Below are 133,633 nucleotides of genomic sequence, written 5' to 3' on the forward strand. Positions count from 1 at the left end.
ACCACATGAGCACAATTTACAGATATCCAATTAATACCACATAAATACAATTAATTACCCCAAAATATTTTTAAAGGTGGGTCACTCACCTGGAGCACACAATTAAACCACGATCCACTACGGGATCAATTCTACGACTCACCGGTGCTCCTAGAACAAAATTCACAGACAGACAAATAAATTAATATTTTATTCGGGTAAATAATACCCGGTACCCGGGGGCTTAAACCCAAACGTTAACCAAAATAGGCAAATGATATACCGAATCGAAGCTCGTGGAACGAGGATCACAAATCCGGTCTCCATCGACCCCAATTCCGCTGGAGGTGGCCGGAATTTGGCCGGAAAGGTTTGGCCGGTGTTCACTTCTCCATATCTCGCAAACTGCTTCGAATTTTTGCGATTGGAGGCCATTTTTGGATTCAGAGGACCCAAAATAGGGGGATAGGAGGCTCAATTGGGAGTGGGCTGGCCGGAAAACACAAGAAAAGAGGAGAGAGAAAATCCGGCGGCCGGCGGCTTCTCCAGCCCGATCGGCGCGCGTCCGGCGGCGGCTGGCCGGCGCGTGTACAATATGGGTGGCCGGAAAAAGAAAACACGGGGGAGAGAGAGACGGCCGGTGGGAGAGAAAAAAAAAGGTACTGTGCTTGTGTGTGTGTTTCGGGGAAGAAGAAGGGAAAAAAGAAAAGAAAAGGAAAAGAAAAAAAAAGAAAAAAAGAAAAACAGGTGTTTTCCCACGTGGGGAAAAAGAAAAAGAAAAAGAAAAGGAAAAAGAAAAAGAAAAGAAATAAAATAAAATATATAAAAATAATTAAATACTAATATTATTATTTAAAATAATAATAAAAATAATTTGATTTACACATGGTTGACATGTGGCATTTCACCATGGTGACACATGGCCACCTTCATTGAGTCACACGTGGCACATCGTTATGCGTGTAAAAATAATATTAAAATAATATTAAAATAATATGGTATTTGAAAAACTTTACCGGTCCATAACTTTCAAACCACATGTCCAAATCGGACGTGCCGCTAGTCTACGGACTCGTATCGACGAGCACTTCACAACCATGCATGAGTCAACCTTGCATGAATAAAAAGTCAACTCTGGCACCCCTTGGACAGTTTGGATTGCAACTTGTTTTGCTCAAAACTTTCAAACCGTAGCTCCGTTTTCAACGTGCTACCAGTCTACGAACTCGTGCCAACGTGTACTTTGTAACGGTACCTCAGTCAACCTAAAATTCCAACCGGATCAAAAAGTCAACTTTTGACCCCTTCGGTCAACGGTTAACGGTCAACCTCGGTCAACGTGCAAAAATTCCGACATGGTTCGGGACGGGGTGTTACACCGGCCCCGCCAACGTCCAAACTAGCGATCCATGCAAGATTCTCAGCCATCTCCTGTGCCTAGAAAGAAAGAAAGGCCTTCAAAAAATTATCTAATATATCTATTTTTTTTTATTCGTGAGATATATTTTATATTAATTTTGTTTTTTGGAAACATAGAAAGTTTTTTGGAAACAAAATACGATGCAGCTCAGGCCTTGTTTACGATTAAAGGCACTAAAATGAAAAGTACATGAATTAAAGGAATCATGCAAACTAAAATTATCAAACAATAAGGCTTCTAACCTTTTTTATGACTCTAGGCATCAAATGAAACGTACACGCAAACTAAAAATATCAAACAATAAAGCTCCTAACCTTGTTTATGAATCTTGGCACCAAATTGAAAGTACATGAATCAAAAGATCAAAACTAAAAACATCAAACAATAAAAGCTCCTAACCTTGTTTATGACTCTAATACACCAAATGGAAAGTACGAGAATTAAAAGAAAGAACCATGCAAACTAAAATTACAAACAATAAAGCTCCTTACCTCCAGCTGCAAGCTTGCTGACCACATGGAAAGCCTTTAAACAGATCCATGCAATCAGTTTCCACGTGCACACACTACTAGAATCGCATTGATAAATGACGCAATAAATGCATCGTATAAAATAAATAAAGATGTATCGCATGGAGTCGCCTAACATCATGTCGCTAAAGCCAGAAAACAATAAGCGACATATCATAAGAGTCGCCTATCTTTGAGTTTTTAGCGACGCATCATAAGAGTCACCTATCTTTAAGTTTTTAGCGACTTAGGTAGATTTTTAGCGACGCACCATAAGAGTCGCCTATCTTTTTGTTTTTAGCGACGCATATTGATTTTTAATGACGCATCATAAGAGTTACCTATTTTTGAGTTTTTAGTGACTCAAATAGATTTTTAACCATGCACCAGGAGAGTTGCCTATCATTGAGTTTATAGCGGCGCATATTGACTTTTAGCGACGCATGCAAACAATCCACTTATAGCGATGCATTATTTAGCGACGCTTCACCACATTGTTGCTAAAAATGTATTAGCGACTTTTTTTAAAGCATCGCTAAATATATGAGTATCTAAAAATAGCAAATTAGACGTCACCAAAGATGTTAGGCGACTTTGTTATGTATTAATGCATCGCCCTTTCTTTTCTTTTTTTTAATTTTACTTTTTTTTTTAAATTTTGTGAAAAGTGATTAAAATAGTAAAAATATAAAAATAATTAAAATACAAAAACACTAAAACTAGCTCCATCCAAAATAATTAGAATACAAAAATTTGAAATAAATATTTTTTCATAACAAATTAATTATCAAATAAATTAAATATTATCTCATTGACATATTTTTACATAATTTGTACACTATTGTATATTTTCATAACAAATTTAATATTAATTAAACTTCCATTAATGAATACTCATTGAGATGGAAGTTGACGTTCTCTTGTTGATGATATTACACCCTCATACTGCATGTGGAAAAATTGAAAAAGTTATTAACACTTATGCAAAATAAATAAAATATTAATCATTATTAATTTTGTAATTTAGTAGAATATTACCTTCTTAAGATTTGGCAAGGCACATTTCTCCTAATTAAAAGTGGAAAATACATAATCAAGCGGATCAAAAAATAATTTAATGAATAATAATAAATGTCATAAATATTACTTAAAACATAAGTTAATAAATATACGTATCAATTTATGTAGAAGATATTGTTTATCCATATCCCCTCACAGTCATTACGAACATAGCCACTCTCACATTCATCCTCATTATCATTTTCATCAACACTAGGCAATTGTATGGAAAATGGATTTTGAGTCATCGTAGTATCGCCAAGAACATCTTCTTCAACCAATTCTTCTTTAACAAAAGTACAATGTCGTGGTGGAGTTAAAACAACAGATCATCTCAAATCAAGTTGATCTTCAACATAAAATATTTGTTGAACTTGTGAAGCTATGATGAATGGGTCAGATTTATATCCAATTTTATTAAAGTTAACACATGTAAACCCCATCTCATCAACATACTGTTAGCACATGACTCACCATGCCAAATCCATCGCCGATAGTTGACATCAAACCCATTCCAATATATATGGCCTTTAATATCCCTAGTAGTATGGATTTTCATATTCCCACATTGCATGCAAGGACACTGTATGGCATTACAATCATTGACATTCTCCATGCTAAATTTCACAAATTCATTCACCCCCTTAGCAAAATCGCTTGAGGTTCTATCTTTTGTTATCCACAATCTATCCATTTCCCTACCAATCTAAGCAGAACAATGTCAAACAATATCACAAACAAATTATCGACAAAAGCAAGATTAAGAAAACCCAGTGAACCTCGACAAAAACAAGATTAAGGAAACCAAGCGAATCTAACCTCCGGATATAATGAAAAAAAAAAATAAATAACCCAACCCACCACATGTCACCGCCAATCATAAAGAAAAAAGAAACTCTCCGAAACCATGGAGACAAAGAAAGAAGAAGCCAAGCTACCAATCTTTTTTCTTTTAATCAATTTAATTTTATTTCAATTTTAAATAACCAGTGAAAATATTTAAGCAATATAAGTGAGCTGGTTTTTTTTTTTTTTTTTTCTAAAAAAATATAGGTAAGTACAGGCGACGCACAGTTTTCTTTATATGTTGCCTGTTCTCTTTTTTCTTTTTTTTCTTTTTTTGTTCTTTTAATCAATCTAATTTTATTTCAACTACAAATAACCAGTGAAAATATTAGAGTAACATAACTAAGCTGGTTTTTCTTTTCTTTTTTTAAGATTTTGGTAACAGGCGATGCACAATGAAGATTGTGCGTTGCCTGTTCTCCTTTTTTTTTGGGTCCTTTTTATCAATCTAATTTTATTTCAACTACAAATAAGCAGTGAAAATATTATAGCAACATAACTGAGCTGTTTTTTTTTTTTTTTTAAATATTGGTAACTGGTGACACCTACTACTAACTGGAGACGCACAATATGCGTCGCTTATTACATTGTGCATCACCTATTACCAAAATTTATTTTAAAAAAAAAAAGAAGCTCAGTTATATTGCTCTAATATTTTCATTGGTTATTTGTAGTTGAAATAAAATTAGATTGACTAGAAGAACCCAAAAAAAAAAAAAAAGTTGTATGTAGCCTCTTACCAAAATATAAAAAAAAATAAAGCAGCTCAGATATGTTGCTCTAATATTTTCACTGGTTATTTGTAGTTGAAATAAAATTAGATTGATTAAAAGAACAAAATAAAAAAAATTAAAAAAAGAGAACAGGCAATGCATATAGAAGTCTGTGGGTCGCATGTTACCTATATTTAAAAAACAGAAAAAAAAAACAGCTCAGGTATATTGCTTAAATATTTTTATTGGTTATTTGAAGTTGAAATAAATTTAGATTGACTAGAAAAAAAAAAAAAAAAAAAAACAGATGACGCACAATGAAGCCTGTGCGTCACCTGTTACCAATATCTTAAAAAAAAAAAAAAAAAAAAAAACAGCTCAGTTATATTACTCTAATATTTTCACTCATTATTTGAAGTTGAAATAACATTAGATTGATTAAAAGAACAAAAAAAAAAGAGAACAGACGACGACGCATAAAGAAGACTACGCATCGCCTGTTACCTTTTTTTTTAAAAAAAAAAAAAAATCCAGTTCACTGGTTATTTGAAGTTTTAAAAAAAAATCAGGTTGATTTAAAAAAATATATAAATAGAAGAGGAACAGGCGACTCAGAATGATTTTTGTGCGTCACCTGTTACCAATATATTTATAAAAAAAAAAAAAAAAAAGGAATACTATTTAAGAGATTTGCAAGAATAAACTGTACATGAAAAATTATATAATTGAACAACAACCTCGTATAATTAAATTTTGTTATTATGTAAACATCGATAAGTGGATGGTTAATTATTTTTCATAAGTCTAGCATTTAAACAATACAATTCAGATAAAATATAAGCACAGTATTAAAAGCGACTCTGTTCAGCTGCATATTCAGCGAATCTTAACGGATGTGTCGCGTGTTGTTGTTTTTAGCGACCGTTTGACATCAACAGTTTTGGGATGCATCGTATATTTATTGAATTTTTACTGATGCATTAACCTTGAATTCACGGTTTTGTTTTTTTAGACTTGTTTGTTTCGTAGCGTCGTTAAGTGAGTGTCACCATATATCAATTTTCACATAGTGACATTCTCACTTACTCTGTTTGGTAACCTTTTTTTTAAAATTAATTTAACTATACAGTAATACAACATTGCATGAATATGAGGGTTTTTTTTTTTTTTTTGAAAAAAAGGTATTACATGTTTATACTGCATGAGAAATTATTTAATACATCATGTGTATTGACTTGGAAAATGATAAAGTACACACATCCAATAATAATATGCCATATCTTAAAATTTTACATGTCATATTTGTAACACCCCGTCCCGAATCGCACCGGAATCCGTGCACGTTGACCGTTGACCGTTGACCAAAAGGGGTCAAAAGTTGACTTTTTGACTCGGTAAGAATTTTGAGTTGACTAGGGTACCGTGGCGAAGTGCATGACGCCCTGAGTTCGTAGACTAGTAGCACGTCGAAAACGGAGCTACGGTTTGAAAGTTATGGGCAAAACAAGTTGAAGTGTAAACTGTCTAAAAGGTGCCGGGAGTTGACTTTTTCTTGTGATGTAATTGTGAGTTGACTCTTGTATGGTTGTAAAGTACTCGTCGATACGAGTTCATAGACTAGCGGCACGCTTAAAACGGACATCCGGTTAAAAAGTTATGGACGTTTGAAGTTTACCGGATACCGTATTATTTTAATATTTTTTTTGGGTCGGTGAACAGTGAAACGCCACGTGTCAGTTTCTGATTGGTCCACGTGGCATGAACAGTGTCATACAGGGTTTTAATTTTGAAAAACTCTCGGGGAAGAGAGAGAAAGAGAGAGAAGAGAGAGAAAGAGAGAGGAGAGAGAAAGAGAGAGAGAGGACCCGCCGGCCGCCGGCCATTTTCACGTTTTTCCGGCCTAGGTACTGTACACGCGCCGGCCAGCCAGATTGCCCACCTCATTTCCGGCAAAACCTCCAAATTTCACGGCGAACGGCCGCCGGACGCGCCCGGATCGGACGTCCGAAGTTTGGCGGCGATTTTTCCCCCTCCACCGCCGGCCACCGCGAATCGGCACTATTCCGGCCGATAAACAGTACACGCGCCATACACCCAGCATCCTCTCCTCAAGTCCGGCCTACCCACCAAAAATCACGGCCATCGGACCACCGACGCGCCGGGATCGGAGCGTTTTCCGGCGAGGGGTCGAAAATCTTCAAACGGTGATTTCTCCGCCGTCCGACCTCCGTTTTGCTCACCGTCGGTCCCGTTGGATTGCTCTCCTCACGATCTACAAATCTGCAAAATTTCACAGCAAACGGCCACCGTCGGAAATTACTGTTCCGGCGACGGTTGCCGGTGACGTGGCGGCCCGCCGGAAGTTACTGTTCCGGCGAGTACCCGAAAATTCCGGCCAGCTCCAGTCCGCAGTGTTCGACCTCCTGAACCCAAATCCGACTTCCGTTTCCACCAATTCGCGACGGTTTGGGAGAATTGCGGAGCCGAAACCCGAAAAGCTTCCCGACGAAATTCAAACCCCGTCGGGTACGATCATCGGAGATTAAGACCGGATCTGTGATTAGCATCACTCGAGCTTCGATTCGGTATATGATTCGTAAATTTTAGTTATCGTTTGTGTTTTGACCCTCCGGGTACCGGGTATTATTTACCCGAATAAAATATTAATTTATTTGACTGTCTGTGAATTTTGTTCTAGGAGCACCGGTGAGTCGTAGAATTGATCCCGTAGTGGATCATGGGTTAATTGCGTGCTCCAGGTGAGTGACCCACCTTCAAATTAATTTTGGGGAATTTAATTGATGAATATATTATGTGTGAATTAAATATTTGGAATTTAATATCTATGTGCCAAATATTTATTGGATTTATTGTAGAATTATTTATGAATTTATTGGATTTAAGAAAATGCGAATTCTACAAATTTGTGCCATGTGGAATTATTTTATGGTTTTGAGGATTTTGAAATTGGTGTGGTTTTAATGGTAAATTGGGCATGATTTGATTTTCAAATATTTCAAAGAAAATATTTGGTTATATTGGTGATTTCAATTTTTATGAAATATGCCCATAAAATATTATGGGATTTGATTATGATATTTCGAGAAATTATTTATGCTTGGAAAAAAATGTGGATATTTGAATTGATGGATTTGGAAGTTGGTGGATTTGAAAATCATGGAATTTATGGTATGGATTATAAGGAAATTGTGGAGAATTTCCCGGTTCAAGCGGATGGATTATGCCCGCTATGCTTATGAAAAATGTGAAATTTGTTTTATGATTTAAATTTATGGATTTTATAATTTTTAGATGCACCGTGCACGTACTGGTGTTCTGATTATGTGATATGGTATATGTGATATGGTTAGTGTGCACACGGTTGTGATTAGCGCGCAGGTGGGTGTGATTAGCGCGCAGGTGATGTGATTAGCGCGCAGGTGGGTGTGAGTAGCGCGCGGTTGATATTATGAGGGTGTCCTGTGGATGCCATCGGAGAGGGCGGCCACCCCCCTTTGGCCGGGACACCAGGTTAGCAGCGGCGCAGTGGGACGCCACGCGACCGTATGCCGGTTTCTTTCTATAACCTCCTGTCTGGCGGTACCTTGGGACGCTGGGTACTGTTGGCGCCACTGGTATATAGTGGGTGCATCAAATGATTTTCAGAACTGTGTTTTAAAAATAAAATGTTTGGAAACTGAATTGGAATTAAAAATATAATTGTTACCGCTTCTGGTATTTAATTGATGTCTTGGTTTTCGGGGAATATGGATAAAGGGTTTTGTGAAATTGTTTTAAAAAGGGGAACCTTTCCAACTGAGCGAATTGTAAGGGTTTTGAGAGAAAATATTATTTCCAAATAATTATTATTTATACTTATTACTGTGATATTATATGGTATAGTAGTAGGGTCGCTCACTGAGATGATTAGCATCTCACACTCTTAAATTCCGTTCCTCTAGGTACCAGGTTGTCGGCGTTCACTCGGAGCGGACTTGATCTTCCTCGCTGTTTTAGTTCGTACTGTACCCTGTTCTTCTTTATTGCAGTTGTACTATTTCTTTCACTCTTGTTGTATTTATCTTGCACTGGATTACTGTATTTTTGTTTTGAAGTGCTGAAATTTGTGGAACCAGTTTGTAGTTTGTGGGAGGAATAAGGGGATATTTTTGAAGTGTGTTTTCAGTGCAGGTAAATTTGTGGTAAGTAAATCCCTTAGGGGAGGTGCTGCCGGATTTTCCGTTGGAAGGTTCGGTGGTATTTCCCTGGGATCAGGGCTGTCTAGGGTTCCGGAGGAGGAATTCTGGACGGGTCCTGACAGTTGGTATCAGAGCTCTAGGTTCTAGTATTCCTAAGGGACTGTGCATTGTTGTGTGTCCCATCCGTGTCTAATTTCTCGTTTTACCCGTGTGAAAGCTTTCTTTCCGTTTGTCTCGAAGTAAATTCGTTGCCCTAGTTTGAATAACTCTAATCTTCGAGGGTGTCAATTAGGATTCGATTATCAAAATTTAAATGCTTTTCAAAGTGGTATTTGAAATTAAAGGTGTTTTATTCAAGTATTTTTGGTTTGTGCTCGTACATGTATCTGTATGTTATATTGTTGATATTATACTGCACCATATGGAGGCGGCGAACCAATGTGGTCCATGTAGAGCTAGCCCCATGATCATGTTGCCTACGAGCCCGGGAAATTGGACGGCCAATATAGGCAACCACCCTGGTTTGTATTGGTAGCAGAGTGTCGGCGACAGTTGGAATCATGGATTACGTAACATGTAGAAGGTGTCGTACGTACCTCCATTACAAGCGTGCATATTTTATTTTATGCTATGAATTTTAAGATATGAATTTCAATGTGGAGTTTTAACAATTGCCTATGCAAGTTAGGTATATTTGAAAAATATATTTTATTATTTGTTTTATGTTATGGTTTTTCCAAGAGCGACTTAAGGGTTAAGTATCGCCAGTCGAGAATCCAAAGCAGGGTATCGTTGAGTTCAAAAAGGAGATCTTAAAGGAAGCACGCGATTCAAAGTATGCGATACACCCCAAGGGTACCAAGACGTATGGAATGCTCACTGGATGACATGGTGGTTTGGCACGATAAAGGAAGTTGCAAGATCCGAATAAAGGTACTTAGGTCACCGATAAGTAAAAGTAGGGAGATGTAAATATGGATTTCGTGCTTAAACTATCATTCACAAAGAGAAGGTACGACAGCGTTTAGAGAATCAAGCAAGCTCCGGATAGCGACTAAAGTTCTACTTGGTGGTTGATGAGGTTAATGAGATGAGGATGATTCCTTAGGCATGGTTGGATGTTTAAGCATGGTTATTTTTCATTCTAGAAGCTAAGATCTTGATATCTTATTTCCTTGGAGATTTAAGGTTCGTATTGGTGGTGCTTTATCGATTCAAGGTGGTTGATATTGTTGGTGATAATTTACAATGATAAGGAGTATGATTTTTGGGACGTAGTTAGAATTTAAGAAGTGTGGAATACTTTATTGGGTTAAGGATCTAGTGATTTGTTCATAGTATTGGTGGTGATGCTAGAATTAGGATTTAAATTTCTTATTGCTTGAGGTGTGGATTCATGGAATTTATTTGAAATAAGGGAAACTTAGGGTTTTCAAGAATGATATTTGGATGTTGAGAATTTTATTCATGACCTTGATGAATTTAGTTAAAAGAAAGATTGATGTTTGTCGAGGTTAAGACTATTGGTTAATCAATGAGGAGCAAGGGTTTTATAATTGTAAGTACTAGGAGGGTAATCGAAGATAAGTGAATTAATCTCAACCTTAACTTGGTGATACCAGTATTTGAGGAAATTAGACTTAAGTTCTAATCTAACCTTTTAAAGTGCTGATCGAGTCACGAGAGTTGGTTGTTGGTTTAAGGATGCATGCTTTAGAAGCACCTTATGGTTAGCGTTCGACTATGACCAAGACTTGTAGATCGTGTTCTCGTGGACCAATTTGACTATCCTTAATTAGTGGGCATGAGAAGGAAAGTTGCACAAGAGGGAAGTTAAAGTCACTATTAGGCGAATGTAGTGGCAGATGCTTTAAGTAGGAAGGCTACTGGATCCCTTGCTCACATCCAAGTCATCCAACTACCTCTCATGGTGGAGTTGAAGAAGATGGGGGTGTTAATGCATATGCATCCTTCAGGAGTTCTCATGGCTAGCTTCCAGGTACGACCGGTGTTGGTGGATCGTATAGTAGAGACCCAAATGGAAGATCCTAAGTTGAGGACAATTAAGGGCAAGGTACAAGAAGGTCTTGATCCGGAATTTTCCATAAGGAGGGATGGAGCCCTCGTGTATAAAGGACGACTTTGTGTTCCGGATATTCCAGGACTCAAGAAGGAGATTTTAGAGGAGGCGCACAGCTCGATGTATGCGATGCATCCTGGGAGTACCAAGATGTACCGGACGCTTGTTAAGTATTATTGGTGGATTGGTATGAAGAGAGAAGTGGCAGACTTCGTATCAAAGTGTTTGATTTGTCAACAAGTGAAAGCAGAAAGACAGAAGCCTTCGGGACTACTCCAACCTTTACCGATTCCTGTGTGGAAGTGGGAAGAACTCAACATGGACTTCGTATTCAAGCTTCCTTCCACACCTAGAAGGTACGACGGCATTTGGGTAATCATTGATCGTCTCACCAAGTCGGCACACTTCCTACCGGTGCGAGAACGTTTTTCACCCGAGAAGTTAGCCCAGTTGTTCGTGCAAGGCATACGTGGGATCAGTTCAAGATGGCCTTCTCTACTGAGTTTAGTCCTCCTGCCTACCTACTGAGTTTAGTCCTCCTGCCTACCGAGAGTTCCAGAAACTACGACAGGGGAACATGATGGTGACAGAGTACGAGAGGAGATTCCGAGAACTATCAGAATTCTACATGCACCTAATTCCCGACGATCACATGAAGAAGGTGAGGTTCATAGACGGATTGAAAGAGAGCATCGGCTACACCCTTTCTTGATCAGTACATCCCACCTATCAGTCCGCCAGGGATGCAGCGCTCGAGCTAGAGAGACAGGAGGAGATACATAGACCCGCGAGGCGCAGATCATTCGAAGGTTCGTATAGCGAAGTACCTCGACAGGGGGCAGCTAAGAAGAGCCATAGCTCAGGCTCAGACAGTGATGGGTTAAGCCCACGAGGCAGATTCCAGAGGAGAGATAGTTATCGCATGCCCCAGCCAGCTCGCCATTCGATCAGTGTGGATGCAAGCTCGTATCAGCAGTCACGCATTGGTTCTCCGCGGGTTTGTCCACTTTGTAGGGGGAATCATTCTGGGCAGTGTCAGATGGATGGTTTATGCTTTCGGTGTGGGCAGCCAGGCCACATAAGGAGGGATTGCCCTTATGGTAGCAGCAGTGTGCTAGAAGCAGGTTGACGGACACAGCGTACGGGGATATTTCCAGGACAGAGTTCCCAGGGGAGTCAGCCAGTAGGAGTTTCTTCGGGATCAGTACAGCCGTCTGCAGGATCGAGTCGAGGTAGAGGAAGGAGAACCCAGCAGACAAGTCAAGGCCGGGTGTTTGCTATGACGCAGCAGGGAGCCAGGACTACGCCCGACGATTTCACAGATCAAGGGATGGAAGCAGACCTGATCCTGTTGGATCTATCCGGACTTGAAGTAGTGTTGGGCATGGATTGGTTGGCAAGGAACTACTTAGTCGAGGAAGCAACGTGGGAACCCGAAGCACAGATGCGTGAGCAGTACCCGTATCTGTTCCAGTGACGTGCGGAAATTTCGAGGACGAAATTTTTGTAAGGGGGGAAGGCTGTAACACCCCGTCCCGAATCGCACCGGAATCCGTGCACGTTGACCGTTGACCGTTGACCAAAAGGGGTCAAAAGTTGACTTTTTGACTCGGTAAGAATTTTGAGTTGACTAGGGTACCGTGGCGAAGTGCATGACGCCCTGAGTTCGTAGACTAGTAGCACGTCGAAAACGGAGCTACGGTTTGAAAGTTATGGGCAAAACAAGTTGAAGTGTAAACTGTCTAAAAGGTGCCGGGAGTTGACTTTTTCTTGTGATGTAATTGTGAGTTGACTCTTGTATGGTTGTAAAGTACTCGTCGATACGAGTTCATAGACTAGCGGCACGCTTAAAACGGACATCCGGTTAAAAAGTTATGGACGTTTGAAGTTTACCGGATACCGTATTATTTTAATATTTTTTTTGGGTCGGTGAACAGTGAAACGCCACGTGTCAGTTTCTGATTGGTCCACGTGGCATGAACAGTGTCATACAGGGTTTTAATTTTGAAAAACTCTCGGGGAAGAGAGAGAAAGAGAGAGAAGAGAGAGAAAGAGAGAGGAGAGAGAAAGAGAGAGAGAGGACCCGCCGGCCGCCGGCCATTTTCACGTTTTTCCGGCCTAGGTACTGTACACGCGCCGGCCAGCCAGATTGCCCACCTCATTTCCGGCAAAACCTCCAAATTTCACGGCGAACGGCCGCCGGACGCGCCCGGATCGGACGTCCGAAGTTTGGCGGCGATTTTTCCCCCTCCACCGCCGGCCACCGCGAATCGGCACTATTCCGGCCGATAAACAGTACACGCGCCATACACCCAGCATCCTCTCCTCAAGTCCGGCCTACCCACCAAAAATCACGGCCATCGGACCACCGACGCGCCGGGATCGGAGCGTTTTCCGGCGAGGGGTCGAAAATCTTCAAACGGTGATTTCTCCGCCGTCCGACCTCCGTTTTGCTCACCGTCGGTCCCGTTGGATTGCTCTCCTCACGATCTACAAATCTGCAAAATTTCACAGCAAACGGCCACCGTCGGAAATTACTGTTCCGGCGACGGTTGCCGGTGACGTGGCGGCCCGCCGGAAGTTACTGTTCCGGCGAGTACCCGAAAATTCCGGCCAGCTCCAGTCCGCAGTGTTCGACCTCCTGAACCCAAATCCGACTTCCGTTTCCACCAATTCGCGACGGTTTGGGAGAATTGCGGAGCCGAAACCCGAAAAGCTTCCCGACGAAATTCAAACCCCGTCGGGTACGATCATCGGAAATTAAGACCGGATCTGTGATTAGCATCACTCGAGCTTCGATTCGGTATATGATTCGTAAATTTTAGTTATCGTTTGTGTTTTGACCCTCCGGGTACCGGGTATTATTTACCCGAATAAAATATTAATTTATTTGACTGTCTGTGAATTTTGTTCTAGGAGCACCGGTGAGTCGTAGAATTGATCCCGTAGTGGATCATGGGTTAATTGCGTGCTCCAGGTGAGTGACCCACCTTCAAATTAATTTTGGGGAATTTAATTGATGAATATATTATGTGTGAATTAAATATTTGGAATTTAATATCTATGTGCCAAATATTTATTGGATTTATTGTAGAATTATTTATGAATTTATTGGATTTAAGAAAATGCGAATTCTACAAATTTGTGCCATGTGGAATTATTTTATGGTTTTGAGGATTTTGAAATTGGTGTGGTTTTAATGGTAAATTGGGCATGATTTGATTTTCAAATATTTCAAAGAAAATATTTGGTTATATTGGTGATTTCAATTTTTATGAAATATGCCCATAAAATATTATGGGATTTGATTATGATATTTCGAGAAATTATTTATGCTTGGAAAAAAATGTGGATATTTGAATTGATGGATTTGGAAGTTGGTGGATTTGAAAATCATGGAATTTATGGTATGGATTATAAGGAAATTGTGGAGAATTTCCCGGTTCAAGCGGATGGATTATGCCCGCTATGCTTATGAAAAATGTGAAATTTGTTTTATGATTTAAATTTATGGATTTTATAATTTTTAGATGCACCGTGCACGTACTGGTGTTCTGATTATGTGATATGGTATATGTGATATGGTTAGTGTGCACACGGTTGTGATTAGCGCGCAGGTGGGTGTGATTAGCGCGCAGGTGATGTGATTAGCGCGCAGGTGGGTGTGAGTAGCGCGCGGTTGATATTATGAGGGTGTCCTGTGGATGCCATCGGAGAGGGCGGCCACCCCCCTTTGGCCGGGACACCAGGTTAGCAGCGGCGCAGTGGGACGCCACGCGACCGTATGCCGGTTTCTTTCTATAACCTCCTGTCTGGCGGTACCTTGGGACGCTGGGTACTGTTGGCGCCACTGGTATATAGTGGGTGCATCAAATGATTTTCAGAACTGTGTTTTAAAAATAAAATGTTTGGAAACTGAATTGGAATTAAAAATATAATTGTTACCGCTTCTGGTATTTAATTGATGTCTTGGTTTTCGGGGAATATGGATAAAGGGTTTTGTGAAATTGTTTTAAAAAGGGGAACCTTTCCAACTGAGCGAATTGTAAGGGTTTTGAGAGAAAATATTATTTCCAAATAATTATTATTTATACTTATTACTGTGATATTATATGGTATAGTAGTAGGGTCGCTCACTGAGATGATTAGCATCTCACACTCTTAAATTCCGTTCCTCTAGGTACCAGGTTGTCGGCGTTCACTCGGAGCGGACTTGATCTTCCTCGCTGTTTTAGTTCGTACTGTACCCTGTTCTTCTTTATTGCAGTTGTACTATTTCTTTCACTCTTGTTGTATTTATCTTGCACTGGATTACTGTATTTTTGTTTTGAAGTGCTGAAATTTGTGGAACCAGTTTGTAGTTTGTGGGAGGAATAAGGGGATATTTTTGAAGTGTGTTTTCAGTGCAGGTAAATTTGTGGTAAGTAAATCCCTTAGGGGAGGTGCTGCCGGATTTTCCGTTGGAAGGTTCGGTGGTATTTCCCTGGGATCAGGGCTGTCTAGGGTTCCGGAGGAGGAATTCTGGACGGGTCCTGACAATATTACTATCCAAGGGAGCAAGAATAAGAGATTTTAACACCGTTAGCCTTCCAATTTTCCACTTCCAGATATTTTGCAATTTTACAAAACTGATAAGGAAGTTAAATTGATTATCCCATAAAAGAACCTAATTTATATTTTAAAATGCTTAAATAAGCAATCCTCCATAAATAATTTTGAAACCCTTAATTATAATTCTTCTTAGTATCAAAAATAAAAATAAAAAATCCAATCCATATCACTTCAGCAAATATCAACCTCATTCAAATTGAACTATATTTAAAGGAAAAAGAAAAATACAAATCAAAATATTTAAGTCCTTTTTTGTTCAGTAGGTTCTGCAATAGAGGAGAACATTCATTCATATTAACCTTTTCTTTTTTTAAGATTCGGTACAAGAAGATATCCCTTTAATCTTGATATGTAAATAAAGGGAATAGAATAAGAGGAAATTATGAATAGAAGTTGAGAAACGAACAGTGTTAAAATTGCTTTAATCTTGCTGGACCATAGTATGACCTGTTTTATTTTAAAATATGGCATCTTCTCATTGGATGTGTGTACCACATCATTTGCCAAGTAAATGCACATGGTATATTGAATATTTCTCCTATGTAAACCATTAGTAGAGGTCCTTTCTGCTCAATAGCATTATGTAAATTCTGCTTAAACTTTCGTATATTTCATTCTTACAAACGATATCTTATAAAATGTTAATCCACTAATCTTGGTATAAAAATAACCGTTCCTATACATACATCTTGGGATGCCTATTATATTGGCATTATGACAATCAATGTGGATAGGTGCAAGAGACTAGCAAACTATTTGGTATTCAATCCCACATCGTCTAGGTGTGGTATAAGAAATGATTCAAATGTAAGGGTTCGAAAGATCTCTAAAGTTAAGTATGCTCAAGGAAAAATAGTTCAAAAATAGATGACCTCTTAGGAAGTCTTGAATAAAAAACTTCATGCATGTGCACAATCAAAAGTGTGTCAGCGAGGACCCAAAGGGGTGGATTGTGACACGCTAGGTCCAAAGGGAGGTGGATTGTGATGATCAATGGGGACAGGTGTAAGAGGTATTAATAGACTACCTAATGACTAATCCTACATTGCTCGAGGCGTGGTATGAGAGATGGTTCAAATATAATGGTAATCAATATCATAATACCAATGCCCTTTCAAAATAGTTGATGACTTAGGTGTGGTATGAGAGGTGGTTCAAATGTAATGATAATCGATCTCATAATAACAAGGCCTTTTCAAAATAGTTGATGACTTCGAGATTCAAAAGAACTCCAAAGTTAAATATGCTCAAGTGAGAGTAATCGAAGGTTGTGTAACTTTCTAGAAAGCCTTAAACAAACAACCATATACCGAGTGTCGTAACTAAATTTGGGACAATATCGGTAGAGAGCAATAGGTCCATCAATAGATGAAATTAAGTATGATCAGGCAAGAGTAATTCAAGGATGTGTAACCTCTTTAGACGCTAGGCCCCAAGGGGGGTGAATTGTGATGATCAATGTGGGCGGGTGCAAGAGGTACTAATAGACTATCTGGTGACCAATCCTACATTGCTCGAGGTGTGGTATGAGAGATGGTTCAAATGTAATGATAATCAATCTCATAACACCATGGCCTTTTCAAAATAGTTGGCTTCAAGATTCGAAAGAACTCCGAAGTAAGTGTACTTAAGTGAGAGTAATCCAAGGGTGTGTAACTTTCTGGGAAGCGTTAATCAAAAACCATATACCAAGTGTCGTAGCTAAATTAAGGACAATATCGGAGAAGAGCAACAGGTCCATCAATTGAGAAAGTTAAGCATGATCAGACAAGAGCAATTCAAAGATGTGTAACCTCTTAGGAAGCCATTTGACATGGCTAAATTGGGAATAATATTGGCAGAAAGTGACAGGTCCGTCAGTAAAGATGAGAGTAGTCCAAGAATAAGTGACCTCCTGAGAAGCCCTGAACAAAAAATACCGAGTTAAGCTTGTTCAGGTGAGAGTAGTTTAAAGACCAAGTTAAGCGTGCAACTAAATTGGGGACAATATTGGTAGAAAGTGACATGTCCATCAGTGGAGGAGAAAATAGTCCAAAAATGGATGACCTCCTAGAAAACCTTGAACAAAAAATCCCACATCGAGTTAAGCGTGCTCAGGCTAAAATAGTTCAAAGACCAAGTTAAGTGTGTTCAAGCAAGAGAAATTCAAAGATGGATGACTCTTGGGAAGCCTTGAATAAAAAACTCTATATCGAGTTAAGTATGCTTAGGCGATTAGTTCAATGATGGATAACTTTCTGAGAAGCTCTAAACAGAAGATCCTATATCAAATCCACCAGTAGAGGCGGAGTGTTACAGGTATAGACTGTAAAGAAGTCTACTAGTCAATTTGGTGTCAAAGGATTAAATGTTATGTAAATCCCATACTAGCAATGGTTAAGCGGAAAAGGTACAATCTACTGTTTCCCTTTCTTTTAATTTATTTTTTTTCCATTACTGTAGTTGCCACTCTCGAATTGCATTGACTGTGAAGTGCATAGTTTGGGACGAAAATACAGTGTTCAAGTTTCAGATTTTTGTCAGCCAATGAGTTGGATCTGATCTGAAGTGCTCAGATTGCTCCATTCCAATAGTTGAATTCATTAGCAGCAAAGGAGGTGAAATTAGTGTCATAGATCTTCGTTTCCTGTCTCCCCTGTTCTCATATGCTTGAGATATTTGTGTCTATTAGAGTGTACAAATAAATGTTTTGAGAATAAAACAATAGAATATAATTACATTGGATAGCTAAAAGGGAGACGACAATATATAATGCCTGACACAATAATGAAACACTTATCAGATACAAATTGTAAGTATCAAAACATCCTGGCGGACATTTAAGGCTTTCTTTTTTTCTTTTCTAGAAATTAGAAATCTAAAAGGAAACTACTTTTGCTTGCAGGTATGCCAACAAAATACATGACGAACAAAAGAGAAATGAATTTGGTAATCCTGGCTATCAAGATTCAAAATGTATTGATTATCAACTAAACAATAGCCCATCGATCTCCCTTGTTCATTCCAAAACTACCTAGCTTGTATATATAAGTTGCCTTTTGGAGACAAACCAAATATGACAGGAAATTGCTGCTTTCTTGGACTTTAGTTCTGCCAGTCTCCCGTAAATAGTACTCAGTGTACTATTCATCTGCTGCAACCCACATGACAAGCCACCTAACATAACATCATGCTGAGCAATAATTTCAACAATTAATCCCTTTCTCAACATTTTCCATCTCAATCAATACTTCATTTAAAAAAATAATAATAATAATAATAATAAAGACAATAATATACGGCATTATTCAGTCTTCTGAAATATCTTTATGATGCATATAAAATAATCACATTTTAAACTCATGACAAGTTTGTTCAGTCAGAATTTAAAGTCGAAAGGAAAAAAAATTATGCTCCATATGTTCCCTTGAAGTGTATGCATGAACCTAAATATAAATTCAAATTCATTGCATGCACACGACAGTAAGTCAATAACTAATTACACGAAAGAATGAACAAAAAAAGGACGCTATACCACTGCCTGGGATAGAAGAAGTGGGTATTCACGTAATTTTTATGTCTTTTGAGTTCCGGACGTGCTTTAACTATTTGTTGTTTCATTTTTTTAGTAGGAAGATTTTCATCTGCTGCAAATAATAGAAATCAGAGTTATCGTGCAATGCATGCTACATTATAAACCAATTCAATACTACAAAAAACAACAGCTAGATAAGAGCTACCAATTGAAAAAGGAAAATTATTTAACACAAACTACATTAATGAAGTAAACAAGTTCATTATATCTCTAAATGATACGCTCATGTTTGATATGTGCTTCTCCAATCAGAATCAGTACTTCTCAATGAATCTGATAGATAGACAAATATGCTCAGCCAGAAAAAAAAAAAAAAAAAAAAAAAAAAAAAAAAAATCAGAATCATATTCAAAGAACAGTGTAAGTTGTGGCAATGTCTGTGTTGTATGCACCAAGTGATTAAACTTTTTTTGTCAATTTGTCCTTTTTTACAATCTATTCCAAGGTGAGTCCAACATTAACGGACATATAAGTCCCATATATGCAAATTATTCACATAAGATATCTCATGGACTTCACATTATATTGCAAATCAAATGACAAGATTTTGTGGAGTGGAATTGATGATGATGATGAAAACAGTTTTCTGCTTGAAAGGCAAATATTAACAGATGAAATGTGGAAAACCGATTAGGAATTTAAAAATGATAGCAGTGAATTGGTCATTTCAAATTGTTTCAATATTTTCCTTTGAAAAACTGTTTTTTAAAAAAAAAAAAAAAAAAAAACAGAGCAGAACTTTTAACGATGGCTTGAATAGTCACTACAAAAAATTTGGACAACCGCTACACAACTATTTTGTCATGTAAGGGCCATTTTTTGTCGCCTTATTGAGTTTAGGTGACAAAATCAGTTCGTCTTGTGTTTGCCATGATAGATCCATCACAAAGCATGTTCGTGACCAACATTTTAGTTTGTCACGAAAGAGCATGTAACTGCAACAAAAAAAAAAATTTCATCATAGATTGGAACCTTACTGTGACATCAGTTTTTATCATGTAAAGCACATTTTTTTGTCATTGTTCACATAAATTTTGTCACCAATACATATATATGAGCTGGTCTAACTTATCCATCAATGACAATACATACAGTTAGGCGACAAAATATTATTTATCACTTAAACTATCAGTGGCACATCTAATCTGTCACTTAAAACATCAATGATACATCTGATTTGTCATTGATATGACATAAACCGTGGTTAAGTTATTCAATTTGTCACCGAAGCTGCTTTTTTTTATTTGGTGACAATGGTTTTGTAACTAGAAATAATATATCAATTACCAATATTATTTGATAAAAATTTTTTTTTTATTAGATATTACAAATTGATTTTAATATCATTAATTATCACTTTCAAATATAACATGACACTTTTGAAATGCAAATAACATAAAAGAATAATACTTTATTAAACATTTATCTTGTACTACAAAATTCATTAAACACCAACCAATACAAATATAATGTGTAGCAAATACAATAAGATTACACTAAAAGGAAAATGTAAACAAAAACAGTTTGTAATTCTAGGGGAAAAAAATATATACAAAATGGTTGCCTATACCCACTAAATCTTTACAATCTCCATCTTCCAATGCAGTTTATTAATACATTCTCCAAGGATCCTATATAATAATAAAAAAAAAAATGAATCATTTAGTAAAAGACTAATTTAATTAGCAAAAGAGTAAAGAACACGCTGAAGACTTCTTAAGTTCCTATAAGTTTGCAATCCTTTACCTACCAAGCATTCCAACCTCTTTTTCAATTCCCTCAGCTTCCCAACCACTATTTCCAAATCTATCAATCATTAGTTATATGAGAATCAATAATAATCACACTATCATAGTATAAAATGCCATCAATATTGAGAACAATTTTTCAAAAGCAATAAGAACAATTCTTAGATGAAAAGTCTCCAATTAAAAACTAGGCAGGAAAAGAAAACTTTTAACTTCTTTTCTGCAACTACTGGCATAACAAAGTAGGACAAATGTTTCATTGAACTTACTATTTTCAAGGCATTTGGAAAAAAAACTGAAGTATAAAGTAAGCTTAGGCATTTACCTTGTCTTTTATTATAAACATACTAGGTCCTTCATTAACAGGTAGGAATAGTATTGTAGTAACGGAAATGGTCCATTGTCCAACGTCTGCCAAATAAAAAAGGAACATGAATTTTTTTAATTATCTATGTAAACCATCTATAAGTTGGCATACCTGCCAAGCATTGCCACCTTCTTTGTTCCCCTAACAAAAATTGATTTTATAATAATCAATATTATTATATATATATAAATATATAGTGGTGCTAATATTAATTAGCTAGAGTTTTTTTTAAAAAAAAAAAAAAAAAATAGTCTGATGAATTGCGGAGGGGGATAATTTATTAGCTAAAAGTTGTAATTTAAATGTAACAGTTATATAAGCAAGATTTACAACTAACAATTAAAGAAAATTCAATGCCCCAACCAAATTTATCTGTACATTGAAAAACCAAACACCATTCTTAAATAACCACAACCTAGCTAAGTCATTTTCCTATTGTTTTCAATTTAGAACCTATAATATATCAACATCAAGCCCTCCATATCCCGTCTCTCTTTCTATCCTAATATGATCAACAACACTTTGAATACAACAAACCAGAAATACACAAAGTTGACATATGACCATAAAACCCTTGTTGTATAAGGAAGATGACCGTATTAAAAATGCCATATCTCACTATTACAACTAATAGGGCTTATAACGTAGAAATACATAGCTGAGACCCATACATGCATCTACCACTATATGGCAATTAAACTTGTTTCACATGTGCAATAGATTTGCTACAACCTAAACTTATGTTTGTTAATGGCAATATTTGGTGCACAATTTTCTTATTAAATGTTTATTTGGTGTGAAATTTTCTTATATTTGATGCAATTTTTCTTCTTCCATATATACTTTATTTTAGAGATTTTTATCATACTTCCTTGAGAATTTGTTAGTGACTTCAAAGAAAGAGATCAAATAATATTTTAATCACAGAAAGGGACCAAATATCATTTTTAACCAAACATTATTTTTCTTCTTGAAACTTATAAAATATCTAATGCATCAGAAAAGATAAGTAACCTTGCACTTTGAGCAATCCAACAAATAAGAACTGCAGGCCATGCCAAGCTTCGAATCTATCAACAGAAAATATTCTGTTCAATAAAAAAACTGCCTAAGCAAATAAAGCAAAATGGTATATCATGAAAATCAAGTAAGATAAAGGATTCTATGATGACCATAGAAGAACATCAAGTAGAAGGACAAGCCATGACAAGCAACCATACAAGCAAAGGATATATCACAACAATCAGGGAGAAAAAAGAATCCAAGTACCACAGTTAAAACTGGATAATCTTCAACTGGTGGACCTTCAATTTGATAAATTTGAACAATAGTAATGAGTAGCAGATCAGTGGTGTCTTAATAAGATTGCTCACAGTTTATCACAGGAATAACTTCAAGCATAAATGATTTCACCAATGATGGAATACCTTCAAGCATAAATGATTTCTCAAATGATTATCACCAAAGGAAATATAAAAAATAAAAAATAAAAAAAAATTAGAAAGTAGTGGCTTTTATAACATATATATACTTCCAATCTGTTAATTGATTATATGGCTAACAAAAGTTTGAGAGAAATAGAATCTTGTGATAAAGGAATCACAAAAAGAAGATAACACAATATGTGTGTATATATATATATATATATTTATATACACCACAAAAACAAATTTAAATAATATAAATATACCTATGGAAAGATATCCGAACATATGTGTTTGCTGCAGGTATAATTTCTGCATTCTTTGCAACAGCAAAGGCTGAATAACAAAATATATCATTCTTCAGTTATTGGAATTTCTATGGAACTCTCCCTGCATCTAACTTGCTGATTATCTATAAGAGAATGATAAGAGAAGTGCACAAAACTATACAATGGCATTGAATGAAAAGATTTGGTACATATAGAAAACACTGGTACAAGAGATAAGTCTGCTAGCTAGTAGTAACTACACATATTTATCTTCGAGTTATAGACTAAATTACAGCAGCTATAGATAAGTAGAAGGAAGATTAGCATTGTGTCTCGTTAATAACTCAGCATCAAAAAGAAGCTACCACTGTCAAGGAGGTTAATATGCTCTGCCAAGGAGCTGATTAACACACAATCAGCTCAAGAGAATCCTATCACACACAAAGCTCTACCAATGGAAAGAAGAAAGAATTTCTTTGTGATATTGTTTATTAGTTGACCTCTTACTCTTTATATAATAATAGCCTATAATTGTGAAATTAAACGATGATTCTTTAGTTGTGTATAATCTAAATCTATTTTATTCTCTCTTTTGTGACCATGTAAAACACGGTTTTCACAAAATATCAAATTCTTCAATTATGACTCTAAGAGAAAGTTTAGGAGCAATGTTTTGTCCCTGATACAGTGATCTTCCATTTCCAAAAAATGAAATCGATGGAGCCTTGAATGAAGCAATCTTCAAAGTAAATAGTATTAATGCCAATAATATACCTGAAAGCTAAGATTGTAGGCAATGAAGTTAGAAGCTGGGATGTTAACCAAAAAATGATAAAATGTCCCTCCTCTTGAGCCTGCAGTTTTATTCCATGATAGAAATGTGTTGAGATAGCCCTTGCCTTCCAATATCAAATTTGTTTTGTTTTCAGGCACTATCACCTTCTCCTTGCCAAACAGTATGATTTTGGTTAGACTTCCTAGAAGCTATCTCACATTAACAAACCAATATATCAAGCCATCCAACAACAAACAAGCAATATATTCAATCTGATCTATACAAAAGCTAATATATTTCTAAAAGATGATAAATCAATCAGCTAACTTACATGCTTGACAGCAGGCTTACTTACATATCAGATTTAAGTCAAAATTAAGGAAAGCAGCAACCAAATGTTACAACAAGAACAAGGAATTTAGAAAGCATATATCAATGAGATAAGCAAACAAGAAACCAGATTTCGTTAATTAAGAAGAGAAATTACAAGCACACAAACGTATACAGCCCCTGTTCTATAAACCAGAGCAACCCTCACTGTTTTCCTCCAAACGCCTCTCCTTCTGTTTTCAAACACACGAGTTCAGTTTAAAGTGCACGTGTAATCGTAGACCCAAACATATCCATGGATACCTTAGAGACCATGTGAAACATATTGAGCAAAAACGGCACTGTTTTTGGAAAAGAGAAACATATCATGGATACCTTAGACCAAAAAAACAAAATTAAAATCAAAATGAGAAATGAAACGCATATCTTAGAGACCACGTGAAACGTATCAAGCAAAAGCTCCAAGCCTCTCTAGCAGAGGAGCCTCCGATCTGTATTTCGAACAATTCTTCAAAGCCCCAAGCTGGCACTCAACCGAACCCCCAAACTGCTTGCTCTTCTCCCTGAGTTATGGCGCACGCATTGACTCTGGAGATCGAATCGAAGAGTGTGGAATGGAGCGAAATTAAAAGCTCGAAAGGATTCAAAATGGAAATTTATTGGTGGCTGATGTGTTTGCAGTGGTGGTCGTCTCCCTCGGAGTCAAAATCTTGGACTCCATCGGAATAGGAAGTGAAGGTCGGAGATCAAGGGAAAGGGAGAGGGAAAGCGAGAGGGTGAGATTGAAAATTTTTGGAAATTCTTGGGGCATCATTTTTCAGATAGGCAGTAGTTGGGTTAATTGGCGAAACGGCACCGTTTTTCATGATAAATTTGTGCCCGACAAAGCCACTGTTTGTAGCTGTTAGGTATTGATTGGTAAAAATTATTAGGATTGGTGACTATTACAAATTTTCATCGCTATTTGGGGTTTAAAATGAGAAAAAATACTGATGCCTACATTTTTTGGATTTCTTGCGATAAAAATATGTGACAAATAAAAATTTATCAGGTATTTGAATATGAAAACAAAATAGACAAAAATTTTTATGTTTGTCATATAATATATATGTTAAGTAACAAATTTATATTTATCAGTGGAAATTTTATAGCGGTTGTTCAAAATTTTTATAATATATATATATATATGCATATTGATAATGTTCCGACAGATTGTCTGTACAGGATAGCTAAACATACGATATATGTAAACCGGACAATTAACCATTGATAAATTTCATCAATAAATAAGTGTAGATCTAATTGTACAAAAGAATCAGTTTGTAATTGTAGTGTATTTAATAATTAAGATTATTTAAGACATTTTATTCATGAATATTATTAAAATACTAAAAAATTATTAAAATTATAGTGCAGTTAGTATGTTTTGTAGTGCAGATAGAATTGCTTTTATATTTGATAGTTAATATATAGAGTTGAAAGACCATTTTACCCTTCGGTTGTTAAGTTTAATGGATTGTTCTAACGATAGGTTTATAATTGAATTGTCAGAAAAGTTAAGAATTAAATTTGGTTTATTAAACCTCAGAGGTTGCAGTTAAGTGTGTGTGTGTGTGTGTGTAACTAACAAACCTAAAAAAGGGATAAATCTTTTTACCACTATATCACGTTGTTCAATCTCATGTTTCCCAGATTCAATTTCCAATTCACAAGCTTCCCTCCATCTAGCAACCTCTGCTTCAGCTTCTTTTATTTTCACCATGAGTCCCTCAACCTTATATATTCATAAAATGAGGGAATAAGTAAGAAAAAAAAAAAAAAAATGCTGGAATGCAAGTAAACAACCATAGCATTTCTTAGTAAGCGAAATTACCTACATTTTGAGCCAACATCCTCTCTCTATCTTCTAACTCCTTGATATATAGCATGTTTTCGACAATATCTTGAGCTTGTTTCTCTGTAAGACTCTGCAGGTGCTCATTATTTGACCTGGCAAAGATGGGAAATTAAGTGACAGAAAACCGCTCAATGTACTAACTAGGTTCAATAGAGCAGGTTTTTGCTTTTAGATAGCTCTTATCACATTTCAGTATTATCATTATTTAAACCATTCTATAAAATAACAACTTTTCTTTTCTTTTTTTTTTTTTTTTAATCAAAATACTTTTTTATAACTAAGTGATCATATAAAATAAAATAATAACTGAGTGATCATATTTTGATAATGAAATACCTAGATTCTTCCAAAGATCTCCTCAATTGAGTGATTTTAAGGTTTAAATTCTTCATTATCCTCACCATAGTTGATGCCTGATAAGAACAATTACAAATAACAGAACAATGCTCAAAGTAGATTTGCTATTCACCAGAACAAACTAAGATAAATAGACATAAATAGGTGCATCAAAGCAATAAAAAACATTGATAAATTCACAACAAACTTACAAATTTACTATTAAAATTTAACGGTATTTTGTTTTTCTTCTTTTTTCCAAAAGAAGAGTTGCTATTCATCACTCGTTAGGAACATAATCGGTAAATTGCAATATGAAAGTTCAATTCAATAGCAATTTAAAGCACTTTTTCATTTTAGTCAATTTAGCTTAAACAACGAAAAATGGTAGAAGTAAAAAGGGAACAAAAGCAGAGCATACCAGGCTTACAACCTCCTCTTCACGCTCACTACTATCAACAGAAGTATCCACCTTAATTTCTGAACTCTCCAATGAATTCTCACCACTCCCAAACCCAACTCTCTGCAACCCACTTTCCACAATCTGCAAAATGGCCACCCTTTTCTGGTCAATATTCTCATTCAACCTACTCAAGCTCTTCTCTACAGCCTCCATCTCCACCAAAGCAATCTTAAGCAAAATATTTATATTCCTATTCTCTTCTGTCAAACTCACCACACTGTTCTTCAATATGCTCTGTTCTTTCTTCCTTGATTCTTTATACTCATTCACTTTCAATTCAGCCACTTCCATAAGGTTTGTGACCGCCATTAACCCCTCTGAAACAGCTTTTGATTCTTCGTCCAATTCCAATTCTACACCCAAGCCATCTATCTCTTTTGTCCAGTTTTCAACCTTTTCTTTATCAACAACGTTATCGACGATCCTAACCAATATTTCCTTCACCAAAAGGAGCGATTGCAAGAGTTTTAGCAGAAATACATTGCTTTTTTCCTTCGCAGATTCCAATCTTCTGATTGTTTCTCTATAAACTTCCACTTGTATCTCACATATTCGCTTCTCACGTTCCAAGTTTTCAATTCTCTCCTCACAATAGCGTAGTTTTTTTTTCACAATCATCTTTTTCACGCTTCCCAATAAAGTAACCAGCGATCCCGCTAACAATCATCGCCTAGGCCCAGAAAGAAAAAAGGCCTTCAAAAAATTATCTAATATATGTATTTTTTTTTTTTAATTTGTGGAATATATTTTCTAATAATTATGTTTTTTGGAAACAAAGAAAGTTTTTTTTAGCGGCTTACTAATTCCTATATTGGAATCAATCAAGCATTTCTATCGATAAATACCTCTAATTAATTCTTTTGGTAAATAACCAAGCTACTTAAGTTGACATGAGCAAATTTCTTTCTTCCAAAACAAAACAAAAAAAACAATATTCTACAATTTTAACAAGTAATTTTTAATGTCAAAAGAAAAAAATATATATAAATTGAATATCTTTTAAAAAAAAAAATATTAATTAGGGCCTTACTCAATTCTTGCCTTAGGCGTCCAAGTAGGTTGAGTTGGCCCTGATCCACGTCTATCTTCCAAAAGAAAGAGAGAGAGAGAGAGAGAGAGAGAGAGAGAGAAAGAGAGAGAGTAATAGTTTCAGAACTACATACCAATCAAAGAAACGGTGGGAAGGATCGGTATGGTAGCTACTTTGGCTTTGGCGCGGGATTTTTTTATTACTCGTTCTGTATTATTTTTTTTTTTTTTTTTTTGGGTCAAATGGGAAAATTTTTATTGATAAAATAAGTGGTGAATCAAAATACGATGCAGCTCAGGCTGGTTTGTGAGGGTCCAATTTAATGGAAAAGGCTGCCTTGTTTACGATTTTAGGCACTAAATGGAAAGTACATGTATTAAAAGAATCACGCAAACTAAAATTATCAAATAATTAGGCTCCTAACCTTTTTTATGACTCTAGGCATCAAATGAAAAGTACACGCAAACTAAAAATATCAGACAATAAAGCTCCTAACCTTGTTTATGACTCTTCGCACCAAAATTGAAAGTACATGAATTAAAAGGTCAAAACCAAAAACATCAAACAATAAAATCTCCTAACCTTGTTTATGACTTTAGACACCAAATGGAAAGTACGAGGATTAAAAGAAAGAACCATGCAAACTTCAATTACAAACAATAAAGCTCCTTACCTCCAGCTGCAAGCTTGCAGACCACATGTAAAGCCTCTAAACAGATCCATGCAATCAGTTTCCACGTGCACATTATCACTCGCTCTGTTTGGTAACTTTTTTTTTTTTTTTCATATTTTTTATTAATTTAACTATATAGTAATACAACATTGTATGAATATAAGGTTTTTTTTTTTTTTTTGGGTGCATTATTTGATTAAAAAGGGTATTCTTTTTTTTTTCTTTTTTTTTTACTTTTTTTGCTTTTTTATTTTATTTTTTTGAAAAAAAAGGTATTACAAGTTTATACTGTATGAGAAATTATTTAATACATCATGTGTATTGACTTGGAAAATGGTATAGTACACACATCCAATAATAATATGCCATATTTTAAAATTTTACATGTCATATTATTATCCAAGGGAGCAAGAATAAGAGATTTTAACACCGTCAGCCTTCCAATTTTCCACTTCCAGATATTTCGCAATTTTACGAAACTGATGAGGAAGTTTCATTGATTGTCCCATAAAAGAACCTAATTTATATTTTAAAATGCTTAAATAAGCAATCCTCCAAAAATAATTTTGAAACCCTTAATTATAATTCCTCTTAGTATCAAAAATAAAATAAAAATAAAAATAAAAAATCCAATCCATATCACTTTGGCAAATCATCAACCCCATTCAAATTGAACTATATTCAAAAGAAAAAGAAAAATACAAATCAAAATATTTAAGTCCTCTTTTGTTCACTAGGTTTTGCAATAGAGGAGAACATTCATTCATATTAAGCTTTTCTTTTTTTAGGATTCAGTGCAAGAAAATATCCATTTAATCTTGAGATGCAACTAAAAGGAATAGAATAAGAGGAAATTATGAATAGAAGTTAAGAAACTAACAGTGTTAAAATCACTTTAATCTTGCTGGACTATAGTATGACATGTTTTATTTTAAAATATGGTATCTTCTCATTGGATGTGTGTACCACATCATTTTCCAAGTACATACTCATGGTATATTGAATATTTATCCTATGTAAACCATTAGTAGAGGTCCTTTTTGCTCAATAGTAGTATGTAAATTCTGCTTAAACTTTTGTATATTTCATTCTTACAAACGATATCTTATAAAATGTTAATCCACTAATCTTGGTATAAAAATAACTGTTCCTATACATACATCTTGGGATGCCTATTATATTAGTATAATGACAACCAATGTGGATAGCTGCAAGAGACTAGCAGGCTATCTGGTATTCAATCCTACATTGTCTATGTGTGGTATAAGAAATGATTCAAATATAAGAGGTCGAAAGATCTCTAAAGTAAAGTATGCTCAAAGAAAAATAGTTCAAACATAGGTGATCTCTTAGGAAGTCTTGAATAAAAAACTCCATGCATGTCCACAGTCAGAAGTGTGTCAATGAGGACTCTAGGCCCCAAGGGGGTGGATTGTGACACATTAGGCCCCAAGGAAGGTGGATTGTGATGATCAATGTGGACAGGTGTAAGAGGTATAAATAGACTACCTAGTGACCAATCCTACATTGCTTGAGATGTGGTATGGGAGATGGTTCAAATATAATGATAATCAATCTCATAATACCAATGCCTTTTCAAAATAGTTGATGACTTGGGTGTAGTATGGGAGATGGTTCAAATGTAATGATAATCAACCTCATAATACCAAGGCCTTTTCGAAATTGTTGATGACTTCAAGATTCGAAAGAGCTCCAAAGTTAAGTGTGCTCAAGTGAGAATAATCCAAGGATGTGTAACTTTCTAGAAAGTCTTAAACAAACAACCATATACCGAGTGTCTTAACTAAATTTGGGACAATATCGGCAGAGAGTAACAAGTCCATCAATAGATGAAGTTAAGTATGATCAGGCAAGAGTAATTCAAAGATGTGTAACCTCTTAAGAAATTAGGCCCGAAGGGGGGTAGATTGTAACGATCAATGTGGGCGGGTGCAAAAGGTACTGGTAGACTACTTGGTGACCAATCATACATTGCTCGAGGTGTGGTATGGGAGATGGTTCAAATGTAATTATAATCAATCTCATAACACCAAGGTGCTTTCAAAATAGTTGGCTTCAAGATTCGAAAGAACTCCAAAGTAAGTGCATTTAATTGAGAGTAATCCAAGGATGTGTGACTTTCTGGGAAGCGTTAATCAAAAACCATATACCAAGTGTTGTAGCTAAATTAAAGACATCATCGGCAGAGAGTAACAGGTCCATCAATAGAGAAAGTTAAGCATGATTAGACAAGAGTAACTCAAGGATGTGTAACCTCTTAGAAAGCCATTTGATATGGCTAAATTGGGAACAATTTGGCAGAAAGTGACAAGTCCGTCAGTAGAGGCGAGAGTAGTCCAAGAATAAGTGATCTCCTAGGAAGCCTTGAACAAAAAATACCTAGTTAAACTTATTCAGGTGAGAGTAATTCAAAGACCAAGTTAAGCGTGCGACTAAATTGGGGACAATATTGGTAGAAAGTGATAGGTCCATCAGTAGAGGCGAGAATAGTCCAAGAAAGGATGACCTCCTAGAAAGCCCTGAACAAAAAATCTCACACCGAGTTAAGGCATGCTCAGGCTAGAGTAGTTCAAAGGCCAAGTTAAGCGTGTTCAAGCAAGAGTAATTAAAAAATGGATGGCTCTTGTAAGCCCTAAATAAAAAACCCCATATAGTTAAGTATGCTCAGGCGATTAGTTCAATGATGGATAACTTTCTGGGAAGCTCGAAACAAAACATTCTATATCAAGTCCACTAGTAGAGGCGGAGTGTTATAGGTATAGACAATAAAGAAGTCTACTAGTCAATTTGATGTCAAAGGCTTAAATGTTGTGTAAATCCCATACTAGCAATGGTTAAGTGGAAAAGGTAAAATGTACTATTTTCCTTTTTTTAATTTATTTTTTTCCATTATTGTAATTGCCACTCTTGAATTGCATTAACTGTGAAGTGTATAGTTTGGGACAAAAATACAGTGTTCAAGTTTCCTATTTTTGTCAGCCAATGCTTTGGATCTGATCTGAAGTGCTCAAATTGCTCCATTCCAATAGTTGAATTCATTAACAGCTCATTAGCAGCAAAGGAGGTGAAATTACTATCACAGATCTTCGTTTCCTGTCTCCCCTGTTCTCATATGCTTGAGATATTTGTGTCTATTAGAGTGCACAAATAAATGTTTTGAGAACAACACAATAGAATATAATTGCATTGGATAGCTAAAAGGGACATGACAATATATAATGCCTGACACAATAATGAAACACTTATCGGATACAAATTGTAAGTATCAAAACATTGTGGCGGACATTTAAGGCTTTCTTTTTTTCTTTTCTAGAAATCAGAAATCTAAAAGGAAACTACTTTTGCTTGCAGGTATGCCAACAAAAGACATGACGAACAAAAGAGAAATGAATTTGGCAATCCTGGCTATCAAGATTCAAAATGTATTGATTATCAACTAAAAAGTAGCCCATCAATCTTCCTTGTTCATTCCAAGACTATCTAGCTTGTATATATAAGTTGCCTTTTGGAGACAAACCAAATATGACAGGAACTTGCTGCTTTCTTGGACTTTAGTTCTGCCAGTCTACAATAAATAGTACTCAGTGTAGTATTCATCTGCTGCAACCCCCATGACAAGCCACCTAACATAACATCATGCTGAGCAATAATTTCAAGAATTAATCCCTTTCTTAACATTTTCCATCTCAATCAATATTTCATTTTAAAAAATAAAAATAATAATAATAATAATGACATTAATATACGGCATTATGCAGTCTTCTGAAAGATCTCTATGATGCATATAAAATAATCACATTTTAAACTCATGACAAGTTTGTTCAGTCAGAATTTAAAGTCGAAAGGAAAAAACTTATGCTCCATATATATGTTCCCTAGAAGTGTATGCATGAACCTAAATATAAATTCAAATTCATTGCATGCACACGACAGTAAGTCAATAACTAATTACACGAGAGAATGAACGGAAAAAGGATGCTATACCACTGCCTGGGATAGAAGAAGTAGGTATTCACGTAATTTTTATGTCTTTTGAGTTCCGGACGTGCTTTGACTATTTGCTGTTTCTTTTTCTTAGCAGGAAGATTTTCATCTGCTGCAAATAATGGAAATCAGAGTTAACGTACAATGCGTGCTACATTATAAACCAATTCAATACTACAAAAAACAACAGCTAGATAAGAGCTACCAACTGAAAAAGAAAAATTATTTAACACAAACAACATTAATGAAGTAAACAAGTTCATTATATCTCTATATGATACCCATATGCTCATTTGTGACATGTCCTTCTCCAATCAGAGTCAGTACTTCTCAAGGAATCTGACAGATAAACAAATATCCTCAACCCAAAAAAAAAAAAAAATCAGAATCAGAGAACAATGTAAATTGTGGCAATATCTGTGTTGTACGCACTAGTTGATTAAACTTTTTTTTTGTCAATTTGTCCTTTTTTACAATCTATTCCAAGGTGAGTCCAACATTAGCAGACATATAAATCCCATATATGCAAATTATCCACATAAGATATCTCATAGACTTCACATTATATTGAAAACTATATATATAAAAACTATTACTCTGGGCACTTGAAAGTTTTGCAACTTCTATCACTGCTAAAGTAAAGACACTCAGTGGATTTCTTCGTTTAATTTGGCACATTCGGAACTAGCAAATTAAACCACAAGATTTTGTGGAGTGGAATTGATGACGATGATGATGAAAATAGTTTTCTGTTTGAAAGGCAAATATTATCAGATGAAATTTGGAAAACCCATTAGGAATTTAAAAATGATAGAAGTGGATTGGTCATTTCAAACTGTTTCGATATTTTCCTTTGAGAAACTGTTTCAAAAAAAGAGCAGAACTGATGGCTTGAATAGTATTTGCAATGGTTAGGCATATCATTTCAGACAATTTTTTTTTGTTTTTTTTTTTTTTGGTAAAGAAAAATACTGGTTACACTAATCAACCAGAAGAAATTCCACTAACCTAGGAAAATGTGAGTGTAAAAGAAAAAAAAAATGAAGAGAAGGTACAAATATAAATAAAGTTTCATAAGAAGAAAGATTTGAAATAAATTATAGAGTTTCAGACATTAATGGAGCAAGTCTTGCATTTGGACAGTATCTTTCTAACATTCTTCACTCTATTATTCATACTAGCAGTAATCGGTTTGAGTGCTCACCAAGGCCTGCATTTTGATAGCATCTTTTTTGCATTCTTCACTCTATTGTTCATAGTAGCAGTACTCAGTTCGAGTGTTCGCCATGGCCAACATATATGTCTAAGCTTGTATCTGTTCCGGTATTGGCTCTCCGCTTCTTCTAATTGTTTTGACATCTCTTCTACGCGCTCACGGAGTCCTGCAGCTATGCTGTCAGCCAGTTGCAGGGACTTCTCTGCTGTTGCCTGGGCAGCAGCTGCAAGTTCTTCTTTTTTATTTAATTTGCAATTTGATATGTCCAAATCAGTCTTTGTCTTCTCTAGTTCTTGGGTGAGAATGGCAACCTAATAAAACAGAAATGTGAGAAACCAATTTTTAAGGATTGGTACAAAATACATGAGAAAAAAAAAGAAAAAAAAAGAAGGTAAGATTACATACATACATATATATATATATATATATATAGTTTTGCTACGAAGAGAAGAGACTCTCTCCATATCGTGAGAACCTTAATGCCAGATAACATTTTAGGAGTTTCAATTTTTCTTCAAAATGTACAAATTCACTATGTAAACATTTTTTTTAAAGCTTGTAACTTTGGAACAAAATTGGCCCACCCGAAATGCTGTTCAACATTATATTCTCACTCAATTGCAGTCTTTGCTTTAAATCAAATTTGATCCATGATTTTTCACTTTTTAACTGTAGTCTCTATAATTTGATTGTGATGTTTCATATATGGGATAATCAACTGCAGCCTCTAAAATTTGTTTTAAATCAAACTTAATCTCTGATTTATCACATTTTAATTGAAGTTCCTATAATTTGATTACCGTTAGAAAAGTCCACTCTCTCTCTTATGTAATAACTTATATTACTTTTATACCCATAATAATTAATTTTGTTTTTTTCTTTATTTTTTTACACCTCTTTTTTCATGTTTTTTTATTTATTATTATTTCTTTAAAACAAAATGAAGGAAAAGAAAAAATAAAATAAAACATGCATATGTTCAAAAAAATAATGTGCATTTTTTTTAAAATGTGCAATTACATATTTTTCAAAAAAAAATAATAATTTGTATAAAAAGGAAATGGATTTTTTTTCATATTAGTTTTTTTTTGCTTTTTTTTTCCTAGTTCATACTATATTTTTAAATATTTTATAAAAAATGTATCAAATTATATTTAGAGTAGTTCTATCCACATTATAAAACATACTAAATGTACTACAATCTATGTATTAAAACTTATTTTTGCTAGCTACATTAATAATTTATACCTATTTTATCTTAAAATGAAACCTACATACATAACAACTCATAATTTTCTTTAATATCTTTAATAAAATACCATAATTTTCAAAATCTATATTTTGGGATTAGGTTCCAAATTGAAATTCTACATCACAGTCACTCTCTTCTTCTTCTCATTTCTCCCCCTCTGCTTCTCATTGACAGACAAATAGAAGAAGAAGAAGAAACTTATGTACGTAATCTTCCACAAAAACAGGATTGTAAAATGGTTCAATTTTTATATCCAAAGTATATATGTATATTGATAATGTTACGATAGGTTATATATACAGGATAGAAAAACATACGAATATATGTAAACCGGACAATTAATCATTGATAAATTTCATCAATAAATAAGTGTAGGTCTAATTGTACAAAGGAATCAGTTTGTAATTGTAGTGTATTTAACAATTTCTTCTTCTTTTTTTTTTTTTTTTAATAATTAAGATTATTTAAAACATTTTATTCACAAATATTATTAAAATACTAAAAAAATTATTAAAATTATAGTGCAACTAGTATGTTTTGTAGTGTAGATAGAATTGCTTTTATATTTAATAGTTAATATATAGAGTTGAAAGACCATTTTTACCCTTCAGTTGTTAAGTTTAATGGATTGTTCTAACGATAGGTTTATAATTGAATTGTCAGAAAAGTTGAGGACTAAATTTGGTTTATTAAACCTCAGACGTTGCAGTTAATAGTGCGTGTGTGTGTGTGTGTGTGTGTGTGTGTGTGTGTGTGTGTGTGTGTGTGTGTTTGCAACTAACAAACATAAATCAAAAAGGGATAAATCTTTTTACCACTGTGTCACGTTGTTCAATCTCATGTTTCCCAGGTTCAATTTCTAATTCACAAGCTTCTCTCCATCTAGCAACCTCTACTTCAGCTTCTTTTATTTTCATCATGAATCCCTCAACCTTGCATTCATAAAATGAGGGAATAAGTACGAAAGAAACAGAGTACTGGAATACAGGGTAAACCACCATAACATTTCTTAGCAAGTGAAATGACTACATTTTGAGCCAACTTTTTCTCTCTATCTTCCAAGTCCTTGATATATAGCATCTTTTCAGCAATATCTTGAGCTTGGTTCTCTGTAAGACTCTTCAGGCGCTCAGTGTTTGACCTGGCAAAGAGTAGGCAATTAAGTAATAGAAAACCACTCAAAATGTACTAATTATAACTAGGTTCAATGGAGCAGCTTTTTGTGCTTTGAGAGCTTTATCACATTTCTGTATTATCATTATTTAAACCATTCTATAAAATAACATCTTTTCTTTTTTTTCTTTTTTTCTTTTTTATCAAAATACTTTTTCGTAACTGAGTGATCATATAATATAAAAAATAACTGAGTGATCATATTTTGAAAAGGGCCTCATTACTGTTGTTCACACGCCGACTTATAGCATGGTGGCAGATCCACTGACCAAGGCTTTACCGGTAGGCATATTTGAGCAGCATGTGTCCCGTATGGGATTGTTAGGCAGTTGAGACTGCTGTGGGTCAGTGGGAGTTTGTTATATTTTCTACAGTAATATCCATGTTGAGTATTATTTATTTATTTGAGTATTTTGATACATTGATGTATGTGGATCATTATTTATTTATGAGATGATTTATTACACATATTATTGCTCCTATATTTACAGGCCTGTTGAGACTATTAGTCTATATATATGTGTATGTTGATCCACAGGTGCCATGGTGAATCCTTACTACCTAGTTTGGGTATATTGTTGTATCCTGTCGATACGCAATGTGCTTGAATGAAATGGTTTTGTGTGTTGGGGGATTGCACATGGTTAGGTAAATCTCTACTACCTAAACTGTGTTTATGGCATGCAAAGTACTCAGTTGAAATGGTATAATGTTTTGGAAGATTTACTGAAAGAATCTCTAGTATATTGTTGTGCCCTATAAGTATACTATATATTTGGATGAAATGGCATTATGGTTCGGGAGATTCTATAGTAAGTGAGTTTGGATTTTATATGATGATGATTATGCAGTCCAAGTGGGAGAATGTTGAATAAATTAATATTTGTAGACTTGGTATAATCAATTACTCACTTACAGGGCCTATTTATGCATTAATGGGACTGGCTTATTTTATTATTTTGTAGTAGGGCCCTTGGTCACACACTCTTTATAAGACTCCAGTTGGCCCATTAGACTGGAGGACCAACTCTCTTTAAAAGCCCAATGACTTACCCATATTTTTCCTAGTATTATTATATTATTAAATTATTAGTATTTTGTGTGTGTTAAAATTAATGAGTAAATGTGACTTGCAGAGACTATAAAAGGTCTATGGAAAGCAAACAAACATATGCCATACGGTATTTTTGATATTAGGGTTTTCAGATATCTGAAAGTGGTTTGAGAGTAGTGTGTACATAGGCAGTACTTAACATTGTTTTCTATTTTGCAGGATTAAAGATTTAATTTATCAATGGATGCATTTGGAGGTTAGTAATTTATGATTAATGGAATTTATTATGTATATTTAGATCCATAAATCTAACAGCTTTTTGCACTTAGAGAGCTTTATCACAATTCTGTATTATCATTATTTAAACCATTCTATAAAATAACATCTTTTCTTTTTTTTCTTTTTTTCTTTTTTATCAAAATACTTTTTTTTAACTGAGTGATCATATAATATAAAAAATAACTGAGTGATCATATATTGATAATGAAATACCAGGATTCTTCAAAAGATCTCTTCAATTGAGTGACTTTAAGGTTCAAATTCTTTATTATCCTCTCCACAGTTGATGCCTGATAACAGATTAAGATAAATAGACATAAATAGGTGCATCAAAGCAATAAAAAACATTGATAAATTCACAACAAACTTACAAATTTACTATTAAAATTTAATGGTTTTCTTTTTTTCTTTGTTTTCTTTTTTCCAAAAGAAGAATTGCTATTCATCACAAGTTAGGATCACAATCGGTAAATTGCAATATAAAAGTTCAATTCAATAGCAATTTAAAGCAATTTTTCCTTTTAGTCAATTTAGCTTAAACAACGAAAAATGGTAGAAGTAAAAAGGGAACAAAAGCAGAACATACCAGGCTTACAACCTCCTCTTCACGCTCACTACTATCACCAGAAGTATCCACCTTAGTTCCTGAAGTCTCCAATGAATTCTCACCACTCCCAAACCCAACACTCTGTAACCCATTTTCCACAATCTGCAAAATGGCCGCCCTTTTCTACTCAATGTTCTCATTCAACCTACTCAAGCTCATCTCCACAGCCTCCATCTCCACCAAAGCAATCTTAAGCAAACTATTTATATTTTTCTTCTCTTCTGTCAAACTCACCACACTATTCTCCAATTTGATCTTTTCCTTCTTCCTTGTTTCTTTATACTCATACACTTTCAATTCAGCCACTTTCATGATGTTTGTGACCGCCATTAACTCCTTTGACACCGCCTTTAATTCTTCTTCGAATTCTAATTCTACACCCAACTCATCTTTCTCTTTTGTGTAAATTTCAACCTTTTCTTTATCAACAAGGTTATAGGTGATCCTAATCAATGCCTCCTTCACCAAACGGAGCGATACGAGAGTCTTAACAGAAACACATTGCTTTTTTCCTTTGCAGATTCCAATATTTTCATTCTCTCTTTACAAATTGCCTTTTCTATCTCACAGCTTTGCTTCTCAAGTCGCAAGTATCTATTCTTGTTCTTACAATTGCTTAGTTTTGCCTTACAATCACTTAGTTTTTCCTCACAATCATCTTTTTGACTAAAGTGTCGCGCGACCTCGCCAGCAGCCCGGCAACGACCTGGCCAGCCCCGCCCCCGCCAATGGCCTCGACAACAGCCCCGCCAACGGCCCCTGCAGTGGCCCCGCCAACACTCGGGCTAGCGATCCCGGCAAGAGTCTCAGCCATCGCCTATGCCCAGAAAGAAAGAAAGGCCTTCAAAAAATTATCTAATATATGTATTTTTTTCTATGCGTGAGATAAACTTTATAGTAATTTTTTTTTTTTTTGAAACAAAGAAAGTTTGTTTAGGGACTTATAAATTCCTCTAAACTTTTATATTGGAATCAATCAAGCATTTCTATTGGTAAATACCTTTAATTAATTTTTTTGGTAATTAAGTTGAAATAAACAAATTTCTTTCTTTCAATTAAAAAAAAAAAGTATTCTACAATTTTAACAAGTAATATTTAATGTCCAAAGAAAAAAACAAATATATAAATTGAATATTAAAAAAAAAAACAAATATATAAATTGAATATTTAAAAGAAAAAAAATTATTTAAGGCCGTGCTCAATTCTTGCCTTAGGCCTTAGGCCAAGTAGGTTGAGTCCGCCCGTATCCAAGCCCATCCATTTTTACCTTTTTTTCACAAAGAACCAGAAAGTTAGTCCTTTTCGCTTTTAGTGCCACACAGAGAGAGAGAGAGAGAGAGAGAGAGAGAGAGAGAGAGAGAGAGAGAGAGAGAGAGAGAGAGAGAGAACCAATCAAAGAAATGGTGGGAAGGAGGGATATGGTAGATACTTTGGCTTTGGCGAGGAACTTCTTATTACTCGCTCTTTTATTGATAAAGTAAGTGGTGAATCAAAATACGATGCAGCTCAGGCTCGTTTGCGAGGGTCCAATTTAATGGAAAAGGCTGCCTTGTTTACGATTAAAGGCACTAAAATGGAAAGCACATGAATTAAAAGAATCACGCAAACTAAAATTATCAAACAGTAAGGCTTCCAACCTTTTTATGACTCTAGGCATCGAATGAAAAGTACACTCAAAGTAAAACGATCAAACAATGAAGCTCCTAATCTTGTTTATGACTCTAAGACACCAAATGGAAAGTATGAGAATTAAAAGAAAGAACCATACAAACTAAAATTACAAAGAATAAAGCTCCTTACCTCCAGCTGCAAGCTTGCGGACCACATGCAAAGCCTCTAAACAGATCCATGCAATCAGTTTCCACGTGCACATTATCTTTTCTTTTTTTTTTTTATTAATTTAACTATATAGTAATACAACATTGTATGAATATAAGGGTTTTTTTTTTAAAATCTTTTTGCATTATTTGATTAAAAAAATGAAATCTTTTTTTAACTTTTCCCTTTTTTTTTTTTTTTTGGTGGCAAAAAAGGTGTTACATATTTCTACTACATGAGAAATTATTTAATACATCATGTGTATTGACTTGGAAAATGATATAATACACACATCCAATAATAATATGGCATAATTTAAAATTTTACATGTCATATTATTATCCAAGGGAGCAGGAATAAGAGATTTTAACACCGTTAGCCTTCCAATTTTCCACTTCCAGATATTTTGCAATTTTACAAAACTGATAAGGAAGTTTCATTTATTATCCCACAAAAGAACCTAATTTATATTTTAAAATAATTAAATAAGCAATCCTCCAGAAACAATTTTAAAACCCTTAATTATAATTCCTCTTAGTATAAAAAATAAAATTAAATTAAAATTAAAAAATCCGATCCATATCACTTCGAGAAATCATCAGCCTCATTCAAATTAAACTATATCCAAAAGAAAAAGAAAAATACAAATCAAAATATTTAAGTCCTCTTTTGCTCACTAGGTTCTGCATAGGGGAGAACATTCATTCTTATTAAGCTTTTCTTTTTTGAAGATTCGGTAAATGAAAATATCCCTTTAATCTTGAGATGCAAATAAAGAGAATAGAATAAGAGGAAATTATGAATAGAAGTTGAGACACTAACAGTGTTAAAATCGCTTTAATCTTACTGGACTATAGTATGACATGCTTTATTTTAAAATATGGCATCTTCTCATTGGATGTGTGTACCACATCTTTTTCCCAGTAAATACACATGATATATTGAATATTTCTCCAATGTAAACCATCAGTAGAGGTCCTTTCTGCTCAATAGCAGTATGTAAATTCTGCTTAAACTTTCGTATATTTCATTCTTACAAACGATATCTTATAAAATGTTAATCCACTAATCTTGGTATAAAAATAACTGTCCCTATACGTACATCTTGGGATGCCTATTATATTAGTATCATGACAACCAATGTGGATAGCTGCAAGAGACTAGCAGGCTATCTGGTATTCAATCCCACATCGTCCAGGTGTGGTATAAGGAATGATTCAAACATAACGATTCAAAATATCTCTATAGTTAAGTATGCTCAAGGAAAAATAGTTCAAAGATAGGTGATCTCTTGGGAAGCCTTGAATAAAAAAATTTATGCATGTACACTGTCAGAAGTGTATCAGCGAGGACTCTAGGCCCCAAGTGGGTAGATTGTGACATGCTAGGCCCCAATGAAGGTGGATTGTGATGATCAAGTGGACAGGTGTAAGAGATATTAATAGACTACCTGTTGACCAATCCTACATTGCTCAAGGTATGGTATGAGAGATGGTTCAAATGTAATGATAATCAATCTCATAATACCAATGCCTTTTCAAAATAGTTGATGACTTGGGTGTGCTATAAGAGATGGTTCAAATGTAATGATAATCAATCTCATAATACCAAGGCCTTTTGTTTGTTCCATGCTTCATATGGAGTGTTGTTCAGGGCAGCTTTTGTTGCAGATCTATTCAAAATGTAAACAGCAGTGTTGAAGGCTTTTGTCCAATAGTCATTCGGAAGGCCTTTCTCCTTTAGCATGCTTCTAGCCATTTCTGCAATTGTTCTATTTTTTTCCTTCTACTACACCATTTTGTTGCTTGGTGTGCCGAACAGTGAGCTGTCTTTGAACTCCATTTTTCTTGCAATACTCCATAAAAGGTTTAGAAATAAATTCTCCACCATGATCTGTTCAAAATGTCTTCGGTAGCTTTTCGACTTGCTTTTCTACAAGCGCCTTGAATTCTTGGAATACGGAAAAAACTTCTGACTTTTCTTTCAGAAAATATACCCACATCATTCGGGTATAATCATCAACAAACAGAAGGAAGTACCTTCTTCCATTCAGAGATGGAGTTCGAGTTGGTCCAAAAATATCAAAATGTACCAACTCTAATGGTGCCTTTGCTCTTCAGGTATTTTTGGGAAATGGCATTCTGTGCATTTTTCCATACATGCATCCCTCACAAACTTTATCTATGTGGGGAATATGAGGTAGGCCTAAAAGCATATTTTTGTCTTTTAACAATTTTAGGCCATTATAATTTAAATGCCCATACCTTAGATGCCATAAGTATGACGCATCCAATTTTTCACTTTGAAACGCTAATTTTTCATCATGTGGCATAATAAAAGGAAAAACATTATTTTGATTCATTTTTATTTTTGCCACCATGATGTTTTTATTTTTATCGATAATTTTGCTTTCTTCTCCATCAAAAATTACAGAATAATTCTTTCGGAGTAATTGGCCAACACTTAGAGTTACCTCCTTTGGAGTTTACTGCTATGACTCCTTTTCCTTTGACTTCATGTGGCTTTCCATCTCCAAGCTTTACTTCGAATAAAAAAATTTTATCCATCTTAACAAAGAGTTGTGGATCACCTATCATATGATTATTGCATCTACTACCCAAACACCTTGTATGCTTTGATTATTGTTTAACAGACATACATGAATAAAATACTTGACTATCTTCAACCTTTTCAAAATAGTTAACTTCATTCATTTCTTGCAGGTCTTTATACCAACAATCTCTTTGTGAATGATTAGAAATTTTGCACTTTGTGCATTTAAAATGACAATTTTTCGACTCATGCCCAAGTTTTTTGCAAATAATGCAATAAGGTTTATAATTACTCGGGAAATTTCTTTGCTCATAATTGTTTCTTCCTCCTCTGCCTCGGCCTTGAATACCATGTCCTTTTCTGAAGGAACCTCCTCTTGTTGAGTTGCTTTTTGAGGTTGCCGTATTCCTTTTTGTGATGTTGCAATTTGATTTGAATGCTTGCTCCACAGGTTGGTTAGAAAACCTGTTCATTCTTTTTTCATGTGCTTCGAGAGAGCCAAATAGTTGATCCAAAGAATATGTTTTCAAATCTTTGAACTCTTCTATAGCTGCAACTATATGCTCGAATTTTGCTGGCAAACATCTAAATATTTTTTCTACAATTTTTTGATCGGCAATAGTATCTCCATAACTTCTAATTTGATTAATAATTGCAAAAGCTCTAGAAAAGAATTCTTGAATAGTTTCATTATCTTTCATTGCTAAATTATCAAATTCTCTCCAAAGAGTTTGAAGTTTAATGGAGATTACCTTTTCATGACCTCCAAATTGTTGTTTCAAAATTTCCCATGCAGCTTTAGATTTTGTTGCATTTGATATTCTAGGGAACAAACTTTTGCTTACCCCTTGTTGAATGAAAAGTAGTGCTCATGCACTCCTTTGGATGTTCTGCTTGTACTCCTTCTTTGCTGCTTCCGTCCAAGACTACAGTTGCTCCAGACTTGCAGGCTTATCATAGCCTTCTTCAATGATATCCCACAAATCTTATGAGATAAAAAGAGTTTTCATTTGGATGCACCAAAAATCATAACTCTCACCAGTAAAGATGGGAATTAGATTTTAGGCATAACTAAAGGTTGACTGGTTATTGGCTGCCATGGGTATTTTATAAAGGGGGCAAGAACGAGTCTCCGATACCAAATTTGTTGGATAATATGCAAAAAGGTATTTAAAATTGGAGACTTGGATAAAATGGTGGAGTGGATCCGAGACAATACAATTGAGAGGAAGAGAATTAAAGTTCCCTCTTCTTTACAAAATGGGGTCAAGTTTTACAATAAGCCTATATGCATATATATAGAGGAGAAGAGATGGTGAAATTCGAATTGAAATTGAATTCTCCTTTGGTGGAGTTTAACTTGAAATTGAATTCTTCTAAGGTAGAGTTCAAACTGAACTTGACTCTTCTTAGTAGTAGAGTTCAAATTGAATTTATCCTCTCTTCCACTTAGTCAACAAAAGTAGCTTAATGGATAAGGCCAATGATGCTTCCTTGCTTAAGTCATCCTCTCATCCTCTTACAAACACTTTGCCATAAAATTACAAATTATTATATAATAATTATTATTTTACTTTTTAACAATATAATGCCTGACACAATAATGAAACACTTATCAGATACAAATTCTAAGTATCAAAACATCGTGGCGAACATTTAAGGCTTTCTTTTTTTCTTTTTTAGAAATTAGAAATCTAAAAGGAAATTACTTTTGCTTGCAGGTATGCCAACCAAAGACATGACGAACAAAAGAGAAATGAATTTGGCAATCCTGGCCATCAAGATTCAAAATGTATTGATTATCAACTAAACAGTAGCCCATCGATCTTCCTTGTTCATTCCAAAACTACCTAGCTTGTATCTGTAAGTTGCCTTTTGGAGACAAACCAAATATGATAGGAAATTGCTGCTTTCTTGGACTTTAGTTCTGCCAGTCTCCCGTAAATAGTACTCAGTGTAGTATTCATCTACTACAACCCACATGACAAGCCACCTAACATAACATCATGCTGAGCAATAATTTCAACAATTAATCCCTTTCTTAACATTTTCCATCTCAATCAATACTTCATTTTAAAAAATAAAAATAACAATAATAATGACAATAATATACGGCATTATTCAGTCTTCTGAAAGATCTCTATGATGCATATAAAATAATCACATTTTAAACTCATGACAAGTTTGTTCAGTCTGAATTTAAAGTCGAAGGAAAAAAATTATGCTCCATATGTGCCCTTGAAGTGTATGCATGAACCTAAATATAAATTCAAATTCATTGCATGCACACGGTAGTAAGTCAATAACTAATTACACAAAAGAATGAACAAAAAAAGGCTATACCACTGCCTGGGATAGAAGAAGTGGATATTCACGTAATTTTTATGTCTTTTTAGTTCCGGATGTGCTTCAACCATTTTCTGTTTCATTTTTTTAGCAGGAAGATTTTCATCTGCTACAACTAATAGAAATCAAAGTTATCATACAGTGCATGCTACATTATAAACCAATTCAATACTACAAAAAACAACAGCTAGATAAGAGCTGCCAAATGAAAAAGGAAAATTGTTTAACACAAACTACATTAGTGAAGTAAACAAGTTCATTATATCTCTAAATGATACGCTTATGTGTGACATGTGCTTCTCCAATCAAAATTGGTACTTCTCAATGAATCTGACAGACAGACAAATATGCTCAACCAAAAAACAAAATCAGAATCATATTCAGAGAACAGTGTAAGTTGTGGCAATGTCTGTGTTGTATGCACCAGTTGATTAAACTTTCTTTGTCAAGCACCAGTTGATTAAACTTTCTTTGTCAATTTGTCCTCTTTTACAATCTATTCCAAGGTGACTCCAACATTAACGGACATATAGGCCCCATATATGCAAATTATTCACATAAGATATCTCATAGACTTCACATTATATTGCAAATCAAATGACAAGATTTCGTGGAGTGGAATTGATGATGATGATGGAAATAGTTTTTTGCTTGAAAGGAAAATATTAACAGATGAAATGTGGAATACCGATTAGGAATTTGAAAATGATAGCAGTGAATTGGTCATTTCGAACTGTTTCAATATTTTCCTTTGAAAAACTGTTTAAAAAAAAAAAAAAGCAGAACTTGTTAACGAGGGCTTGAATAGTATTTGCAATGGTTGGGCATATCATCCAACCATATCATTTCACACATTTTCTTTCTTTCTTTCTTTCTTTCTTTTTGTTTGTAAAGAAAAATTCTAGTTCCACTAATCAACGAGAAGAAATTCCACTAACCTAGTAAAATGTGAGCGTACAAGAAAAAAAAATTGAAGAAAAGGTACAAATATAAATAAAGTTTCTTAAGAAGAAAGAATTGAAATAAATTATAGTGTTTCAGACATTAATGGAGCAAGTCTTGCATTTTGACAGCATCCTTCTTACATTCTTCATTGTATTGTTCATAGTAGCAGTACTCAGTTTGACAGCATCCTTTTTACATTCTTCACTCTATTGTTCATAGTAGTAGTATTCAGTTTGAGTGCTCTCCAAGGCTTGCAGTTTGATAGCATCCTTCTTACATTCTTCACTTTATTGTTCATAGTAGCAGAATTTACTTTGACAGCATCCTTCTTGCATCTTGACAGCATCCTTTTTACATTCTTCACTCTATTGTTCATAGTAGCAGTACTCAGTTTGAGTGTTTGCCATGGCCAACATATGTGTCTGAGCTTGTATCTGTTCCGATATCGGCTCTCTGCTTCTTCTAATTGTTTTGACAGCTCTTCTGCCCTCTCGCGGAGTCTTGTAACTGTGCTATCAGCCAGTTGCAGGGACATCTCTGCTGTTGCCTGGGCAGCAGCTGCAAGTTCTTCTTTTTTATTTAATTTGCGATTTGATATGTCCAAATCAGTCTTTGTTTTCTCTAGTTCTTGGGTGAGAATGGCAACCTAATAAAACAGAAATGTGAGAAACCAATTCTTGAGGATTAGTACAAAATACATGAGGAAGAAAAAAAAAGTAAGATTAGATATATATATATATATATATATCTAGTTTTGCTACGAAGAGAAGAGGCTCTCTCCATATCTTGAGAAACTTAATGCCAGATAACATTTTGGGAGTTTCAATTTTTCTTCAAAATGTACAAATTCACAATGTAAACATTTTTTGTTAAAGCTTGTAAATATGGAACAAAATTGGCCCACCCGAAATGCTGTTCAACATTATATTCTCACTCAATTGCAGCCTTTGCTTTAAATCAAATTTAATCCATGATTTTTCACTTTTTAACTGTAGTCTCTATAATTTGATTGTGATGTTTCATATCTGGTTAATCAACTGCAGCCTCTAAAATTTGTTGTAAATCAAATTTAATCCCTAATTTATCACATTTTAATTGTAGTTCCTATAATTTGATTACCGTTTGAAAATTCCACTCTCTCTCCTATGTGATAACTTATATTACATTTATACCCATAATAATTAATTTTGTTTTTTTCTTTATTTTTTTACACCTCTTTTTTCATGTTCATTTTTATTTCTTTAAAATAAAATGAAAGAAAAGGAAAAATAAAAAACAAAAAATAAATGCATATGTTCTAAAAAATAATGTGCATTTTTTTTAAAATATGCAATTACATATTTTTCCAAAAAAAAAAAAAAAATAATGTGCATTAAAAAGAAATAGATTTTTTTCATATTAGTTTTTTTTTCCCCTTTTTTTTCTAGTTCATATATATATTTTTAAATATTTTAGTAAAAAATGTATCAAATTATATTTAGAGTAGTTCTATCGACATTATAAGACATACTAAATATACTACAATCTATGTATTGAAACTTATTTTTGCTAGCTACATTAATAATTTATACCTATTTTATCTTAAAATCAAACCTACAGGCATAACAACTCATAATTTTCTTGAATATCTTTAATAAAATACCATAATTTTTCAAAATCTATATTCTGGGATCAGGTTCCAAATTGAAATTCCACATCACAATCACTCTCTTCTTCTTCTCATTCCTCCCCTTCTGCTTCTCATTGACAGACAAATAGAAGAAGACGAGGAAACTTAAGTAAGTAGTCTTCCACAAAAGGAAGATTGTAAAATGGTTCAATTTTTATATCCAAAGTATATATATATATATATCAATAATGTTACGACAGGTTGTATATACAGGATAGCAAAACATACCAATATATGTAAACCGGACAATTAGTCATTGATAAATTTCATCAATAAATAAGTGTAGATCTAATTGTACAAAGGAATCAGTTTGTAATTGTAGTGTATTTAATAATTTATTCTTCTTCTTCTTTTTTTAATAATTAAGATTCTTTATGATATTTTATTCATGAATATTATTAAAATACTAAAAAATTATTAAAATTATAGTGCAGCTAGTATGTTTTGTAGTGTAGATAGAATTGCTTTTATATTTAATAGTTAATATATAGAGTTGAAAGACCATTTTTGTAACAGCCCAAACCACCCGCATGCGATATTGTCGTCTTTGGACCTGGAGAATCTTCTTACAACCCAGCCCTCAAGGTTTTAAAAGGACTCACAGGGGAAAAGTATCCACACCCACTTATATGGAGTGTTTCGTTCCCCTTTCCAACTGATGTAGAACTTCACAATTTGACCCTTCAATTGTTAAGTTTAATGGATTGTTCTAACGATAGGTTTATAATTGAATTGTCAGAAAGGTTAAGAATTAAATTTGGTTTATTAAACCTCAGAGGTTGCAGTTACTAGTGTGTGTGTGTGTGTGTGTGTGTGTGTGTGTGTGTGTGTGTGCCTATGTGTGTGCGTATATGTGTTTGTAACTAACAAACCTAAAACAAAAAGGGATAAAATCTTTTTACCACTATGTCACGTTGTTCAATCTCATGTTTCCCAGATTCAATTTCTAATTCACAAGCTTCCCACCATCTAGCAACCTCTGCTTCAGCTTCTTTTATTTTCACCATGAGTCCCTCAACCTTTTGTATTCATAAAATGAGGGAATAAGTAAGAAAAAAAAAATGTTGGAATGCAAGTAAATAACCATAGCATTTCTTAGTAAGGGAAATGACCTACATTTTGACCCAACATCCTCTCTCTATCTTCCAATTCCTTAATATATAGCATGTTTTCAACAATATCTTGAGCTTGTTTCTTTGTGAGACTCTGTAGGTGCTCATTATTTGACCTGGCAAAGAATCGGCAATTAAGTAACAGAAAACTGCTCAATGTACAAACTAGCAGGTTCAATAGAGCAGGTGTTTGCGCTTAGAGAGCTCTATCACATTTCAGTATTATCATTATTTAAACCATTCTATAAAATAACATCTTTTTTTTCTTTTTTTTTATGAAAATAAATTTTCATAACTGAATGATCATATAATATAAAAAAAAATAACTGAGTGATCATATTTTGATAATGAAATACCTAGAATCTTCCAAAGATCTCCTCAATTGAGTGATTTTAAGGTTTAAATTCTTCATTATCCTCTCCACAGTTGATGCCTGATAAGAACAATTACAAATAACAGAACAATGCTTGAAGGTAGATTTGCTATTTGCCAAAACAAACTGAGATAAATAGACATAAATAGGTGCATCAAAGCAATAAAAACAATGATAAATTCACAACAAACTTACAAATTTACTATTAAAATTTAATGGTTTTCTTTTCTTCTTTTTGTTTTCTATCTTTTTTCCAAAAGAAGAGTTGCTATTCATCACTACTTAGGAACACAATTGGTAAATTTCAAGAAAAGTTCAATTCGATAGCAATTTAAAGCACTTTTTCTTTTTAGCCAATTTAACTTAAACAACGAAAAATGGTAGAAGTAAAAAGGGAACAAAAGCAGAACATACCAGGCTTTCAACCTCCTCTTCACACTCACGACTATCTCCAGAAGTATCCACCTTAGTTCTTGAACTCTCCAATGAATTCTCACCACTCCCAAACCCAACGCTCTGCAACCCACTTTCCACAATCTGTAAAATGGCCGCCCTTTTTTGCTCAATGTTCTCATTCAACCTACTCAAGCTCATCTCTGCAGCATCCATTTCCACCAAAGCAATCTTAAGCAAACTATTTATCTTTTTCTTCTCTTCTGTCAAACTCACCACACTGTTTTCCAATTTGATCTTTTCCTTCTTCCTTGATTCTTTATACTCATACACTTTCAATTTAGCCACTTTCATAATGTTTGTGACTGCCATTAACTCATTTGAAACCGCCTTTAATTCTTCTTCCAATTCAAATTCTACACCCAACTCATCTATCTCTTTTGTATAAATTTCAACCTTTTCTTCATCAGCAAAGTCATAGGTGATCCTAATCAATGTCTCCTTCACCAAACGGAGCGATATCGAGAGTTTTAGCAGAAACACATTGCTTTTTTCCTTTGCAGATTCCAACCTTTTCACTCTCGCTTTACAAATTGCCTTTTCTATCTCACAGTTTTTGTTCTCAAGTTGCAAGCACCTATTTCTGTTCTCACAATCGCTTAGTTTTTCCTCACAATCATCTTTTTGAATAGACTCTCCCGTGACTGTGGTAGCAACCTCGGAAACGACCCGGCTAGCCCCGCCAACGGCCTCGCCAATGGCCTGGCTAGCTCCGATAGCGGCCTCGGTAGCCCCACCAACAGCCTCGCCAATGGCCCGGCCAACTCCGACAGCGGCCTCGGCAGCCCCGCCAACGGCCTCGCCAATGGCCCGGCCTGCTCCGCCAACGAGCTCGACAACCCCACCAATGGCATCGGAAACCAAACCAGCAGCCTTGACAGCGCCAACAACCGCTAAAATGCCCGCGCCAACACCCAGGGCAGCCATCCCGGGAAGAGCCACGGCCATCGCCTGTGCCCAGAAAGAAAGAAAGGCCTTCAAAAATTTATCTAATATATGTATTTTTTTTTTATTCCTGAGATAAACTTTGTAGTAATTTTTTTTTTTTGGAAACAAAGAAATTTTGTTTAGGGACCTATTAATTCCTCTAAACATTTATATTGGAATCAATCAAGCATTTCTATTGGTAAATAACTCTAATTAATTTTTTTGGTAAATAACTATGCTAACCAAGTTGACATAAACAAATTTCTTTCGTTCAAAAAAAAAAAAAAGTATTCTACAATTTTAACAAGCAATATTTAATGTCCAAAGAAAAAACAAATATATAAATTGAATATTTTAAAAATAAAAAAAATAAAAAATTATCTAAGGCCGTGCTCAATTCTTGCCTTAGGCCTTAGGCCAAGTAGGTTGAGTCCGCCCTGATCCAAACCCATCCATTTTTACCTTTTTTTTTCATAAAGAACCTGAAAGTGCCACAGAGAGAGAGAGAGAGAGAGAGAGAGAGAGTACCAATCAAAGAAATGGTGGGAAGGAGGAATATGGTAGATACTTTGGCTTTGGCGCGGAACTTCTTATTACTCGCTCTTTTAATGATAAAGTAAGTGGTGAATCAAAATACGATGCAGCTCAGGCTGGTTTGTGAGGGTCCTATTTAATGGAAAAGGATGCCTTGTTTATGATTAAAGGCACTAAAATGGAAAGTACATGAAGTAAAGGAATCACGCAAACTAAAATTATCAAACAATAAGGCTTCTAACCTTTTTTATGACTCTAGGCATCAAATGAAAAGTACATGCAAAGTAAAAATATCAAACAATAAAGCTCCTAACCTTGTTTATGACTCTTGGCACCAAATTGAAAGTACATGAATTAAAAGATCAAAACTAAAAACATCAAACAATAAAAGCTCCTAACCTTGTTTATGACTCTAAGACACCAAATCGAAAGTACGAGAATTAAAAGAAAGAACCATGCAAACTAAAATTACAAACAATAAAGCTTTTTACCTCCAGCTGCAAGCTTATGGACCACATTTAAAGCTTCTAAACAGATCCATGCAATCAGTTTCCACGTGCACATTATCACTCGCTCTGTTTGGTAACCTTTTCTTTTTTTTTTTTTAATTAATTTAACTATGTAGTAATACAACATTGCATGAATATAAGGGTTTTTTTGTTTTTTTTTTTTCCTCTTTTTGCATTATTTGATTAAAAAAATGTAATCTTTTTTTTAACTTTTTCCCTTTTTTTTTTTTTGGGGGGGGGGGGGGGGGAGGGTGTTACATGTTTCTACTGTATGAGAAATTATTTAATACATCATGTGTATTGACTTGGAAATTGATATAATGCACACATCCAATAATAATATGCCATATTTTAAAATTTTACATGTCATATTAATATCCAAGGGAGCAGGAATAAGAGATTTTAACACCGTTAGCCTTCCAATTTTTCACTTTCAGATATTTTGCAACTTTACAAAACTGATAAGGAAGCTTCATTGATTATCCCATAAAAGAACCTAATTTATATTTTTAATGCTTAAATAAGCAATCCTCTAGAAATAATTTTAAACCCTTAATTATAATTCCTTTTTGTATCAAAAACAAAATAAAAATAAAAATAAAAAATCCAATCCATATAACTTTGGAAAATCATCAACCTCATTCAAATTGAACTATATTCAAAAGAAAAATAAAAATACAAATCAAAATATTTAAGTCCTCTTTTGCTCACTAGGTTCTGCATAGAGGAGAACATTCATTCTTATTAAGCTTTTCTTTTTTTAAGATTCGGTACAAGAAAATATCCCTTTAATCTTGAGATGCAAATAAAGGGAATAGAATAAAAGGAAATTATGAATAGAAGTTGAGAAACTAACTGCAACACCCCGTCCCGAAGTACATCGAAAATTTCTTAAATTTGACCAAGGTTGACCGAGTTTGATTGTCGTTGACCGAGAAGGGGCCAAATGTTGACTTTTTGCTCCTGATGGAATTTCACATTGATCGAGGTACCATAAAAAAATACACATTGTCACGAGTTCATAGACTAGTAGTACGTCGAAAACGGAGCTACGATTTGAAATATGAGCAAAACAAGTTGAGGTCCAAACTGTCCAAGGGGTGCCCGAGTTGACTTTTTGTTCATGCAAAGTTGAGCTTTGACTCATGCATGGTTGTTAAGTACTCATCGATACGAGTTTATAGAGCAGTGGTACGTCCGATTTGAACATGTGGTTTGAAAGTTATGGACCTGTAGAGTTTTTCAAATACAATATTATTTTAATATTATTTTAAATATGTGAACATTATACCACGTGTGACTTAATAAAGGGTGCCATGTGTCCCAATGGTGAGATACCACATGTCAACTATGATTAAATACCATATTATTTTATTATTATTCTATACAATAATATTATTTTAATATTATTTGATTATTTCTTTTATTTTCTTTTCTTTTTTTCCTTCCCCCACGTGGGAAAACACCCCAGCCCCCCAGCCTTTCTTCTTCTTCTTCTTTCTCCTTCTTTCTTTTCCTTTCCTTTTCCTCCTCTCGGGTCCTTTCCGTTTCTCGAATTCCGGTCACCGGACGGCCACACGCGCCGGCCAGGGAAGGAACCCATTCCCCGATAATGCCAGATCGGGCCGGTGAAGTCGGCGGCAGCGGGTTTGAGTTTTCCGGCAATTCTCGCCGTTTCCGGCCAGCCCAGTCTGATCTTCCACCCCTTTCCCCCTATTTTGGGTCCTCTAAGTTCAAATATGGTCTCCAATTGTTTAAGTTCGAAGTAGTTCGCGAGTTATGAGGAGGTGAAGTTCGGCCAGTACTTCCCAGGCAAATTCCGACCACCACCGGTGGAATTGGGGTCAATGGAGGCCGGTAATGCAATCTTCGTTTCATAAGCTTCGTTTCGGTATATTACTCGTAAATTTTGGTTAACGTTTGTGTTTAACCCCCCGTGTACCGGGTATTATTTACCCGAATAAAATATTAATTTATTTGTGTTGTGTAATATTGTTGTTCTAAAAGCACGTGTGCATCGTGGAATTGATCCCATGGAGGATTTTGGGTTAATTGAGTTCTCGAGGTGAGTAACCCACCTTCAAACTTAATCTCGGGTGTTAAATTATATTTATTTTGTGACAATTAAATGTTTGGATTTAATATTTATGTGTTAAATATTTAGCAAAATTATATTTGAAATTTTGATGTTACAATTTGAATAAATTGAAATGTATATGTGCATTAAATCATATATGATTTTTGACAAATTATGGAAATTTAGATTTTATAGAAATTCGATATTTAAAGGAATTATGATTTTTAACATTATTGATTTATTGTTGAAATTATTATGAGTTTATTTCACGCAATAAAAATATATTTATATGGATTTATGAATTTTGGAAATTTTATGGGATTTTAATGAAATTATGCCTATCTTAAATTTTAAGGATTTAAGGTTATTATTTTAAAAATTATGCTTATGCATTTGAATATTGTGGATTGGAAAATCGATGCATTTGAAAGTTGATGGATTCGAAATTCATGGAATTTATGCGATGAATTCATGATGATGATTTATAAAGGAATTGTGGAAAATTTATGGGTTTGATTGGATGGAATAAACCCGGTGGTATTTATAAGATTTTGAGATTTAAAAATAAAAATTTTGATTTTATGATTTTTAGATGCACCATACACGTACCGGTATTCTTTATACATGGATATGATTAGCACGCAGGTGGATGTGATGAGTGCGTAGGTAGGTGTGAGTAGCGCACAGGTGATTATGGGGTTGTCCTGTGATTGCCATCAGATGAGGGTAGGCCTCCCCTCCATGGCCGGGACGCATGTTAGCAGTGGCGCGGTGGGACGCCACGTGACCGTATGCCGGTTTCTCTCTTTAACCTCCTGTCTAGCGGTGCTCAAGACGCTGGGTACTGTTGGCACCACTGGTATATAGTGGGTGCATCAAGTGGTTTTCGGAACTTGGTTTTCAAAATAAATATTTTGAGATTATATTTAAATTAGAATGTATTTAATGTTGTTTTTATTATTTATTTCAATTGGAGATTTTAATACAAATTTTATGGGATTTTATTATGTTTTTAATTACCTATTTATATTAATGTTTTAACAATGCAATTTATCTTGATTTTACTATTTATATTGATTTGATGATTTTAAAGAGATCTTACTATGTTCTTACCATTTATTTTGAATAGAGGTTTTAATTTGATTTAATTTTTTCCTTTGCTTAATTGTTCAATAAATTGATTTATTTTAATTACTTAATTATTCTATGAATTGTTTTAATGTGAGTTTTATTAATATTTCGGTATTAATTGTTATGACATGCATTAATTATTTAGTAATTGTTATAAGTTATTTTTATTTCAATTTATTTTATTATAAATTTGGATTCTTGAATTATCATATTTTATTAGAAAACTATTGATTAATTATTTTCCTTGGTTTTCAGGTCATACAAATAGCGGGTTTTGTAAAACGTTTTAAAAGGGGAACCTTTCCAATGGAGTGAATGGTGAGAGTTTTAAAAGAAATATTTTTTCCAATTAATTATTATTTATTTATTTATTTATTCTTAATTAATCACATGTACTATAATTATTATTACTATTATAATTGTATATTAGATTGGGTTACTCACTGAGATGATTAGCATCTCATATTTTTAAATTTCGTTCCTCCTAGGCCCAGGTTGGGAGACGTTGATTGTCCGGGGCGAACCCGACGTCTCAATTCATTGCCGAAAGTCCAAGAAGCATTTCCTCCCTTTTTTCTCTCCATCTTGTAATGCATTCTTTATCTGACATTATATTAATTTCGTATTTATTTGTATAATGCTTTGTATACTGTATTGGACACATTTTATTAAATACTGCATTAATTCCCTGTTATTATTTTGGAGTGCTGTAAATTGTAGAATTATAATATAGTAATGTGGGAGGAATAAGGTGGTGTATATAGAAGTGTGTTTTCAGTGCAGGAAAATTTTGGTAAGTCCAACCTTTAGGGGAGGTTCTGCTGGATTTTCCATTGGAGGATCTGGTAGGGTTTTCTTGGGATCAGAGCTTGTCTAGGGTTCTGGTGAGGAATTCTGGACGGGTCCTGACACTAACAGTGTTAAAATCGCTCTAATCTTGCTGGACTATAGTATGACATGTTTTATTTTAAAATATGGCATCTTCTCATTGGATGTGTGTACCACATCTTTTTCCCAATAAATACACATGGTATATTGAATATTTCTCCTATATAAACCATCAGTAGAGGTCCTTTCTGCTCAATAGCAGTATGTAAATTCTGCTTAAACTTTCGTATATTTCATTCTTACAAACGATATCTTATAAAATGTTAATCCACTAATCTTGGTATAAAAATAACCATCCCTATACGCACATCTTGGGCTGCCTATTATATTGGTATCATGACACAATGTGGATAGCTGCAAGAGACTAGCAGGCTATCTGGTATTCAATCTCACATCGTGCAGGTGTGGTATAAGGAATGATTCAAATATAACGATTCAAAATATCTCTAAAGTTAAGTATGCTCAAGGAAAAATAGTTCAAAGATAGGTGATCTCTTGGGAAGCCTTGAAAAAAAACCTTTATGCATGTACACTGTGAGAAGTGTGTCAGCGAGGACTCTAGGCCCCAAGTGGGTAGATTGTGACATGCTAGGCCCCAATGAAGGTGGATTGTGATGATCAAGTGGACAGGTGTAAGAGATATTAATAGACTACCTAGTGACCAATCCTACATTGCTCGAGGTATGGTATGAGAGATGGTTCAAATGTAATGATAATCAATCTCATAATACCAATGCCTTTTCAAAATAGTTGATGACTTGGGTGTGGTATAAGAGGTGGTTCAAATGTAATGATAATTAATCTCATAATACCAAGGCCTTTTGTTTGTTCCATGCTTCATATGGAGTCTTGTTCAGGACAGCTTTTGTTACAAATCTATTCAAAATGTAAACGGCAGTGTTGAAGGCTTTTGCCCAATATTTATTCGGAAGGCCTTTCTCCTTTAGCATGCTTCTAGCCATTTCTGCAATTGTTCTATTTTTTTCCTTCTACTACACCATTTTGCTGCTGGGTGTGCCGAACAGTGAGCTGTCTTTGAACTCCATTTTTCTTGCAATACTCCATAAAAGGTTTAGAAATGAATTCTCCACGACGATCTGTTCAAAATGTCTTCGGTGGCTTTTCGACTTGCTTTTCTACAAGCGCCTTAACTTCTTGGAATACCGAAAAAACTTCTGACTTTTCTTTCAGAAAATATACCCACATCATTCGGGTATAATCATCAACAAACAGAAGGAAGTACCTTCTTCCATTCAGAGATGGAGTTCGAGTTAGTCCAAAAATATCAAAATGTACCAACTCTAATGGTGCCTTTGCTCTTCAGGTATTTTTGGGAAATGGCATTCTGTGCATTTTTCCATATATGCATCCCTCACAAACTTTATCTATGTGGGGAATATGAGGTAGGCCTAAAACCATATTTTTTTCTTTTAATAATTTTAGGCCATTATAATTTAAATGCCCATATCTTAGATGCCATAAGTATGACGCATCCAATTTTTCACTTTGAAAAGCTAATTTTACATCATGTGGCATAATAAGAGGAAATACATTATTTTGAGTCATTTTTATTTTTGCCACCATGATGTTTTTATTTTTATCGAAAATTTTGCTTTCTTCTCCATCAAAAATTACAGAATAATTCTTTCAGAGTAATTGGCCAACACTTAGAGTTACCTCTTTTGGAGTTTACTGCTATTACTCCTTTTCCTTTGACTTCATGTGTCTTTCCATCTCCAAGCTTTACTTCGAATAAATTTTTTTTATCCATCTTAACAAAGAGTTGTGGATCACCTGTCATATGATTATTGCATCCACTACCCAAACACCTTGTATGCTTTGATTATTGTTGAACAGACATACATGACTAAAATACTTGACTATCTTCAACCTTTTCAAAATAGTTAACTTCATTCATTTCTTGCAGGTCTTTATACCAACAATCTCTTTGTGAATGATTAGAAATTTTGCACTTTGTGCATTTAAAATAACAATTTTTTGACTCATGCCCAAGTTTTTTGCAAATAATGCAATAAGGTTTATAATTACCCGGGAAATTTCTTTGCTCATAATTGTTTCTTCCTCCTCTGCCTCGGCCTTGAATACCATGTCCTTTTCTGAAGGAACCTCCTCTTGTTGAGTTGCTTTTTGAGGTTGCCGTATTCCTTTTTGTGATCTTGCAATTTGATTTGAATGCTTGCTCCACAGGTTGGTTAGAAAACCTGCTCATTCTTTTTTCATGTGCTTCGAGAGAGCCAAATAGTTGATCCAAAGAATATGTTTCCAAATCTTTGAACTCTTCTATAGCTGCAACTATATGCTCAAATTTTACTGGCAAACATCTGAATATTTTTTCTACAATTTTTTGATCGGCAATAGTATCTCCATAACTTCTAATTTGATTAATAATTGCAAAAGCTCTAGAAAAGAATTCTTGAATAGTTTCATTATCTTTCATTGCTAAATTATCAAATTCTCTCCAAAGAGTTTGAAGTTTAATGGAGATTACCTTTTCATGACCTCCAAATTGTTGTTTCAGAATTTCCCATGCAGCTTTAGATTTTGTTGCATTTGATATTCTAGGGAACAAACTTTTGCTTACCCCTTGTTGAATGAAAAGTAGTGCTCATGCATTCCTTTGGATGTTCTCCTTCTACTCCTTCTTTGCTGCTTCCGTGCAAGACTATAGTTGCTCCAGACTTGCAGGCACATCATAGCCTTCTTCAATGATATTCCACAAATCTTGTGAGATAAAAAGAGTTTTCATTTGGATGCACCAAAAATCATAACTCTCACTAGTAAAGATGGGAATTAGATTTTGGGCATAACTAAAGATTGATTGGTTATTGGCTGCCATAAGTATTTTATAACGGGGGCAAGAACAAGTCTCCGATACCAAATTTGTTGGATAATATGCAAAAAGGTATTTAAAATTGGAGACTTGGATAAAATGGAGGACTGGACCCGAGACAATACAATTGAAAGGAAGAGAATTAAAGTTCCCTCTTCTTTACAAAAGGGGCCAAGTTTTACAATAAGCCTATACGCATATATATAGAGGAGAAGAGGTGGTGTAATTCAAATTGAAATTGAATTCTCCTTTGGTGGAGTTTAACTTGAAATTGAATTCTTCTAAGGTAGAGTTCAAACTATACTTGACTTGTCCTTAGTAGTAGAGTTCAAATTGAATTTATCCTCTCTTCCACTTAGTCAACAAAAGTGACTTAATGGATAAGGCTAATGATGCGTCCTTGCTTAAGTCATCCTCTCATCCTTTTACAAACACTTTGCCATGAAATTACAAATTATTATTTTACTTTTTAACAATATAATGTCTGACACAATAATGAAACACTTATCAGATACAAATTCTAAGCATCAAAACATCATGGCGGACATTTAAGGCTTGCTTTTTTTCTTTTCTAGAAATTAGAAATCTAAATGGAAATTACTTTTGCTTATAGGTATGCCAACAAAAGACATGACGAACAAAAGAGAAATGAATTTGGCAATCCTGGCCATCACGATTCAAAATGTATTGATTATCAACTAAATGGTAGCCCATCGATCTTCCTTGTTCATTCCAAAACTACCTAGCTTGTATATGTAAGTTGCCTTTTGGAGACAAACCAAATATGACAGGAAATTGCTGTTTTTTTGGACTTTACTTCTACCAGTCTCCCGTAAATAGTACTTAGTGTAGTATTCATCTGCTGCAACCCAGATGACAAGCCACCTAACATAATATCATGCTGAGCAATAATTTTAACAATTAATCCCTTTCTCAACATTTTCCATCTCAATCAATACTTCATTTTAAAAATAAAAATAACAATAATAATAATGACAATAATATACGGCATTATTCAGTCTTCTGAAAGATCTCTATGATGCATATAAAATAATCACATTTTAGACTCATCACAAGTTTGTTCAGTCTGAATTTAAAGTCGAAGGAAAAAAATTATGCTCCATATGTTCCCTTGAAGTGTATGCATGAACCTAAATATAAATTCAAATTCATTGCATGCACACAATAGTAAGTCAATAACTAATTACACGAAAGAATGAACAAAAAAAGGCTATACCATTGCCTGGGATAGAAGATGTGGGTATTCAAGTAATTTTTATGTCTTTTTAGTTCCGGATGTGCTCTAACCATTTTCTGTTTCATTTTTTTAGCAGGAAGATTTTCGTCTGCCACAAATAATAGAAATCAGAGTTATTGTACAGTGCATGCTACATTATAAACCAATTCAATACTACAAAAAACAACAGCTAGATAAGAGCTACCAATTGAAAAAGGAAAATTATTTAACACAAACTACATTAGTGAAGTAAACAAGTTCATTATTATTGCCACGGACCGTGAGGTTGGGTACGTCCCGACGGTTATTTATTATTTCCATGACGCCGTTCATATATTGAGGGTCGTGAGGTGGGTGTATCCCATGGTTTGTATATTGGTACATCGTATGGTACATTGTATATATTTGTATATATTGTTGATTTACAGATATTGTGGTGATTTCTGCATTTTCATATTTATTTGGTGGAACTGTAATTATTATAGTTTATGTCAAATGTTTATATCCTGATTTGATACTTTTCATAATATTAAAATGATCGTTCATTCATACTTTTGAGCATCGATTTTTATGATATTAATTGGGGTACAAGTTTGGGTTTTGTGAAATGATTTTTAAACGAAGAACTTTTCAACTAGTGGAATGAGAGATCTTAAGAGAAAGATTTTTCAGAAATAAATTTTCTATTATACTATGCCACTCACTGAGATTCTTTATCTCACGTTTTATTGTTTTAAATTCGTTCCCCTAGGCCCAGGCAGCTAGTAGCAGTCTACCTCGCGCATAGCTTATCGCTTGTTTCCTTCCACTACAGCAGCCGTATTTATCCTTTCTTCACCTATTGTTATCTTCTGGACTTATTTATTACTTATTTGTACTCATAGACTTTGTCGACACTCTTACAATGCTCTGATTTTAATTATGGGACCCAGTAGAGACCATGGTACTTATGTGTGTAGTTATGGCCTGTAGTACAGTAGGCCGATTGTGGACTTATTTATATATATATATATATATTGATGTATTAATGTTAATACTGGTGTTTGATTATCTACGTTTTAAGGTGAGGTTCCATTAGATATTTTCTAGGGATTTGTCTAGTGGGACTTCACTAGGTGGGATCACCCGGGAGGCCCTGGGAGGGTCCCCGGGACAGGTCATGTCAGCTTGGTATCAGAGCTTTAGGTTCTAACTTCCTTGGGGTTGTACATTGCTGTATAACTCATCCTGTATTTTACCTTCCATACCTACCTTTTTTGGTTGTTAAGTATAGTTTGTCTTATTCTATCATATAGAACTTTTCCTTGATGTCGCAAGGAGGTAGACGTGGTTGTCAGCATGCTAAAACTGGAGGTACGAGTGCGTCCACTTATGAGGAGCATCCTGTCGATCGCTGGCTTGATCATTCAAGAGGAGTGGGTTTATTAGGTAGTCTGTTAAGTAGGCTTGTAGACTTGGAGCAGTTGGTTGTGATGGCTCCATAGATCCTATGCAATGTCCGGATGAGGACAAGGTCACATTAGTTAGCTTTATGCTAGAAGGAAACTCGAGGAAGTGGTGGACGTATGAAAGGACAAGGAGACATCACCCTTGAACATAGTTTAAGACTACATTTCACATTGAGCTTTGTTCTCCAACCTTTATTAAGATTAAAAGGTTAAAGTTGAAACACCACTCAGGATTCAGGACAATGGACAGTGAACAACGATAGCAGTTTTTTTTTTGTTTTTAGAGATCTGCAGTCCAAGGTAGCTTATATGGCAAGTTTCATGATGGGTAGTGCCTCTAGGATGGACCATGCTTTCATTACAAGCAGTCGGAACACTTAAAAATGATTAACCTTATCGATAATATGGTCATGCTAGAGCTTTACGACCCGGTGTACAATTTTAACTGATTGATGGGTACAAAGTATATGATACATAAACAGGTCAGACTTCAAGAGATTCTACTAACACTGGACAACGGTCTTCGTCCACAGCCAAAGGTAGAGGTCAGAAGGGATGACGACTTACCAGAGGTAAGGTATATGCTATGATCAATTAGGAGGATCACTCTGATGTTGTGACAGATACACTATCTATGCTTGGTAGTGACGGACATATTTTATTGGCTCAAGGACCACACACTCTTTTGTTTTACGTGAATATGTTACACTAGTCAAGATGACTCAAGTTCATTAGGGGTGTTACCTGAAAGGTTCCACATCCATAGGAGGATTCTTTTAACCTCGTCAGGTGTTTAAGATTAATTACCTTTGTTGCATGGAAATTAAGGTTCTTAATATTAGAATCTAGTATAGGTAAAGTTTGTTTATGCATTTTGGTGATCTTGTGTAGGACAATTTGCTGAGAATTAAGTGGTGAATTTCATTAGTTGGTTTTGTAGCATCTGCTTCTAAATGATGATTTTAGATCTTGGTTTTGATATTTTGTTTTCTTGAAGATTGAGGGTTTTATATCAATGATGTTTTATGGATCTAAGGTGGTTAATATTCATGATGATAACTTAATCTCCTAAGGAATATGATTTTTGGGGCATAACTAGAATATAAGCAAGTAATGAATGTTTTCTTATGATTTGAGAATCTAGTAACTAGTTTATAGTATTTGGTTGTGATATTAGAATTAAGATTTAAATTTCCTTATTGCTCGAGGTATGTATTCTTGGAGTTTGTTTGAAATTGGAAGAATCTGAGGTATCTTCAAGAATGATATTTGAGATGATGAGAGGACTCGGACTTGATCTTTTGGCTTCATATTTCTTGATGTTGACAATCTTGAGGATTTCTTTAGGCCTTATAAGCAATCTAAAGCTCTCCATTGGAATAAATATAAGGAACTTTCTTTTATGACTTTGACGAATTTGGTTAAAAAGAAGATGTTTGTCGAGGTTAAGGAAATTGGATAATCAATGAGGAACATGGATCTTATAATTGCAAGTACTAGGAGTGTAATCGGAGGCAAAAAGAATAATTTACATTTTAACTTTGTGACACTAGTATTTGGTTTGAGGAAATTAGATTTAAGTTCTAAACCTTCTTTTTGAATCGATGGATGGAGTTTTTTTTTTTTGAAGTTATGAGTTGTTACTTATGCTTCTAGATAATGGAGGAAGCATGAGCTGAATTATCCGACTCATGAGTTTGAGCTTGTTGCAATGATTTTTTTTATATTGCAAGCTTGGTGGCACTACTTGTATAGAGTTACTTGTCAGACCCTTACTGATCATAGGAGCACTAAGTATTTGTTTACTCAAAAGGAGTTGAACTTAAGGCAAACAAGATGGATAGATTGCTCAAAGATTATGATTGTGCTATTTCCTTGATGTTTGAGTTGCATGGTTGGGTGTTAATTTGTGCATGCATACTTCATGAGGACTTTTTATTAGCTTTTGACTATGACCAATACTTATGGATTGTGTTGTTGAGATCCAATTTGAAGTCCCTTACTTAATGAGTATAAAAAGGAAAGCTAAACAAGGGGGAAGTTAGATTTCACTATCAGAGGCAATAGAGCCTTGGTGATTGGTCCTAGGCTCTGTGTTCCTGCAAATGAAGAGCTGAAAAGGCAAATACTGGAAGAAGCCCATAGTTCTACTTATGCTATGCACCCCGGAAGCACCAAGATGTATCGTACCTTAAAAGAGTATTATTGGTGGGCAGGGATGAAAAGAGAAGTTGCTGATTATGTATCCAAGTGTTTCATTTGCCAATAAGTGAAAGTAGAGAGATAAAAGCCTTTTGGATTTCTACAGCCCTTACCCATCCTAAAATGGAAATGGGAGCGCATCACGATCGATTCTGTATTCAAGCTCCCCCCCCCCCCCCCCAACAGTTCAGAGGCATGATGGTATTTGGATGATCGTGGATCGACTCACTAAGTCTGCACATTTCCTACCCTTTCGTAAGAAGTTTTCTCCTTAAAAGTTAGCAGAACTCTTTATGAATCATATAGTGAGTTGCATGGAGTGCCAATATTGATTATATCTGATAGAGATCCACGGTTCACTTTGAGATTTTGGCGAAGCTTAATGAATTAACTTGGTGTCAAGTTGAATTTGAGTACCGCTTTTCACCCTCAGACCGATGGACAATCTGAGAGGACTATTCAGACCTCAGAGGACATGTTGAGGTCATGTGTGCTATAGTTCAGGGGGAAATTGGAATGAGTATCTACCTTTAGCAAAGTTCACCTACAACAATAGCTATCACTCGAACATTGAAGATGTCACCTTATGAGGCGCTGTATGAGAGACAATGTCGGACTCCATTATGTTGGAATGAGACGGGTGAAAAGAAACTTCTAGACCGTGAGATTGTTCAGGCGATAGTGGATAAGGTCAATATGATACGGGACAAGTTGAAAGTAGCACAAGACAGGCAAAAGAGCTATGCGGATGTGAGTAGGAAGGATCTCAAGTTTGAGGTTGGCGATCGAGTATTCTTAAGGCTCTCTCCTTGGAAAAGTGTAGTACATTTTGGACAATGAGGGAAGTTAAGTCCTCGCTACATTGGACCCTATGAGATAGTAGAGAGGATCGGTCCAGTGGCTTATAGGATTGACTTGTCGGAGGAGCTTTCTCGAGTCCACAATGTTTTTCACATTCCATGCTCCACAAGTATATCTCAGACCCATCACATGTGTTGGAGACACGGGAGATTGAATTTAGGGATGACTTGTCTTATGGGGAGCAGCCATTGCAGATTTTAGGAAGGGAAGAGAAAAGGCTTCGCAACATGACTATAGCTTTGGTGAAGGTTCTTTGGAGAAACCAAATTGTCGAGGAGGTGACTTGGGAGCGAGAGGATCAAATGCAAAGTCAGTGTCCTTACCTCTTCCAAAAATAAGTTATGAATTTCGTGGATGAAATTTCTTTTAGGGGGGTAGGTTGTAACACCCTGTAATAAAAAAAAAATAAAAATAATATATATATATACATGATTAAACAAGTTTGACCAAATTGACTAAGTTTGACCAAGTGAATAATATACGGGTTCAAGTTGACTTTTTCAATAGCCAATATTTTTGGTTTGACTGATGTACCATTGTGTAGATATCGTCGATATGAGTTCACAGACTGGCAGCACGCCAAATTCTGAGTTACGGATAAAAAGTTATGATTCTGAGAAGTTTAAGCATAAGTTTTAAATCAGTGTCCAAGACAGTCCCCAATTTTTGTCTGTTAGTGATTTAGGCTCTATATAAGCCTAAGTAAGTGTGCCAAACAGGAAGAAAAGCCCAAAAATACCTATTTCCTCTCCAAAACCCGAGAAAAACACCTTAGACCCACGGGCCCGAACTGACCGTTTTTACCTCCAATTGGGTTTACACCGTTTGACCTGCCACCACCTTGCTACATGCACCGGCTAGAGAGGAGCGGGGGACAGAGATGAGCTCGGCCTCAAAATTTCACGGCCATCGGTCGCCGGACGCCCCCAAATCGGGCCGAAGAAGCCCGATGGCCGAAAATTTTCTCTTTCCTCTTTTCTTGTGTTTTTCGGCCAACCCAGCTTGACCCATACCTTTATCCCACCATTTTCGACCCCTCTGAGTCCATTTCCATGGTTAGATTGCCCAAAATCCCAACCATTTGATAGATCTCTCAAGTTCAAGTTCGACCGAACTTTTACGTCAATTTTCTAGTCATCGGAGGAGTCACCGAACCAAGGTAAGACCACTGGTGAACTTCTTGTCTCTTGGGCTTTCCGTTGACTTATAATTTGTGAATTTTGGAGGTCGTTTGATAATTTTCCTATTTTTAGGGTTACTTGGCAAATGTTTGGAAAAATTGGGACTGTGTTTGGACGATTGTGGTTAAATTGGTTAGAATTGAAGTTAGATTAGTGAAATTGGATAATTTTAGGACCTAATTGGAGGTTCAATTTTGAAATATTAGGCTTCGGGTGAAAATCCCCAATTTTGGGTACCAGGTCCTAAGGACACGCAGTATAATTGGACTGCCCGGTGTCCAATTTATGCAATTTTGTAGTACTGTAAATTATTTTGAGACATTTGGATTATACAAGTGTCTCTGGTTTAGTTGTTTGGAGTCTAAGGAATATTTTATTATATTACAGGCACTCGAGTTGAGCCTGGAGGAAATCCTGTAGAGGAGCAGGCATGAGCATCTACAATACTGTGAGTGGTTATATCATTTTTAAATGATTTGGGTATATAGTATAGTATATATGTGGTTTAAATATTTTACGTATATATCATTTGATTGAAATGCTGTTTTATGCATATATCAATATTTGCTTTCACATATATGTGTTATCATTTTATATGACTTTTGATAATATTTTAAGTGATTTTCAATTTTAATGGGTCCATAAATGGACTTGTGGTATTTAAATATCTTGGTAATTAAATTGAGATTTTAAATTATTTTGGAAACTATTTGGTGTGAGAAACCAGATTGAAAATCATATAATTTTTAGCACGATCAAATATTTTATAATTTTATGTGCTTAAAATTGGTTTATGGTGAATATATTTCACTGTGGTATTTCTGGTTTTCATATGAAATGATGTTTTGAGATTTTGAAGTATTTAATTAAGCGGTGGAAGTTTAAATATTAAATTATGATTTATGATACAGTATCCTTTGGAAAAGTATATTTATAATCTTACAAGATTGTTTCATGTATACTGTATTGATTATTTTTAAATTGATGTACCATGTAATGCCAATACCTTGGATCAGTATTATATTACATTATATTACCGCGCGCTGGGTTTACCACGGTGCCGTGAGGTTGGTTTCATCCAACGGTCATCTATTATTACCACGGACTGTGAGGTCGGGTTTATCCGATGGTTTATTATTATTGCCACGGTGCCTGAGGTTGGTATCATCCAATGGTTTATTATTGCCACGGACCACGAGGTTTGGTACGTCTCGACGGTTATTTATTATTTCCACGACACCGTTCATATATTGAGGGTCGTGAGATGGGTATATCCTACGGTTTGTATATTGGTACATCGTATGGTACATTGTATATATTTGTATATATTGTTGATTTACAGATATTGTGGTGATTTCTGCATTTTCATATTTATTTGGTGGAACTATAATTATTATAGTTTATGCTCAAATGTTTATATCCTGATTTGAAACTTTTCATAATATTACAATGATTTTTTATTCATACTTTTGAGCATTGATTTTTATGATATTAATTGGGGTACAAGTTTGGGTTTTGTGAAATGATTTTTAAATGGAGAACTTTTCAACGAGTGGAATGACAGATCTTAAGAGAAAGATTTTTTAGAAATAAATTTTCTATTATACTATGCAACTCACTAAGATTCTTTATCTCACGTTTTATTGTTTTAAATTCGTTCCCCTAGGCCCAGGCAGCTAGTAGCAGTCTACCTCGCGCATAGCTTATCGCTTGTTTCCTTCCACTACAGCAGCCGTATTTATCCTTTCTTCACCTATTGTTAACTTCTAGACTTATTTACTACTTATTTGTACTCATAGACTTTGTCGACACTCTTAGAATGCTCTGATTTTAATTATGAGACCCAGTAGAGACCATGGTACTCATGTGTGTAGTTATGGCCTGTAGTACAGTAGGCCGGTTGTGGACTTATTTATATATATATATATTGATGTATTAATGTTAATGCTGGTGTTTGATTATCTACGTTTTAAGATGAGGTTCCATTGGATATTTTCTAGGGATTTGTCCAGTGGGACTTCACTAGGTAGGATCACCCCGGAGGTCCTGGGAGGGTCCCCGGGATGGGTCCTGTCATGAATAGTATTTGCAATGGTTGGGCATATCATTTCAGACATTTTCTTTCTTTCTTTTTTTTTTTTTTTTTTTTTGAAGAAAATTCTAGTTCCACTAATCAACGAAAAGAAATTCCACTAACCTAGTAAAATGTGAGTGTAAAAGAAAAAAAAAATGAAGAGAAGGTACAAATATAAATAAAGTTTCATAAGAAGAAAGAATTGAAATAAATTATAGGGTTTCAGACATTAATGGAGCAAGTCTTGCATTTTGACAGCATCCTTCTTACATTCTTCATTGTATTGTTCATAGTAGCAGTACTCAGTTTGACAGCATCCTTCTTGCATTTTGACAGCATCCTTTTTACATTCTTCACCCTATTGTTTATAGTAACAGTATTCAGTTTGAGTGCTCTCCAAGGCTTGCGGTTTGACAGCATCCTTCTTACATTCTTCACTTTATTGTTCATAGTAGCAGAATTTAGTTTGACAGCATCCTTTTTACATTCTTCACTCTATTGTTCATAGTAGCAGTATTCAGTTTGAGTGCTCTCCAAGGCTTGCGGTTTGACAGCATCCTTCTTACATTCTTCAATTTATTGTGCATAGTAGCAGAATTTACTTTGACGGCATCCTTCTTGCATCTTGACAGCATTCTTTTTACATTCTCCACTCTATTGTTCATAGTAGCAGTACTCAGTTTGAGTGTTCCCCATGGCCAACATATGTGTCTGAGCTTGTATCTGTTCCGAAATTGGCTCTCTGCTTCTTCTAATTGTTTTGACAGCTCTTCTACCCACTCGCGAAGTCTTGCAGCTGTGCTGTCAGCCAGTTGCAGGGACTTCTCTGCTGTTGCCTGGGCAGCAGCTGCAAGTTCTTCTTTCTGATTTAATTTGCGATTTGATATGTCCAAATCAGTCTTTGTTTTCTCTAGTTCTTGGGTGAGAATGGCAATCTAATAAAACAGAAATGTAAGAAACCAATTTTTGAGGATTAGTACAAAATACATGAGGAAAAAAAAAGTAAGATTACATATATATATATATATGGTTTTGCCACGAAGAGAAGAGGCTCTGTCCATATTGTCAGAACCTTAATGCCAGATAACATTTTGGGAGTTTCAATTTTTCTTCAAAATCTACAGATTCACTATGTAAACATTTTTTGTTAAAGCTTGTAACTTTGGAACAAAAATGGCCCACCCGAAATGTTGTTCAACATTATATTCTCACTCGATTGCAGCCTTTGCTTTAAATCAAATTTGATCCATGATTTTTCACTTTTTAACTGTAGTCTCTATAATTTGATTGTGATGTTTCATATATGGGTTAATTAAGTGCGGCCTCTAAAATTTGTTTTAAATCAAATTTAATCCCTTATTTATCACATTTTAGTTGTAGTTCCTATAATTTGATTACCGTTTGAAAAGTTCACTCTCTCTCCTATGTGATAACTTATATTACTTTTATACCCATAACAATTAATTTTGTTTTTTACTTTATTTTTTTACACCTCTTTTTTCATGTTTATTTTTATTTCTTTAAAATAAAATGAAAGAAATGAAAAAAAAAACAAAAAAAAATGCATATGTTTTGAAAAATAATGTGCATTTTTTAAAAAAATGTGCAATTACATATTTTTCAAAAAAACAAAAATAATGTGTATAAAAAAGAAATAGATTTTTTTTCATATTAGTTTTTTTTTTCCTTTTTTTTTCTGGTTCATATATATACATATATATATATATTTGAATATTTTATTAAAAAATGTATCAAATTATATTTAGAGTAGTTCTATCGACATTATAAAACATACTTAATATACTACAATCTATGTATTAAAACTTATTTTTGCTAGCTACATTAATAATTTATACCTATTTTACCTTAAAATGAAACCTACATGCATAACAACTCAGAATTTTCTTTGATATCTTTAATAAAATACCAAAATTTTTCAAAATCTATATTTTGGGATCAGGTTCCAAATTGAAATTCTACATCACAGTCACTCTCTTCTTCTTCTCATTCCTCCCCTTGTGCTTTTCATTGACAGACAAATAGAAGAAGACGAAGAAACTTAAGTGCGCAATCTTCCACAAAAAAAAGATTGTAAAATGGTTCAATTTTTATATCCAAAGTATATATGTATATCGATAATGTTACGACAGGTTGTATATACAGCATAGCAAAACATACCAATATATGTAAACCGGATAATTAATCACTGATAAATTTCATCAATAAATAAGTGTAGATCTAATTGTACAAAGGAATCAGTTTATAATTGTAGTGTATTTAATAATCAAGATTATTTAAGACATTTTATTCATGAATATTATTAAAATACTAAAAAATTATTAAAATTATAGTGCAGCTAGTCTGTTTTGTAGTGTAGATAGAATTGCTTTTATATTTAATAGTTAATATATAGAGTTGATAGACCATTTTACCCTTCAGTTGTTAACTTTAATGGATTGTTCTAACGATAGGTTTATAATTAAATTGTTAGAAAAGTTAAGAATTAAATTTGGTTTATTAAACCTCAAAGGTCGCAGTTAATAGTGTGTGTGTGTGTGTGTGTGTAACTAACAAACCTAAATCAAAAAAGGGATAAATAATTTTACCACTATGTCACATTGTTCAATCTCATGTTTCCCAGATTCAATTTCTAATTCACAATGTAACACCCCGTCCTGAACAACATCGGAATTTTCTTCACGTTGACCGGGTTTGAGTAGCGTTGACCAAGAAGGTCGAATTTTGACTTTTTGTTTCGGATAGAATTTCATGTTAGTTAAGGCACCGTTGCTGAGTACACATCGATCCAAGTTCACAGACTAGTAGCACATAAAAAACGGAGCTACCGTTTAAAAGTTAAAAGCAAGATAAGTTGAAGTCCAAACTGTCCAAGGGGTGTCGGGATTGACTTTTTGTTCGTGCAAAGTTGAGCTTTGACTCATGCATGATTGTGAAGTACTCGTCGATACGAGTTCATAGACTAGTGGCACATCCGATTTGGACATGTGGTTTGAAAGTTACGGACCTGTAAAGTTTTCCGAATACTGTGATATTTTAATATATTTTGACTTGAGTGAACAGTATGTGCCACTTGTTGTGTTTTCAACCAATCCTGTGAGTGAACAATGTCACCCACGAGTGGCTTTTATTTTGGCCAAAATGCATGTGGGCCGCCAGGGGGGGGGGGAAGAGGGGAGGAGAGAGAGAGAGAGAGAGGAGACCACCACCACCGGCCACCATCGTTTCTTCCATTCTAGCCACCGTTTTCATACACGTGCCACCCCACCACCTTCGCCTCCTCATTTCCTGCCACGACAACTCGTCGGGAAATCGATTTTTGGTGAGTTCCCAGTTGCACCGCTCATCTTCTCCCACTAATTTCGACCCCCTGAACTCAAATTTGGTGTTCACTTTCCCCAATTCTTAACGGATTGTGAGAATTGAGGGTCTAAAATCCAAGAGCTTTCCTGCGAGATTCCGGCCACCACAGGTCTGATCTCCAGAAAGTAAGACCATGTCTGTAATCCTTCGCAAGCTTCGATTCGATATATTATTCGTAAATTTTAGTTGTAGTTTGTATTCACTCTCCAGGATACGCATATGTGAATTACCCAATTAAAATATTAATATATTTGATTTTATGTAATGTTGATATTTAGGTGCACGTGTGGGTAGTGGATTTGATCCTGTGGAGGATCTTGATCGATACGCATGCTCAAGGTGAGTGAGTCACTCACCTTCAAAATTATTTTCGGGTGTTAAGTTAATTATATTTTGGGATATTCTAATATTTGAATGTTTTTATTCTATGTTGATTATGTGGTAAAATGTGAATTAAATTTTGATGCCAATATTCGAATTAAATGAAATATATGATTTTTGACAAATTATGGAAATCTAAATTTTATGAAATGTGATATTTAAAGGAATTGTGAATTTAATATTATTTGATTTATTATGGGATTTATTTATGAGAATTTTGATTGTTGTGGATTTTATGAGGTTTAAATGACATATTTGATTCAAATTGGTTTTTTTGAAGATTTGAGGAAGAAATATTGATTTAAATAATTATGCTTGAAAAATATTTATGCAATTGGAAAATTTGTACATTTAAATTGATGGAATTGAGAGTTGATAAATTTGAAATTGATGGAATTTATGCGATGGATTTATGACAATGATTTATAAAGGAATTGTGGAAAATTTACGGGTTTAATTGGATAGAATAAACTTGGTGGTACTTATGAAATTTTCGAGATTTTGAAAATGTATGAATTTTATGATTTTTAGATGCATCATACACGTACTGATATTCTTTATACATGGATATGATTTCCGCACAGGTGGATGTGGTTAGTGCACAGATAGGTGTGAGTAGCGCAGAAGTGATTTATGGGGTTGTCCTGTGGTTGCCATCGGACGAGGGTAGGCTGCCTCTCCAGGGCTGGGACGCCTGTTTGTAGCGGCACGGTGGGACGCCATGCAACCGTATACCGGTTTCTCTCTTTAATCTCCTGTCTCGCGATACTCAGGATGCTGGATACCGTTGGCGCCACTGGTATATAGTGAGTGCATTAAAATGGTTTTCACGACATGATTTTCAAATATGAAATATTTTAAAATCTTATTTTTAACAAAAATGTATTTAACGGTGTTTTATTATTTATTTATTTCAATTTAAAAGTTTACACAATTTTTTATGAAAATGTTTTTACGAATTTATTATTCAAGTTGTTTTGGTATTTTGAAATCAATTCTAATATATAATATTTTCTTTCATTTTATTTTATTCCTACCATTTATTTTAAATGGGTGTTTATTTTGATTTAATTATTCCTTTACTTAATTGTTCAATTAATTTATTTATTCTAATTATTTAATTATTTCTTGAATTGTCTTAATATGAGTTTTATTGATATTTTTGTATTATTTGTTTATGATATGTTATTAATCTTTTAGTAATTGTTATAAAGTTTATTTTTATTTCTATTATTATTCCCATTCTAATTTTGGATTCTTAATTTGCTGTGTTTTATTTGTAAATTATTTGATTAATTATTTTCTGAATCTTGGGGTATAAAATATCGGATTTTGTGAAAACGTTTTAATAATGGAACATTTCCAACTGAGTGACTGTGAGGGTTTTGAGAAAAAAACTATTTTCAACTATTATTACTAAACCATTTATGTATTTATTTATTTAATTATTATTTATTTATTTACTTATTACTAAATTACTTAATTATAAGTAGTTAGTAGACTGGATCGCTCACTGAGATGATTAGCATCTCATATTTTTTAAATTTTGTTCCCTTAAGCTCAGGTGGTAGACATTATTCGATCAGGGTGAGCTCGACAGTTTGACCATTTCTGAAGGACTAAGAAGTCTCCTTTTCTTCACTCCTTATTATGTAATATTTCTTTCTATTCTGTTTGTAATAACTATCACACTTGGAATTTGATTAATGCTCTGTATACTACATTGGATGTATTACTTAATTCATTATGCACTGATTTACTATTATTTATTTGGAGTCCTGCAAATTTGTAGAATTAAATTGTAGTAAGGTGGGAGGAATAAGGTGGTGTATATAGAAGTATGTTTTCAGTGCAGGAAGTTTTTGGTAAGTCTAACCTTTAGGGGAGATTCTGCCAGATTTTCCATTGGAGGGTCCGGTAGGGTTTTTCTAGGATCAGAGCTTGTCTAGGGTTCCGGTGAAAATTTTTGGATTGGTCCTGACACACAAGCTTCCCTCCATCTAGCAACCTCTGCTTCAGCTTCTTTTATTTTCACCATGAGTCCCTCAACCTTATATATTCATAAAATGAGGTAATAAGTAAGAAAAAAAAATTGCTGGAATGCAAGTAAACAACCATAGCATTTCTTAGTAAGCGTAATGACCACATTTTGAGCCAACATCCTCTCTCTATCTTCTAACTCCTCGATATATAGCATGTTTTCAACAATATCTTGAGCTTGTTTCTCTGTAAGACTCTGTAGGTGCTCATTATTTGACTTGGCAAAGATCGGCAATTAAGTGACAGAAAACCACTCAATGTACTAACTAGGTTCAATAGAGCAGGTTTTTGCTCTTAGAGAGCTCTATCACATTTCAGTATTATCATTATTTAAACCATTCTATAAAATAACAACTTTTTTTTTAATCAAAATACTTTTTTGTAACTGAGTGATCATATAATATAAAAGAATAACTGAGTGATCATATTTTGATAATGAAATACCTACATTCTTCCAAAGATCTCCTCAATTGAGTGATTTTAAGGTTTAAATTCTTCATTATCCTCACCATAGTTGATGCTTGATAAGAACAATTACAAATAACAGAACAATGCTCAAAGTAGATTTGCTATTCGCCAGAACAAACTAAGATAAATAGACATAAATAGGTGCATCAAAGCAATAAAAAAACATTGATAAATTCACAACAAATTTACAAATTTACGATTAAAATTTAACCTCTTTTTTGTTTTTTGGTTCTTTTTTCCAAAAGAAGAGTTGCTATTCATCACTCGTTAGGAACATAATTGGTAAATTGCAATATGAAAGTTCAATTCAATAGCAATTTAAAGCACTTTTTCCTTTTATTCAATTTAGCTTAAACAACGCAAAATGGTAGAAGTAAAAAGGGAACAAAAGCAGAACATACCAGGCTTACAACCTCCTCTTCACGCAGAAGTATCTACCTTAGTTTCTGAACTCTCCAATGAATTCTCACCACTCCCAAACACAACTCTCTGCAACCCACTTTCCACAATCTGTAAAATGGCCACCCTTTTCTGGTCAATTTTCTCATTCAACCTACTCAAGCTCTTCTCCACAGACTCCATCTCCACCAAAGCAATCTTAAGCAAACTATTTATATTCCTAGTCTCTTCTATCAAACTCACCACACTGTTCTTCAATTTGCTCTTTTACTTCTTCCTTGATTCTTTATACTCGTTCACTTTCAATTCAGCCACTTCCATAAGGTTTGTGACCGCCATTAACCCCTCTGAAACAGCCTTTGATTCTTCGTCCAATTCCAATTCTATCTTAGTGAATATCTATATGTATTTTATATTTATTTGCATTTATCTGGTTTGTTATTATCTCTTGCTGTATCTACGTGTCCTACTAGGATATGTATTCTTTATGTGTGTATATCTAGTTGTTAGGCTTGTAGTGTATATATACTACTGTTCACTTTAATGAATATATGCTTTTCACATTCACTCTGCTGCTCTCTGCTCTTCTGTCATGGTATCAAAGCATTATATGCTTTAACAAGCTTTCTCTTTTTACGATCCCTTTTTTTTTTATTTTCTCTCTCTTTCTTTCCACAACCCATTTTCCTTCATTTGTTTCCCAGTATGACGATCACTTCCTCCTCCAAATCATCTGCCATTGCTGATCCTCTTCAAATCGCGACAGAACCTATTTTTGCCAGCAGATAATTGGTCGTTATCAATGTAGCAGCTCAAGCACCATTAAAGCTGACGGAGACAACCTATTTTCCCTGGCGAAAACAATTCGATGCTCTCTTGATCGGGTATGATCTTTCTAGATTTCTTGATGGTTCCATTTCTTGTCCTACCCCAACTTTGCCGGACAACTCGGCCAATCCCGATTATCTCTTCTGGATTCATCAAGACTCCCTATTACTTGGTGCTTTGCTTGCTTCTCTGTCGCCTGATGTCCATCATCTCGTTTCTATTGCTGCTACCTCAAAGGAAGCATGGGATAAGCTTACACTTGCCTTTGCCAAGCCTTCCCATCCAAGATTGCTCCGTCTTCGTGAGAAACTCATTCGGTTTCAAGGTAATCGATCTATATCAGAGTACCTGCATTATGTTAAGTCTGCTACTGATGAGTTGGCATTACTTGATACTCCTGTGAGTGATGATGACTTAATTCTTTATATTCTTAATGGGTTGTCTCATGAGTTTGAAACTATCTCTGCTGCTTTTCGCTCTCGTGACACTCCTATCCGTTTTGAGGAACTTTTTGACAAGCTGCTTGAGCATGCAATTTACAAGAAACGAACTGAGACTAAGACTGATGATGTTCCCATCACCATACATGCTGCCAACAGATTTTCTTCATCCTCATTCAAGGTTGGTTTTCGGTCTCCCCAATCCAAACCCAATGCTATTTCTTCTACCTACAAGGTCCATAACCAACAGGTTCCCACCACTGGCTTTAAAGGGCGTTGCCAGCTTTGCTCTCAACTAGGGCACTCTACCAGGTTCTGTCATCTTCTCAAACAGCAATGGACCTATACTCCTACCCATCAACAACACAGCTTCCCACGTGTTCCTTCACCTCGGGCTTTTCACTCTGGTTCTGTTCTTGGCCCACCACCAATGGCTTCTTCTTCCTCCTCCCCCTGGCTCATTGACTCAGGAGCTTCATATCACATTGCCAATGATCTTCATAGTCTTTCTCTCCACTCTGAATATGATGGCCCAGATGCAATTGTCGTTGGCAATGGTACCAAATTGCCAATCACATACACGGGTTCTACTTACCTTTCCTTTCCATCTACACGTTTTACTTTGTCTAATGTTTTATGTGTTCCTGCTATGACCCGAAATTTACTATCTGTTTCCAAATTTTGCAAAACCAACAATGCTTCCATTGAATTCTTACCATCTTGTTTTCTTGTGAAGGATCTTTGGACGGGCACAGTGCTTCTCAAAGGACCGCTTAATGGAATAACCTATAAATGGCCAGCCATTGTTGATCAACCCCATTCTCCTCATGTCTTTACTAGCATTCGTACCAGCTTAGAAGATTGGCATCATAGGCTTGGTCATCCTTCTAATCGAGTCCTCCGTCACCTAATCTATACCTATTCTTTACCTATGTCTTCATTTTCCAAGTTTCATTGTAATTCCTGTCACTGTAATGAATCCCATCGGCTTCCCTTTGGGGCATCGTCCATGACTAGTTCAAAACCATTACAGTTAATTTATTCGGATACTTGGGGTCCTGCCCCTATTACTTCTTTTGATGGTTTTCAATTTTACGTTGCTTTTGTTGACCATTACACTAAATATATATGGTTATTTCCCCTTAAACATAAATCAGATGTGCAATCTACTTTCCTTAAATTTAAAACTCTTGTTGAAAAGTTCTTTCAGCTCCCCATCATTTCCTTCTACTCCGATAATGGAGGAGAATTTTTGAAACTAAAACCTTTTTTTGAGGCAAATGGAATTAGTCACTTTCTTACCACTCCCCATACTCCACAGCAAAACGGGTATGCTGAACGTCGTCATCGGCATATCCATGAAACTGGTCTTTCTTTGCTATCTCAAGCTCAACCGCCACTTAAATTTTGGTCCTCTGCCTTCACCATTGCTATTCATTTAATCAATAGATTGGTCACTCCCACCTTGAACTTCTTGTCTCCATTCCAAAAACTTTTTCACAAATCTCCTAATTATGACTCTTTACGCATTTTTGGCTGTTTATGTTATCCGTGGTTAAAACCCTATACTCATCACAAATTAGAGCCCAAGTCCACTCCCTGTATTTATTTAGGACCCCTCCAGTCTCAGAGTGGCTCAAAATGTTATGACCCCCAAACTAATAAAGTCTATCTCTCTAGGCATGTCGTTTTCGTAGAATCAATCTTTCCTTTTCCCAGCCTCTCTTCTTCACATCCACCTTCTCGGAGCACTTCTGCTTCCTCTGTCCTTTCTATACCGTCGACCCCTCCCCATACCTTCATACCCTTTTCATTCTCCTCTACAAGGCCTCCTCCTTCCCTACCTTCATCTTCTCCATCCGTGCCATGTTCTACCCGTTCACATTTCCCTTCCCCGTCCATTACACCATCTCTGTCTACCTTTCTTCCTCTTGATCACAGGTCTGGCCCTCCCATGTGCGTCCTTGTGAAGATACTATGCCCAGTCGCCGCCTCATTTTATCCTCTTCACCTATTTCTTCCACGTCCCAGTCCGCTTGCCCACCTATTTCCCCACCCCCTTCTTCATCCCGGCCAACTCGCACCCATGCTATGCGCACCAGAGCTCTAAACAATATTTTCAAGCCTAAACTTCTCTCTGACTTTTTCCCTGCCATAACCATTCCTTCTCCCTCTCCAATCGGTTCAGAACCCCGAACAGCCACCCAAGCCTTCAAGCTTCCTGAATGGAGAGCTGCCATGCAATCTGAATATAATGCTCTTCAAGCAAATAACACGTGGGATCTCGTTCCATCCTCCTCTGCTCAAAATGTTGTTGGCTGTCGTTGGGTTTTCCTTGTTAAATATAATCCGGATGGCTCTGTTAGCAAGTATAAGGCGCATCTTGTTGCAAAGGTCTTCAATCAATGCCCCGGCCTTGATTACTCCGACACTTTCAGTCTGGTCATCAAGCTTGCCACTATTCGGGTTGTTCTAAGTGTTGCTTTGTCTCATAATTGGTCCATTCGACAATTAGATATCAACAATGCCTTCCTAAATGGTCATCTGCAGGAGGAGGTTTATATGGCTCAACCACCTGGTTTCATTGAGCCATCTAAATCAATGCATGTTTGTAAGCTTCAAAAAGCGATTTATGGCTTGAAACAGGCTCCAAGAGCGTGGTACAATGCCTTGAAGCAGTTCCTTCTTTCCCATGGGCTCAAAAATGCTTACTCGGATACCTCTCTTTATGTTTACATGCAAAATGGTCTCACTCTCTATCTTCTTGTTTATGTGGATGATATAATTCTTACAGGCAGCTCCTTTACCTTCATGGACCAGTTTGTCACCTCTCTTGCTAATCAATTTTCCATGAAGGATCTTGGCCTTTTAAACTACTTTCTTGGTGTTGAGGTCCTCTCTACTGCAACCGATCTTCATATTTCCTGGCAAAAGTATGTCCTTGATATCTTAGACCGTGCAAGGATGATAGATGCCAATCCTGTTTCAACACCGATGTCTCCTTCTGCCTCCCCTTCTTTGTCTGATGGTCATCCTTTGCCATCTCCAACTCAGTATAGCCAACTTATAGGTATGCTTCAATACTTGCTTCTCACCCGGCCTGACATTGCCTTTAGTGTCAATTGGTTGTCTCAATTTATGCATCAACCGATAGATTCTCATTGGACAGCACTCAAATGTCTTCTTCGGTATCTCAAAGGCACCCATTCTTTTGGCCTTTTCTTGCGTCGTAATTCTCCTCTTAATCTCCATGCATTTTCTGACGCTAACTGGGCTGGCAACCGTGATGACAGCACCTCCACTTCGGCTTATGTTATCTTCCTCGGTCACAATCCCATCTCCTGGACTTCTCGCAAGCAGAAGTCTGTCTCTCGCTCCTTTACTGAAGCGGAGTATCGCTCTGTCGCCCACACTACTTCTGAATTATGCTTGTTACTTTCTCTTTTGAAGGAATTGAATGCTCCGCCTCTTGTCACTCCTACTGTGTATTGTGATAATTTAAGCACCATGTATGTCTATGCCAATCCTATATTGCATTCGCGGATGAAACATGTGCGTATTGACTTCCATTTTGTTCATGATCATGTGACTGCTGGCTCCCTTCATGTGGCTCATGTTTCCTCTCATGATCAAATTGCTAACGTTTTAACCAAGCCACTATCTAGTTCTCGCATTCAGCTTCTCCGTTCCAAGCTACATGTTCTTCCCAAACCCACTTGCTTGAGGGGGGTATCTTAGTGAATATCTATATGTATTTTATATTTATTTGTATTTATCTGGTTTGTTATTATCTCTTGCTGTATCTACGTGTCCTACTAGGATATGTATTCTTTATGTGTGTATATCTAGTTATTAGGCTTGTGGTGTATATATACTACTGTTCACTTTAATGAATATATGCTTTTCACGTTCACTCTGCTGCTCTCTGCTCTTCTGTCATTCTACACCCAATCCATCTTTCTCTTTTGTCCAATTTTCAACCTTTTCTTCATCAACAACGTTATCGACGATCATAACCAATCTTTCCTTCACCAAAAAGGAGCGACTGAAAGAGTTTTAGCAGAAACACATTGCTTTTTTTCCTTCGCAGATTCCAATCTTCTGATTGTTTCTCTATAAATTTCCACCTGTACCTCACATATTCGCTTCTCACGTTCCAAGTTTTCAATTCTCTCCTCACAATAGCATAGTTTTTTTTCACAATAATCTTTTTCACGCTTCCCAATAAAGTAACCAGCGATCCCGCTAACAATCATCGCCTAGGCCCACATAGAAAAAAGGCCTTCAAAAGATTATCTAATATATGTATTTTTATTTATTTATTTTTTTTGTGAAATATATTTTCTAATAATTATGTCTTTTGGAAACAAAGAAAGTTTTTTTTAGCGGCTTACTAATTCCTATATTGGAATCAATCAAGCATTTCTATCGATGAATACCTCTAATTAATTCTTTTGGTAAATAACCAAGCTAATTAAGTTGACATGAGCAAATTTCTTTCTTCCAAAACAAAACCAAAAAAAAAAAAACAATATTCTACAATTTTAACAAGTAATTTTTAATGTCAAAAGAAATATATATATATATATATAAATTGAATATCTTTTCAAAAAAAATATTTAGGGCCATACTCAATTCTTGCCTTAGGCTTCCAAGTAGGTTGAGTTGGCCCTGATCCACGTCTATCTTCCAAAAGAAAGAGAGACAGAGAGACAGAGAGACAGAGAGTAATAGTTTCAGAACTACGTACCAATCAAAGAAACGGTGGGAAGGATCGGTATGGTAGCTACTTTGGCTTTAGCGTGGGATTTTTTATTACTCGTTCTGTATTATTTTTTTTTCATTTTTTTGGGTCAAATGGGAAAATTTTTATTGATAAAATAAGTGGTGAATCAAAATAGGACGCAGCTCAGGCTGGTTTGTGAGGGTCCAATTTAATGGAAAAAAGTGCCCTGTTTACGATTAAAGGCACTAAAATGGAAAGTACATGAATTAAAGGAATCATGCAAACCAAAATTATCAAACAATAAGGCTTCTAACCTTTTTTATGACTAGGCATCAATTGAAAAGTACACGCAAACTAAAAATATCAAACAATAAAGCTCCTAACCTTGTTTATGACTCTTGGCACCAAAATTGAAAGTACATGAATTAAAAGGTCAAAACGAAAAACATCAAACAATAAAAGCTCCTAACCTTGTTTATGACTCTAGACACCAAATGGAAAGTACGAGGATTAAAAGAAAGAACCATGCAAACTTCAATTACAAACAATAAAGCTCCTTACCTCCAGCTACAAGCTTGCGGACCACATGTAAAGCCTCTAAACAGATCCATGCAATCAGTTTCCACGTGCGCATTATCACTCGCTCTGTTTGGTAACCTTTTTTTTTTTTATATATATATATTTTTTTATTAATTTAACTATATAGTAATACAACATTGTATGAATATAAGTTTTTTTTTTTGTGCATTATTTTATTAAAAAGGGTATTCTTTTTTATTTTTTGACTTTTTTCCTTTTTTTATTTTTATTTTTTGAAAAAAAGGTATTACAAGTTTATACTGTATGAGAAATTATTTAATACATCATGTGTATTGACTTGGAAAATGGTATAGTAGACACATCCAATAATAATATGCCATATGTTAAAATTTTACATGTCATATTATTATCCAAGGGAGCAAGAATAAGATATTTTAACAACGTCAGCCTTCCAATTTTCCACTTCCAGATATTTTGCAATTTTACAAAACTGATAAGGAAGTTTCATTGATTATCCCATAAAAGAACCTAATTTATATTTTAAAATGCTTAAATAAGCAATCCTCCAAAAATAATTTTGAAACCCTTAATTATAATTCCTCTTAGTATCAAAAATAAAATTAAAAAAAAAATCCAATCCATATCACTTCGGCAAATCATCAACCTCATTCAAATTGAACTATATTCAAAAGAAAAAGAAAAATACAAGTCAAAATATTTAAGTCCTCTTTTGTTCACTAGGTTCTGCAATAGAGGAGAACATTCATTCATATTAAGCTTTTCTTTTTTTAGGATTCAGTACAAGAAAATATCCATTTAATCATGAGATGCAAATAAAAGGAATAGAATAAGAGGAAATTATGAATAGAAGTTGAGAAACTAACAGTGTTAAAATCGCTTTAATCTTGTTGGACTATAGTATGACATGTTTTATTTTAAAATATGGTATCTTCTCATTGGATGTGTGTACCACATCATTTTCCAAGTACATACTCATGGTATATTGGATATTTATCCTATGTAAACCATTAGTAGAGGTCCTTTTTGCTCAATAGTAGTATGTAAATTCTGCTTAAACTTTTGTATATTTCATTCTTACAAACGATATCTTATAAAATGTTAATCCACTAATCTTGGTATAAAAATAACTGTTCCTATACATACATCTTGAGATGCCTATTATATTGGTATTATGACAACCAATGTGGATAGCTGCAAGAGACTAGCAGGCTATCTGGTATTCAATCGTACATCGTCTATGTGTGGTATAAGAAATGATTCAAATATAAGGGGTCGAAAGATCTCTAAAGTAAAGTATGCTCAAAGAAAAATAGTTCAAACATAGGTGATCTCTTAGGAAGCCTTGAATAAAAAACTCCATGCATGTCCACAATCAGAAATGTGTCAATGAGGACTCTAGGCCCCAAAGGGGTGGATTGTGACACATTAGGCCCCAAGGAAGGTGGATTGTGATGATCAATGTGGACAGGTGTAAGAGGTATTAATAGACTACCTTGTAACACCCCGTCCCAAAATACATCGAAAATTTATAAAATTTGACCAAGGTTGACTGGGTTTGACCGTCGTTGACGAAGAAAAGGTCAAATATTGACCTTTTGTTCCTAATGAAATTTTACATTGACCGAGATACCGTTACGAAGTACACGTTATCACGAGTCCATAGACTAGTAGCACATCGAAAACGGAGCTACGGTTTGAAAGTTATGAGCAAAACAAGTTGAGGTCTAAACTATCCGAGGGGTGCCGGAGTTGACTTTTTGTTCATGCAAAGTTGAGCTTTGACTCATGCATGGTTGTGAAGTACTCCTCGATACGAGTCCGTAGACTAGCAGCACGTCCGGTTTGAACATGTGGTTTGAAAGTTATGGACCTGTAAAATTTTCCAAATACAGTATTATTTTAATATTATTTTTAAATATGTGAACATTGTGCCACGTGTGACTTAATAAAAGGTGCCATCTGTCACAACGGTGAGATGCCACATGTCAACTAGGGTTAAATACCATATTATTTTATTATTATTTTATACAATAATATTATTTTATTATTATTTAATTATTTTATTTTATTTTCTTTTCTTTTTATTTCTTTTTCTTTCTTTTTCTTTTCTTTTTTCTTTTTTTCTTTCCTTTCCCCCACGTGGGAAAAAAGGCCCACGAGCCCTTCTTCTTTCTTCTTCTTCTTCCTTCTTCCTCCTTCTTCTTCCTTTCCTTTCCTTTCTTCCTCTCGGGCCTTTGCTGTTTCTCCGTTTCCGGCCACACGCGCCGGCCACCAGTGAAGCCCAGTTCTCAGTGACCCCGACCTCCAAATTTCCCGGCTAGAAGCCGCCGAACCTGCCCAGATCGGGCCGGTGAAATCGACGGCGGCAGGTTGAGTTTTTCCGGTGATTCTCGCCGTTTTCGGCCAGCCCAGTCCGAATTGCCACCCTTTTCCTCCTATTTTGGGTCCTCTGAGTTCAAATATGATCTCCAATCATTTAAATTCGAAGTGGTTCATGAGTTTTGAGGAGGTGAAGTTCGGCCAGTACTTCCCGGGCAAATTCCGGCCACCACCAACGAAATTGGAGTCAATGGAGGCCGGTAATGCGATCCTCGTTCCACAAGCTTCGATTCGGTATATTACTCGTCAATTTTAGTTAACGTTTGTGTTAGACCCCCCGCGTACCGGATATTATTTACCTGAATAAAATATTATTTTATTTGACTGTGTGTAAATTATTATTTTAGGAGCACGTGTGGATTGACGAATCGATCCTATGGTGGATCGTGGTTTAATTGCATGCTCGAGGTGAGTGACCCACCTTCAAAATTATTTTCAGGTGTTATATTATATTTATTTTGTGGTAATTAAATGTTTGGATTTAATATTTATGTGTTAAATATTTAGTAAAATTATATTTGAAATTTTAATGGCACAATTTGAATAAATTGAAATGTATATGTGCATTAAATCATATTTTGATTTTTGACAAATTATGGAAATGGATTTTATGGAAATTTGATATGTAAAGGCATTGTGATTTTGATATTAATTGATTTATTGTGGAATTTATTTGTGAATTTATTTTGATTAAAGAAAAAATGCATTTATATAAATTTATGCATTGTGGAAATTATTTTATGGTATTGAGGATTTGTGGAATTAAATTATATATGAAATTCATGTGGTTTTAATATTATTTTTGGGCATGATTTGATTTTAAATATTTAAAGGAAATATTGGTTTAAGTTTGGTGGTTTCAAATTGTATAATTATACCTTGGAATATTATTTAATTGATTTTATGATTTGGGGAAAAAATTAATTGTATCGATGGATTTTGTGATGTGAGAAAAATTATATATATTATCGATGGATTTATGCTGGAAATATTAAGGAAAAATGTGGGAATGTGAGTTTGAAAAATGGTATAATTTCCATGGTGAACTTTGGAAAAATTGGATATTTTAATAATAAATTTGGTTAATTGTTTTAGACGCACTCATACAAGACTGATGTTCTGTACTGTATATGTGGATGAGCGCACAAGTTATAATGTCTCCCGTGAGTTGCCATTGGACCGAGGGTAGGCAAGTTTTATATAGTGCACATAAGCCGCCCCCCTCCATAGCCGGAATGACGGTTTAAGCAGCGGCGCTGTCGGGATGCCGAAGCGATCGTATACAAGTTTCTCCCTTTAACCTCCCGTTATACGAAGCTCAGGACACTGGGTATCGTGGGACATCACTGGTATATAGTGTGGTGCGTCAAGTAGCTTTCGATATTATTTCCAAATAATAATGTTTTTAAAGAGTATCTAAAATAAAAGGGTATCTAATGGAATTTTTATAATTTATTTATTCAATGTTTCTAAAATGCATTTTACCTTGATTATTTTACTATTTAAATGGATTGGGGTTTTCAAATAAATTCTTTTATAGTTTTATCATTTACTTCAAATAGATGATTAAATTGATTTAAGTATTTCTTTTATTAATTAAATTATTTATTTCATTATTTTTATTGATTTGATGATTTTAAAGCGATTTTACTATGTTTTTACCATTTATGTTAAATGGAGGTTTTAATTTGGTTTAATTATTCCTTTATTTAATTGTTCAACTAATTAATTCATTCTAATTATTTTAATTATTTCCTGAATTGTCTTAATGTAAGTTTCATTAATATTTTTGTATTATTTGTTTATGACATTTATTAATTATTTAGTAATTGTTACGAAATTATTTTTATTTTTATTCCTATTTTATTTTCATTATAAATTTTGGAAGCTTGATTTACTATATTTTATTAGATATTTAGTTGACTAATTTATTCCTTGATTTTCGGGGCATAAAAGATTGGGATTTGCGAAAATGTTTTAAAAGGGGAACCTTTTCCAACCGAGTGAATCGTGAGGATTTTGAGAGAAAATATTATTTTCAATTATTAATTATTTACTTACTTATTTAATCTTAATTAAACAACTGTACTATAATTATCGTTGCTTTATAATTGTATAGTAGATAGGGTCATTCACTGAGATGATTAACATCTCATATTTTTAAATTTCGTTCCCCTAGGTCAAGGATTGGGAGACGTTGATCGTCCGGGGCGAGCCTGACGTCTCAGTTCATTGCCGAAAGTCCAAGAAGTATTTCTTCCCTTTTTCCTCTTCATCTTGTATTGCTTCTTTATCTAACATTGTATTAATTCCACGTTTATTTGTATAATGCTCTGTATACTGTATTGGAAATTTAGTTATTAATTATGTACTGATTTACTGTTATTCATTTGGAGTGCTGCAAATTTGTGAAATCAAATTGTAGTCAGATGGGAGGAATAAGGTGGTGTATATAGAAGTGTGTTTTCAGTGCAGGAAATTTGTAGTAAGTTCAACCCTTAGGGGAGGTGCTGCCAGATTTTCCATTGGAGGATCCGGTAGGGTTTCACTGGGATCAGGGCTTGTCTAGGGTTCCGGTGAGGAATTTTGAATGGGTCCTGACAACCTAGTTACCAATCCTACAGTGCTTGAGATGTGGTATGGGAGATGGTTCAAATGTAATGATAATCAATCTCATAATACCAATGCCTTTTCAAAATAGTTGATGACTTGGGCGTGGTATGGGAGATGGTTCAAATGTAATGATAATCAACCTCATAATACCAAGGCCTTTTCGAAATAGTTGATGACTTCAAGATTCGAAAGAGCTCCAAAGTTAAGTGTGCTCAAGTGAGAATAATCCAAGGATGTGTAACTTTCTAGAAAGTCTTAAACAAACAACCATATATCGAGTGTCGTAACTAAATTTGGGACAATATCGGCAGAGAGTAACAGGTCCATCAATAGATGAAGTTAAGTATGATCAGGCAAAAGTAATTCAAGGATGTGTAACCTCTTAAGAAACTAGGCCTCAAGGGGGGTAGATTGTGACGATCAATGTGGGCGGGTGTAAGAGGTACTGGTAGACTACTTGGTGACCAATCATACATTGCTCGAGGTGTGGTATGGGAGATGGTTCAAATGTAATTATAATCAATCTCATAACACCAAGGTGCTTTCAAAATAGTTGGCTTCAAGATTCGAAAGAACTCCAAAGTAAGTGTACTTAATTGAGAGTAATCTAAGGATGTATGACTTTCTGGGAAGCGTTAATCAAAAACCATATACCAAGTGTTGTAGATAAATTAAAGACATCATTGGCAGAGAGTAACAGGTCCATCAATAGAGAAAGTTAAGCATGATTAGACAAGAGTAACTCAAGGATGTGTAACCTCTTAGAAAGCCATTTGATATGGCTAAATTGGGAACAATTTGGCAGAAAGTGACAAGTCCGTCAGCAGAGGCGAGAGTAGTCCAAGAATAAGTGATCTCCTGGGAAGCCTTGAACAAAAAATACCTAGTTAAGCTTGTTCAGGTGAGAGTAGTTCAAAGAACAAGTTAAGCGTGTGACTAAATTGGAGACAATATTGGTAGAAAGTGATAGGTCCATCAGTAGAGGCGAGAATAGTCCAAGAATGGATGACCTCCTAGAAAGCCCTGAACAAAAAATCCCACACCGAGTTAAGGCATGCTCAGGCTAGAGTAGTTCAAAAACCAAGTTAAGCGTGTTCAAGAAAGAGTAATTCAAAAATGGATGGCTCTTGGAAGCCCTAAATAAAAAACCCCATATCGAGTTAAGTATGCTCAGGCGATTAGTTCAATGATGGATAACTTTCTGGGAAGCTCTAAACAAAAGATCCTATATCAAGTCCACTAGTAGAGGCAGAGTGTTATAGGTATAGACAGTAAAGAAGTCTACTAGTCAATTTGATGTCAAAGGCTTAAATGTTGTGTAAATCCCATACCAGCAATGGTTAAGTGGAAAAGGTAAAATGTACTGTTTTCCTTTTTTTAATTTATTTTTTTCCATTATTGTAGTTGCCACTCTTGAATTGCATTAACTGTGAAGTGCATAGTTTGGGACGAAAATACAGTGTTCAAGTTTCATATTTTTGTCAGCCAATGCTTTGGATCTGATCTGAAGTGCTCAAATTGCTCCATTCCAATAGTTGAATTCATGTCTCCCCATGAAATTACTATCACAGATCTTCGTTTCCTGTCTCCCCTGTTCTCATATGCTTGAGATATTTGTGTCTATTAGAGTGCACAAATAAATGTTTTGAGAACAACACAATAGAATATAATTGCATTGGATAGCTAAAAGGGACATGACAATATATAATGCCTGACAAAATAATGAAACACTTATCGGATACAAATTGTAAGTATCAAAACATTGTGGCGAACATTTAAGGCTTTCTTTTTTTCTTTTCTAGAAATCAGAAATCTAAAAGGAAACTACTTTTGCTTGCAGGTATGCCAACAAAAGACATGACGAACAAAAGAGAAATGAATTTGGCAATCCTGGCTATCAAGATTCAAAATGTATTGATTATCAACTAAAAAGTATCCCATCAATCTTCCTTGTTCATTCCAAGAATACCTAGCTTGTATATATAAGTTGCCTTTTGGAGACAAACCAAATAAGACAGGAACTTGCTGCTTTCTTGGACTTTAGTTCTCCCAGTCTACAATAAATAGTACTTAGTGTAGTATTCATCTGCTGCAACCCCCATGACAAGCCACCTAACATAACATCATGCTGAGCAATAATTTCAACAATTAATCCCTTTCTTAACATTTTCCATCTCAATCAATATTTCATTTTAAAAAATAATAATAATAATAATAATAATGACATTAATATATGGCATTATGCAGTCTTCTGAAAGATCTCTATGATGCATATAAAATAATCACATTTTAAACTCATGACAAGTTTGTTCAGTCAGAATTTAAAGTCGAAAGGAAAAAAATTATGCTCCATATATATGTTCCCTAGAAGTGTATGCATGAACCTAAATATAAATTCAAATTCATTGCATGCACACGACAGTAAGTCAATAACTAATTACACGAGAGAATGAACGGAAAAAGGCCGCTATACCACTGCCTGGGATAGAAGAAGTAGGTATTCACGTAATTTTTATGTCTTTTGAGTTCTGGACGTGCTTTAACTATTTGCTGTTTCATTTTTTTAGCAGGAAGATTTTCATCTGCTGCAAATAATGGAAATCAGAGTTAACGTACAATGCGTGCTACATTATAAACCAATTCAATACTATAAAAAACAACAGCTAGATAAGAGCTACCAACTGAAAAAGAAAAATTATTTAACACAAACAACATTAATGAAGTAAACAAGTTCATTATATCTCTATATGATACCCATATGCTCATTTGTGACATGTCCTTCTCCAATCAGAGTCAGTACTTCTCAAGGAATCTGGCAGATAAACAAATATCCTCAACCCAAAAAAAGAAAAAAAAGAAAAAAAAGAAAATCAAAATCATATTCAGAGAACAATGTAAATTGTGGCAATATCTGTGTTGTACGCACCAGTTGATTAAACTTTTTTTTTTGTCAATTTGTCCTTTTTTACAATCTATTCCAAGGTGAGTCCAACATTAGTGGACATATAGATCCAATATATCCAAATTATCCACATAAGATATCTCATAGACTTCACATTATATTGAAAACTATATATATAAAAACTATTACTCTGGGCACTTGAAAGTTTTGCAACTTCTATCACTGCTAAAGTAAAGACACTCAGTGGATTTCTTCGTTTAATTTGAAACATTAGGAACTAGCAAATTAAACCACAAGATTTTGTGGAGTGGAATTGATGACGATGATGATGAAAATAGTTTTCTGCTTGAAAGGCAAATATTATCAGATGAAATTTGGTAAACCCATTAGGAATTTAAAAATGATAGAAGTGGATTGATCATTTCAAACTGTTTCGATATTTTCCTTTGAGAAACTGTTTCAAAAAAAGAGCAGAACTGATGGCTTGAATAGTATTTGCAATGGTTAGGCATATCATTTCAGACAATTTTTTTTTTTGTTTTTTTTTTTTTGGTAAAGAAAAATACTGGTTACACTAATCAACCAGAAGAAATTCCACTAACCTAGTAAAATGTGAGTGTAAAAGAAAAAAAAAATGAAGAGAAGGCACAAATATAAATAAAGTTTCATAAGAAGAAAGATTTGAAATAAATTATAGAGTTTCAGACATTAATGGAGCAAGTCTTGCATTATGACAGTATCCTCCAACGTTCTTCACTCTATTATTCATACTAGCAGTAATCTGCTTGAGTGCTCACCAAGGCCTGCATTTTGATAGAATCTTTTTTGCATTCTTCAATCTATTGTTCATAGCAGCAGTACTCAGTTTGAGTGTTTGCCATGGCCAACATATATGTCTGAGATTGTATCTGTTTCGGTATTGGCTCTCCGCTTCTTCTAATTGTTTTGACATCTCTTCTACCCGCTCACAGAGTCCTGCAGCTGTGCTGTCAGCCAGTTGCAGGGACTTCTCTGCTGTTGCCTGGACAGCAGCTGCAAATTCTTATTTTTTATTTAATTTGCGATTTGATATGTCCAAATCAGTCTTCGTTTTTTCTAGTTCTTGGGTGAGAATGGCAACCTAATAAAACAGAAATGTGAGAAACCAATTTTTGAGGATTGGTACAAAATACATGAGAAAAAAAAGAAGAAAAAAAAGGTAAGATTACATACATATATATATATATAGTTTTGGTACGAAGAGAAGAGACTCTCTCCATATCGTGAGAACCTTAATGCCAGATAACATTTTGGGAGTTTCAATTTTTCTTCAAAATGTACAAATTCACTATGTAAACATTTTTTGTTAAAGCTTGTAACTTTGGAACAAAATTGGCCCACCCGAAATGCTGTTCAACATTATATTCTCACTCAATTGCAGTCTTTGCTTAAAATCAAATTTGATCCATGATTTTTCACTTTTTAACTGTAGTCTCTATAATTTGATTGTGATGTTTCATATATGGGATAATCAACTGCAGCCTCTAAAATTTGTTTTAAATCAAACTTAATCTCTGATTTATCACATTTTAATTGAAGTTCCTATAATTTGATTACCATTAGAAAAGTCCACTCTCTCTCTTATGTGATAACTTATATTACTTTTAGACCCATAATAATTAATTTTGTTTTTTTCTTTATTTTTTTACACCTCTTTTTTCATGTTTTTTTTTTATTATTTCTTTAAAACAAAATGAAGGAAAAGAAAAAATAAAATAAAAAATGCATATGTTCAAAAAAATAATGTGCATTTTTTTTAAAATGTACAATTACATATTTTTCAAAAAAAAAATAATTTGTATAAAAAGGAAATAGATTATTTTTCATATTAGTTTTTTTTTTCCTTTTTTTTTTCTAGTTCATATATATATTTTTAAATATTTTATAAAAAATGTATCAAATTATATTTAGAGTAGTTCTATCCACATTATAAAACATACTAAATGTACTACAATCTATGTATTAAAACTTATTTTTGCTAGCTACATTAATAATTTGTACCTATTTTATCTTAAAATGAAACCTACATACATAACAACTCATAATTTTCTTTAATATCTTTAATAAAATACCATAATTTTCAAAATCTATATTTTGGGATCAGGTTCCAAATTGAAATTCTACATCACAGTCACTTTCTTCTTCTTCTCATTCCTCCCCTTCTGCTTCTCATTGACAGACAAATAGAAGAAGAAGAAGAAACTTATTTACGTAATCTTCCACAAATACAAGATTGTAAAACGGTTCAATTTTTATATCCTAAGTATATATGTATATCGATAATGTTACGACAGGTTATATATACGAATATATGTAAACCGGACAATTAATCATTGATAAATTTCATCAATAAATAAGTGTAGGTCTAATTGTACAAAGGAATCAGTTTGTAATTGTAGTGTATTTAATAATTTCTTCTTCTTCTTCTTCTTTTTTTTAATAATTAAGATTATTTTAAACATTTTATTCGCGAATATTATTAAATACTAAAAAAATTATTAAAATTATAGTGCAGCTAGTATGTTTTGTAGTGTAGATAGAATTGCTTTTATATTTAATAGTTAATATATCGAGTTGAAAGACCATTTTTACCCTTCAGTTGTTAAGTTTAATGGATTGTTCTAACGATAGGTTTATAATTGAATTGTCAGAAAAGTTGAGGACTAAATTTGGTTTATTAAACCTCAGAAGTTGCAGTTAATAGTGCGTGCGTGTGTGTGTGTGTGTGTGTGTGTTTGCAACTAACAAACATAAATCAAAAAGGGATAAATCCTTTTACCACTATGTCACGTTGTTCAATCTCATGTTTCCCAGGTTCAATTTCTAATTCACACGCTTCTCTCCATCTAGCAACCTCTACTTCAGCTTCTTTTATTTTCATCATGAATCCCTCAACCTTGCATTCATAAAATGAGGGAATAAGTAAGAAAGAAACAGAGTACTGGAATGTAGGGTAAACCACCATAACATTTCTGAGCAAGTGAAATGACTACATTTTGAGCCAACTTTTTCTCTTTATCTTCCAAGTCCTTGATATATAGCATCTTTTCAGCAATATCTTGAGCTTGTTTCTCTATAAGACTCTGCAGGCGCTCAGTGTTTGACCTGGCAAAGAGTGGGCAATTAAGTAACAGAAAACCACTCAAAATGTACTAATTATAACTAGGTTCAATGAAGCAGCTTTTTGCGCTTAGAGAGCTTTATCACATTTATGTTATTATCATTATTTAAACCATTCTATAAAATAACATCTGTTCTTTTTTTTTCTTTTTTTCTTTTTTATCAAAATACTTTTCGTAACTGAGTGATCATATAATATAAAAAATAACTGAGTGATCATATTTTGATAATGAAATACCAGGATTCTTCAAAAGATCTCTTCAATTGAGTGATTTTAAGGTTCAAATTCTTCCTTATCCTCTCCACAGTTGATGCCTGATAACAAATTAAGATAAATAGACATAAATAGGTGCATCAAAGCAATAAAAAACATTGATAAATTCACAACAAACTTACAATTTACTATTAAAATTTAATGGTTTTCTTTTTTTCTTTTTTTTCTTTTTTCCAAAAGAAGAATTGCTATTCATCACAAGTTAGGATCACAATCGGTAAATTGCAATATAAAAGTTCAATTCAATAGCAATTTAAAGCAATTTTTCCTTTTAGCCAATTTAGGTTAAACAACGAAAAATGGTAGAAGTAAAAAGGGAACAAAAGCAGAACATACCAGGCTTACAACCTCCTCTTCAAGCTCACTACTATCACCAGAAGTATCCACCTTAGTTCCTGAACTCTCCAATGAATTCTCACCACTCCCAAACCTAACACTCTGCAACCCACTTTCCACAATCTCCAAAATGGCCGCCCTTTTCTACTCAATGTTCTCATTCAACCTACTCAAGCTCTTTTCCACAGCCTCCATCTCCACCAAAGCAATCTTAAGCAAACTATTTATATTTTTCTTCTCTTCTGTCAAACTCACCACACTATTCTCCAATTTGATCTTTTCCTTCTTCCTTGTTTCTTTATACTCATTCACTTTCAATTCAGCCACTTTCATAATGTTTGTGACCGCCATTAACTCCTTTGACACCTTTGACACCGCCTTTAATTCTTCTTCCAATTCTAATTCTACACCCAACTCATCTTTCTCTTTTGTGTAAATTTCAACCTTTTCTTTATCAACAAGGTTATAGGTGATCCTAATCAATGTCTGCTTCACCAAACGGAGTGATATCGAGAGTTTTAGCAGAAACACATTGTTTTTCCTTTGCAGATTCCAATCTTTTCATTCTCTCTTTACAAATTGCCTTTTCTATCTCACAGCTTTGCTTCTCAAGTTGCAAGTATCTATTTCTGTTCTCACAATCGCTTAGTTTTGCCTTACAATCGCTTAGTTTTTCCTCACAATCATCTTTTTGACTAAAGTGTCGCGCGACCTCGCCAGCAGCCCGGCAACGACCTGGCCAGCTCCGCCAAGGGCCTCAGCAACAGCCCCGCCAACGGCCCCTGCAGTGGCCCTGCCAACACCCAGGGCAGCGATCCCGGCAAGAGTCTCAGCCATCGCCTGTGCCCAGAAAGAAAGAAAGGCCTTCAAAAAATTATCTAATATATGTATTTTTTTTATTCGTGAGGTAAACTTTATAGTAATTTTGTTTTTTTTTTTTGAAACAAAGAGAGTTTGTTTAGGGACTTATAAATTCCTCTAAACTTTTATATTGGAATCAATCAAGCATTTCTATTGATAAATAGCTCTAATTAATTTTTTTGGTAAATAACTAAGCTAATTAAGTTGATAAACAAATTTCTTTCTTTCAAAAAAAAAAAAGTATTCTACAATTTTAACAAGTAATATTTAATGTCCAAAGAAAAAACAAATATATAAATTGAATATTAAAAAAAAAAACAAATATATAAATTGAATATTTAAAAAAAAAAATTATTTAAGGCCGTGCTCAATTCTTGCCTTAGGCCTTAGGCCAAGTAGGTTGAGTCCACCCTGATCCAAACCCATCCATTTTTTACCTTTTTTTCACAAAGAACCTGAAAGTTAGTCCTTTTCGCTTTTAGTGCCACAGAGAGAGAGAGAGAGAGAGAGAGAGAGAGAGAGAGAGTACCAATCAAAGAAATGGTGGGAAGGAGGGATATGGTAGATACTTTGGCTTTGGCGAGGAACTTCTTATTACTCGCTCCTTTATTGATAAAGTAAGTGGTGAATCAAAATACGATGCAGCTCAGGCTGGTTTGCGAGGGTCCAATTTAATGGAAAAGGCTGCCTTGTTTACGATTAAAGGAACTAAAATGGAAAGTACATGAATTAAAGGAATCACGCAAACTAAAATTATCAAACAGTAAGGCTTCTAACCTTTTTTATGACTCTAGGCATCAGATGAAAAATACACGCAAACTAAAAATATCAAACAATGAAGCTCCTAACCTTGTTTATGACTTTTGGCACCAAATTGAAAGTACATGAATTAAAAGATCAAAACTAAAAACATCAAACAATAAAAGCTCCTAACCTTGTTTATGACTCTAAGACACCAAATGGAAAGTACGAGAATTAAAAGAAAGAACCATGCAAACTAAAATTACAAACAATAAAGCTCCTTACCTCCAGCTGCAAGCTTGTGGACCACATGCAAAGCCTCTAAACAGATCCATGCAATCAGTTTCCACGTGCACATTATCTTTTCTTTTTTTTCTTTTTTTTTATTAATTTAACTATATAGTAATACAACATTGTATGAATATAAGGGGGTTTTTTTTTTAATCTTTTTGCATTATTTGATTAAAAAAATGTAATCTTTTTTTAACTTTTTCCCTTTTTTTTTTTTTTGGGTGGAAAAAAAGGTGTTACATGTTTCTACTGCATGAGAAATTATTTAATACATCATGTGTATTGACTTGGAAAATGATATAATGCACACATCCAATAATAATATGCCATATTTGAAAATTTTACATGTCATATTATTATCCAAGGGAGCAGGAATAAGAGATTTTAACACCGTTAGCCTTCCAATTTTCCACTTCCAGATATTTTGCAATTTTACAACACTGATAAGGAAGTTTCATTTATTATCCCACAAAAGAACCTAATTTATATTTTAAAATAATTAAATAAGCAATCCTCCAGAAATAATTTTAAAACCCTTAATTATAATTCCTCTTAGTATCAAAAATAAAATAAAATTAAAATTAAAAAATCCGATCCATATCACTTCGGCAAATCATCAACCTCATTCCAATTGAACTATATCCAAAAGAAAAAGAAAAATACAAATCAAAATATTTACGTCCTCTTTTGCTCACTAGGTTCTGCATAGGGGAGAACATTCATTCTTATTAAGCTTTTCTTTTTTGAAGATTCGATACAAGAAAATATCCCTTTAATCATGAGATGCAAATAAAGAGAATAGAATAAGAGGAAATTATGAATAGAAGTTGAGAAACTAACAGTGTTAAAATCGCTTTAATCTTGCTGGACTATAGTATGACATGTTTTATTTTAAAATATGGCATCTTCTCATTGGATGTGTGTACCACATCTTTTTCCAAGTAAATACACATGGTATCACTACTAAAAAAATGCCTTTTAACAACCATTAATTTGGTTGCAAAACATCCTATTTTGGTCGCCAGTGGCTTTTAGAGACCAAAAAACCGTGGTCACCACGTGGTCGCTTAAACGTCGTAATAGATTCTATTTAGTAACTAATATATGTTGGTTGCTAAATCAGTTGACGTTTTAGTGGCTAGTTTTTAAGGATTTTGTGACCATAAATTAGTCTTTAAAATGCCTTGAATATTAAAAAGGACACCAATTTTAAGCTTTTACCGACCAATTATAAAATATGAGCAACCAATATTTTGTCACTCAATGCTGTGTTGGTGACTATTTATGGTCACTTTAAGTATATATTTTAGTCATAAAAACTTATAACTTCATAACCAAAAAATGTTATGGGACCAATTATTAAAATATTCATGGCCAAAATTATGGTCACTAAAAACCGTATTCAATGACAAAATGTTCCAGTCATCAAAAGAGGTTTTGAACGACCATGTAGTTGGTTGCAAAAATATGGTTTTAGCAGCAATGTGATTTGGTTAAAGAATTTAGTTTCAACGACTTATTATTTGGTCCTTAAATAGCGTTTGAGTGACATTTTTGTAGTCACTAAAATTGTTGGTATAGTGGCTAGTTACAATTGGTGGTAAATTTTATTACTCTGTAACTATTATTTGGTCGTCGAGAAACCTTTCACTAACGAATGTTATGGTTAATAATAATAATCATTGCCAATTTGAAATGCATTTTAATGACAAAAATATTAGTCACTGTATCCCTTTTTCACTGTATACCAAAATAAAGGGCATTATCAATTACCAATATTGGGTTTCTATAAACCTTTAATTTGGTATCCATTGAATTGGTTGGTGAAATATAATTTGAGTGACCAATAGATTGGTAGTGAATTATGCTTATGAATGTTAATAAATATTAATAATATTGTATAATTTCAATTATATGTTTAACCAAAAAGTATAAAACTGATTATTTTATTATAAATTTCATTACATACATGAAATTGATATCACACTATATTTACATTACAAACACAAAATATTAAAGAAGAAAAAGCATCTGTATATAACATGAATAAAGCAAACAATATAATTTATACTTGTGAGATGCTACAATGTAATTTGAAAAGCACGCACCAATATCCATGGTTATTGTAATCGTACCATAAACTGTATCAACGCATGTTTGTTGTAATCATACCATCTCATTCTTAAATATAAAAAAACATTAAAAAAAATTGAAGACAAAATACAAACGAAACAAATTAGAAACAAATTACTAATTGATTGATATATTGGGGAAAAAAAATGTGCATAACTGATTCAGCTCCAATAGTATTCTATAATAAATATCCCTCACTTCCATTGAAATTCTCCAAGAACACTAAATGCATTTGTGAATATTTGACAAATAGAGGCAATAATAAAATTTAGGAAAAAAAAGACAAACTCTAAAAAATGCAATAATAATTTCACCAATAAAACATTTTTTATTAAGCCAATAACATTCATGATTGAGCATAAATTCACAAATGAAAATACATAATTAATTTTCAATCAAAACAAACTCTACACAAATATACAAGTAATTCTCAATGTAAAAATAACTTGCACAAGGTAAAATATTGAAGGAAATAGAATCACTGTTACTCTAAATATTATCATGAATTGGAATAAAAACAAATATACATATGTATATATATATATATATATTTATATTTTTATATATCTAATCCTCCTAATTCACTTTAAGAAATATCCTATTAGGATCATGTTTGGCACTGTAGATGTAATCAATTGCAACAAAAAAAAAAAAAAAAAGTACTCTTTTTTGTCATTAGGTGCTTGTCCAAGGTGGTAAGATGGTGCAATATATTTTATTATGATGACACCCCTGTTTTAAAAAATAAAAGCATATTGGAATTGATGATGACATAAAAATAAAGAAATTATTAAGTGAGAATATAAATATAAGTAATTAATATATGCAAATAAACCACATTCAAAAGACAGCGTAGGTTATATTAACCTATAGTTAAAATGGAGCATGATCAGCATAAACATGAATATAAATCATTACACAAATACAACAGTATGATGAAGAGAAATCATTACATAAATATAACAGTACAAGTAATTAGTATATGCAAAGTGAAGGAACTTTCTAATATGTCCAAGGTGATAACATGGTGCATTATAATCATATTGTGATAAAACTTTAAAGAATAAGAGTATATGTAAAGTGATGACAATAAAAACAAAAACGAATTATTAGCTGACAATATGAACATTCTGGACTTAATATATATATATAAATATATATATGCTAGTAAGCTATATTAAAAAAGCAACATATAGTTATATTAAATTAGTTTGAAATGGAGCATAATCATCTTTAACATGAACAGAAATCATTACATAGGAAACTGAAAAAAGGAAAAAAATATATATAGTTATTTATGCAAATGAGTCAGTATCCTCACCGGTTTCACCATTACTTAACAACTCATCTTCACTATCATTGTCGGTTTCCTCATTGTACTCCCCATTATCTTCATTCTCTGTGCCACTATCTGCATCTTCATAATCTTCACTCTCTGCACCACTATCTGCATCTTCAAAATCTCCACTCTCTGCATCACTATCTGCATCTTCATAGTTTGTTGCACTCTTCAAATTAATTTCTATTGGGTCAATATCTTCACAATTAAGACGTTCAATACCAATTGATTCAAATAAATTTTGAATGTCCATTGAATCATTTTCTTGATAAGCATCCAACTCATAAACTTCAAATGAATCACCATGATCATCACCTTCATCTAATCGGTCTGGAAAATCCCACAGATGACGGTGATGCACCTTTCGAACCACTTTCCAATGTTGGCCCATCTTGTAATCATCCACGTAAAACACTTGTTTAGCTTGTGAGGCAAGAACAAAAGGGTCGTTCTTATACCAATATGAAGTGACATTAATGCTTGTGATTTGAAACTCTGTGATCATCTTTTTCTTTTTCACATTTGTGTCAAACCATGCACATCTAAAAAGTACAACAGAGTGTTTGGACCTATAGTCTAACACAAGAATGTCTTCTATTACCCCATAAAAGTCACAAGATTCACCATCATGATCACCTACAACCCAAATTCCACAATTTTGAGTGACACACCTATCATCATGAACTTTTGTGCAATATCGAACTCCATTTACTACACATCCACTATATGATCTTATTCCATAATCAGGACCACATGCTAGTGAGTACAACTCATCAGTTACCATTGGATATTTATATCTACTGAAATATTTTATCTGTGAAAATGTAATTTTAATTAATTAACAATACTTACATATCAAGCTGGAATTTTACCTTTTATAACTAAAAAATACATACCCTTTGTTCAAACCATTGTGGAAATTCCTTTTCTTGTACCTACAGAATACTTGTGACACCCCTGTTTTGCAATAGTTTGGTGTGCTCACTGCAAAAATGTAATTTAATTAGAAGTATGGATTTATAATTTACTTATTTTGAACTTCAACTAATAATATATAAGTTTTGGTTCTTACTCAAAATATGGCTGCAACTCACAACAATTGTAAAGGATGTACCAATGAGCTTTTTTATAATCATCATCTTTCAGTTCAACAAATTGAGGTTTCCCCAACAAGTTCACAGGTTGAGTGAATACTGACAAAGTCGAAGCAATCTGATTCTCACCATCTTTATTACGTTCTAGCCGATTGAATCGAGTTTCAATACCATGAAGGTACATTGAACAATAAGTTAATGCCTCATTGACAACATAACCCTCTGCTATTGAACCTTCTGGATGAGCTTTATTTCTCACATATTTTTTCAATGTTCCCAAAGCTCTAATAATGAATGAAAAATATCATAAAAATAAAAAAAGTAAAAAAATTAAAAAATTAAAAGAATGTAAATTGATTGATCAACTTTAATAACCAAAGGCTTTACCTTTCAAAAGGATACATCCAACGAGTATGTACTGGTCCTGCCATTTTTGCCTCATATGGTAGGTGAACTGCTAGATGAACCATGATATCAAAAAAGGTTGGAGGGAATATTCTTTCCAATTTACACAATGTAAGTATTATCCCCTCTTGTAACATATCCAAGTCTGAAACAGATAAAGTTCGTGCACAAAGTTTTTGGAAGAACGTGCACATTTCAATAATTGTTCCACAAACATCTTTCTTAATGTAAGGTCTTATACCCACGAGAAAAAGTTGTTGCAAAAGAACATGACTATCATGAGTTTTCAAACCTGATATCTTACCATCCTTAATGTTCACATTCTTTGAAATATTAGCAGCATAGCCATCTGGAAATTTGACAGACTTCAAAAACTTACAAAACTCATGTTTTTCATCCCTTGTTAATGAAAAACATGCCAAAGGTTTCAAAACTTTACCGCCAGTTTCTTGTAAATGCAATTCTTTTCGAATTTTCAGATCCTTTAAATACACATGTGCCTTGTCAGTATCCTTCGACTTACCTTTGATGTCCAACATTATTCCAACTATATTATCACAAATGTTTTTTCTCAATATGCATCACATCCAAATTGTGCCGAAATTTTACTTTAGACCAATATTCTAGTTCAAAAAATATGCTTTTCCTTGTCCAATTTAATTCACAGGCAGCACGTTTTCTCTTTTTATCCACATTGTTAGGATGTTTCCCCGGTCTGCTCTCAATTGTCCTATCTAACTGTTGTAATATTTCAGCTCCTGAAAACTGCCTTGGAGCTAACCTTCGTTCAGGCTTTCCATCATATTGTCGATTATTTCTCCATGCATGATTTATGGATAAATATCGACGATGTCCCATGTAACAAATCTTACTTCTTAAAGCTTGGGAAGAAGTATCTTCATTACAAGTCGGACATGCTTTATATCCTTTAGTACTCCATCTAGAAAGTGTTCCATATGCTGGAAAGTCATGTATTGTCCACAACACTGCTGCATGCATTGTAAACCTCTCCTTTTTAGAGATGTCATAAGTGGTGACACCATATGTCCATAGATCTTTCAATTCATCAATCATAGGCCGTAAGTACACATCAATGTCTTTTCCAGGTGCCGTTGGGCCTGGTATTAATAATGACATCATCGAAAAAGTCTCTTTCATGCACTTCCAAGGTGGCAGGTTATAAGGCACTAACATCATTGGCCACATGCTATACGAAGTACTCATGTTACTAAAAGGATTAAATCCATCAGTGGCAGCACCTAGCCGGACATTACGAGGATCCATAACAAATATCGGATATTGTTCATCAAAGTGCTTCCATGCTTCTCCATCTGCTGGATGCCTCAATACTCCATTTGTGTTAGGATGCTTCTCTTTGTGCCATCTCATATCAATAGCAGTATGGCGATATGTAAATAATCTTTGCAATCTTGGAGTGATAGGAAAATATCGAAGCACCTTTTGAGGGATCCTTTTCCCCTCAGTACCTTGAAATTTATATCTCGGTTCAACACATATTGGACATTTATCCAATTCAGCTGATTCTTTCCAAAACAATGCACAATCCCATTTACAAGCATGAATCATTTCATATCCTAATCCAAGTGCATGAAGTGTACATTTTGCCTTGTAGTAAGACTTTGGCAATTTAGTACCCTCTGGAAGTGCTTCCTTGAGAAGTTCAAGCAATATATTAAATGACTTGTTACTCCAATGGTTTAAAGCTTTTATATGCATTAACCTGACCAAAAAAGTCAATGCAGAGAACTTTGTACACCCTGGATATAACTTGCTTTCAACTTTAGCAAATAATCCTGAAAATTCTTTATTTCTATGATCTTGATCTCCAATGTGACCTTCATATGCATCTACATCAATATCCATGTCACCTGCAGCATCTTGCAATGCTACCATCATATCATCATTATCATCTTCTTCCCTATCATGTTCAACAGCTTCATCATCTTCCTCAAAACCCATTTCAATACCTTGAAAATTCAATGCCTCTCCATGATAAATCCAACTGTGATAATCTGGTGAAAATCCTTTCACCCATAAATGTCGTTCAACTACACTTATATCTTGGAAATACACATTCCAACAATATCGACAAGGACATCTAGTCCTATTATCTTCATCTAAATGATGTTTAGCCAATTCAATAAATGATTTAACACCATTTGTGTATTCATCTGACAACTTATCATGACACCATATCCATTTTTTTTCCATAACTTCCTAGAAGAAACCAATAGTATAGTTATAAGGATATAATATATCAAGCACTTAAAATAACTTAACTTGTACAATATTGAAGCTAAAATGGGTTTAAGTGTCTCAATACACAGCAAGATAGCATTAAAGGACAGGAAATTAAAAGAATAATAAACTAGTTAACTAGCAAAAGGAGAACATATATTGCAATATTCATATACTCAAAGACATGAAATGGTCTATTTAAAAAAAAAAAAACAACAAAAAGAACAATGATAGGTATACTAAGCATTATTCATTCCACTAATATTTGTTTTTGGAGTATATTCATAGCCATCTAGAATTAACATTGATAATCAACTTCACTTTATCATAATAAAGATAAAACTTCAATGACCTTGTGTCCAGTGTGTTTTCTTATAGCATGATCCTTTTTAAATGTGACAGCAAGGTAGTGGAAGCACAATGTCAAGAGCTGCTAATATATATTTATGTATCACATAAAAATTATATGTATGTAGATATACTTTATTGAAAAAAATAAGAATAGAAATTTCCAGCTTACTAGGCATTAAGTTATGGCTAAACTGTGTGATATAGAGTTATCTTGTAACATAATATTTTAAATAGAATGTGGACAATGTTATTATGTTTCTATGATGACTTGGTTTACAAGCTGATTTGGAGTTTGGCAAGTATCCCTACATTTGGAATTGTGAAAAATTTACGGGTTTAATTGGATGGAATAAACCCGGTGGTATTTATAAGATATTGAGATTTGAAAATAAAAATATTGATTTTATGTCCAATCCATTGGAAGGTCCGATAGGGTTTCTCTGGGATCAGCATTCCAAATGAATAACAGGAATCAGTGCATAATTAATAACTAAATGTCCAATACAGTATACAGAGCATTATACAAATAAATGTGGAATTAATACAATGTCAGATAAAGAAGCAATACAAGATGGAGAGGAAAAGGGGAAGAAATGCTTCCTGGATTTTCGGCAATGAACTGAGATGTCGGGCTCGCCCTGGATGATCAACGTCTCCCAACCTGGACCTAGAGGAATGAAATTTAAAAATATGATATGCTAATCATCTCAGTGAGTGACCCTATCAACTGTACAATTATAATAGTAACGAAAATTATAGTACACTTGATTAATTAAGAATAAATAAGTAAATAAATAATAATTAATTGGAAATAATATTTTCTCTCAAAACCCTCACTATTCACTTCGTTGGAAAGGTTCCCCTTTTAAAATATTTTCGCAAAACCAGTTATTTGTATTCCCCGAAAACCAAGGAAACAATTAGTTAACTAAATTTCGAATAAAATACAAGAATTTAAGGATCCAAATTTATAATGGAAAAAATAGAATAAGACACCATTGGATACAATAAATAAAATCATAAATAATACTTATATTAAAGAAATTTGGCATAAGAACAAAAATAAATCCAATATTTTATGCCCCACAAATCAAGTAATAATTAATTTAATAAATAATTAAACAATCCAAATACCAATAAAATGTAATGAAATATAATAAAATAAATTTGGAATACTTGCATGAAAGAAATATAACATAAAAAAAGAATTCAATATATAATTCATATAATTTGATTAAATAAATTAAGATAAACAGCATCAAAAGTATAATTTAAATGATTATAAATAGATGATAAAACAAATTAAATGCACTTAATTTAAATAGGATTTTAAAACCTTTAGGGTTTGAAATTTTTATCTGAAAATTTATACTTGACGCACCACACTATATACCAGTGATGCCCTCCGATACCCAGCGTCCCGAGCACCGTCCGGCGGGAGATTAAAGAGAGAAACTTGCATACGATTGCATCGGCGTCCCGACAACGCCGCTACTTGAACCGTCATCCCGGCCATGGAGGGGGGCGGCTTATGTGCACTATATAAAACTTGCCTGCCCTCGGTCCAATGGTAACTCACGGGAGATATTATAACTTGCGCGCTCATCCACATATACAGTACAGAACACCAGTACTGTATGAGTGCGTCTAAAATAAATAACCAAATTTTATTATAAAAAGATACGCAATACGTAATTTTTTTCCAAAATTCACCGTGGGAATTATACCATTTTTCGAACTCAACCTCCCACATTTTTCTTTAACATTTCCAGCATAAAATCCACCGATAACAATATACAAATAATTTTTCCCCAAATCATAAAATCAATTAAATAATATTCCAAGGCATAATTATACAATTTGAAACCACCAAACTTAAACCAATATTTCCTTGAAATATTTAAAATCAAATCATGCCCAAAAATAATATTAAAACCACCTGAATTTCATATATAATTTAATTCCACAAATCCTCAATACCATAAAATAATTTCCACAATGCATAAATTTATATAAATGCATTTTTTATTAATCAAAATAAATTCACAAATAAATTCCGCGATAAATCAAATAATAATACTTTTAAATATTAATTCCTCTCAATAACAAATACATAAAAAAATATTTATCAAATATTTAATTATAAAATATTCCAACAATAAAATTTGATAATAATTGCCAAAATCTCAAATTCCTTAAAGCCAAAATATTTATGATGCACAAATATTTAATTCCATTCAATTTTGGCATCAAAATTCCAAATATAAATTTACTAAATATTCAACACATCAAACATAATTTCCAAATAATCAATTAACACAAAATATATAATTAATCACCCAAAATAATTTTGAAGGTGGGTCACTCACCTCGAGCACGCAATTAAACCATGATCCACCATAGGATCGATTCGTCAATCCACACGTGCTCCTAAAATAACAATTTACACACAATCAAATAAAATAATATTTTATTCGGGTAAATAATACCCTGTACCCGAGGAGTTTAACACAAACGTTAACAAAAATTGACGAGTAATATACCGAATCGAAGCTTGAGTGACGAGGATTATGAATCTAATCTTACTTCTCGGAGATCGGACCGGTGGTGGCTGGAATCTTGTCGTAAAACTCTCGGCCTTTAGAGCCTCGATTCTCCCAAACCGTCGCGAATTGGAGGAAAAGGACCCGGATATGAGTTTAGGGGGTCAGAATTAGTGGGGAAGGACCGGCGGTACAACTGGGTACTCGCTGGAACTGGATTTTCCAGCGAGCCGCCCAATCCCACCAGAAACCGTCACCGCCGGTGGCGCATCCGGTGGCTAGTGGCCGAGATTTTTGGAGGTTTTGTAGATCAAGGGGAGAGGGTTCCAACGGGACCAGCGGTGAGGCAAACGGAGGCCGGACGGTGAAGAGATCCGGGTTTGAAGATTTTCGGCCCCTCGTCGAAAAATACTCCGATCCCCGGCGCAACAGAGGTCCTGTAGTAGTGAAATTTGGTGGGCTGGCCAGAAATGAGAAGGTGGTGAGGGGTGGCTGGAGCGTGTGGCCTGAAAATGGCTGGAAATGGGTCAAACGGCGGTGGCCGGTGGTGGAAGGGAAAAATGGCCGTCGCCGGAAAACACTCCGATCTTGGTGCGTTACTGGCTGGTTGGCCGTGAGATTTGGGTGGCCGGTCGGAACTGGGGAGGCGGAGTCAGTGGGGTGGCGCGTGTGGCCCTCCGGTGGTGGCCGATTTTTCTCCCCCTTTCTTTCTCTCTCCTCCTTCTCTTTTTCTCTCTTCACCCCCCCCCCCCTCTCTTTTCTCCCACCCCACCTAAGAAAAACCATGTGGGTGCCACTGTGCACTCATAGGAACAGCTGAGATCATGACACGTGGTGTTTCATTGTTCACCGATCCTAAAATATTAAAATATTACGGTATTCGGAAAACTTCGCATGTCCATAACTTTCAAACCACATATCCAAATCGGATGTGCCACTAGTCTACGGATTCGTATCGATGAGTACTTCACAACCATGCATGAGTCAAAGCTCACTTTGCATGAATAAAAAGTCAACTCCGGCATCCCTTGGACAATTTGGACCTCAACTTGTTTTGCTCATAACTTTCAAACCGTAGCTCCATTTTCGATGTGCTACCAGTCTAAGAACTCGTGCCAACATGCACTTCGTAATGGTACCTCAGTCAACCTAAATTTCCATCCAAGTCAAAAAGTCAACTTTTGACCCATTCGGTCAACGGTCAATGGTCAACCTCGGTTAAAGTTGAAAAATTTTCGTTGTACTTTGGGACGGGGTGTTACATTATGGGGTTGTCCTGTGATTGCCATCGGATGAGGGTAGGCCTCCCCTCCATGGCTGGGACGCCTGTTAGCAGCGGCGCGGTGGGACGCCACGCGACCGTATGCTGGTTTCTCTCTTTAACCTCCTGTCGGGCGGTGCTCGGGATGCTGGGTACCGTTGGTGCCACTGGTATATAATGGGTGCATCAAGTGGTTTTCAGAACATGGTTTTTAAAATAAATATTTTGAGATTATATTTAAATTAGAATGTATTTAATGTTGTTTTTATTATTTATTTCAATTGGATATTTGAATACAAATTTTATGGGATTTTATTATGTTTTTAATTACCTATTTATATTAATGTTTTAACAATGTATTTTATCTTGATTTTACTATTTATATTGATTTGATGATTTTAAAGAGATCTTACTATGTTCTTACCATTTATTTTGAATAGAGGTTTTAATTTGATTTAATTTTTTCCTTTGCTTAATTGTTCAATAAATTGATTTATTTTAATTACTTAATTATTCTATGAATTGTTTTAATGTGAGTTTTATTAATATTTTGGTATTAATTGTTATGACATGCATTAACTATTTAGTAATTGTTATAAGTTATTTTTATTTCAATTTATTTTATTATAAATTTGTATTCTTGAATTATCGTATTTTATTAGAAAACTATTGATTAATTGTTTTCTTGGTTTTCGTGTACTATAATTATTATTACTATTCTAATTGTATATTAGATTGGGTTACTCACTGAGATGATTAGCATCTCATATTTTTAAATTCTGTTCCCCTAGGCCCAAGTTGGGAGACGTTGATCGTCCAGGGCGAGCCCGACGTCTCAATTCATTGCCGAAAGTCCAAGAAGCATTTCCTCCCTTTTTCCTCTCCATCTTGTATTGCATTCTTTATCTAACATTGTATTAATTTCGTACTTATGTGTATAATACTCTGTATATTGTATTGGACACATTTTATTAAATACTACATTAATTCCCTGTTATTATTTTGGAGTGCTGTAAATTGTGGAATTATAATGTAGTAATGTGGGAGAAATAAGGTGGTGTATATAGAAGTGTGTTTTTAGTGGTGGAAAATTTTGGTAAGTCCAACCCTTAGGGAGGTTCTGCTGGATTTTCCATTGGAGGGTCTGATAGGGTTTCCTTGGGATCAGGGCTTGTTTAGGATTCCAGTGAGGAATTTTGGACGGGTCCTGACACTAACAGTGTTAAAATCGCTTTAATCTTACTGGACTATAGTATGACATGTTTTATTTTAAAATATGGCATCTTCTCATTGTATGTGTGTACCACATCATTTTCCAAGTAAATACACATGGTATATTGAATATTTCTCCTATGTAAACCATTAGTAGAGGTCCTTTCTGCTCAATAGCAATATGTAAATTCTGCTTAAACTTTCGTATATTTCATTCTTACAAACCATATCTTATAAAATGTTAATCCACTAATCTTGGTATAAAAATAACCGTTCCTATACGTACATCTTGGGATGCCTATTATATTGGTATTATGACAACCAATGTGGATAGCTGCAAGAGACTAGCAGGCTATCTGGTATTCAATCCTACATCGTCCAAGTGTGGTATAAGGAATGATTCAAATATAACGATTTGAAAATTCTTTAAAGTTATGTAACAGCCCAGACCACCCGCATGTGATATTGTCCGCTTTGGGCCCAGATCGCATGGTTTTGTCAAAACATGTCACTAGGGAAAGGTATCGACACCACCTTATAAGGCATGCTTCGTTCCCCTTTCCAACTGATGTGGGACTTCCAAGGAAAAATAGTTCAAAGATAGGTGATCTCTTGGGAAGCCTTGAATAAAAAACTTTATGCATGTACATAGTCAGAAGTGTCTCAGCGAGGACTCTAGGCCCCAAGGGGGTGGACTATGACACGCTAGGCCCCAATGAAGGTGGATTGTGATCATCAATGTGGAGAGGTGTAGGAGATACTAATAGACTACCTAGTGACCAATCCTACGTTGCTCGAGGTGTGGTATAAGAGATGGTTCAAATGTAATGATAATCAATCTCATAATACCAATGCCTTTTCAAAATAGTTGATGACTTGGGTGTGGTATGAGAGATGGTTCAAATGTAATGATAATCGATCTCATAATACCAAGGCCTTTTCGAAATAGTTGATGACTTCGAGATTCGAAAGAGCTCCAAAGTTAAGTGTGCTCAAGTGAGAGCAATCCAAGGATGTGTAACTTTCTAGAATGCCTTAAACAAACAACCGTATACCGAGTGTCGTAACTAAATTTGGGAAAATATCGACAGAGAGTAATAGGTCCATCAATAGATGAAGTTAGGTATGATCAGGCAAGAGTAATTCAAGGATGTGTAACCTCTTAAGACGCCAGGCCTAAAGGGGGGGTAGATTGTGACTATCAATGTGGGCAGGTGCAAAAGGTACTGGTAGACTGTAACACCCCGTCCCAAAGTACGTCGGAATTTTTGTACGTTGATCGAGGTTGACTGTTGACAGAGAGGATCAAAATTTTGACATTTTGTTTCGGGTGGAATTTTGCATTGGCCGAGGCACCATTGCAAAGTACATGTCATCCTAAGTTTATAGACTAGTAGCAAGTTGAAATCGAAGCTACCGTTTGAAAGTTATGAGCAAAACAAGTTGAGGTCCAAATTGTCCAAGGGGTGCCGGAGTTGACATTTTGTTCGGGCAAAGTTGAGCTTGACTCATGCATGGTTGTAAAGTACTCATCGATACGAGTTCATAGAATTGCGGCACGCTTGATTTGGACATGTGGTTTGAAAGTTACTGACCTGTGAAGTTTTTCCGAGACAGCATTTACTACTCATGGATCTGTATGTGTGTGAACAGTGATGCCACGTGTAGAAAAAGTGGACCCACCGTGAGTGCACAATGGCACCCATGGGCATTTTGACTGGTTGAGAAGGGGAGGGAGGAGAGAGAAAGAGAAAGAAAAAGGGGAAGGACCGTTCACCCATTTCTGGCCACCAGAACAGTACACGTGCCTAACCACCATGACTCACCCATCAAAACCGGCCCGCCAGCCAAAAATCACGGCCAGATCGTCGGCGACGTGCTCAGATCAGGGTGTTTTCCAATGACCGGCCTGTTTCCTTCTCTGGTTGATTTCTCCCCGATCTGACCTCCATTTGCCTCACTGCCGGTCCCATCCGTTTGCCAATCCTCCGATCTGTATTTCCTCTAAAAATCACGACCAGTGGCCACCGGACGCGCCGTCAGAGGTGACGGGTTCCGGTGACCATCGTGGCTAGTCGGGAAATCGACTTTTTGGCAAGTTCCCAGTTCCACCGCCCATCCTTTCCCACTAGTTTCGACCCCCTGAACCCAGATCTGAGGTCGGTTTCCTCCAACTTGTGGCGGTTTGTTAGATCTAAGGATCCAAAACCCAACACCTTTCTGACAAGATTCCGACCACCTCGGGTCCGATCTCCGGAAAGTAAGACCAGATTCGTATTCCTCGTTTCACAAGCTTTGATTCGGTATATTACTCATAAATTTTGGTTGTCATTTGTGTTCGCTCTCCAAGTACCCATTTGGGAGTTACCCGATTAAAATATTAAAATAATTAGTTTTGTGTATTGTGGATATTTTAGGTGCATGTGTGGGTATTGGAGTTGATCCTGCAGAGGATCTCAATTGATACACATGCTTGAGGTGAGTGATCCACCTTCAAAATTATTTTGGGATGCTAAAATATATGTATTTTGTGTTAATTGGTTATTTGAAAAATATGTTTTATGTGTTGAATATTTAGTAAATTTATATTTGGAATCTTGATGCCAAAATTGAATAAATTATAATTATTTGTGCATCAAAAAATATTTTGATTTCAAGAATTTTATGGATATGGGATTTTATTAATAATTGTTAAATTTTATTGGTAGACGTTTTTCCGAAACGAGCTTGATCTTCGTTGCTTTCGTATTTCGAGGAGTTCTCTTTCTTTACATTTATTTCTATTGTAGTATTTCTTTCGTCCTTTGTTGTATAGCTTCCATACTTAATTGTACCCTATGATGCTCTTTATACTGTATTGGATAGATTTTATTAAATACTGCATTAGTTCCCTGTTTAATTTATGGAAATGCTGTTTATTGTGGAATTAAATTATAGTAAAGTGGAGGAATAAGGCGGTATATATATATAAGTGTATTTTCAGCGCAGGAAATTTGTGGTAAGTCCAACCCTTAGGGGAGGCTCTGCCGGATTTTCCATTGGAAGGTCTGGTAGGGTTTACCTAGGATCAGGGCTTGTCTAGGATTCCGGTGAGGGATCTTGGATGGGTCCTGACATAGACTATCTAGTGACCAATCCTACATTGCTTGAGGTGAGATATGGGAGATGGTTCAAATGTAATGATAATCAATCTCATAACACTAAGGCCTTTTCAAAATAGTTGGCTTCAAGATTCAAAAGAACTCCGAAGCAAGTGTACTTAAGTGAGAGTAATCCATGGATGTGTAACTTTTTTGGGAAGCATTAATCAAAAACCATATACCAAATGTTGTAGCTAAATTAAGGACAATATCGGCAGAGAGTAATAGGTCCATCATGATGAGACAAGAGTAGTTCAAGGATGTGTAACCTCTTATGGAGCCATTTGATATGGCTAAATTGGGAACAATATTGACAGAAAGTGACAGGTCCGTCAGTAGAGGCGAGACTAGTCCAAGAATAAGTAACCTCCTGGGAAGCCTTGAACAAAAAATATCGAGTTAAGCTTGTTCAGGTGAGAGTAGCTCAAAGACCAAGTCAAGTGTGCAACTAAATTGGGGACAATATTGGTAGAAAGTGATAGGTCCATCAGTGGAGGCTAGAATAGTCCAAGAATGGATGACCTCCTAGAAAGCCATGAACAAAAAATCGCACACCTAGTTAAGCGTGATCGGGCTAAAGTAGCTCAAAGACCAAGTTAAGCATGCTCAAGCAAGAGTAATTCAAAGATGGATGACTCTTGGGAAGCCCTAAATAAAAAACCCCATATTGAGTTAAGTATGCTCAAGTGATTAGTTCAATGAATGATAACTTTCTGGGAAGATCTAAACAAAAGATCCTATATCAAGTCCACCAGTAGAGGCGGAGTGTTATAGGTATAGACTGTAAAGAAGTCTACTAGTCAATTTGGTGTCAAAGGCTTAAATATTGTGTAAATCCCATACTAGCAATGGTTAAGTGGAAAAGGTAAAATGTACTGTTTCCCTTTTTTTAATTTATTTTTTTCCATTATTGTTGTTGCCACTCTTGAGTTGCATTAACTGTGAAGTGCATAGTTTGGGACGAAAATACGGTGTTCAAGTTTCAGATATTTGTCAGCCAATGAGTTGGATTTGATCTGAAGTGCTCAGATTGCTCCATTCCAGTAGTTGAATTCATTAGCAGCAAAAGAGGTGAAATTACTGTCATAGATCTTTGTTTCCTATATCCCCTATTCTCATATGCTTGAGATATTTGTGTCTATTAGAGTGCACAAAATGTTTTGAGAATAAAACAACAAAAAATGATTACATTGGATAGCTAAAAGAGACACGACAATATATATGTTGGATAATATGCAAAAACGTATTTAAAATTGGAGACTTGGATAAAATGGAGACGTGGACCCAAGACAATACAATTGAGAGGAAGAGAATTAAAGTTCCCTCTTCTTTACAAAATGGGGTCAAGTTTTACAATAAGTGTAACACCCCATCCCGAAGCACACCGGAAATTTCTCAAATTTGACCAAGGTTGACCGGGTTTGACCGTCGTTGACCGAGAAGGGGTGAAATGTTGACTTTTTGCTCCTGATGGAATTTCACATTGACCAAGCTACTGTTAAAAAGTACACATTGGCACGAGTTCATAGACTAGTAGCACATCGAAAATGGAGCTACGGTTTGAAAGTTATGAGCAAAACAAGTTGAGGTCCAAACTGTCCAAGGGGTGCCAGAGTTGACTTTTTGTTTATGCAAAGTTAAGCTTTGACTCATGCATGGTTGTGAAGTACTCATGGATACGAGTCCATAGACTAGCAGTACACCTGATTTGGACATTTTGTTGAAAAGTTATGGACCTGCGAAATTTTTCAAATACAGTATTATTTTAATATTATTTTTTTAAATATGTAAACAGTGTGCCATGTGTGACTTAATAACGGGTGCCATGTGCCACAATGAGGAGATGCCACATGTCAACCATATTAAATACTATATTATATTAATATTATTTATTTATTTTATTATTTTATTATTTTATTATTTTTATTATTTTATTATTATTATAAAAAACATTTTCTTTTTTTCCTCACGTGGGGAAACACCCACGAAAAATAGCTTTCTTTTTCTTTTTCTTTTCTTTTTTCCTTCTTCTTCTTCTTCTTCTTCCTTCTTCCTTCTTCCTTCCTTCTCCCTCTCGGCTCCATCCCGTTTCTCCCTTTTTTCAACCATATGAAGCCACACGCAATTGATGGGGAGGAAGAAGGGGAAGATTCTAGCCAGCAGTGTGAAAATGGTGGCCAACCATCGCCGGATGCGGCCGAATCAGGCTTCGTTGCCGGCGATGGCAAGGTTGGCTTCGTCAGCGATCTGGCCACCACCCGGCCAAATTGATACTCCTTTCCATCTATTTTGGAACTCCTGAGCTCGATTTTGAGGTCCATTCAGCTCAATTCCTAGTCATTTGGGAGATACGACAAGTTGAAGTTCGGCAGAAACTTCCCATCCATTCTGCCGGTCCCTGCTGATCAAATTGGGTCCAATGAAGGTCGGTAATGTGATCCTCGTCTCCTTAGCTTTGCATAGGCACCTTATTTGTGAATTTTGGACACCGTTTGTGTTAAACTCTCCCGGATACCAGGTATTATTTATCCGAATAAAATATTAATTTATTTGAGTTGTGTAATATTGTTGTTCTAAGCGCATGTGTGAGTCATGGAATTAATCCCATGGAGGATCTTGGATTAGTTGCGTGCTCGAGGTGAGTGACCCACCTTCAAATTTATTTTGGGATATTAAAATATATATATTTTGTGGTAATTGGTTATTTGAAGAAGATGTTTTATGTGTTAAATATTTAGTAAATTTATATTTGGAATTTTGATTCCAAAATTGAATAGAATTAAATATTTGTGCATTGTAAAATATTTTGGTTTTAAGGAATTTGAGATTTTGGTAATTATTATCAAATTTCATTGTTGGAATATTTCATAATTGAATATTTCAAAAATATGTTTATGTATTTGATATTAAGAGAATTTCTATATAGAATTATATTGCCAATTTGTGATAATTTTTTTTATATATGTGTTTTGGTGCAAAAATACATTTTGGGACTTAAGATTCATGGGTTAAAGTTTGATTTAAATTATTGTTAAGTTTAATGTTGGCATTATGATGGTGATTTATATGAATTTAATTGCACTTGGATTTGATATAGTTTTTATTATCATTTTTGGTACAGCTTGATTTTAAGGATTTGAAGAAAAATATTTGTTTTAAAAGTATTATGCTTCAAAAATATTTTTATGCATTTAAATATTATGGAATTGATTTATTTATGGTGAAAGTGATGGATTTTAAAGTGATGGATTTATAATGAGGATTAAAGAAAAAATGTGAGATTGTGAATTTAAAAAATGGTATAATTCCCACGGTGAATTTTGGGAAAATTGGATATTTTAATAATAAACTTGGTTATTTGTTTTAGACGCACTCATACAGTACTGGTGTTCTGTAGTATATATGTGGATGAGCGTGCAAGTTATAATGTCTCCTGTGAGTTGCCATTGCACCGAGGGCAGGCAAGTTCTATATGGTGCACATAAGCCGCCCCCCTCCATGGCCGGGATGATGGTTTAAGCAGCGGTGCTGTCGGGACGCCGAAGCGACCGTATACAAGTTTCTCTCTTTAATCTCCCGGCAGATGGTGCTCGGGACGTTGGGTATCATAGGGCATCACTGGTATATAGTGTGGTGCGTCAAGTATTATTTTTCTGATATAAGTTTCAAATCCTAAAGTTTGAAAGCCGTATTTAAATTAAATGTATTTAATTTGTTTATTTACCTATTTCCAATTAGTATTTTCTAAAATGTATTTATTCATATTTGATGTCATTTATTTTAAATTAATATTTTTTTAAAATGCATCTTGCCATAAAAATATTATATAGATTGGTTGAATATTTCAAAATGAATATTATAATATTTTACCATTTATTTTACAGGATTGTTTGTAATTATTTAAATTATATTTTTGACACTGTTTATTTTAGTTCATTAAATCAAATGTTACGAATAATGTATTGAATTTCACTTTTATATTATATTTCTTTTATGCAAGTATTCTAAATTTATTTTATTATATTTCATTATATTTTATTCGTATTTGGAATATTTAATTATTTATTAAATTAATTACTCCTTGATTTTTGGGGCATAAAAGATTGGATTTTGTGAAAATGTTTTAAAAAGGGAAACCTTTCCAACGGAGTGAATGGTGAGGGTTTTGAGAGGAAATATTATTTCAATTAATTATTATTTATTTACTCACTTATTCTTAATTAATCAAGTGTACTATAATTATTATTACTATTATAATTGTATATTAGATTGGGTTACTCACTAAGATGATTAGCATCTCATATTTTTAAATTCCGTTCCCCTAGGTACAAGGATTGGGAGACGTTGATCGTCCGGGACAAGCCCGACGTCTCAGTTCATTGCCGAAAGTCCAAGAAGCATTTCCTCCCTTTTTCCTCTCCATCTTGTATTACTTCTTTATCTGTCATTGTATTAAAGTTATATTTATTTGCATAATGCTCTGTATACTGTATTGGACACATTTTGTTAAATACTACATTAATTCCCTGTTATTACTTTGGAGTGCTATAAATTGTGGAAACAAATTGTACTAATGTGCGAGGAATAAGGTGGTGCATATAGAAGTGTGTTTTCGTGCAAGGAATTTGTGGTAAGTCCAACCCTTAGGGGAGGTTCTGCCGGATTTTCCATTGGAGGATCCGATAGGGTTTCATTGGGATCAGGGCTTATCTAGGGTTCTGGTGAGGAATTTTGGACGAGTCCTGACAATAAGCCTATATGCATATGTATAGAGGAGAAGAGGTGGTGGAATTCAAATTGAAATTGAATTCTCCTTTGGTGGAGTTTAACTTGAAATTAAATTCTTCTAAGATAGAGTTCAAACGGAACTTGACTTCTCCTTAGTAGTAAAGTTCAAATTGAATTTGTCCTCTCTTCCACTTAGTCAACAAAAATGGCTTAATGGATAAGGCCACTGATGCTTCCTTGCTTAAGTCATCCTCTCATCCTTTTACAAACACTTTGCCATGAAATTACAAATTATTATTATAATAATTATTGTTTCACTTTTTAACACCCTCTCTTAATTTGTAATTTTGGCAAAGCTCTTGAAGTCTTCTAGCTTTTTTGTTGTTATTGGCTTTGTAAGAATTATTCGTCGCATCTTCTTTGTATTTAGTTTTACAAATCCATTTGAGTCCAATAACGTCCTTGCCTTCAAGTAGATCCACCAGTTCCCACATATCATTCTTTTCAATTGTTGCAATGTATTCATCCCTTGCTTTAATCCAGATATCTTCTTTTATTGCTTCTTCAAAATTTTGATGCTCACATGCAAAAAATGCAATATTAGTAGATTCATAGATATCTACGAGTGAGCGTACCTTTCTTGGTGGTGATTCATCATCTAAAGATATATCCATTCCTTAGATTGGGCTTGGAGATTCTTGACGACTTGTGCTTGGACCAGCGTCCTGAATTGGTTAAGAATCTGACTTATCCTGAATAGGAATTTCTTCAAATATTTCTACTCCTGTTTTGGGAGTGCTTTCCCGATTCCATGCAGCTGATTCGTCAAAGATAACATCTCTAGAAATTATCAGTTTAGTTGTTTTTGGATTGTATAGACAATAATCTTTTGACTCACTGCTGTATCCGAGGCATATATATTTCTCTCCTTTTTCATCAAATTTTTCTCTGTATTGTGAAGGGACATGTGCATAAGCTATGCATCCAAATACTTTGAAAAGTTGTACCTGGGGCTTTTGTTTGTTCCATTCTTCATATGGAGTCTTGTTCAAGATAGCTTTTGTTGTAAATCTATTCAAAATGTAAATGGCAGTGTTGACGGCTTTTGCCCAATAGTCATTTGGAAGGCCTTTCTCCTTTAGCATGCTTTTAGTCATTTCTGCAATTGTTCCATTTTTTTCTTTCTGCTACACCATTTTGCTGCAGGGTGTGCCGAACAGTGAGCTGTCTTTGAACTCCTTTTTTCTTGCAGTACTACATAAAAGGTTTAGAAATGAATTCTCCACCACGATCTGTTCAAAGTGTCTTCGGTGGCTTTCCTACTTGCTTTTCTACAAGTGCCTTGAATTCTTGGAATACCGAAAAAAGTCTGACTTTTCTTTCAAAAAATGTACCCACATCATTCGGGTATAATCATCAACAAACAGAAGGAAGTACCTTCTTCCATTCAGAGATGGAGTTCGAGTTGGTCCAAAAATATCAAAATGTACCAACTCTAATGGTGCCTTTGCTCTTCAAGTATTTTTGGGAAATGGCAATCTATGCATTTTTCCATATATGAATCCCTCACAGACTATCTATGTGGGGAATATGAGGTAGGCCCAAAACCATTATAATTTAAATGCCCATATCTTAAATGCCAAAAGTATGACATCCAATTTTTCACTTTGAAAAGCTAATTTTTCATCATGTGGCATAATAAGAGGAAAAACATTATTTTGATTCATTTTTATTTTTGCCACCATGATGTTTTTATTTTTATCGATAATTTTGCTTTCTTCTCCATCAAAAATTATAGAATAATTCTCTCGGAGTAATTGGCCAACACTTAAGAGATTTGATGTTAAACCAGGAACGTAAAGCACATCATGGATGAGTTTAGAGTTACCTCCTTTGGAGTTTACTGCTATTACTCCTTTTCCATTAACTTCATGTGGCTTTCCATCTCCAAGCTTTACTTCAGATAAAATTTTTTTATCTGTCTTCACATCATGCCCAGGTTTTTTGCAAATAATGCAATAAGGTTTATAATTACCTGGGAAATTTCTTTGCTTATAATTGTTTCTTCCTCCTCTGCCTCGGCCTTGAATACCATGTCCTTTTCTGAAGGAACCTCCTCTTGTTGAGTTGCTTGTTGAGGTTGCCGAATTCCTTTCTGTGATATTGCAATTTGATTTGAATGCTTGCTCCACAGGTTGGTTAGAAAACCTCCTCATTCTTTTTTCATGTCCTTTGAGATAGCCAAATAGTTTATCCAAAGAATATGTTTTCAAATCTTTGGACTGTTCTATAGCTGCAACTATATGCTCCAATTTTGCTGGCAAACATCTGAATATTTTTTCTACAATTTTTTGATCGGCAACAGTATCTTCATAACTTCTAATTTAATTAATAATTGCAAAAGCTCTAGAAAAGAATTCTTGAATAGTTTCATTATCTTTCATTGCTAAATTATCAAATTCTCTCCAAAGAGTTTGAAGTTTAATGGAGATTAGCTTTTCATGACCTCCAAATTGTTGTTTTAGAATTTCCCATGCAGCTTTAGATTTTGTTGCATTTGATATTCTAGGGAACATTCTTTTACTTACCCCTTGTTGAATGAAAAGTAGTGCTCGTGCATCCCTTTGGATGTTCTGCTTGTACTCCTTCTTTGCTGCTTCCGTGCAAGACTACAGTTGCTCCAGACTTGCAGGCTCATCATAGCCTTCTTCAATGATATCCCACAAATCTTGTGAGATAAAAAGAGTTTTCATTTGAATGCACCAAAAATCATAACTCTCACTAGTAAAGATGGGAATTAGATTTTGGGCATAACTAAAGATTGATTGGTTATTGGCTGCCACAGGTATTTTATAACGGGGGCAAGAACAAGTCTTTGATACCAAATTTGTTGGATAATATGCAAAAAGGTATTTAAAATTGGAGACTTGGATAAAATGGAAGAGTGGACCCGAGACAATACAATTAAGAGGAAGAGAATTAAACTTCCCTCTTCTTTACAAAAGGGGTCAAGTTTTACAATAAGCCTATATGCATATATATAGAGGAGAAGAGGTGGTGTAATTCAAATTGAAATTGAATTCTCATTTCGTGGAGTTTGATGTGATTCCACCCGAGCCCACTCCACCGATAACCCGCTGGGGTGCTGACTCGACATGGATGAAGACTAGGCCTATCACAAGAGCTGAAATTAAGAGATTTAAGGGCAACCTGGGAGTATTTATACAGAGGGTAATCAATCTCAACAGAGCTTATCCATACTTGAAGATACAAAGCCTATTCGAAGCATCCAAGTGGTGGAAGCCGATACGGACCCGGGTGACGGTTTTGGTACATTTTTGGAGTCCGAGAAGCATGAAATGGTTCCAATGCTTTATGGGTTCAATACATATGCCTAAGAGGTCATGGAATCAAGTTAAAGCAGCCTTAAATGCAATCAAAAAGGGCTTGTACGGACAGCTTCAACAATTTGGCCGAATTTGCTGTATTGCTTGCTGGCTTTACTGTATTTTACTGTATTAGCCTTTTCTTATTTTTCCAAGCATGGGCAACGTGTGGGCCTTCATATTGAGTTTATTTGGCATCCTACAAAGCATCTAGAAGCTGATTTGGAGCTCAATTTGGTCAAAGAATTGGTCAAAGTCAATGTAGTCAAAAAGCTAGTATTTTAGTTTCCTAATTTTATTCTACTTTTTGTTTTAGGAAACTACCATTATTTTTAGTTTCTATTTATTTATTTTCTGGACAAATAAGATTAGGAAAGTTATTATTTTATTATTTTCTTTGTAAATTAATTAATTCCTAATTCAAAATAAAGGAATTAATTAATCCAAATTAGATTAGGAAAAGGAAAGTTTCGGCCAAGGTAGAATTCTTCATTGAGTGGCCGGTTTTTCCTAGGGTTTTTAGGGTTTATTTTGTTTCTTTCAAAGCCTATTTAGAGGCTTATTTTTCATTAATAAAATAACTTTAAACTTTGATTTGATTGAGAAAATACTTGTGAGATTAATTATCTCTTTGTTCTTTGAGAACACCTAAAACACCATTAGAGAATTGGTTGTTTTAGCTTGACTTATCAATAGGTTTTCCATCCCCTATTGCGGCATCTACATTATACCAAGGTTTCTAACCACAGGTTGGTTAGGGGTTGAGGTCCATTCCATTAGAACTTGAACTTAATCAAGATCCGGGCTAATATAATACGGGTTTAGGAGCAGGTCATCCTAGGTTCGTATCATTTGGTATCAGAGCTAAATTTTGTTCAGGTTTGATCTATCTTTATTTGCTTTATTTGTTTTTGTGTTATTCTGCAATTTTAGCATTAGGTTAAGGTTGCATCCATCCTATACACGTTCAGCATCTTAAAAAAAAAAAAAAAAATTCATTCCTAGTTGATTTAGGATTTCCTAGTTTTATCGTATTTTTGTTTCCTAGTTTTTTGGTTGTCTTTTATCATTGTTCTTGTTAATTTGGTTTTTGTTGATTTTTCTTTGCTGTTTTAGTCTTAAATATTTGCATTCATATATTCAAAAAAAAAGAAAAAGAGTTTGCGGCAACATTTAAAAAAAAAAAAAAAAACTGCACATTTTGTTTACTTGGAGGTCACGGGTTTGGTGTTTGTTTTGGAGTTGGAATTGCAATTTTGGTAATTATTCTTGCTACTGCAGTTGTTTATGTTCTGTGAGTGAAAAAAAAAAAAAAAAAAGGAGGTAAAGCCGAAAAAAAAAAAAAAAAAAAAACAGAAAAATATTTCGGTTTGTTGGAGTTTGATTTGTTTGCTGGAAATTTGTTGGAGCTGCTGGTTTTTTATTATTTATTCAATATTTGAGTTGCTGGAGAATTATTTTTGCTGCTGGATATTTGGATTTTGGGTGCTTAAATTATTTGGATTAAAATTAGATAAAGGAATTGATACAAAACTTGAATTACAAGAACAACAACCAACACTTTTCTATAATTTTGTTCTCTTTGATTCTTGTTCGTATTTGAATTGCTTTTGCTGGAATTTTATTCTTGAACTCATAATCTACTACCATCTGGTGCAGTTTTCAAAAATTCCAACGTTTTCCCATTATTTTGTGTTTTCTTGTCTAGAAAGCCGAAAAATTAGGATTTATTGGATCCTTTCGGTATTGCCTACTTTTTGCTTCTGTTCTGTTGATAAGTTTAATTAAAACATACTAGTGATCTAATTGCTGTTTTGTGGGTGTTTTAATTAGAACTTTGAGATAATTCATTGAGTGGAAAAAGGCAAGAGTGTGTGAGCTTAAAAGAGGGTAAAAGCCGAAACTAGTGTGCCAACATGAGTGTCGAGACCTTGTTTGAGTGAAACACGTGAGGGAGTGAATATTGTGAGGATTTATTTTATTTTTGCAGTATTTTACTAACATGGAGATTCTAGAATAAGAAGAGGGGATCCACCCTTGAGGATCAATGAGGAAGAGTCCGTAGCATTTCATGGCGATGACCGAGCTACCGGAAGTGGAGACCAAGTGGACTTGAGAACTATTTTGGAATCAATACAGCGGATGAGTGCTCAATTTGAGCATGTAAACCAAAGAGTGGGAAGATTAGAAGCCTCACAAGGAAGGCCGAATACAAGAAATAGGCAAGAATTCCATGGAGGACGAGGCCGAGGACGAGGAGGTCGCGAGAGGCCGAGAGAGGAATTTGATGAGGAGCCATTGGACGGTGACTTTGAGGAAGGTATGGACGAAACCTTTGCTGTCCAAGATAGAGCTGGCCGTGGGAGATATAGGAGGGAGGATACAGATGAAGATTTGGGAAATATCAAGGTTAATATCCCACCTTTTATGGGTAAAAGTGATCCTGAAGCTTATTCGGAGTGGGAAGAGAAAATGGAGATGATTTTTGACTGCCACAACTATTCAGAAGGTAAGAAGGTGAAGATGGCAGCAATGGAGTTTGGCCATTATGCACTCCAATGGTGGATAAATGAGCAAAGCACCCGAAGGAGGGTTGGTGAAGACTTAATTACAACATGGCGACAAATGAAAGGAGTCATGAGGAAGCGGTTTGTGCCATCCCATTACCAAAGGTTGCTGCATCAAAGGCTTCAATCTTTGTCTCAAGGAAGTAGGTCCGTGGAGGATTATTACAAAGAGATGGAGATGTTAATGATGAGGTTAAACATGAGGGAGGATAGAGAGGCAACAATGGCAAGATTTCTTGGAGGGTTAAACCATGACATTGCCACCAACTTGAATTACAACAATACTTGGAATTGGAGGAGATGTTGCATGTAGCCATTAAACTTGAGAACCAATTCAAGAGGAGGGGTGTTAGTACACGGTTTGGAGGAGTTTCTAGCAGTGGAAGGACAAGTTCAAGTGGCTGGAAAAACAATTACACTTATGAAAACAAGTTGAGGCCGAAATTAGGAGAAGAATCAACCAACCGGCCAAGAAGGGAGGTCAAGACCGAATCTGTCCAAGCACTTAGAGGTGAGATAAAATCTGATCCTAAACCTCAAAAATCTAGAGAAATAATTTGTTTTAAGTGCCAAGGAAGAGGACACATATCCAGCCAATGTCCAAATAGAAGAATCATGGTATTAAAGGGTGATGGTGAGCTGGAATCCGCAAGTGAAGAAAGTGGCGCTGAAACCGAGCAAGAGGAGGAATGTAATGCAGATGAAACCGAACCTGTAGATACATCTAAAGCCGAGTTGAGCTTGGTTTCAAGGAGAGTACTTGCTGTCTACAAAGATGAAGAGCAGATACAAAGAGAAAACATCTTCCACACTCGCTGCGAAATACAAGGTAAAATTTGTAGCATGATTATAGATAGTGGGAGTTGTACTAATGTGATAAGTAATCTTGTAGTTGATAAATTAGGTTTGAAAACAATTAAACATCCAGAACCTTATAGATTACAATGGCTTAATGATAGTGGTGAGATGAAAGTAAACAAACAAGCCAAAGTAAAATTTAATATAGGTAGATATGAGGATGTAGTTTTATGTGATATTGTACCTATGATTGCTGGACATATACTATTAGGTAGACCATGGCAATTTGATAAAGATGCTACTCATTTTGGTCGAGAAAATAGTATTTTTTTCAGGTTTAAAGGGAAGAAGATCAAGCTGGAACCATTATCTCCTAAAGAGGTTTACAAGGACCAATTACACATGCAACAAAGGAGAGAAGCCGAAAAGCTCAAGGAAAAAGCAAGCATGGCACCAACGGCTTCACCATCCTTTCAAGAAGGTAAGATTGAGGTTGCTGACCAAGGTAAGGTTTCTAAGGTTCATATTGAGTGGAAAGATCAAGGGAAACCCGAAAGAGAGGGAAAAGGAAGTGGTAAACCCGCGAGCTTGGAGAAGGAAGAGAAATCCGACGGTTTGCACCAATCCAAGGGAAAAAAAGAAAAAGAAAGAAAGGAAAGGTTAAGTAGCAATTTTTATTTGAGTTTAGGGGACATTAATAAGGTAATTGAGTGTAAGAAACCTTTGCTGGTCATCATTTATAAAGAAAATTATTTTAATGATCAAACTAACTTTGAAGAACTTGAATTGCCAAGTTCAATGATTTCTATTTTGAAGGAATTTGGAGATGTCTTCCCAAATGAAATTCCAATTGGACTACCATCCAATCAAGAGGGAAAAGGTGAGCTTGCTGTCCGAGGTAAGTCTTCTAATACTCAGGTTGTGTGGAAAAATTTTATTAAAACCAAGAGTGAGAAATTTGGTGCAAAAGCCGAGAGTGAGGAAGGTGAGATGGTCGTGAGTGGGAAAGGAAAAGGAAGACAAGAATGGAAAAATATAAATTTTTATCTTAGCTTTGGTGATGTTAATGAAGTAATTATGAATAAGAAATCATTGCTGACCATGAACTTTAAAGAAACTTATTTAAAGATGTCTTTATTGCATAGAACTTTATTTGCATTGTTGAGAGCTTTACTTAGTGGGAATTTGAAAATTTGGGAAATATTGTTTGCTAACTTTACAAAGTGTAATTTTTACCATAATGAGCATGTATTTCTAGATTTTGTTGTAATAGTGTTTGACCCAGGAGAATTGGTTTGGTTGCACTTACGAAAGGAAAGGTTTCCTAAACAAAGAAAGTCAAAGCTCATGCCGCCTATGGATGGACTTTTTCAAGTTTTGGAGCCGAATAACAAGAATGCCTACAAGCTTGATTTACCAGGTGAGTATAACATGAGTGCTGCATTTAATGTTGCTGATTTAAATCCTTTTGCTGCAGGTAATGATCTTGATTTGAGGACAAATCCTTTTCAAGAGGAGGGGAATGATGTGATTCCGCCCGAGCCCACTCCACCGATAACCCGCTGGGGTGCTGACTCGACATGGATGAAGACTAGGCCTATCACAAGAGCTGAAATTAAGAGATTTAAGGGCAACCTGGGAGTATTTATATAGAGGGTAATCAATCTCAACAGAGCTTATCCATACTTGAAGATACAAAGCCTATTCGAAGCATCCAAGTGGTGGAAGCCGATACGGACCCGGGTGACGGTTTTGGTACATTTTTGGAGTCCGAGAAACATGAAATGGTTCCAATGCTTTATGGGTTCAATACATATGCCTAAGAGGTCATGGAATCAAGTTAAAGCAGCCTTAAATGCAATCAAAAAGGGCTTGTACGGACAGCTTCAACAATTTGGCCGAATTTGCTGTATTGCTTGCTGGCTTTACTGTATTTTACTGTATTAGCCTTTTCTTATTTTTCCAAGCATGGGCAACGTGTGGGCCTTCATATTCAGTTTATTTGGCATCCTAAAAAGCATCTAGAAGCTGATTTGGAGCTCAATTTGGTCAAAGAATTGGTCAAAGTCAATGTAGTCAAAAAGCTAGTATTTTAGTTTCCTAATTTTATTCTACTTTTTGTTTTAGGAAACTACCATTATTTTTAGTTTCTATTTATTTATTTTCTGGACAAATAAGATTAGGAAAGTTATTATTTTATTATTTTCTTTGTAAATTAATTAATTCCTAATTCAAAATAAAGGAATTAATTAATCCAAATTAGATTAGGAAAAGGAAAGTTTCGGCCAAGGTAGAATTCTTCATTGAGTGGCCGGTTTTTCCTAGGGTTTTTAGGGTTTATTTTGTTTCTTTCAAAGCCTATTTAGAGGCTTATTTTTCATTAATAAAATAACTTTAAACTTTGATTTGATTGAGAAAATACTTGTGAGATTAATTATCTCTTTGTTCTTTGAGAACACCTAAAACACCATTAGAGAATTGGTTGTTTTAGCTTGACTTATCAATAGGTTTTCCATCCCCTATTGTGGCGTCTACATTATACGAAGGTTTCTAACCACAGGTTGGTTAGGGGTTGAGGTCCATTCCATTAGAACTTGAACTTAATCAAGATCCGGGATAATATAATACGGATTTAGGAGCAGGTCGTCCTAGGTTCGTATCAGAGTTTAACTTGAAATTGAATTCTTCTAAGGTAGAGTTCAAACTGAACTTGACTTGTCCTTAGTAGTAGAGTTCAAATTGAATTTAGCCTCTCTTCCACTTAGTCAACAAAAGTGACTTAATGGATAAGGCCAATGATGCTTCCTTGCTTAAGCCATCCTCTCATCCTCTTACAAACACTTTGCCATGACATTACAAATTATTATTATAAAAATTATTATTTTACTTTTTAACAATATAATGCCTGACACAATAATGAAACACTTATCAGATACAAATTCTAAGTATCAAAACATCGTGGCCGACATTTAATTTCAACATCATGCTGAGCAATAATTTCAACAATTAATCCGTTTCTCAACATTTTCCATCTCAATCAATACTTCATTTAAAAAATAAAAATGACAATAATAATAATGACAATAATATACGGCATTATTCAGTCTTCTGAAAGATCTCTATGATGCATATAAAATAATCACATTTTAGACTCATCACAAGTTTGTTCAGTCTGAATTTAAAGTCGAAGGAAAAAAATTATGCTCCATATGTTCCCTTGAAGTGTATGCATGAACCTAAATATAAATTCAAATTCATTGCATGCACACGACAGTAAGTCAATAACTAATTACACGAAAGAATGAACAATAAAAGGCGCTATACCACTGCCTGGGATAGAAGAAGTGGGTATTCACATAATTTTTATGTCTTTTTAGTTCCGGATGTGCTTTAACCATTTTTTTAGCAGGAAGATTTTCATCTGCTGCAAATAATAGAAATCAGAGTTATCATACAGTGCATGCTACATTATAAACCAATTCAATACTACAAAAAACAACAGCTAGATAAGAGCTACCAATTGAAAAAGGAAAATTATTTAACACAAACTACATTAGTGAAGTAAACAAGTTCATTATATCTCTAAATGATACGCTCATGTGTGACATGTGCTTCTCCAATCAGAATCGGTACTTCTCAATGAATCTGACAGACAGATAAATATGCTCAACCAAAAAACAAAATCAAAATCATATTCAGAGAACAGTGTAAGTTGTGGCAATGTCTGTGTTGTATTCACCAGTTGATTAAACTTTCTTTGTCAATTTGTCCTTTTTTACAATCTATTCCAAGGTCAGTCCAACATTAACGGACATATAGGTCCCATATATGTAAATTATTCACATAAGATATCTCATAGACTTCACATTATATTGCAAATCAATTGACAAGATTTTGTGGAATGGAATTGATGATGATGATGAAAATAGTTTTCTGCTTGAAAGGAAAATATTAATAGATGAAATGTGGAATACCGATTAGGAATTTAAAAATGATAGCAGTGTATTGGTCATTTCAAACTGTTTCAATATTTTCCTTTGAAAAACTGTTTAAAAAAAAAAGAGCAGAACTTGTTAACGAGGGCTTGAATAGTATTTGCAATGGTTAGGCATATCATTTCAGACATTTTCTTTCTTTCTTTTTTTTTTCTTTTTTTTTTTTTGTGAAGAAAAATTCTAGTTCCACCAATCAACGAGAAGAAATTCCACTAACCTAGTAAAATGTGAGTGTAAAAGAAAAAAAAAATGAAGAGAAGGTACAAATATAAATAAAGTTTCATAAGAAGAAAGAATTGAAATAAATTATAAGGTTTCAGTCATTAATGGAGCAAGTCTTGCATTTTGACAGCATCCTTCTTACATTCTTCATTGTATTGTTCATCGTAGCAGTACTCAGTTTGACAGCATCCTTCTTGCATTTTGACAGCACCCTTTTTACATTCTTCACTCTATTGTTCATAGTAGCAGTATTTAGTTTGAGTGCTCTCCAAGGCTTGCGGTTTGACAGCATCCTTCTTACATTCTTCACTTTATTGTTTTAAATCAAATTTAATCCCTTATTTATCACATTTTAGTTGTAGTTCCTATAATTTGATTACCGTTTGAAAAGTCCACTCTCTCTCCTATGTGATAACTTATATTACTTTTATACCCATAATAATTAATTTTGTTTTTTACTTTATTTTTTTACACCTCTTTTTTCATGTTTATTTTTATTTCTCTAAAATAAAATGAAAGAAAAGAAAAAATAAAAAACAAAAAAAAATGCATATGTTCTGAAAAATAATGTGCATTTTTTTAAAAAAATATGCAATTACATATTTTTCAAAAAAACAAAAATAATGTGTATAAAAAAGAAATAGATTTTTTTTCATATTGGTTTTTTTTTTCCTTTTTTTTTTCTGGTTCATATATATATATTTGAATATTTTATTAAAAAATGTATCAAATTATATTTAGAGTAGTTCTATCGACATTATAAAACATACTTAATATACTACAATCTATGTATTAAAACTTATTTTTGCTAGCTACATTAATAATTTATACCTATTTTATCTTAAAATGAAACCTACATGCATAACAACTCAGAATTTTCTTTGATATCTTTAATAAAATACCAAAATTTTTCAAAATCTATATTTTGGGATCAGGTTCCAAATTGAAATTCTACATCACATTCACTCTCTTCTTCTTCTCATTCCTCCCCTTGTGCTTCTCATTGACAGACAAATAGAAGAAGACGAAGAAACTTAAGTGCGTAATCTTCCACAAAAAAAGATTGTAAAATGGTTCAATTTTTATATCCAAAGTATATATGTATATCGATAATGTTACGACAGGTTGTATATACAGCATAGCAAAACATACCAATATATGTAAACCGGATAATTAATCACTGATAAATTTCATCAACAAATAAGTGTAGATCTAATTGTACAAAGGAATCAGTTTGTAATTGTAGTGTATTTAATAATTAAGATTATTTAAGACATTTTATTCATGAATATTATTAAAATACTAAAAAATTATTAAAATTATAGTACAGCTAGTCTGTTTTGTAGTGTAGATAGAATTGCTTTTATATTTAATAGTTAATATATAGAGTTGATAGACCATTTTACCCTTCAGTTGTTAAGTTTAATGGATTGTTCTAACGATAGGTTTATAATTAAATTGTTAGAAAAGTTAAGAATTAAATTTGGTTTATTAAACCTCAAAGGTCGCAGTTAATAGTGTGTGTGTGTGTGTGTGTGTGTGTGTGTGTGTGTGTGTGTGTGTGTGTGACTAACAAACCTAAATCAAAAAAGGGATAAATATTTTTACCACTATGTCACGTTGTTCAATCTCATGTTTCCCATATTCAATTTCTAATTCACAATGTAACACCCCGTCCCGAACAACATCGGAATTTTCTTCACGTTGACAGGGTTTGAGTAGCGTTGACCAAGAGGGTCGAATTTTGACTTTTTTTTTTCGGATAGAATTTCATGTTAGTTGAGGCACCGTTGCTGAGTACACATCGATCCAAGTTCACAGACTAGTAGCACATAAAAAACGGAGCTACCGTTTGAAAGTTACAAGCAAGATAAGTTGAAGTCCAAACTGTCCAAGGGGTGTCGGGATTGACTTTTTGTTCGTGCAAAGTTGAGCTTTGACTCATGCATGATTGTGAAGTACTCGTCGATACGAGTTCATAGACTAGCGGCACATCTGATTTGGACATGTGGTTTCAAAGTTACGAACCTGCAAAGTTTTCTGAATACTATGATATTTTAATATATTTTGACTTAAGTGAACAGTATGTGCCACTTGTTGTGTTTTCAACCAATCCCGTGAGTGAACAATGTCACCCACGGGTGGCTTTTATTTTGGCCAAAATGCATGTGGGCCGCCGGGGGGGGTGGGGGGGGGAGAAAAAGGGGAGGGGAGAGAGAGAGAGGAGAGACCACCACCACCGGCCACCATCGTTTCTTCCATTCCAGCCACCGTTTTCATACACGTGCCACCCCACCACCTTCGCCTCCTCATTTCCTGCCAACCCACCAAATCCCATGGCCAGTAGTCCACCGACGCGCCCAGATCAAGGCTTTTTTTTTTTGCAGCGACGTCGATTGTTTCAAACCAAGATTTCTCCCTATCCCAGCATCCATTTGCCTCACTGCCAGTCCCATCCATTCACCCGTTCTTCAATCTATCTTTCCTCCAAAAATCACGGCCAGTGGCCACCAGACGAGGGGTGACGGTTCCGATGACCACGACAACTCGTCGGGAAATCGATTTTCGGTGAGTTCCCAGTTGCACCGCTCATCTTCTCCCACTAATTTCGACCTCCTGAACCCAAATCTGGTTTCCACTTTCCCCAATTCTTAACGGATTGTGAGAATCGAGGGTCTAAAATTCAAGAGCTTTCCTGCGAGATTCCGGCCACCACTGGTCTGATCTCCAGAAAGTAAGACCATATCTGTAATCCTTCGCGAGCTTCGATTCGGTATATTATTCGTAAATTTTAGTTGTAGTTTGTATTCACTCTCCAGGATACCCATATGTGAATTACCCAATTAAAATATTAATATATTTGATTTTATGTAATGTTGATATTTAGACGCACGTGTGGGTAGTGGATTTGATCCTGTGGAGTATCTTGATTGATACGCGTGCTCAAGGTGAGTCACTCACCTTCAAAATTATTTTCGGGTGTTAAATTAATTATATTTTGGGATATTCTAATATTTGAATGTTTTTATTCTATGTTGATTATGTGATAAAATGTGAATTAAATTTTGATGCCAATATTCGAATTAAATGAAATATATGATTTTTGACAAATTATGAAAAACTAAATTTTATGAAATGTGATATTTAAAGGAATTGTGAATTTAATATTATTTGATTTATTATGGGATTTATTTATGAGAATTTTGATTGTTGTGGATTTTATGAGGTTTAAATGACATATTTGATTCAAATTGGTTTTTTTGAAGATTTGAGGAAGAAATATTGATTTAAATAATTATGCTTCAAAAATATTTATGCAATTGGAAAATTTGTACATTAAAATTGATGGAATTGAGAGTTGATAGATTTGAAATTGATGGAATTTATGCGATGGATTTATGATGATGATTTATAAAGGAATTGCGGAAAATTTACGGGTTTAATTGGATGGAATAAACTTGGTGGTACTTATGAAATTTTCGAGATTTTGAAAATGTATGAATTTTATGATTTTTAGATGCACCATACACGTACTAATATTCTTTATACATGGATATGATTTTCGCACAGGTGGATGTGGTTAGTGCACAGATAGGTGTGAGTAGCGCACAGATGATTTATGGGGTTGTCCTGTGAATGCAATCGGACGAGGGCAGGCTGCCTCTCCAGGGCTGGGACGCCTGTTTGTAGCAGCACGGAGGGACGCCATGCAACCGTATACTGGTTTCTCTCTTTAACCTCCTGTCTCGCTGTGCTCAGGATGCTGGATACCGTTGGCGCCACTGGTATATAGTGGGTGCATTAAAATGGTTTTCACGACATGATTTTCAAATATGAAATATTTTAAAATCTTATTTTTAACAAAAATGTATTTAATGGTGTTTTATTATTTATTTATTTAAATTTAAAAGTTTACACAATTTTTTATGAAAATGTTTTTACGAATTTATTATTCAAGTTGTTTTGGTATTTTGAAATCAATTCTAATATATTATATTTTCTTTCATTTTATTTTATTCCTACCATTTATTTTAAATAGGTGTTTATTTTGATTTAATTATTCCTTTACTTAATTGTTCAATTAATTGATTTATTCTAATTATTTAATTATTTCTTGAATTGTCTTAATATGAGTTTTATTGATATTTTTGTATTATTTGTTTATGATATGTTATTAATCTTTTAGTAATTGTTATAAAAGTTTATTTTCATTTCTATTATTATTCCCATTCTAATTTTGGATTCTTAATTTGTTGTGTTTTATTTGTAAATTATTTGATTAATTATTTTCTTAATCTTGAGGTATAAAATATCGGATTTTGTGAAAATGTTTTAAAAATGGAATATTTCCAACTGAGCGACTGTGAGGGTTTTGAGAAAAAAACTATTTTCAACTATTATTAATAAACCATTTATGTATTTATTTATTTAATTATTATTTATTTATTTACTTATTACTAAATTACTTAATTATAAGTAGTTAGTAGACTGGATCGCTCACTGAGATGATTAGCATCTCATATTTTTTAAATTTCGTTCCCTTAGGCTCAGGTGGTAGACATTATTCGATCAGGGTGAGCTCGACAGTTTGACCATTTCTGAAGGACCAAGAAGTCTCCTTTTCTTCACTCCTTATTATGTAATATTTCTTTCTATTCTGTTTGTAATAACTATCACACTTGGAATTTGATTAATGCTCTGTATACTACATTGGATGAATTACTTAATTAATTATGCACTGATTTACTGTTATTTATTTGGAGTCCTGCAAATTTGTAGAATTAAATTTTAGTAAGGTGGGAGGAATAAGGTGGTGTATATAGAAGTATGTTTTCAGTGCAGGAAGTTTTTGGTAAGTCTAACCTTTAGGGGATATTCTGCCAGATTTTCCATTGAAGGGTCCAGTAGGGTTTCTCTGGGATCAGAGCTTGTCTAGGGTTCCGGTGAGAAATTTTGGATTGGTCCTGACACACAAGCTTCCCTCCATCTAACAACCTCTGCTTTAGCTTCTTTTATTTTCACCATGAGTCCCTCAACCTTATATATTCATAAAATGAGGTAATAAGTAAGAAAAAAAAAATTGCTGGAATGCAAGTAAATAACCATAGCATTTCTTAGTAAGTGTAATGACCGACATTTTGAGCCAACATCCTCTCTCTATTTTCTAACTCCTCGATATATAGCATGTTTTCAACAATATCTTGAGCTTGTTTCTCTGTAAGACTCTGTAGGTGCTCATTATTTAACTTGCTAAAGATCGGCAATTAAGTGACAGAAAATCGCTCAATGTACTAACTAGGTTCAATAGAGCAGGTTTTTGCTCTTAGAGAGCTCTATCACATTTCAGTATTATCATTATTTAAACCATTCTATAAAATAACAACTTTTTTTTTAATCAAAATACTTTTTTGTAACTGAGTGATCATATAATATAAAAGAATAACAGAGTGATCATATTTTGATAATGAAATACCTAGATTCTTCCAAAGATCTCCTCAATTGAGTGATTTTAAGGTTTAAATTCTTCATTATCCTCACCATAGTTGATGCCTGATAAGAACAATTACAAATAACAGAACAATGCTCAAAGTAGATTTGCTATTCGCCAGAACAAACTAAGATAAATAGACATAAATAGGTGCATCAAAGCAATAAAAAAACATTGATAAATTCACAACAAATTTACAAATTTACTATTAAAATTTAACAGTTTTTTTTTTTTTTGGGTTCTTTTTTCCAAAAGAAGAGTTGCTATTCATCACTCGTTCGGAACATAATCGGTAAATTGCAATATGAAGGTTCAATTCAATAGCAATTTAAAGCACTTTTTCCTTTTAGTCAATTTAGCTTAAACAACGCAAAATGGTAGAAGTAAAAAGGGAACAAAAGCATAACATACCAGGCTTACAACCTCCTCTTCACGCAGAAGTATCCACCTTAGTTTCTGAACTCTCCAATGAATTCTCACCACTCCCAAACACAACTCTCTGCAACCCACTTTCCACAATCTGCAAAATGGCCACCCTTTTCTGGTCAATTTTCTCATTCAACCTACTCAAGCTCTTCTCTACAGACTCCATCTCCACCAAAGCAATCTTAAGCAAACTATTTATATTCCTATTCTCGTCTGTCAAACTCACCACACTATTCTTCAATTTGCTCTTTTCCTTCTTCCTTGATTCGTTATACTCGTTCACTTTCAATTCAGCCACTTCCATAAGGTTTTTGACCGCCATTAACCCCTCTGAAACAGCCTTTGATTCTTCGTCCAATTCCAATTCTATCTTAGTGAATATCTATATGTATTTTATATTTATTTGTATTTATCTGGTTTGTTATTATCTCTTGCTGTATCTACGTGTCCTACTAGGATATGTATTCTTTATGTGTGTATATCTAGTTGTTAGGCTTGTGGTGTATATATACTACTGTTCATTTAATGAATATATGCTTCTCACGTTCACTCTGCTGCTCTCTGCTATTCTGTCATGGCATCAGAGCATTATATGCTTTAAGAAGCTTTCTCTTTTTACGATCCCTTTTTTTTTCTTTTCTCTCTCTTTCTTTCCCCAACCCATTTTTCTTCCTTTGTTTCCCAGTATGATGACCACTTCCTCCTCCAAATCATCTGCCATTGCTGATCCTCTTCAAATCGTGACATAACCTATTTTTGCCAGCAGACAATTGGTCGTTATCAATGTAGCAACTCAAGCATCATTAAAGCTGACGGAGACAACCTATTTTCCCTGGCGAAAACAATTCGATGCTCTCTTGATCGGGTATGATCTTTCTGGATTTCTTGATGGTTCCATTTCTGTCCTACCCCAACTTTTCCAGACAACTCGGCCAATCCCGATTATCTCTTCTGGATTCGTCAAGACTCCCTATTACTTGGTGCTTTGCTTACTTCTCTGTCGCCTGATGTCCATCGTCTCGTTTCTACTGCTGCTACCTCAAAGAAAGCATGGGATAAGCTTGCACTTGCCTTTGCCAAGCCTTCCCATCTGAGATTGCTCCGTCTTCGTGAGAAACTCATTCGGTTTCAAGGTAATCGATCTATATCAGAGTACCTGCATGATGTTAAGTCTGCTGCTGATGAGTTGGCATTACTTGATACTCCTGTGAGTGATGATGACTTAATTCTTAATGGGTTGTCTCATGAGTTTGAAACTATCTCTACTGCTTTTCGCTCTCGTGACACTCCTATCCGTTTTGAGGAACATTATGACAAGCTGCTTGAGCATGCAATTTACAAGAAATGAACTGAGACTAAGACTGATGATGTTCCCATCACCATACATGCTGCCAACAGATTTTCTTCATCCTCATTCAAGGCTGGTTTTCGGTCTCCCCAATCCAAACCCAATGCTATTTCTTCTACCTACAAGGGCCGTAACCAACAGGTTCCCACCACTGGCTTTAAAGGGCGTTGCCAGCTTTGCTCTCAACTAGCAATGGACCTATACTCCTACCCACTAACAACATAGCTTCCCACGTGTTCCTTCACCTCAGGCTTTTCACTCTGGTTTTGTTCTTGACCCACCACCAATGGCTTCTTCTTCCTCCTCCCCGTGGCTCATTGACTCAGGAGCTTCACATCACATTGCCGATGATCTTAATAGTCTTTCTCTCCACTCTGAATATGATGGCCCAGATGCAATTGCCGTTGGCAATGGTACTAAATTGCCAATCACACACACGGGTTCTACTTACCTTTCCTCTCCATCTACACGTTTTACTTTGTCTAATGTTTTATGTGCTCCTGCTATGACCCGAAATTTACTATCTATTTCTAAATTTTGCAAAACCAACAATGCTTCCATTGAATTCTTACCATCTTGTTTTCTTGTGAAGGATCTTCGGACAGGCACAGTGCTTCTCAAAGGACCGCTTAATGGAGGAACCTATGAATGGCCAGCCATTGTTGATCAACCCCATTCTCCTCATGTCTTTACTAGCATTCGTACCAGCTTAGAAGATTGGCATCATAGGCTCAGTCATCCTTCTAATTGAGTCCTCCGTCACCTAATCTCTACCTATTCTTTACCTGTGTCTTCATTTTCCAAGTTTCATTGTAATTCCTGTCACTGTAATAAAACCCATCGGCTTCCCTTTGGGGCATCGTCCATGAGTAGTTCAAAACCATTACAGTTAATTTATTCGGATATTTGGGGTCCTGCCCCTGTTACTTCTTTTAACGGTTTTCAATTTTACGTTGTTTTTGTTGACCATTACACTAAATATATATGGTTATTTCCCCTTAAACATAAATCAGATGTGCAATCTACTTTCCTTAAATTTAAAACTCTTGTTGAAAAGTTCTTTCAGCTCCCCATTATTTCC

At 34.6% G+C, this 133,633-nt stretch overlaps 4 protein-coding genes, 1 long non-coding RNA gene and 2 pseudogenes across 5 annotated transcripts; all 7 read right to left on the bottom strand.

Annotated features, from left to right (window-relative positions):
* Positions 1 to 20,381: 20,381 nt before the first annotated feature.
* LOC107423346 (uncharacterized protein At3g49055-like) lies at positions 20,382 to 79,189 on the bottom strand. The gene is made up of 11 exons (XM_060819567.1): positions 79,148 to 79,189; positions 26,558 to 27,184; positions 26,137 to 26,213; positions 25,781 to 25,892; positions 25,561 to 25,677; positions 23,573 to 24,804; positions 22,796 to 22,865; positions 22,120 to 22,175; positions 21,064 to 21,149; positions 20,741 to 20,796; positions 20,382 to 20,621 (listed from the first exon to the last, which is right to left on the bottom strand). The coding sequence occupies exons 2-6, from the start codon at positions 26,906 to 26,908 to the stop codon at positions 24,766 to 24,768; spliced, it is 696 nt and encodes a 231-aa protein (XP_060675550.1). The 5' UTR covers positions 26,909 to 27,184; positions 79,148 to 79,189; the 3' UTR covers positions 20,382 to 20,621; positions 20,741 to 20,796; positions 21,064 to 21,149; positions 22,120 to 22,175; positions 22,796 to 22,865; positions 23,573 to 24,765.
* Positions 33,508 to 38,702, bottom strand: LOC125421608 (uncharacterized protein At3g49055-like; annotated as a pseudogene).
* LOC132805096 (uncharacterized protein At3g49055-like) lies at positions 33,508 to 38,702 on the bottom strand. The gene is made up of 7 exons (XM_060819874.1): positions 38,595 to 38,702; positions 38,123 to 38,347; positions 37,868 to 38,011; positions 37,495 to 37,571; positions 35,805 to 35,916; positions 35,591 to 35,707; positions 33,508 to 33,834 (listed from the first exon to the last, which is right to left on the bottom strand). Exons 1-7 carry the CDS (start codon positions 38,700 to 38,702, stop codon positions 33,508 to 33,510), a joined length of 1,110 nt encoding a protein of 369 aa, XP_060675857.1.
* On the bottom strand, positions 45,553 to 50,715 carry LOC125418170 (uncharacterized protein At3g49055). Its single transcript, XM_048470894.2, has 6 exons — positions 50,613 to 50,715; positions 49,119 to 50,108; positions 48,688 to 48,764; positions 48,336 to 48,447; positions 48,122 to 48,238; positions 45,553 to 46,196 (listed from the first exon to the last, which is right to left on the bottom strand). Exons 2-6 carry the CDS (start codon positions 50,103 to 50,105, stop codon positions 45,723 to 45,725), a joined length of 1,767 nt encoding a protein of 588 aa, XP_048326851.2. The 5' UTR covers positions 50,106 to 50,108; positions 50,613 to 50,715; the 3' UTR covers positions 45,553 to 45,722.
* On the bottom strand, positions 56,001 to 58,241 carry LOC125421268 (uncharacterized). The gene is made up of 2 exons (XR_007239519.2): positions 57,733 to 58,241; positions 56,001 to 57,536 (listed from the first exon to the last, which is right to left on the bottom strand). It is a non-coding gene; the product is annotated as an uncharacterized LOC125421268 (long non-coding RNA).
* Positions 79,190 to 88,988: 9,799 nt separating the features above from the next.
* Positions 88,989 to 92,801, bottom strand: LOC107423370 (uncharacterized protein At3g49055-like; annotated as a pseudogene).
* Positions 92,802 to 98,397: 5,596 nt separating this feature from the next.
* LOC107423378 (uncharacterized) lies at positions 98,398 to 114,996 on the bottom strand. The gene is made up of 5 exons (XM_060819875.1): positions 114,781 to 114,996; positions 99,494 to 101,066; positions 99,248 to 99,375; positions 98,811 to 99,151; positions 98,398 to 98,677 (listed from the first exon to the last, which is right to left on the bottom strand). Exons 1-5 carry the CDS (start codon positions 114,994 to 114,996, stop codon positions 98,398 to 98,400), a joined length of 2,538 nt encoding a protein of 845 aa, XP_060675858.1.
* Between the last annotated feature and the right edge of the window lie 18,637 nt (positions 114,997 to 133,633).

This window comes from Ziziphus jujuba, chromosome 8 (assembly GCF_031755915.1).
Source record: "Ziziphus jujuba cultivar Dongzao chromosome 8, ASM3175591v1".
Lineage (NCBI taxonomy): Eukaryota > Viridiplantae > Streptophyta > Magnoliopsida > Rosales > Rhamnaceae > Ziziphus > Ziziphus jujuba.

What these genes read in the sequence shown, in the direction of transcription:
- LOC107423378 (XM_060819875.1), bottom strand. Translation starts at nt 114,996, where the DNA reads ATGGATATATCTTTAGATGATGAATCACCACCAAGAAAGGTACGCTCA. An exon ending in ATCTACTTGAAGGCAAGGAC is followed by an intron (nt 101,067 to 114,780) that starts GTTATTGGACTC and finishes GGTTTCTTCTAG; the next exon opens with GAAGTTATGGAAAAAAAATG. An exon ending in TGGATGTATCCTTTTGAAAG is followed by an intron (nt 98,678 to 98,810) that starts GTAAAGCCTTTG and finishes AAAATATGTGAG; the next exon opens with AAATAAAGCTCATCCAGAAG.
- LOC107423346 (XM_060819567.1), bottom strand. Translation starts at nt 26,908, where the DNA reads ATGGCGGTCACAAACCTTATGGAAGTGGCTGAATTGAAAGTGAATGAG. An exon ending in AGATCTTTGGAAGAATCTAG is followed by an intron (nt 25,893 to 26,136) that starts GTATTTCATTAT and finishes CATCTTTGCCAG; the next exon opens with GTCAAATAATGAGCACCTGC. An exon ending in TTGAACAACGTGATATAGTG is followed by an intron (nt 24,805 to 25,560) that starts GTAAAAAGATTT and finishes AATACCTAACAG; the next exon opens with CTACAAACAGTGGCTTTGTC.
- LOC132805096 (XM_060819874.1), bottom strand. Translation starts at nt 38,702, where the DNA reads ATGGCTGAGACTCTTGCCGGGATCGCTAGCCCGAGTGTTGGCGGGGCC. An exon ending in GCGGGGGCGGGGCTGGCCAG is followed by an intron (nt 38,348 to 38,594) that starts GTCGTTGCCGGG and finishes CGTTTGGTGAAG; the next exon opens with GAGGCATTGATTAGGATCAC. An exon ending in AGAAAAAGTTGGCTCAAAAT is followed by an intron (nt 35,708 to 35,804) that starts GTAGTCATTTCA and finishes TATGAATGCAAG; the next exon opens with GTTGAGGGATTCATGATGAA.
- LOC125418170 (XM_048470894.2), bottom strand. Translation starts at nt 50,105, where the DNA reads ATGGCCGTGGCTCTTCCCGGGATGGCTGCCCTGGGTGTTGGCGCGGGC. An exon ending in AGATCTTTGGAAGATTCTAG is followed by an intron (nt 48,448 to 48,687) that starts GTATTTCATTAT and finishes ATTCTTTGCCAG; the next exon opens with GTCAAATAATGAGCACCTAC. An exon ending in TTGAACAACGTGACATAGTG is followed by an intron (nt 46,197 to 48,121) that starts GTAAAAAGATTT and finishes CTGTTTTATTAG; the next exon opens with GTTGCCATTCTCACCCAAGA.